Source organism: Ranitomeya variabilis, chromosome 4 (genome assembly GCF_051348905.1).
Source record: "Ranitomeya variabilis isolate aRanVar5 chromosome 4, aRanVar5.hap1, whole genome shotgun sequence".
Taxonomy (NCBI): Eukaryota; Metazoa; Chordata; class Amphibia; order Anura; family Dendrobatidae; genus Ranitomeya; species Ranitomeya variabilis.
Genome location: NC_135235.1, coordinates 76,716,736 through 76,860,914, shown reverse-complemented (window position 1 = coordinate 76,860,914; position 144,179 = coordinate 76,716,736). Strand labels below are relative to the sequence as shown.

Below are 144,179 nucleotides of genomic sequence, written 5' to 3'. Positions count from 1 at the left end.
AAAATGTTGCATGTTTGTGTTTACCTGGTGAAAGTTATCGTTCCTTGCCTCCAAGCGTAACATCACTCTCCCCTTGAGGAAAACAATGCCCCTGTGACAACCAGGACCCTGGGACGCCACAATATTGTTCAACAAATTTCATATTGCCTAAACCTGTTAATTGCCACAGGTGAGTTTGAACAAGCATCACAAGCTTGAAACAAAATTGTTTGCCTACAGTTTTGGAAAGGTACCAACAGTTTTGTCCAGCCCATTTTGGGGGGTTTGTTTAAAATTATGTCCAATTTGCCTTTTTTGGTAAAAAAAAAAGGGGGGAGGGGAGAAAGTGACATGCACACATGAATATATATAATATATTACATTTTATTGGCAAATAAGGAGGACATACATATAAAACCAAGTAAAATCATGCAAGGAGTCCCAGACCTAACACTCCATAGGATACAAAAAGACCTGGTCCCAACCAGTGGACCCCAGTCTGCGGAACCCTCTAAATGTGATTTCCAGGTCCTTTTGTCCGTCCTTATTCACACACTGAGGTCAACACTGACACAGGGTAAGGTTTTTAATATTAGGAAATGTGCTCCACAATTGTTAATGCCATCCAGTGCACATCTTGCCACATGTATGCAGTCCTTGACCAGCTGGTCGAGGGTGCATACTGCTGTGCGAGATGTGAGCACATTGTGCATTTGGAAACCCAGATACTGGATCTAAATGTGCAGCTGGCAACACTGAGATCCATAGACAATATGGAGAGGAGTCTTCTGCTCACAGAGCAGACGCTCAATGGGATAGATGAGGATGGGGATGGTAGGATGGAGCTGCAGGACAGTGTGGCAGTTAGCTGGGTGACAGATAGAAGGCGGGGTAGAGGGAAGAGTGCCAGGGAGGCTAGTCCTGATCTGGCACACCCCAATAAGTTTGCTAAGTTGGCAGATGAGGGGGGTGCCAGTACAGGGGTAGCACTGCTGCAGCCAGGCATGTCCTCTGAAAGCCGGAGGAGTGACTGCTCCAGTAAGGAGGGAAATAGGAGAGCAGGGCAGGCCAGACAGGTGCTGGTAGTGGGGGACTCAATTATTAGGGGAACAGATAGGGCAATCTGTCACAAAGACAGGGATCGTCGGACGGTGTGCTGCCTACCTGGCGCTCGAGTCTGACACATCGCTGATCGGGTGGACAGATTACTGGGAGGGGCTGGTGAGGACCCAGCGGTCATGGTGCACATTGGCACAAATGACAAAGTTAGAGGTAGGTGGAAGGTCCTTAAAGATGATTTCAGGGAATTAGGCTGCAAGCTGAAAGCAAGGACCTCCAACGTGGTATTTTCCGAAATACTGCCTGTACCACGTGCCACGCCAGAGAGGCAACGGGAGATTAGGGAGGTTAATAAGTGGCTCAAGAATTGGTGTAGGAAGGAGGGGTTTGGGTTCCTGCAGAACTGGGCCAACTTCTCAGTTGGCTACAGGCTCTACGCTAGGGACGGGCTGCACCTCAATGGGGAAGGGGCAGCTGTGCTGGAGGAGAAAATGGTTAGAAGGTTGGAGGAGTGTTTAAACTAGAGATTGGGGGGGAGGGTATTCATTTTATAGGAGGGGAAGATAGTGCAGATAGAGACCTGGGCACAAATAAGGAAGTTGGGGGTGGCGGTGGCATGGGGGGTGGGGTTAGAACAGTTAGTAATTTAAGAAAGAATAGAGGTACAGAGAGTAACATCACGTGCATGTATACTAATGCCAGAAGCCTCGCCAACAAAATGGATGAATTAGAACTAATGTTGTTGGAGCATAATTATGACATGGTGGGGATATCTGAGACGTGGCTGGATGAGAGCCATGACTGGGCTGTTAACTTGCAGGGCTATAGCCTGTTCAGAAATGACCGTACAGATAAGCGAGGGGGAGGGGTGTGTCTATATGTAAAATCTTCCTTAAAACCCATCCTGCGTGATAATATAGGTGAATTTAATGAAAATGTAGAGTCCCTGTGGGTGGAGATAAGGGGAGGGGGAAAAAATAAATTACTGATAGGGATTTGTTATAAATCTCCAAAAATAATGGAAGCAATGGAGAATATCCTCGTAAAGCAAATAGATGAAGCTGCGACTCAAGGAGAAGTCATTATTATGGGGGACTTCAACTACCCTGAAATAGATTGGGGAACAGAAACCTGCAGTTCCAGCAAAGGTAATCGGTTTTTGACAACTATGAGAGACAATTACCTTTCACAACTGGTTCAGGACCCAACAAGGAGGGGGGCACTGCTAGACCTAATATTAACCAACAGGCCAGACCGCATATCAAATATAAGGGTTGGGGGTCACTTGGGGAATAGTGATCACAAAATAATAAGTTTTCATGTAACCTTTAATAAGATGGGTAGTAGGGGGGTGACAAGGACACTAAATTTCAGGAGGGCAAATTTCCAACGGATGAGAGAGGATCTTGGTGCAATTAACTGGGACGATATCCTGAGACACAAAAATACACAAAGAAAATGGGAGACGTTTATTAGCATCCTGGATAGGACCTGTGCACAGTATATACCGTATGGGAATAAACATACTAGAAATAGGAGGAAACCAATATGGCTAAATAGAGCTGTAAGGGGCGCAATAAGGGACAAAAAGAAAGCATTTAGAGAATTAAAGGAAGTAGGTAGTGAGGAGGCATTAAATAAATACAGAAAATTAAATAAATTCTGTAAAAAGCAAATCAAGGCAGCAAAGATTGAGACAGAGAGACTCATTGCCAGAGAGAGTAAAAATAATCCCAAAATATTCTTTAACTATATAAATAGTAAGAAACTAAAAAATGACAGTGTTGGCCCCCTTAAAAATAGTCTGGGTGAAATGGTGGATGAGGATGAGGAAAAAGCCAATATGCTAAATGACTTTTTTTCATCAGTATTTACAAAAGAAAATCCCATGGCAGACAAAATGACTAGTGATAAAAATTCCCCATTAAATGTCACCTGCTTAACCCAGCAGGAAGTACAGCGGCGTCTAAAAATAACTAAAATTGACAAATCTCCGGGCCCGGATGGGATACACCCCCGAGTACTGCAGGAACTAAGTACAGTCATTGATAGACCATTATTTTTAATCTTTAAAGACTCCATAATAACAGGGTCTGTACCACAGGACTGGCGTATAGCAAATGTGGTGCCAATATTCAAAAAAGGGGCAAAAACTGAACTCGGTAATTATAGGCCAGTAAGCTTAACCTCTACTGTGGGTAAAATCCTGGAGGGCATTCTAAGGGATACTATACTGGAGTATCTGAAGAGGAATAACCTTATGACCCAGTATCAGCACGGGTTTACTAGGGACCATTCATGTCAGACTAATTTGATCAGCTTCTATGAAGAGGTAAGTTCCGGACTGGACCAAGGGAACCCAGTGGACGTAGTGTATATGGACTTTTCCAAAGCTTTTGATACGGTGCCACACAAAAGGTTGTTGCATAAAATGAGAGTAATGGGGATAGGGGAAAATATGTGTAAGTGGGTTGAGAGCTGGCTCAGGGATAGGAAACAAAGGGTGGTTATTAATGGAGCACACTCGGACTGGGTTGCGGTTAGCAGTGGGGTACCACAGGGGTCAGTATTGGGCCCTCTTCTTTTTAACATGTTTATTAATGACCTTGTAGGGGGCATTCAGAGTAGAATTTCAATATTTGCAGATGACACTAAACTCTGCAGGGTAATCAATACAGGGGAGGACAATTTTATATTACAGGATGATTTATGTAAACTAGAAGCTTGGGCTGATAAATGGCAAATGAGCTTTAATGGGGATAAATGTAAGGTCATGCACTTGGGTAGAAGTAATAAGATGTATAACTATGTGCTTAATTCTAAAATTCTGGGCAAAACCGTCAATGAAAAAGACCTGGGTATATGGGTGGATGACAAACTCATATTCAGTGGCCAGTGTCAGGCAGCTGCTACAAAGGCAAATAAAATAATGGGATGTATTAAAAGAGGCATAGATGCTCATGAGGAGAACATAATTTTACCTCTATACAAGTCACTAGTTCGACCACACTTAGAATACTGTGCACAGTTCTGGTCTCCGGTGTATAAGAAAGACATAGCTGAACTGGAGCGGGTGCAGAGAAGAGCGACCAAGGTTATTAGAGGACTGGGGGGTCTGCAATACCAAGATAGGTTATTACACTTGGGGCTATTTAGCTTGGAAAAACGAAGACTAAGGGGTGATCTTATTTTAATGTATAAATATATGAGGGGACAGTACAAAGACCTTTCTGATGATCTTTTTAATCATAGACCTGAGACAGGGACAAGGGGGCATCCTCTACGTCTGGAGGAAAGAAGGTTTAAGCATAATAACAGACGCGGATTCTTTACTGTAAGAGCAGTGAGACTATGGAACTCTCTGCCGTATGATGTTGTAATGAGTGATTCATTAATTAAATTTAAGAGGGGACTGGATGCCTTTCTGGATAAGTATAATGTTACAGGGTATATACACTAGATTCCTTGATAGGGCGTTGATCCAGGGAACTAGTCTGATTGCCGTATGTGGAGTCGGGAAGGAATTTTTTTCCCCATGGTGGAGTTACTCTTTGCCACATGGGTTTTTTTTGCCTTCCTCTGGATCAACATGTTAGGGCATGTTAGGTTAGGCTATGGGTTGAACTAGATGGACTTACAGTCTTCCTTCAACCTTAATAACTATATATGTAGAGTAGGACCGTCCCGATCAGAGTCACCTTGTTGCAGTGGGATGGCTTTGATGCTATTTTTAATCAAAAACAGTATTACTAAGATCTCTGTGTTATTTAAATGAACTTTTGCTTTTTACTTATTTAATTACAGAAGGGTTTTTGCTCATTTTGTTTCTTGTAGGTTTTGTCTGCTTTATGGCCAATGTGAACATGCGTTTATGTGCTGCATGTATACCAGCTGAAACCAAGCTCAATTTTTGTGTGTTTTCTCTACAACATGGGCCAGAACAAAGATCTTTATAAGGATGTCAGGGACAAGACCATAGACCTGCACAAAGCTGGAATGGGCTACAAAACCATAAGCATGACACTGGGTGAGAAGGAGACAACTGTTGGTACAATAGTAAGAAAATGGAGGAAATACAAAATGACTGTCAATCGACATCGATCTGGGGCACGATGCAAAATCTCACCTTGTGGGGTATCCTTGATCATGAGGAAGGTGAGAGATCAGCCTAAAACTACACGGGGAAACTCGTTAATGATCTCAAGGAAGCTGAGAACCACAGTCACCAAGAAAAAGATTGGTAACACATTAAAATCCTGCAGTGCCTGCAAGGTCCCCCTGCTCAAGAAGGCACATGTGCAGGCCCTTCTTAAGTTTGCCAATGAACACCTGGATTATTCTGTGAGTGATTTGGAGAAGGTACTGTGGTCAGATGAGACAAAAATTGAGGTCTTTGGCATTAACTCAACTCGCTGTATTTGGAGGACGAGAAATGCTGCATACGACCCAAAGAACACGGTCCCCACTGTCATGTATGGAGGTGGAAACATTATGTTTTGGGGGTGTTTCTCTGTTAATGGCACAGGAATACTTCACCGCATCAATGGGAGAATGGATGGAGCCATGTACCATAAAATCCTGAGTGACAATCTCCTTGCCTTCGCTAGGACATCCGGGTCTAGGATGGGTCTTCCAGCAAGACAATGACCCAAAACATACAGCCATGACAACAAAGGAGTGGCTCAAAAGAAGCACATTAAGGTCATGGAGTGGCCGAGCCAGTCTCCAGACCTTAATCCCATAGAAAACTTATGGAGGGAGTTGAAGTTCTGACTTGCCATGTGACAGCCTCAAAATCTTAGTGATTTAGAGATGATGTGCAAAGAGGAGTGGACCAAAATTCCTCCTGACATGTGCGCAAACCTCATTATCAACTACAAAAAACATCTGACTGCTGTGCTCGCCAACAAGGGTTTTGTCACCAAGTATTAAAGGGCCACTGTCACCCCCTCCAGCCGTTATAAACTAAAAGAGCCACCTTGTGCAGCAGTAATGCTGCAGTCTAACAAGGTGGCTCTTTTAGTTTTTGATTCATTTATTACCTCAATAAAGCGTTTTAAAAATTGGCCACACATACCAGATATTGTACCAGGAGGCGGTCCGAAGCGTCCTGTATGAATCCCCTAACTGCCGTCACTCTTCTCTTCAGGGCCGATGGTACCCGCCCCCTTCGCGTTGTTGCTTCTTAAATCCGGCGCCTGCGCTGTGCGTGCCTGCCTGGGGCCTGCGCAGTGTTCTTTGTCAGTCACATCTCAGATGCCGGGTGCCTGACTGCGCCTGTGAGGGCAGTGCGGCCGCCCTGTTACTGAATCCCCGCCCCGCACTGTTATTCATTATGCACAGTGCGGGGCTGGCATTCCTGGGCATGCGCACTGCGCTGTTCAGGCGCTCCCCCATCTCGGACGCTCTCCCATCTCTGACGCTCCCCCGCCTTCCCAGGAACCCCAGCCCCGCACTGTGCATAATGAATAACACAGTGCGGGGCGGGGATTCAGTAACAGGGCGCAGTCAGGCACCCGGCATCTGAGATGTGACTGACAAAGAACACTGCGCAGGCCCCAGGCAGGCACGCACAGCGCAGGCGCCGGATTTAAGAAGCAACAACGCGAAGGGGGCGGGTACCATCGGCCCTGAAGAGAAGAGTGACGGCAGTTGGGGGATTCATACAGGACGCTTCGGACCGCCTCCAGGTACAATATCTGGTATGTGTGGCCAATTTTTAAAACGCTTTATTGAGGTAATAAATGAATCAAAAACTAAAAGAGCCACCTTGTTAGAATGCAGCATTACTGCTGCACTAAGGTGGCTCTTTTAGTTTATAACGGCTGGAGGGGGTGACAGTGGCCCTTTAAGTCTTGTTTGCCAGATGGATCAGATACTTATTTCTCACTGCAAAATGCAAATAAATGTATACAATTTATACAATATGATTTCTTTATTTTATTTTTTATATTCTAAATCTCAATGTTAAAATTAACCTACCCTTAAAATTATAGACTGTTCATGTCTTTGTCAGTGGGCAAACTTACAAAATCAGCAAGGGATCAAATACTTAATTTCCCCCACTGTATGTTGAAACATGAAAAAATTCTGGTTGGTAATACAAACAAGCTCCAGTATCATCATCAACATGCTGTTGGAGCATGACAGAGAGCTCTTTTCCAACACCAAAGTAAATATTAAGTCTATGGAATCTAGATTACCTAAATTTGATGAGGTACAATTGGTACAACCATTTAAGGCCAAACTAAAGGAAACTCTTGATAAATATGAACAGGATATTATTTCTAGGAAAAGGGCTAAGTTCCAAAGGGATTAAAGGGACTTTGTCAACAAACAAATGTTTACTTGGAGGCATCATGGCAATCAACGGCAAGAGATGCATATGCGATCTGCACATACGGAGCCACAGGTCCATCCATAATCAGAGGATCAAGTATCCAGTGATTCTTTGTCCTTGGCTGAAAGCAAACTGGATGCAGGACCAGCCAAGGGCTCAATCGGCTGAGATGTATTCGTGAGGACGACCAGAAATAGGGGTCGCAAACCTCCTCACTATGTCCACTGTCATGATTCTCAATGGCGAGAGAACATAGCCCAGCATATATAAGAACTAGCTCTTGGAAGATGGAATCTAAACTGACCATGAACTAAACCTGCCGCACAATTAACAGTGGCCGGGTAGCGTGCCTACGTTTTATCCCTAGACGCCCAGCGCCAGCCGGAGGACTAACTAATCCTAGCAGAGGAAAATACAGTCCTGGCTCACCTCTAGAGAAATTTCCCCAAAAGGCAGACAGAGGCCCCCACATATATTGGCGGTGATTGTAGATGAAATGACAAACGTAGTATGAAAATAGTTTTAGCAAAATCGAGGTCCGCTTACTAGATAGCAGGAAGACAGAAAGGGCACTTTCATGGTCAGCTGAAAACCCTATCAAAACACCATCCAGAAATTACTTTAAGACTCTAGTATTAACTCATAACACCAGAGTGGCAATTTCAGATCACAAGAGCTTTCCAGACACAGTAACGAAACAGCAGCTGTGAACTGGAACAAAATGCAAAAACAAACAAGGACGAAAGTCCAACTTAGCTGGGAGTTGTCTAGTAGCAGGAACATGCAAAGAAAGGCTTCTGATTACATTGTTGACCGGCATGAAACTGACAGAGGAGCAAGGTTATATAGAGACTCCCACATCCTGATGGGAACAGGTGAACAGAGAGGATGATGCACACAAGTTCAATTCCACCAGTGGCCACCGGGGGAGCCCAGAATCCAATTTCACAACAGTACCCCCCCCCCCTCAAGGAGGGGGCACCGAACCCTCACCAGAACCACCAGGGCGATCAGGATGAGCCCTATGAAAGGCACGGACAAGATCGGAGGCATGAACATCAGAGGCAGTCACCCAAGAATTATCCTCCTGACCGTATCCCTTCCATTTGACCAGATACTGGAGTTTCCGTCTGGAAACACGGGAGTCTAAGATCTTTTCCACAACGTACTCCAACTCACCCTCAACCAACACCGGAGCAGGAGGCTCAACGGAAGGCACAACCGGTACCTCATACCTGCGCAATAATGACCGATGAAAAACATTATGAATAGAAAAAGATGCAGGGAGGTCCAAACGGAAGGACACAGGGTTAAGAATCTCCAATATCTTGTACGGGCCGATGAACCGAGGCTTAAACTTAGGAGAAGAAACCCTCATAGGGACAAAACGAGAAGACAACCACACCAAGTCCCCAACACAAAGCCGAGGACCAACACGACGACGGCGGTTGGCAAAAAGCTGAGTCTTCTCCTGGGACAACTTCAAATTGTCCACTACCTGCCCCCAAATCTGATGCAACCTCTCCACCACAGCATCCACTCCAGGACAATCCGAAGATTCCACCTGACCGGAGGAAAATCGAGGATGAAACCCCGAATTACAGAAAAACGGGGACACCAAGGTGGCAGAGCTGGCCCGATTATTGAGGGCGAACTCCGCCAATGGCAAAAAGCAACCCAATCATCCTGATCCGCAGACACAAAACACCTCAAATATGTCTCCAAGGTCTGATTAGTCCGCTCGGTCTGGCCATTAGTCTGAGGATGGAAAGCAGACGAAAAAGACAAATCTATGCCCATCCTAGCACAGAATGCCCGCCAAAATCTAGACACGAATTGGGTCCCTCTGTCAGAAACGATATTCTCCGGAATACCATGCAAACGAACAACATTTTGAAAAAACAGAGGAACCAACTCGGAAGAAGAAGGCAACTTAGGCAAGGGAACCAAATGGACCATCTTAGAGAAACGGTCACACACCACCCAGATGACAGACATCTTCTGAGAAACAGGCAGATCCGAAATAAAATCCATCGAGATGTGCGTCCAAGGCCTCTTCGGAATAGGCAAGGGCAACAACAATCCACTAGCCCGAGAACAACAAGGCTTGGCCCGAGCACAAACGTCACAAGACTGCACAAAGCCTCGCACATCTCGTGACAGGGAAGGCCACCAGAAGGACCTTGCCACCAAATCCCTGGTACCAAAGATTCCAGGATGACCTGCCAACGCAGAAGAATGAACCTCAGAGATGACTCTACTGGTCCAATCATCAGGAACAAACAGTCTACCAGGTGGGCAACGATCCGGTCTATCCGCCTGAAACTCCTGCAAGGCCCGCCGCAGGTCTGGAGAAACGGCAGACAATATCACTCCATCCTTAAGGATACCTGTGGGCTCAGAATTACCAGGGGAGTCAGGCTCAAAACTCCTAGAAAGGGCATCCGCCTTAACATTCTTAGAACCCGGTAGGTATGACACCACAAAATTAAACCGAGAGAAAAACAACGACCAGCGCGCCTGTCTAGGATTCAGGCGCCTGGCAGACTCAAGGTAAATTAAATTTTTGTGGTCAGTCAATACCACCACCTGATGTCTGGCCCCCTCAAGCCAGTGACGCCACTCCTCAAAAGCCCACTTCATGGCCAAAAGCTCCCGATTCCCAATATCATAATTCCGCTCGGCGGGCGAAAATTTACGAGAAAAAAAAGCACAAGGTCTCATCACGGGGCAGTTGGAACTTCTCTGCGACAACAACGCCCCAGCTCCGATTTCAGAAGCGTCGACCTCAACCTGAAAAGGAAGAGCAACATCAGGCTGACGCAACACAGGGGCGGAAGAAAAGCGGCGCTTAAGCTCCCGAAAGGCCTCCACAGCATCAGGGGACCAATCAGCAACATCAGCACCCTTCTTAGTCAAATCACTCAATGGTTTAACAACATCAGAAAAACCAGCAATAAATCGACGATAAAAGTTAGCAAAGCCCAAAAATTTCTGAAGACTCTTAAGAGAAGAGGGTTGCGTCCAATCACAAATAGCCTGAACCTTGACAGGATCCATCTCGATGGAAGAGGGGGAAAAAATGTATCCCAAGAAGGAAATCTTTTGAACTCCAAAAACGCACTTAGAACCCTTCACACACAAGGAATTAGACCGCAAAACCTGAAAAACCCTCCTGACCTGCTGGACATGAGAGTCCCAGTCATCCAAAAAAAAAAAGAATATCATCCAGATACACAATCATAAATTTATCCAAATAATCGCAGAAAATGTCATGCATAAAGGACTGGAAGACTGAAGGGGCATTTGAAAGACCAAAAGGCATCACCAAATACTCAAAGTGGCCCTCGGGCGTATTAAATGCGGTTTTCCACTCATCCCCCTGCTTGATTCGCACCAAATTATACGCCCCACGGAGATCAATCTTAGAGAACCACTTGGCCCCCTTTATACGAGCAAACAAATCAGTCAGCAGTGGTAACGGATATTGATATTTAACCGTGATTTTATTCAAAAGCCGATAATCAATACACGGCCTCAAAGAGCCATCTTTCTTAGACACAAAGAAAAAACCGGCTCCTAAGGGAGATGACGAAGGACGAATATGTCCCTTTTCCAAGGACTCCTTTATATATTCTCGCATAGCAGCGTGTTCAGGCACAGACAGATTAAATAAACGACCCTTAGGGTATTTACTACCCGGGATCAAATCTATGGCACAATCGCACTCCCGGTGCGGAGGTAGTGAACCAAGCTTGGGTTCTTCAAAAACGTCACGATAGTCAGACAAGAATTCAGGAATCTCAGAGGGAATAGATGATGAAATGGAAACCAAAGGTACGTCCCCATGAGTCCCTTTACATCCCCAGCTTAACACAGACATAGCTTTCCAGTCGAGGACTGGGTTATGAGATTGCAGCCATGGCAATCCTAGCACCAAAACATCATGTAGATTATACAGCACCAGAAAGCGAATAATCTCCTGGTGATCCGGATTAATACGCATAGTTACTTGTGTCCAGTATTGTGGTTTATTACTAGCCAATGGGGTGGAGTCAATCCCCTTCAGAGGTATAGGAGCTTCCAAAGGCTCCAAATCATACCCACAGCGTTTGGCAAAGGACCAATCCATAAGACTCAAAGCGGCGCCAGAGTCGACATAGGCGTCCGCGGTAATAGATGATAAAGAACAAATCAGGGTCACAGATAGAATAAACTTAGACTGTAAAGTGCTAATTGAAACAGACTTGTCAAGCTTCTTAGTACGCTTAGAGCATGCTGATATAACATGAGTTGAATCACCACAATAGAAGCACAACCCATTTTTTCGTCTAAAATTCTGCCGCTCGCTTCTGGACAGAATTCTATCACATTGCATATTTTCTGGCGTCTTCTCAGTAGACACCGCCAAATGGTGCACAGGTTTGCGCTCCCGCAGACGCCTATCGATCTGAATAGCCATTGTCATGGACTCATTCAGACCCGCAGGCACAGGGAACCCCACCATAACATCCTTAATGGCATCAGAGAGACCTTCTCTGAAAATCGCCGCCAGGGCGCACTCATTCCACTGAGTAAGCACAGACCATTTACGGAATTTTTGGCAGTATATTTCAGCTTCATCTTGCCCCTGAGATAGGGACATCAAAGCTTTTTCCGCCTGAAGCTCTAAATGAGGTTCCTCATAAAGCAACCCCAAGGCCAGAAAAAACGCATCCACATTGAGCAACGCAGGATTCCCTGGTGTCAATGCAAAAGCCCAATCTTGAGGGTCGCCCCGGAGCAAGGAAATTACAATCCTGACCTGCTGTGCAGGATCTCCGGCAGAGCGAGACTTCAGGGACAAAAACAATTTGCAATTATTTTTAAAATTTTGAAAGCAAGATCTATTCCCTGAAAAAAATTCAGGCAAAGGAATTCTAGGTTCAGACATAGGTGCATGAACAACAAAATCTTGCAAATTTTGTACCTTCGTGGCGAGATTATTCAAACCTGTAGCTACACTCTGAAGATCCATTTCAAACAGGTGAACACAGAGCCATTCAAGGATTAGAAGGAGAGAACGAGAGGAAGGCTGCAGTATAGGCAGACTAGCAAGTGATTCAATTATGAGCACACTCAGAACTAGAGAAAAAAAAAAAAAAAATTTTCAGCAGACTTCTTTTTTCTCTCCTTTCTCAGCCAATAATTTAACCCTTTTTTTTTGGGCCGGTCAAACTGTCATGATTCTCAATGGCGAGAGAACATAGCCCAGCATATATAAGAACTAGCTCTTGGAAGATGGAATCTAAACTGACCATGAACTAAACCTGCCGCACAATTAACAGTGGCCGGGTAGCGTGCCTACGTTTTATCCCTAGACGCCCAGCGCCAGCCGGAGGACTAACTAATCCTAGCAGAGGAAAATACAGTCCTGGCTCACCTCTAGAGAAATTTCCCCAAAAGGCAGACAGAGGCCCCCACATATATTGGCGGTGATTTTAGATGAAATGACAAACGTAGTATGAAAATAGTTTTAGCAAAATCGAGGTCCGCTTACTAGATAGCAGGAAGACAGAAAGGGCACTTTCATGGTCAGCTGAAAACCCTATCAAAACACCATCCAGAAATTACTTTAAGACTCTAGTATTAACTCATAACACCAGAGTGGCAATTTCAGATCACAAGAGCTTTCCAGACACAGTAACGAAACAGCAGCTGTGAACTGGAACAAAATGCAAAAACAAACAAGGACGAAAGTCCAACTTAGCTGGGAGTTGTCTAGTAGCAGGAACATGCAAAGAAAGGCTTCTGATTACATTGTTGACCGGCATGAAACTGACAGAGGAGCAAGGTTATATAGAGACTCCCACATCCTGATGGGAACAGGTGAACAGAGAGGATGATGCACACAAGTTCAATTCCACCAGTGGCCACCGGGGGAGCCCAGAATCCAATTTCACAACAGTCCACCAGAAACCCTACCACAAGTGAACATGGAGCAGCTGCCCAAGTCATCTACTACGGACACACAGCTACCCTCCGACACAATGCATATTATTACTGTAGTTTGTCTGATCATCAATTGTCTGCATGTGAGGTCTCTACCAGAGGGATTGACTTTTTCCCCAGTACAACCTCTGGACAAATCCACATTAGTGAAGGACCTTTTCCTTTTTTGCAAGAAATTGGTCTTCCAAGTCCTATACAAAATACCAGACATGATCTAAACCTTGGACGAGGCGGACCGACAATTCTTCAGCGATTTGGTAGAGCTACTACAAGAGAGCAAGTCTGGTCCAGGTAGAAGACGATTCCTATACATGAACAATTTGCTAGCCTCTCCCCCTTGTCCCTTGTCCCAGCGATCAGGATATTTTTTGAATTGGTGAAACAGGATACATTCCAGTTACCATTACACTCAAACCATCATCGCAATTTGAGTTTTGCAGAACAACAAGCTGTTCAGAGCCTCAGGAATAATCATAGCTTCCTTATCTTTGGGGACATCCCATGTACCTAGAGGAGGCCCATAGACAGCTCGGTGACAATAGGTTTTATCAGACGCTTCCTTCAGACCTCATTTAGTTTTATTCCAGGAAACTCAATGGCCTTTTAAATCTACATTATGAGATAGCCAAGGAAAAGAGCTTTATATGGTTAGAAAATACGGTGATACCAGCTTTTTATATGCTAACCAAAGTACATAAAAACATCACCAAACCACCTGGCTGCCTTACTGTGTCTAGTATTGGCAGCTTGTGTGAGAAGGCTAGTAAATATGTGGATTATTTCTTACACCCATTGGTCATGAAGCTTCCTTCTTTCCTACAGGACACACATCACACTTCATCAGAACATGCTGTGAAATCATTCTACCAGCCCAGGCTCTATTAATGTGGAGGCCTTATATTCAAACATCAATCATACAGGTGGGATGAGAGCGGTTACCTTCTTCCTTGATCAGTAATCACGTTCCGATAGAATACATGATTCCTTTTTCATTGACCGCCTTGATTTAGTCTTGAGACTCAACTATTTTTTGTTTGATAAGGTCTGCAGATAGAATGACCTAGGTGTGGCTATGGGGGCCCGCTGCATGCCGACCTTTGCAAACTTATTCATGGGATGGTGGGTGTCAACGCTGGTCTACCCTTCACGTTGGTACAAGGACAAGGTTCGATACTGGCTTTGTTATAGTGACGATATATTCTTTGGCTTGGTACGCAACAAGAGTGTAACATGTTTTGGAATCTCTAAATCAAAATCCCTTAAACATATTTCTCACCTACTCTACAGGTCCTTCTCAAAAAATTAGCATATAGTGTTAAATTTCATTATTTACCATAATGTAATGATTACAATTAAACTTTCATATATTATAGATTCATTATCCACCAACTGAAATTTGTCAGGTCTTTTATTGTTTTAATACTGATGATTTTGGCCTACAACTCCTGATAACCCAAAAAACCTGTCTCAATAAATTAGCATATCAAGAAAAGGTTCTCTAAATGACCTATTACCCTAATCTTCTGAATCAACTAATTAACTCTAAACACATGCAAAAGATACCTGAGGCTTTTAAAAACTCCCTGCCTGGTTCATTACTCAAAACCCCCATCATGGGTAAGACTAGCGACCTGACAGATGTCAAGAAGGCCATCATTGACACCCTCAAGCAAGAGGGTAAGACCCAGAAAGAAATTTCTCAACAAATAGGCTGTTCCCAGAGTGCTGTATCAAGGCACCTCAATGGTAAGTCTGTTGGAAGGAAACAATGTGGCAGAAAACGCTGCACAACGAGAAGAGGTGACCGGACCCTGAGGAAGATTGTGGAGAAGGACCGATTCCAGACCTTGGGGAACCTGAGGAAGCAGTGGACGGAGTCTGGTGTGGAAAGGCGTGTGCAGGAAATGGGCTACAGGTGCCGCATTCCCCAGGTAAAGCCACTTTTGAACCATAAACAGCGGCAGAAGCGCCTGACCTGGGCTACAGAGAAGCAGCACTGGACTGTTGCTAAGTGGTCCCAAGTACTTTTTTCTGATAAAAGCAAACTTTGCATGTCATTCGGAAATCAAGGTGCCAGAGTCTGGAGGAAGACTGGGGAGAAGGAAATGCCAAAATGCCTGAAGTCCAGTGTCAAGTACCCACAGTCAGTGATGGTGTGGGGTGCCATGTCAGCTGCTGGTGTTGGTCCACTGTGTTTCATCAAGGGCAGGGTCAATGCAGCTAGCTATCAGGAGATTTTTGAGCACTTCATGCTTCCATCGGCTGAAATGCTTTATGGAGATGAAGATTTCATTTTTCAGCACGACCTGGCACCTGCTCACAGTGCCAAAACCACTGGTAAATGGTTTACTGACCATGGTATTACTGTGCTCAATTGGCCAGCCAACTCTCCTGACCTGAACCCCATAGAGAATCTGTGGGATATTGTGAAGAGAAAGTTGAGAGACGCCAGACCCAACACTCTGGATGAGCTTAAGGTCGCTATTGAAGCATCCTGGGCCTCCATAACATCTCAGCAGTGTCACAGGCTGATTGCCTCCATGCCACGCCGCATTGAAGCAGTTATTTCTGCCAAAGGATTCCCGACAAAGTATTGAGTGCATAACTGAACATTATTATTTGATGTTTTTTTTGTTTGTTATTAAAAAACACTTTTATTTGATTGGACGGGTGAAATATGCTAATTTATTGAGACAGGTTTTTTGGGTTATCAGGAGTTGTAGGCCAAAATCATCAGTATTAAAACAATAAAAGACCTGACAAATTTCAGTTGGTGGATAATGAATCTATAATATATGAAAGTTTAATTGTAATCATTACATTATGGTAAATAATGAAATTTAACACTATATGCTAATTTTTTGAGAAGGACCTGTATGTCTCCTGTCACAGCAATTTTTTTTTGGATGTGACTATCTCAGCACAGGATGGCCAGTTGATGACGAACCTTTACCGCAAATCCACTGAGACTAAAAGCCTCTTGGAGTTCCATAGTTTCCATTCGTTCCATACCAGGAAGGGAGTCCCTATAGGCCATTTTATTAGGACAAGAAGAAATTGTACACTAGACAAGGATTTTCGCTATCAGGCCTAGAACTTACCAACATGTTCAGAAGGAGAGGTTACCCTAAGAGACTCTTCTCCTTTGCCTTCCAACGAGTCAAAACACACACAGGACTCCCTGCATATTACCCATTCTAAACCACAGGACACCAAGTTGCGGTTTATCACTAATGACAATGCACAATGGACATACAGCTGGTGAGACAGGTCTTACAAAACCATTGGAAGATTATCACTACTGACCTCCAAACTACCATCATTGTGGGGAGAAACCATTGCTCACAGTGAGGAGGGCCCCTAATTTTAGGGACATTCTCATGATGAGCCAATATTTGATGCCCACGGTCAAATTGAATCGGGGAATGGTTTTGAGGGGCTCCTTGCCCTGCGCGGATTGCAATGTCTGCCAACACATGCATCCAATGAGTAATGGTTTTGTGATCCCTCAAACTTTTAACACATTTTTTCCCTATTTATAGGATACTTTATCTGGAGGGCCTATCCATCAGGATTATACAGTATCTGTGAGAAGAAAACGTCGTACACTGTGGATCAGGTCCCTTTTTAAAGAGATGCTGTCACTTACATCTGATTGTTCTACCTACCTCCTCTCTTCATAGTGGAAATCATAAAAGGCTACCTGTTGGACCAGATATGGGATTTTTGATATCACCAGGATGTGCCTTCTATTGGTGACTTTTTACACCTAATAAATTTGTTGCTTACTATCCTTGGTATATTGGTTCATTATTCTCTCTCTTTTCACAAGTCTCTATAAACTTTGCAGGAATTCCTGCATGTAAAGGTCCTGGAGTGGCCTAGCCAGTCTCCAGATCTCATCCCCATAGAAAACCTTTGGAGGGAGTTGAAAGTCCCTGCTGCCCAGCGACAGGCCCAAAACATCACTACTCTAGAGGAGATCTGCATGGAGGAATGGGCCAACATACCACCAACAGTGTGTGCCAACCTTGTGAAGACTTCCAGAAAACGTTTGACCTCTGTCATTGCCAACAAAGGATATATAACAAAATATTGAGATGAACTTTTGTTAATGACCAAATACTTATTTTCCACCATATTTTGCCAAAATCTTGCCAAATCAGACAAGGTGATTTTCCGGATTTGTTTTCTCATTTTGACTCTCATACTTGTGGTCTACCTATGATGTCAATTACAGGCCTCTCTCATATTTTTAAGTGGGAGAACGGAGAACTTGCACAATTGGTGGCTGACCAAATACTTTTTTTCCCCACTGTAACTGTCTCCTGAAAAGGAATACAGCACCTGAACCACAATTAGTGCATGAGTACAACTTCATTAGCACCATCATGTACATGAATACATATCCAGAACCATCAGTACAGGAATGCAACACCAGAACCACCAGCAATACAGGAATTCAGCACTAGAACCACCATCAGTACATAAGTACAGCAGCAGAATTACCATCAGTACATTAATCCATCACCAGAACCATTAATATTACATGAATACAGCACCGAAACACCATCAATATATGTAAATAGCACCAAGTTTAGTATATTGATCAATTGCAATGTTAGGTCACGACTCACAATATACATTGGAATCATGTGCTCCTACAATGCTTTTCTCATTTTTGGTACTCTTTGGGTCCTCACGTGTTATCCTAGCTTTCGGATCCTCTGTGAGTCCACATGCCCCATCACAGTTATCATATGTGTTGTAGAACCACTTAAAAACTGTTCGTGGCAGAACAATGGGTATCTGATACCAAATGGCAAAGTAAGTCACAGAAGCTGTACTCTGAATTACCACTACTTTATGATAACATAACAGTATAAATAATTTTTATTTATTTTATAATACTTCCTACTGGAATGGGTATATTTTCCTATTTTATATACATGTCACACTAGTAACTCCCCCTGTTATTTAAAATAAGCTCTGGAGGCCGATCCTCATTGAGATCTTTATCCAGCCAATAGATCTTATCAGCTAATTTACTCTGGAATATTGCAATCATATCGCAGATATCAAGGTATCATTTTATGAAACTTTCTATGGCTTACACAAGAAAGGCACAAGATAAGAATGATAAGAGGTGGAGAGGATTTATGGGAGCTCAGGAATTTGCAGCTCCCTCCTTGTCCATTATGTGTTTTTGATCGAAACATCCATTGTTCCCAAAAAAAATAATTTTTGGGTCCTGGGTCACTGAACTTGACCAGTGGCATTAATGTTCATGTTATGAGAATTGAGGCTGGAAAACAACTGTAAATATATAATGACATGTGTCTATAAAAGTAAATTTTTGGTTTAAATCCTAGAATTACCAATCTCTAATAGATTCTATTCCAGATAGGTAGATGACTTGTACTAACATAAAACACCTGCCTAGTGTGTTAGGTTTATCCCCAGAACATTCAGTAATAAGATGAATATTTATATTGTAGCTTTATTTTTACTTTTTTAGCCAGCGAGGTAATATAGCTGATGAGGATTGTTGACAAAGTAATTTTAAAATTCTCCACTAAGAAAGATATGGCAGGAAATCAATGATGAACGCCAAGAACAACCATTTAGAATAGAACATGCCAACAATAATGTACCCTGTGAATATCAAAGTTAGTTTGTTTATTATTACAGTTAAGTTTGGAGTTCATTTTTCTGTGATGTGATATTGGCTGCATAGATCTAACTGGATTTCTTTATAACTTAAGTAACCAGTTGGAATTTATTAGTGTATTGGGTAATCTATCATTCGGCAAATCGCTGTCATTCTCAGACCTCACTCACTATTTTATGGGGCCAAGAGAATGGGTAATTTTGTGAAAAACTTGTGTATACTGCATTACCTGTACAAATGCCTATACAGTCCTAAATTAACCCTTTATGGACAAATACCATTTTGGCCCTAAAGTGAATGTATTGTCAGTAACTTCCGAAATGTTTAAATTTTGTGTTTTTTGTGCTTTGTTTTTATTTTCCATGTCACTATGTACAGTACTATGTAAAAGTAGGAATGAGAAGTTGTGCAAGCCTACATCCACACAAGATCTGTGGTTAGTTCTCCAAGATGCTTTGGGCAATCTCCCTGTCGACTTCCTTAAAAAACTGTGTGCAAATGCACCTAAAACAGAAGAATTGATTCTTTGATGTTGTTTTAAAGGTAAAAGGCACTCACACAAAACAATTTGATTTAGATTTCTTTTATGTTTTTTTTTTTTCAATATTGAGCATTGTATTTAGGCTCTGTATATTGGAATTATTTTAGCACTGTATAGTGATGGTTTACTATGTATTTGTTGCGTGTGTTCGGTATTCTTATTGTGGGTTTAATATTTGTACTGTGTATTTGTGGGCTGTATTGTGTATTTGCTGTGTGTAATTGTTATGTTATTGCGTATTTGATGTCTGTATTATGTTTTTGTTTTCTGTATTGTGTATTTAATGCATGTATTGTGTATGTACACTACTGTTCAAAAGTTTAGGGTCACTTAGAATTTTCCTTATTTTTGAAAGAAAAGCCGTTTTTTTCCAATGAAGCTTACATTATATGATTCAGAAATACACTCTATACATTGTTAATGTGGTAAATGACTATTCTAGCTGCAAACGTCTGGTTTGTAATGCAATATCTTAATAGGTGTATAGAGGCCCATTTCCAACAACCATCACTCCAGTGTTCTTAGTGTACTTTGTGTTTGTTAACTGTGTAAGAAGACTAATGGATGGTTCGAATACCCTTGAAAACCCTTGTGCAAGTATGATAGCACAGCTGAAAACAGTTTGGCTGATTAGAGAACCTATAAACCTGACCTTCCTTTGAGCTAGTTGAGAATCTGAAGCATTACATTTGTTGGTTCCATTAAATTCTCAAAATGGCCTGAAAAAAGAACTTTATTGTGAAACTTGACAGTCTATTCTTGTTCTTAGAAATGAAGGCTATTCCATGGGATAAATTGCCAAGAAACTGAAGATTTCCTACAATGGTGTGTACTACTCCCTTCAGAGGAGAGCACAAACAGGCTCTAACCAGAGAAGAAAGAGAGGTGGGAGGCCCCGCTGCACAACTGAGCAACAAGACAAGTACATTAGAGTCTGTAGTTTGAGAAATCAACGCCTCACAGTTCCTCAACTGGCAGCTTCATTAAATAGTACACACAAAACACCAGTGTCAACGTCTACAGTGAAGAGGCGACTCCGGGATGCTGGCCTTCAGGGCAGAGTAGCAAAGAAAAAGCCATACCTGAGACTGGCTAATAAAAGGAAAAGATTAATATGGGCAAAAGAACACAGACATTGGACAGAGGAAGATTGGAAAAAAGTGTTATGGACAGACAAATCCAAGTTTGAGGTGTTTGGATCACACAGAAGAACATTTGTGAGACGCAGAACAACTGAAAAGATGCTGGAAGAGTGCCTGACGCCATCTGTCAAGCATGGTGGAGGTAATGTGATGGTGTGGGGTTGCTTTGGTGCTGGTAAAGTGGGAGATTTGTACAAGGTAAAAGACATTTTGAATAAGGAAGACTATTAGTGATGAGCAAGTATACTCGTTGCTCGGGTTTTTCCGAGCACGCTCAGGTGGTCTCCAAGAATTTATGACTGCTCGGAGATGAATGATTTACAGCTATTAGCCAGGCTGAGTACATGTGGGGGTTGCCTGGTTGCTAGGGAATCCCCACATGTAATCAAGCAAGCTAATAGCTGTAAATCATTCAGCTGCCGAGATGAAAACTAAATCTCCGAACACTAACAAATACTCGGGGGTCACCTGAGTGTGCTCAGGAAAACCCGAGCAATGAGTACACTCGCTCATCACTAAAGACTATCACTCCATTTTGCAACACCATGCCATACCCTGTGGACAGCGCTTGATTGGAGCCAATTTCATCCTACAACAGGACGATGACCAAATGCACACCGCCAAATTATGCAAGTACTATTTAGGGAAGAAGTAGGCAGCTGGTATTCTATCTGTAATAGAGTGACCAGCGCAGTCACCAGATCTCAACCCCATTGAGCTGTTGTGGGAGCAGCTTGACCGTATGGTATACAAAAAATGCCCATCAAGCCAAACCAACTTGTGGGAGAGGCTTCTAGAAGCATGGGGTGAAAGTTCTCCAGATTACCTCAGCAAATTAACTGCTAGAATGCCAAAGGTCTGCAATGCTGTAATTGCTGCAAAGGGAGCATTCTTTGACAAACTCATTTGATTAATAAAAGTATGAGTTTTCATGGAAAACACAAAATTGTCTGGGTGACCCTAAACTTTTGAACGGTAGTGTGTTTGTGTGGATCGGTGATGTTGAAAGCGATGCTGTCAGCAATGTATTTTGCCATCGGGGCAACCCAGGCGGAAAAGTTTCAACTGAGGTACCAATCTAAACATACTACCCAGAGACAGCGTTGGCAGCAGGACATTTTCATTCGAGCAGACAAAGATCTTTATTACCAAAAGTATATACAGAGACAGAATGTGTACATGTGAAAAGCAAGGCCAGGAAGGCATACCTAAAGATCATAGAGATACGATTAAAGTTGCAACCAACAGTAGGAATATTGAAAGATGCCAAAGATAACAAACTGAGCCAGAACAGATCAAGGAAAGACTACACGGAGGATCACTACAAGAACGACTAAATGATACCAAAAGAAACAGACATGATAGCGAACCAAACATCTTGAAAGATGAAGTCGTTGCTGCGATAAAACTTTTGTCAAAAAACAAAGCACCTGCATGTGACAATATGCCAAAAGAGCTAATAAAGTCTTCTGACGCAGCAGTTGATGTCATTACATACCTGTGACAACAGATCTGGACAACTCGCCCAAGCACTGGACAAGATCGGTGTTTATTCCTATTCTGAAGGTGGGAGATGCTACAGACTGTGGAACGATCGGACTATTGTACTCATACCTACTGAAGATCCTACAAAGACAGTTGAAGTCTTACTTTGACAAAGAGCTGCCAGAGGAACAAAGGCAGACTCAGAAAAGGCAGAGGAACAATAGATGTAATTGCTAACATTAGATGGATAATGGAAAAAAGCAAAGAATACAACAAGGAGATGTATTTTTGCTTAATTGACCACACCAAAGCCTTCGACTGTGGTGATCACCAGAAACTTTAGAATGCCATGAAGGATATGGGTGTGAGGAAACCATTTGATCAGCCTCACTAGGAACCTTTACATTGATCAAGTAGCAATAGTCCGAATGGAACATGGTGACACAAGATGGTTTAAAGTGGAGTGAGGCGTCAAACAAGGATGCATCTTGTCACTATATCTCTTCAATTTATATGCAGAAGCTAGTTTTAGGAATGCTGCACTTGCCAAAAAGAACAAGGAATCAAAATTGCTGTACAAATCACAAACAATCTTAAATATGCAGATGATACACCATTGAGAGTAACAAGTGTAGATGGAATGAAGGACTTATTACGGCTTGTCAAGACAGAAAGCTTGAGCATGGGACTCCTACTCAATACAAAGAAGACAAAGGGTATGAACGGGACACATTTGAGATGGATGTCAACGAACTGGAAATTGTTAAGGACTTCAACCTACTGGGATCAATGATCACTCAAGATACAGCGACAACACTGGCAGTCAATAGGAGAATAGCTATGGGCAAATCAACAATGAACTCACAGGATAAGCTCTTCAAATCAAGGAACATTTCACTGGCGATGAAGACACCGGTCGTACATAGTCTGGTGCTGGAGAAGGAGGTTATCAATACCATGGATGGCAAGAAGAACAAACCAATTTTGGAACAAATCAAGGCAGACATTGCACTCAAAGCAAAGATCACCAGGCTACAACTTGCCTACTTTTAACCCATAATTATAAAGAAAGCAACCACTGGAGAAGGACAAGGTAGGAAGAATAGAAGGAACAAGGCAAAGAGGAAGACCACCAACCTGATGGCTTGATACAATCAAGATAATGGTGGAGAAGACTCTGATGGACCTTTTTAGGTTTGCACAAGATCAATCTTACAGAGTGATCATCCATCAAGTCGTTATGGCTTGAAATCGAGATGCAGGCAGTTAAATAAGAAGTTTGTTTACTTTTCATTTTATTGCTAAAAATAAACTGTTAACACTGTGTGATGCAGTAACCCCTGTAACAGGTAGGGGGCGCTGCATGGTCTCCCCAGCAGTGGCCATGAGAGTGCATGGCAGTTGCGTGCATGGCTGTGGTCATAAGACAAAGTCCGGCATTGTGATGAATGGCCGATATGTGTGTCGCAGAGGAGGAGCCTGAAGCGATATGGTGTTCTGGGACCTGTAGTCCTACAGTTATAGTATTTGGCATATTTATAATGGGAGGCTAGGCAGGGCTAGTTATGTGAGATGGGTGGGACAAGCTAGTCACAAACACCCACACTCCCACCCGGGGGAGTGGTTAAAAGGGATATAATGTGACCAGGGTGTGGGTCACAGGGGTCCTGTGTAGTCTGAGTGTGCAGACCTGTATAGTACAGGTGCAAGGTCCTGAGTGATACCTCGGTGTTGGGTGTGCTAAACCCTGAAGAGCACGTGGTGGGACTATGCTACTGGTGGCCTGGGTATTGGATAGTCCTGAATAGTACCCGGACTGGCCACCTGTGTGATCCTGTGTAACCTGGGTGTTGGGAGGTCCTGGGAGTAGGACCGGATCCCTGAACAGCATGAGGTGAGGACCGGGATCTACAGAGCCAGTGACAGCTACTGTGTGGGGAAGCTACAGTCCTCCGGTGGGTCTGGACTGACTAAGATATGCCGCCCAGGCAAGTTGGTGATCCCCGTGAGGCAGCTTACCCGGAAGAGACGACTGACAAGGAGTCAGCAGGTGGAGCAGGAGCTCCCGTAAGGTACCTCCATAAACTGTTGGTGCTTATTGTATCATGAACTGTGTGGTAACCCACGACAACTGGTCAGTGAGGACCAGCGTGTTTAGATACCACAGACTAAGGATCTGAAACTTGATGTGATGTCCTGGTTCAGTGTGTAAATGGACTGTTCATTATATGGTTTACGAGGCTTAATAAACCGTATGGACTGCTTTGTTTGAAAAAACCCGTGCCCGTGTGCTTGAATCCCGTGCCAAGCGAGTGTCCCCCAATACACTCAGTAAGCGCAATCTTACAACTGTTAAATGTTAAAGCATTCTTACTTTGCAGCACTTTTCACACCTGCCTAATACTTTTGCACAGTGCTGTATATTTTAAAATAATCCTGACATCTTGCAGTTTTTACTCTGGCCACTGAGCATCACACTGAGGCTGAAACTTCCTGTTCTGTATTAATTATGTTTTAGTAGTCATCTCATTGTTATCACACACAGGTTTACCATAACTAACACCTACAGTATGTATAGATAAAACAGCATCACACCTCCTACACTTTTCACATAATGACATCTGGGCAGATCACAAAGTATGCCCACAACACTCTCCCAGAAAATTGTCATCTCCAGACTACAGGTTTCTGGCAGTAATTAATAACAGTGAATGTATTAAAGTATAAATTATGTTACAGAATTTAACTCATTCATCCCAAGCCCGTTTTCACCTTCCTTACCAGGCCAAATCTTACAATTCTGACCAGTGTCACTTTATGTGGTAACTCTGGAATTCTTCAACGGATCCCAGTGATTGAGACATTTTTTTCACGACACATTGTGCTTCATGACATTGGTAAATTTAAGGAGATATTTTTGTGCATATTTGTAAAAAAAATATCGGAATATTGGCAACAATTTAGAAAATTTAGCAATTTTCAAACTTTTAATTTCTATGTCCTTAAACCAGACAGTTATATCACACAGAATAGTTAATAAACAACATTTAGCACATGTCTACTTTACATTATTTGTTAAACTTTTTTTTGTTAGGAAGTTAGAAAAGTTAAAACAGTTTATCAGCAATTTCTCATTTTTCCAGCAAAATTTGCAAAACCAGTTTTTGTATTGACCATATCATATTTGAAGTGACACCTTTTTAAAACCTGCACCCCTCAAAGTGCTCCTCAAATCCATTTTCAAGAAGTGTAACTAACCTTTGAGGTGCTTCACAGGAAATAAAGCAATGTTGAAGGAAAAAAGTTGATTTAGCCCCAAATTTTGCATTTTCACAAGGGAAAGTGGACCATGCAAATTGTTGCGCAATTTCGCCTAAGTACATTGATACCCCATATATGGTGGAAAACTATTGTTTGGGCATATGGCAGGGCTCAGAAGGGAAGGAGCTCCATTTGACTTTTGGAGCGCAATATTGCCTGTAATAGATAGTGGACTCCACGTCGCATTTGCAGAGCCTCTAATGTGCCTAAACAGTGGAAAACCCCCACAAGTGAACCCATTTTGGAAACTACACTCCTCAGGGAACTTATCTAGATGTGTGGAGAGCACTTTGAACTCACAGGTGCTTCACAGAATTTTCTAACGTTGAGCTGTCAAAATGAAAAAAATACTTTTCACGCAATAGTATTTGTTTTGCCCCCAATTTTTCATTTTCACAAGGGTAACAGGAAACAATGGACCATCTAATATGTTTTGCAATTTCTCCTGAGTACGACGATACCCCATATTTGGTGGAAAACTACTGTTTTGACACATGGCAGGGCTCGGAATGGAAGGAGCACCAACTGAATTCTGGAGCTCAATTTTGGTTGGAATAGATTGCGAATGCCATGTCACATTTGAAGAACCGCTGAAATGCTAAAACAGCAGAAACCCCAACAAGTGACTCAATTTTGAAAACTACACCTCTTGATGAATTCATCTTGGGGTGTAGTGAGCATTTTTAACCTTCAGGCAGCTCACGGAACATACCATTCGGCCGAGTAACTGGAAAATTACAATTTTTTCCACTAAAATGTTGCTTTGGCCCCAAGTTTTTAAATTTTCAAAAGGGATAATAGGAGAAATTACATAACAAAATGTACTATTTATTTTCTAGTGAGTACCTATATGAGGTCAAAAACTACTTTTGAGGCACAGTGCAAAGCTAAGAAGGGAAGAAGCACATATTGGAGTTCAGATTTTGCTGGAATGGTTTGTCACACGGGTAGAGCCCCCGAGGTGCCAGAGCAGCGGAAGTCATTGGGGAGCCCACATTATGTGTGTATATATATTTATTTTACAGGTGTGTGTACCGTACACTCACTGTGGGTTCCCCACTAACTGGCCTAAGCAGCCACAGCCTCTTCTACCACTTGTCAGCCAACTGCGTAATTGTCTTGATGTTGGGGGCAGTGAAGTTGCGTTCCCTTGATATACTGGTGACAATGGTGGGATCTACGTGACCTCTCCGGAGTCATCTGTGACAAAATGGTAACCGTGGTGGGATCTGCATGACCCCCCGGATGTTACCCTTGACACTACTCTTATAGAAGACATAGATTAATAAAATAAGCAGGTAGAGATGAGGACCATATGACATGTAGCACTTCAGAAAGACAGTTTTCAGAATACTGGACATCACTCACACCAGAGAGATTAGCTTACAGAGGCATGGCGGCTATAGACAATACAATAGTAACAGGCAGGTGACTGATCATAATGCTGTTATATGATATAAACACATCGTAAAACCATTTAACGCAGAATGCTCTAATAGGATATTTGAAAATTGGTTTTCTAAAGCAGGCAGACAATCTCTTTAGGCTCAATCTCAACAATTGTCATAAGAGTGCACAAATAAATAGAAACAGATTACTGAAGCTCGACATATGCTATGTGAATAAAATACTGTAACAATGCAATATATTCAAACTAAAAGCCATAATCAACTCCAAAAATTATTCAAAAGACGTAAATAAAAAAATGTGATTGTTACGAGATATTTTCAAAGCATGATGTTGAACCATCAAGAATGTCTTTCCACAGCTCTGACAGCTTGAAGTATACGTTTAACTGCAGTTTGCTGGAGGATACAGATGTTATTAATGATACAAAACACATCTTTGTAGCCAGGCTTGGCAGCGATGCGCTGTGATGATGTAGCCCATTTGTAACCTTAGATGGTTTTCTTTGGGAAGTGAACAATGTAGAAGCGCCATATTCTTACAATTAGACAGAAATAACTTGTTTAAATGCACACTTTACACTGTATGCTGGTAATTAGAGGACACCGACATAAGTATGCCTCAATTTAATGGATGTATCTACAAGAGTAATTGCAGATACAGAAAAGAAATCTTTAATCTCGATATTTAACAGCTGCTTTTAAACAATGTAATAATAAAAAGATCGAGAAGCTGATTTATCATCAGTTCAAATTTTACAGAGCGGGGATGAGTGTTACAAGTAAAAGACAGAGGCTTTTGTGTTTCTTCAGAAATAAAATGTATGCATTCTGGTGAAATTAGAACACAGAAACAAAAGACCAATGACAGGAACTATAGAACGAGAACTATAAGCCAAAGTGAAGGCTGCGACATTGTGATCTGGTTATCAAACCTATATGAGGAATATCCTAAATATTACACTACTGCCAAGAGAAAACGGATTTTAGCCAAATTAATCAACACCAGATAAGATCTGAATTGATCGCAATAGCCTTTACATAGATGAAATAAAGGACGGACACGATTTTGTCCTTCTTACATCATCCTATAAACCAGATAACTAGTGATGAGCGAGTGTACTTGTTGCTTGGGTGATCTGCGAGTATTTATGACTGCTCAGAGATTTAGCTTTCATCGCGGCAGCTGAATGATTTGCCCTACTGTTGTTTGAGTAGCGTTATGCCCACAGTAAAAGGAGAGCGGGTGTTCAGGGGGGATGATCCCTGGTCCATGCAGTTTCGCCTAGCGGACTAGCACCTGCTGACCCCCCGTATCTCCACAGCATTTTATGCATCTTTTTTATTACACATTTTTTCATGTTTTTCAGGGTGCAAACAGGCTCCTTAGTGTTATCTGTGGGAATTGGTGTGTCTGTCCTTGCTGGGTGCACTTACATAGTATTGGCCAGCCTGCCGCATCTAATAGTATGGGAGGGACCATACGTAGTGTGCAACAAACACGGAGCTGTACACGCATCTGTGTGACTGGCGCTCTATACAAGCCTGATCTGTGTGCATTTATTATATTAGGCATCCACCCCCTCCATGAATGCTAGGTGTGAGAGTGGTTGCTTCATCAGTATATTGCACCTCTGCTGCCCCTGCCTTTATCCTGGGGGTCTGCTGCATCCTGTAGTGCACAAGTATTGTGTCCTGGTGTTGGAAATATGGCTTTTTTTTCTGTGATTTTCTTGAATTTGATATCCTTTTTTGGGGAGTTCCGTCTGCTGGATCTTAGGCGGTCTTAGTTCAACATGCTATGCAGCCAGAAAGCTGAAATTGTCCTGGAACTGGGCTCAGCTACTAGTTCCAGTTAAGGGGGACAATCACATAAAAAAATATATATTTAAAATGTTGAAATGCTGTTCCGAAGCTGTTTTGTGAACTTATAGAGGAAGGCACAATGTGTGAAATAAATGAAAAAATAAAATAAAAAAATCAGAAAGGAAATAAAAATAAAAGCAAGTGCCAATACAAATGGTTGCTACTCGCCCTGCCCCTAAATATAAAAACATAAACATTCGTCTGATATATAAAAGTTGTTATGGGAAGAGGAACACTTAAAATAACATTTTTGTGGTAATAAAATAAATAAATAATAATTTAGTATTTTTGGAATAATCCTACAAATAAACTCCCCTACAAATAGAAAAAAAAAATCCACCCACAGAGCATTCCCATTTTGGTCACATTTTCTTTCTAGTTCCACTACTCAGATTAACAATCCAATTGAGAGATGAACCAAATTCTCCTACATTGTATGAATACAACAGGAGCGTGTTTCGTATCTGCGTGTGTGGCATTCATAAACCCAGTTCATTACCAGATGTTTGTGAAGGGAAAGTACTTCCCACAGAGGCCGTAAAAACCTTTCAAACCTTGCAGTTTATACTAGTCACTAAATATTTTGGCAAAATAAGGCATCATGCATTCAAAAAGCATCTGGTAACAAAGCCTCGCAAAAACATGGATTCATTACACTGTTAATCTGGTCTCCGGAATGGTTTGCCATTTTAATATTTACGGCTATGACTGCTGCAAAGATTTAATGAAAGACATTAGCAAAATAAAACATCGATAGACAATAAGATTCTGCACACTCCCAACTGCTCATCATTACAGACATAATACTGCAGCTCTACAATTCTTCTCTATTACAAATTATGGGTTGTGTGCATTCCATTGATTGAATTTCATCTGGTGTCACTTCCTTATAAAGACATAGTGACCTTTTTTTGTATATTTAATTAGTATATTTAGAAACTAGAAAATGAAAGACCCCCCACGCATAAGACTAACATATGCCAAACCCGCCGACAGTCTTATGTGTATATAAGCTGATAAAGGATCTAGCACAAGGGATTTTCAATGTCTGATCTTTTTATTCTCCAGGAGAAAAGCCGCTGTCTGAGGGGTCTGACAACTTCTCTCTCTTAGATCCCACAGGAGCAATTTTCCAAGTGTACCAGTGTGTGGGAGACTCTGGAGAGATAGCTGTTGACCAATTGATTCATCGACCGACATTATCTATTGCATATGATGGTTTTAATATTGGGCCCACCAAAGTAGGGTTAAACTAATACTTCCTGGATTTTAGAGAAGCACATATATTACTTGCTTGTAATGTGTTTTTATGGAACCCATGACAGCACCAACAAGAGAGTGGATCCACCCTTCAAGGACAAGAAACCTTCAAGATAAAATGGGTGTTGCCTCTCTATCCGCATCAGTAGGTTTACAGAGCACGAGAGGACCTCCAGGATTAGGAATATATAAAGATGAACATTATATATATATATATATATATATATATATATATATATATATATATATATATATATATATATATATATATAGTGGGGCAAAAAAGTATTTAGTCAGTCAGCAATAGTGCAAGTTCCACCACTTAAAATGATGAGAGGCGTCTGTAATTTACATCATAGGTAGACCTCAACTATGGGAGACAAACTGAGAAAAAAAAATCCAGAAAATCACATTGTCTGTTTTTTTTATCATTTTAGTTGCATATTATGGTGGAAAATAAGTATTTGGTCAGAAACAAAATTTCATCTCAATACTTTGTAATACATCCTTTGTTGGCAATGACAGAGGTCAAACGTTTTCTGTAAGTCTTCACAAGGTTGCCACCCACTGTTGTTGGTATGTTGGCCCATTCCTCCATGCAGATCTCCTCTAGAGCAGTGATGTTTTTGGCTTTTCGCTTGGCAACACGGACTTTCAACTCCCTACAAAGGTTTTCTATAGGGTTGAGATCTGGAGACTGGCTAGGCCACTCCTGGACCTTGAAATGCTTCTTACGAAGCCACTCCTTCGTTGCCCTGGCGGTGTGCTTTGGATCATTGTCATGTTGAAAGAGCCAGCCACGTTTCATCTTCAATGCCCTTGCTGATGGAAGGAGGTTTGCACTCAAAATCTCAGGATACATGGCCCCATTCATTCTTTCATGTACCCGGATCAGTCGTCCTGGCCCCTTTAGAGAGAAACAGCCCCAAAGCATGATGTTTCCACCACCATGCTTTACAGTAGGTATGGTGTTTGATGGATGCAACTCAGTATTCTTTTTCCTCCAAACACGACAAGTTGTGTTTCTACCAAACAGTTCCAGTTTGGTTTCATCAGACCATAGGACATTCTCCCAAAACTCCTCTGGATCATCCAAATGCTCTCTAGCAAACTTCAGACGGGCCCGGACATGTACTGGCTTAAGCAGTGGGACACGTCTGGCACTGCAGGATCTGAGTCCATGGTGGCGTAGTGTGTTACTTATGGTAGGCCTTGTTACATTGGTCCCAGCTCTCTGCAGTTCATTCACTAGGTCCCCCCGCGTGGTTCTGGGATTTTTGCTCACCGTTCTTGTGATCATTCTGACCCCACGGGGTGGGATTTTGCGTGGAGCCCCAGATCGAGGGAGATTATCAGTGGTCTTGAAGGTCTTCCATTTTCTAATTATTGCTCCCACTGTTGATTTCTTCACTCCAAGCTGGTTGGCTATTGCAGATTCAGTCTTCCCAGCCTGGTGCAGGGCTACAATTTTGTTTCTGGTGTCCTTTGACAGCTCTTTGGTCTTCACCATAGTGGAGTTTGGAGTCAGACTGTTTGAGGGTGTGCACAGGTGTCTTTTTATACTGATAACAAGTTTAAACAGGTGCCATTACTACAGGTAATGAGTGGAGGAAAGAGGAGACTCTTAAAGAAGAAGTTACAGGTCTGTGAGAGCCAGAAATCTTGATTGTTTGTTTCTGACCAAATACTTATTTTCCACCATAATATGCAAATAAAATGATTAAAAAAAACAGACAATGTGATTTTCTGGATTTTTTTGTCTCAGTTTGTCTCTCATAGTTGAGGTCTACCTATGATGTAAATTACAGACGCCTCTCATCTTTTTAAGTGGTGGAACTTGCACTATTGCTGACTGACTAAATACTTTTTTGCCCCACTATGTATGTATGTATGTATATATATATATATATATATATATATATATATATATATATATATATATATATATATATATATATATTTTTTTTTTTAAACTTTCACCACAAGTGAATAACCTAAACCACACCAAAATAAGGTGATCAACTCAGTAAAGGAAAGGAATATAAGGGTACTGTCATGAGTTCCAAAAAAACACATTACCGGTAAGTAATATATGTTTTTTTCTGTCACCCATGACAGCTCCAACGAGAAAAATTACAGAGAACCAGTGAAACCTAGGGTGGGTCCACAGCCTGAAGAACCCTTCTTCCAAACTTGAGGTCAGAGGAGGCAGATAGATCTAGTCTGTAGTGCTTATAAAAAGTAGAAGACCAAGATACAGCCTTTTCAGCCCAGTATGTTGCCATCGCTCTCGTAGAGTGGGCTTTTAGATTTTTTTGCACCGCTCTACCAGCCTCTGTGTAGGCCATCTTGATGGCCTCTCTTGTCCACCTCGATAAGGTACTTTTTGAAGCCTTTGACCCCTTTCTGGCCCCCTGGAATCAGATTAATAGAGCCTTTTCCTTCCTCCATGAGTCTGTAGCTGCTAATACTGAAGAATGGATCTCCTAACATTTAAGGTATGGATTTTTAGGGTCAGGACAGAAAGACGGTAATGTTATGTGGTAGATCGACTCACTCGACTGCACATAGAGGTAAACACGGGTACACTGCAGCTTTAAGAACTTCCTTTGGTTTATTGTAGGCTGCATAAACCAAAGGTGTGGTAAAGAAAATACAGCCCTCTGGGCAAAACAGGAAAACAAAAAAAAGTGACAGAACAAGCAGTCCTTCTGCTCACAGCTGGCAGAACACACACTGTTCAGCTTCACAAGTCCATGCAACACTTTCTTGGACTGCTCCTTCTCCAGGTGCACACACTGAACACAAAGCTTTTTCCTTCAGCCATTTAAGCCCAACCTTGTGACTGATCATATGACATCACCAAGGTCCTGTTAGCACACAGTGAAGGCTCTGTAGGAAGAGATATGGGAGACACTCCCACCTGCTCTATGAATTTTCCCCTAAAAACTAGCACATAACATATGTTAACTTAACCCTCCCAACACTTACTGTGCTGGAGGAAATAACACTCTGGATTTTACATCACTAACGCCATTAGTCATAGTTAAACATATCTCGCCACTATTACAATACCAGTGACTATCACAGTTATTACTTGAGAGTTATGAAACTTTGATTCTACCTTAGGTATAAAGGCCGGGTCAGTTTTCAAGTTTACTCTATCCTCCAAACCTAGGGTGAAGAAAGGATCTACAAACAGAGCCTGTAAGTTGCTCAACCTACTGGCTGAAGTTAAAGCTACCAGCAGTATGGTTTTTAGACTGATTAATTTTATAGATCCCAATGTTAGAGGCTCAAAGGGGGGGACCAGTCAAGGCATGTAACACTAAATTTAAGTCCCAAGGAGGGATTCCAGTCACTGGGACAGGTGTAGCTCTAGAGCAAGCTTTTATGAACCTAGTCACGCACTTGTTTCGTGCAAAGTTGTAATTGTACAGTGCTCTTAAGGCCGACACTTGAATCTTTAGGGTACTGACTGAAAGCCCCCTTTCTATTCCCTTCAGGAACTCTAGGATCGCTTTGAGAGATACCCTTCCCCCTAAAGTAAACCCTGTGGATAAGAACTTCCTCCAGGTTCTACCATATATTTTCGTGGTAATTGGTTTCCTACTACCCAGTAGGGTGGAAACCAGATTTGAAGTGAACCCCCTACTTTCTAGTAGTGACATATCAAGTTCCAGGCTGTTAAATGCAACACCCTCACTTGAGGATGGTACATAGGTTCCTGAGATAGAGGGTCTGGGATTTCTGTAAGAATTCACGGCTCTGTGATGGACATTTTCTTGAGCCATCAGGGTCTTTAAGTGAGTGCCACCTTGATGGATTATGTATGCATCCGTGACCTGTTGTTGGAGAGTATTCTCACGTGGAGGCCCCACAGGAATGGTATAAATCCCTTTAGCACCTTTTCTATTGCCAAAAGTGCCCACATATTTATTTGAGGAACCCTTCCTTTCTTCCACGGACCAATTTCCCTGAACTAAATGGTCATCCAGATGGGCTTCCCACCCCCTGGGACTGGCATCTGTGGTGGCTACCCTGGTGATGTTGAGAACCCAAGGCAAACCTTCCCGGACTGAGTCCAACCCAACCACCATTAAATAGAGTGTATCACCTGTTGAAAAAGTGTCAGATAGTCTTACAGGGATATTTAGAAGGCTATCTCGTTTTCTAAAATGTTGTACTGTAATTCCCTTGTGTGATTCTTGGCCAACTTCACTGCTGGGATACAGGAGGTGAGAGCTTATCAGGGACATCGCTCTCCTGAGGGTCATTACAGGTTTTTGCATTGCCATAGATATCAGACTGAATTATCTTTTCTTGTTTTGATCTGGTAGGCAACATTCCTGATGGTCGGAATCTACTAGGGGCCCTAAAAAGATTTATGCCCTCGTGGGTCCAATTTGATTTGTCTAGGTTCAAAAACCACCCTAATCCTCTTAAGGCATTGCATATTTCCCCCACTTGATTCTGACAATGATCGTATGAATTTCCTACTATGAGGAAATCGTCTAAATAGGGGACAATCCATCTGATTTATTTATTTTTTTTAAGAGGTGGGCCGTAACCTCTGATATTAACTTTGTGAACACCGGAGATGCCACTGCTAGGCCAAAGGGTAGGGTATTGTACTGAAAATGTCTCGTGAACCAATGTATTGTCACTGCCACTGAGAAATTTCTGGAAATCTGCATGTATTGGCACGTGGTAATATGCTTTCCTTAGATCGAGTACGGCCATATAACATCCAGGGAAGAATAGCTTTACTGCAGATTATTTTTCGACTCCATCTTGAATGTGGGAATTATTATTGATTATCCCCCTGTAGCAGTCGCCTGGCTTTTAATTTTTTTTAATCAGAAACAGGGGTTAATAAAAAAGCTTTCCCCATCTGTTCTAGAGGAACTTCTAGCAAGGTGTTCTTCCTTAACAGATTGAAAACTTCTGTCTCTAACGTCAGTTGTTTTGGCGGAGATGCTTGTGGGGCAGTTATCACAAATCTCTCTGGTGGATGTGTCAAACTCAAGCCTGAGCCCTGATCTTATTATGCTAAGGACCTAGACACTGGAGGAAATTTTTTTTCCCCAGGCTGGAAGGAAGAGAGACCCCCTCACCTGGGGAATAAAGTCTTTTGGGGGTCTTCTGCTCTCCTGGGAGGGACCACCAAACAGAAAGCCTTTAGTTCTTTTGGATCAGTCATCTCACCTTTCCTGCTCTCTGAATGCCCTTTTTCAGAAAAATTTCTTCCTCCGAAAGGACTGCTTGAAGGATGAAAAGGGAGGTTTTGCAAACCCCTTCTTATCTCCCATCTTCTCAAGAATGTCATCCGGGGCTGTGCTGAATATTTTCCTTTGCACGGTAGAGAGCACAATTTTGCCATTGCCTGTATGTCCCCCAGCCAGCATTTTAACCAGATGGCTCTGCGACCTGAGTTGGACAATGTCGCTGGCTGCCAATCTGGTGGAGTCTGCCTAGGAATCTGACAAGGCGGCCGCCGTTCCCTTCATCACTGGGAGTGTTGCTGCTATAGCTGATTTTAATGCCCCCGCTTACGATTCCCATGTACCCTTAAGGAAAATATCAATCTTCCTATCTAAGGGATCCTTTAACAGTCTTGTATCTTCAAGGGGAAGAGAGGATTTTCTTGAGGTTTTGGAAATTCAAATTAAATGTGGCTGCCTTGTTCCAGGATGTTGTTGCTTCCTCTTCAAAGGAATACTTTCTCTTAAAAGGCAGAGGGAAGGCCCTTTCCCTCTGGTTTTCTCCATTTCTTTTTGATGAGGTCCTGTATTCTCATTAATGGGGAAGGTCTGACGCTTTTTCTGATCTAGAGTTCCCAACATTGTCTTGCACAGATTTCTTGTTTTGTTTTTTTAATAGACAAACCCCATTGTGGCCCTTACTGCCTTCACTAGGTTGTCTTCTTCCTCTAGCGGGACCCCCACCCCCCCAATCACTTTTTGACAAGGAGGAATCTGAAAAGAGTCCTGCAGGACCCCTTTGTCCGATTCCGCTGGAGTTCTGTACCTGTTTTAATGAGGCCCTTACTGCCTTCACTAGGTTGTCTTCTTCCTCTAGCATAACCCCCCCACTTTCTGACAAGGAGGAATCTGAAAGAGTCCTGCAGGACCCCTTTGTCGATTCCATTGGAGTTCTGTACCCATTTTAATGAGGGATCTTAACTAGAAGAGAAAATTGGGGATGCCTCCAAAATGGTCTCCTTTATGCAAGCCTGACAATTTCTTAGGCCATGTCCTAATCCAGGCTAACCCCTGGCCATGTAGCGGACAGGCTCTATGATTAAACTTTGTAGAGCATTTTCTAGGGATTTATTAGCAAAAGTTACCAACTTTGATTTTTTTTATTTCTTAAAGGACTCCTTGTCAAGTAGATGAGGAAGTAGTGTAGATACAGAGACCCACGTTCACTCACGTTTAATCAAGATCTAATTTTTTTACTCCCAAGTAGTGATGAGCGAATGTTTCCGGATAACGTCTTATCCGAGCATTCTCGGGTGTTATCCGAGCATCTGGGCGTGCACGTATATTATGTTCGAGACCCTGCTGCTGCATGATATGCGTCTGTTAGACAGCCTAAACACGTGAGGAGATTGCCTATTTGTTATACCAATTGAGTACACCTTGTCACGATGGGACAAAAACAGTGTTTACCAAGTACCCTATGTTAAATATTTAATGCACTTGGTTTTTCACTTATTTATTTTCAGTAGGGTATATGCATATATTGTCTTTTCTTTGGTTTTGTTTGTTTCCATGGCCAGTGTGAACATGCTTTTACATCATGCAAGTTTTCGAGTCATACTCCGGCTAAGCTTTGTTTTTTCAGTGTGAGACATATAGATCAGGAGAATAGACTGTCCTTCATTACATGTCTCACACTGGTAACCCCACCTTTTATTTACAACAAGCTCTGGAGGTAGATTCTCAGGGAAATTTTTGTCCAGCCCATAGATTTTAACAGCACTTTACAGATTCCCTTTACATCACAAGACTATTCTTTGTAAGGATTTTCTAAATACTCCCCGTATAGGCCTTAAATACAACCCCCCACCCACAGATTGCAAAAGCTTCACTGTAATAATAAAGGTAATATTTTGAAGAGGCAAATAAAACTCATAAAAACAACCAAAGAAATAAATGTAGAGTTTTTATGACAACTTTTTTTCAACACAACAAAAAAAACCCACTACACTTTAGTCAGTCCACATTCTTTGTGCTTCCACCTTGATATTTTCTGTTCAATATCAAATATTGCTCCAGTTCTAAGGATCAGCAGTTTTCACACTGTAGGAATGGACATGGATCGCTTTATCAGGTTTATGACAATCAATTGATTAACTTTACATTCTGTGGCATAAAATTCCATTTTTTTCCCCCACAAAAAAATCCATATACATAGTACTCTATAACAATGTAAATATACAAAAATCTACAACGGACATGAAAATTACACAAATTATAGGCTTATATCATAGTCTAAAAAAAAATCAGTTTCAGGAAATGTTCTCGCTGTAAGACTGATATGTGCTAAAATTCTTCACTAGAGCGTAATCTATACTTTCCCAACATTATTTCCATGACTTATGTGATAAATAACATGTAATTTACAAATTAAATTTTATCTAAACTTTTGTTCTCCTGTGCGTTCGGACAATCTGGAATGGCACCACACTCCAGCATTCTGGGCAATACCATGCCAGGAGAGTATTGTGCACAGCACTGCGCCTTGCCAGATGGGGAGATCACATGGGAAAACAAAGTGAAGACACTTTAAATCATTTAACTGTAAATCCCCCAAAATACACAATTTTTACATTGACTATTGGAATATGCATAATACAGGTCAACATTTTCCATTTTCTGAACCAACAATCTTCTGTTAAACAATCACCTTCCCATCGCCGTAATACACATTTTAGATTTTTATTGTCCAATACATTTGGTAAAATTAGCCACACACCTTTGACGAAAACCAGGAGATCTTTAAAGGAAAGATATTTTAAGGAACGCTAGCTCGTGGACAAAAGAGGTTTCATCTCACTATTGAGCAAAAATGTTAAATACGGATGATTTGTATCCAAATTATGCCAATCGCACATTGCTAAAATTCCATCTGGCGAACAATCATTTAAATTAAAATTGTATATATGTTTTAACAACTTTAAAAAAGAAACGGTCAACCAAGAAAAAACAAACAAAAAAAACAAACTATTTACCTACATCCATAATTTCAAACTGCTGGTAAAACCATTTGAAACATTGTTAGTCAGTCTACTCGGACATACGGCTGGCTGCAGGGAGAAAATTAAGTTATATTCTCCCTGCAGCCGCTCCCTTGTCATTAGCATAGTGAACAAGCAGCGCTGACTACACAGAGACTGCTGTAATCGCTCCCGCTGTACCTACATTTTTAGCTCACTTCATAATGTGGAGAGCAGAGCATCCATTAAAGAGCGGAAGGGAGTGATTACAGCACTCACATTGTAATCAGCGCTGATGACCGTAAGGGAGCGGCTGCAGAGAGAAAACAACTTCATTTTCTCCCTGCAGCTGCACTTACAATTTGACTGCTCAACATGATTAAGAGTTTTACCTGCAGATTAGTACTATGGATGAAGGTGAAGGGGTTTTTTTTGCCCTCGTGCGGCTGTGAAGTTGTATTGCCTCTTTAAACTGAAGGTTTCATCCATATTATTTTTAATATTTAAAACCAGTCTTTTTTCTATCTTGTGTTATTTGGGTTTACGTATTATTCACAATCCTCCTTGTGATAATAAGATGACTGCTCTAAAGTGATCTGCCCACAATAGGAAGTATCAGTCTAATATTAGAATTTTTGTCCAGTTTTATAAGTGCATGATTTCAGGATATTTTAAAATAAGAAAGGATATGAAAAATTAAAAAACATGAGTTTTACATTAAAACGATTTAAACATGAGACATTTTCTGATGTTACTTTCCAGATAAGGATAAGGAGATGACTTTGCTGCGGATTTATCAGATAGCTTTTCCAATACTGAAAGCCGAGATACAGCACGATACAAACATATAAGACGGTGCTTACAGCTCCTCTTCCCATCTTGTGTTTCTGGGGAGGGGCGATGCACTGTATTGGTCTATAGACACTTTACTGCTCATTTAGCCCATTAATTGAAGGTTTCATAATGCATAAATATGCATTCAAGAAAGAAAGGTTTACTTCCAACCTGGCAGCAGCCAGAAACCTTAAAAATAATCAGCTAAAACATAAAAATATAAAATAAAAATTCCCCAAGTTTTTATTCTACATACAGTGGCATATAAAAGTTTGGGCACCCCTGGTCTAAATTACACATATACACACACAGATATACACACACACTAAAGTTCGGGCACCCTTGGAGACGTGTGCTCAAGATAACTTAGACCAAGGGTTCAGACCTTGTTCACCATCAATGTTAGGAAAGGCCAGATGGTGCAAATTTCCCAGCTCTATAAGGATGTGTGCCCACGATCAGGAATAATAGCATTTTGGAAGCAGCGTACTGAGATCTCCTCTCCCGAGATCTTGGTGCCGAGATCTCCATCTGCGCATGCGCCGCCTCCGGCAGCCATTTTCCCGGAGTCCACCGCATAGTAAACCATGTAAGTGCGGGGGCTCTAGGCTTTCCCAAAATGTCGGCAGAGCCCCCGCACCACCGAACACTCCCTAATCCCAGCCTGCAGCAATGCTCCGCTCTTGCCTCCTCCAGCAGCGACCCTGGCACCCCGCTCCACCGCAGCCACCACTCCCAGGTAAGCAATAAGACGCACGGATTCTAAGAGGCACCACCATTTTAATAATAAATGTTTTTTTTCCTACTTTTCTCCTCAAAATTTGGGGTGTGTCTTATATTCCGCAAAATACGATAACTGTTTGCAATAACAGTCATTTTGACTGGGGGTGCGCAAACGTTTGCATGCCACTGTACATGTATGAATTGCAATCACATGTAATAAGCATTGCCTTTAGTGCTGTCCAGGTCAGGCCATCGGTTGTGTATTGAAACAGATGTGAGTGAATTTGTTTCATCTGCAACACCAGACACGGATAAACATGGTGCTTGTTCTGAGGGCAGATGTTTCTCTAATGCTTTTGCCAACCCATTGTCAAACATGTGGTCCCCAAAAATTAAATTATTGTTACAAAAAAAAAAAAAAAAAAAGAATTTTTTTATATAGTTTTCAAGACAATAAAGACTTTTAAGTCCTGCATTTTTTCAAGTGACATTCGAGAACGGGAAAGTACACAAATTAAATAAACTCATACCATTGGGTGACCCCCCTAAAAAAAATATATATATATTGCGAAGGGAGGTAATTAAAAGTGAGCACATTTTGTTACATTTTTTTTCCATAAATTAATAAGCTTTAAAATAAGAAACTGTATAATATAGCTTATGTAAATCTGTTTCTTTCTCTTCTTGGACTGATCATTTTGCTCTCGAAATTCTCAACTCAGATGTAGAATCTGTCTTCCGTGTATATACGTTTTCCCTTTACTGACAGATGACAGTTGGTGCTTATAGAATTCTATGGAGAACTGTAACGGTTTAAGAACTCGCAGCGGAATGTCCGCAGCAGCCTCTAGAATCTCGTCATAGAATTTTTTATGCAACAACTGTCATCTCCAATGTCAGTTATGGGAAAAGTGATTACAGAAGGATTTTACAGCTTTTATCCACAACTTCGGAATGAATGATCAGTCCAGGAGGAGAAAGAAGCAGATTGATTTCACTGATAAGATATATTACACGGTTGCTAATTTTCAGGTGTACTATTGATTTATGACATAAAAATTTAAATGACTGATTAAGCATTGCCAAGCTTAACCCCTTCCCGACATGTGACGGTATAGTACGTCACATGTCGGGACCCCCGCTTTGATGTGCGCTCCGGCGGTGAGCGCACATCAAAGTCGCGACATGTCAGCTGTTTTTTACAGCTGACATGTGCGCGCAATAGCGGCGGGTGAAATCGCGATCACCCGCCGCTATTAACTAGTTAAATGCCGCTGTCAAACGCAGACAGCGGCATTTAACTACCGCATCCGGCCGTGCGGCCGGATATGAGCGCATCGCCGACCCCTGTCACATGATCGGGGGTCGGCGATGCTCCTCCATTGTAACCATAGAGGTCCTTGAGACCTCTATGGTTACTGATTGCCGGTGGCTGTGAGCGCCCCCCTGTGGTCGGCGCTCACAGCACACCTGCATTTTAGCTACATAACAGCGATCTGATGATCGCTGTTATGTAGCAGAGCCGATCGGGCTGTGCCTGCTTCTAGCCTCCCATGGAGGCTATAGAAGCATGGCAAAAGTAAAAAAAAAAAGTTTTTAAAAATGTGAAAAAAATAAAAAAAACATAAAAGTTTAAATCACCCCCCTTTCGCCCCAATCAAAATAAATCAATAAAAAAAAAAACAAAACCACACATATTTGGTATCGCCGCGTTCAGAATCGCCCGATCTATCAATTAAAAAAAAGCATTAACCTGATCGCTAAATGGCGTAATGAGAAAAAAATTCGAAACGCCAGATTTACGTTTTTTTGGTCGCCACGACATTGCATTAAAATGCAATAACGGGCGATCAAAAGAACGTATCTACACCAAAATGCTATCATTAAAAACGCCAGCTCGGCACGCAAAAAATAAGCCCTCACCTGACCCCAGATCACGAAAAATGGAGACGCTACGAGTATCGGAAAATGGCGCAATTTTGTTTTGTTTTGTTTTTTGCAAAGTTTGGAATTTTTTTTCACCACTTAGGTGAAAAATAACCTAGTCATGTTAGGTGTCTATGAACTCGTAGTGACCTGGAGAATCATAATGGCAGGTCAGTTTTAGCATTTAGTGAACCTAGCAAAATAGGCAAGCAAAAAACAAGTGTGGGATTGCACTTTTTTTGCAATTTCACTGCACTTGGAATTTTTTTCCCGTTTTCTAGTACACGACATGCTAAAACCAATGATGTCGTTCAAAAGTACAACTCGTCCCGCAAAAAATAAGCCCTCACATGGCCAAATTGACGGAAAAATAAAAAAGTTATGGCTCTGGGAAGGAGGGGAGCGAAAAACGAAAACGGAAAAACGGAAAAAGCTCCGGGGGTGAAGGGGTTAAATGGAATCTGCCAGCAGGTTTTTGCTACCTAATCTGAGAGCAGCATAATATAGGAAAAGAGACCCTGATTCCAACGATGTATCACTTCGCTTACTGGATGCAGCAGTTATAACTCAGAGATTAGATTTAGAATGAAGAAGAACTCAGAAAGCTAACCCCGTCCACACCAGGGGCAGTGGGTGTGGTCAGACCATATGATAATCTCCTGGTGATAAAACCTTCATTGTATAGGAACAGCAGCACATAGCCTAATAAAGGGAAAAATCCATGAAATGTGTCACAGCTGCTACACTGCGCTGTTTTCAGGTTACATAGCAAAAAGCTGCTGACAGATTCCCTTTATCAAACATATTGTGAGAAGTCAGTTTTTTTTTCATTTAAAATCCAAAAATGTTAAAAACATAAATAGAAAATAACTATTAAAAATCAGTATGTTGTTTACATAGCAAGCACAGCCTCATTATATAACTTGCACTCAGTAATTTTCTATTATTGCCTTAAATTTAATGATTCGGAATTGTAATAGGCCCGCTTATTTTGACTAATCAAAGCAAAATCTCGGCTCAGGACAGTAACTAGGAAAGAAAGGAATAAATATGTACAATTCAACCTAAACTGACATTTTACTTGTGTCCTGTGTGTAATTATGAAGCAGAACAGTCTGCGAGACAGAGGATAATGATATAAAAAAAAAAGGAAAACTTTCTTTGAAGATTAAGAGCCTGGTTTTCTTTCAGGGTATTCGAAAAATTCTTCTATATAATCTGAGCACATAACAAATAACACGAGGATAGGATTGTGATTAAAATACTAAGCCAATTAGGCCGTGCAACAAATTGCTCAGAGGGAGAAAAAAAAACATATTTTCAACAAGTTTTTCAGAGCAAAATTACAGTTAATTTGTCTGATTTACTTCTAGCTTCTAATGCACATACAGAGAATGAACTCATTCTTGTGACTGTAGCCACGACTTAGGGACCAGTCTATCTTTTAAGGACTTCTGTCTCGGAGCAGGAACTGGTTTTGATGGAAGATCCTCGGCCTCCCTCTCGATCGGGTCATTGCCCTCAGAGGACATGGGCTTTCTCGGAGGGACAATCGGCCTCTGGAACTGTTGCATGATAGAAGACAATTTAGCATCAAGAGACTTGCGAGAAAAGCTTGACCGTGGCCAGATATTCTCCTTTTCTGTAGGGTCTAGGACTTTATGATCTGCGCCATAGGGAGTTTTGTTGGGAGGTGGAGGAGGAGCTCTTCTTTTCTTCCCTTTGCCGTCTAGAAGGATTGATTCGGTACTTTTTGACGTTGGAGAAAGGGCGTTCTTTTCAACATGGAGTTGATGATTTCCATCAAATAAGGCAGACCATGGAGGCAGAACAGATTCTTCCTGACCTATGAGAAACTGCCCGTCTGTTTCTTCGATTTTCCTGTGCAGAATATCTGTTAAACCTTCAAACTTCACGGGAGAACCAATGCCTAAAAAATTGTAAATAAAATGAGGAACGGAAAAATGAAGAATAAGATGACATTAACTAAAAGTATTGGTAAATCCAAGGCTGCCTATTTTAATATAATTTTTGTTTTTATTTTTGTTTAACTTACATAAATTTTAATCATTTATACCTCTAAATTGTAATTATACTACTTTCTAGTAACTTTTCAGCATAAGCTGTCCCGTGTGCGTACAGGAGGAATAACAGTATTTCTGGCCATTATATGATTTACTCTCTGCGGGTTCTAGCTTGCAATTTACAATGGACTCTGAGCCGGTGGGAGGAGACTAGATATTATGAGGTTTCCTATACACATCACAACACTGAGGGATGTATTCCTGCTTTCCATTCCCTAGTTAGCACACAGAAAGAAACAGCATCAGCATGAAGGAAATTATATAATACTGAGCGGTATTGATGTGAATCCAGCTCTGTGGTGAAGTGAAAGACTTGCTAGAAAGCTCAGAAAGAACTGCGCCTATCTCAGCTTGTTTTCTCAATCTGCTCATCACTCCTCCTTATCCTTCATTGAGATGGTTCTTCCAGAGAGCATAAGTTCAGTAGACACAGTAAGGGCAGAAGTGGCTCCCAAGTGGAGAAAGAACCAGAATTCTTTAATAAGATATACTAGTTGGCCCGTGAAAAAATTTTAGCACATTGGTTGATGGGGGCACAGGCAATTTCAGGAAAATCAAGCTGGAAAAATGTGAATGTATTTAATGAGATGATGATCACAGAGAGGTATTTATATATGTAGATTGGTAATACAATAAATTGGTTTGATAAATAGAGGCTAAAAAAATGTCTTGAGGTTGTGGTGCCACCTGCAGGTTATTGTTTTTTCTGCAGGTTTCTGAAAATGAATGTTAAACTGTATTTATTGATCAAATCATGAATGAGTGGTTTGTTTGTGTCTTTTCTTTGTGAAGGGGGCAAGTTTACCTTTCAAATGGTGTATTATTTGTGTGTGGGGGAAAGTAATCACTGAAAAAGCAGTGTATGTTTACAAATGTGTTTGCATATGTGACTCACCTGCAGTGAAGTGTGCAATCCTCCAATGTGTCTGAAATCGGCTGGGCAAGGAGTTCGGCAAGCTGGAAAGCCCCCAAGGCAAATGTTAGGATTTGTTTGTGATGTCTGTAAGCAGCTTTGTGGTAGTGTGGTGCCACCTGCAGGTCATTTTTCCTTACTGCAGGTTTATGAAAATCAATGTTTAACCCCTTTCTGACCTCGGACGGGATAGTACGTCCGGGGTCAGATCCCCTGCTTTGATGTGGGCTCCGGCGGTGAGCCCGCATCAAAGCAGCGATATGTCAGCTGTTTTGAACAGCTGACATGTGCGCGCAATAGTGGCGAGTGGAATCGCGATCCACCCGCCGCTATTAACTAGTTAAATGCCACTGTCAAACGCTGACAGCGGCGTTTAACTAGCACTTCCGGCCGCGCGGCCGGAAATGCACTCATCGACGACCCCCGTCACCTGAGCGGGGGTCAGCGATGCGTCGGCATAGTAACCAGAGGTCTCCTTGAGACCTCTATGGTTACTGATCCCGGCTTGCTGTGAGCGCCACCCTGTGGTCGGCGTTCATAGCAAGCCTGTAATTAAGCTACATAGGAGCGATCTGATGATCGCTGCTATGTAGCAGAGCCGATCAGGCTATGCCAGCTTCTAGCCTCCCATGGAGGCTATTGAAGCATGGCAAAAGTTAAAAAAAAAAAAAAAGTTTAAAAAAATATGAAATAAATAAAAAAAATATAAAAAGTTTAAATCACCCCCCTTTCAAAATAAAACAATAAAAATAAAATAAAATATACAGATATTTGGTATCGCCGTGTTCAGAATCACCCGATCTATCAATAAAAAAAATAAATTAACCTGATTGCTAAACGGCGTAGCGAGAAAATAATTAGAAATGCCAAAATTAAGTTTTTATGGTCGCCGTGACACTGCATTAAAATGCAATAACGGGCGATCAAAAGAACGTATCTGCACCAAAATGGTATCACTGAAAACGTCAGCTTGGTGAGCAAAAAATAAGCCCTCCCCCGATCCCAGATCATGAAAAATGGAGACACTACGGGTATTGGAAAACGGCGCAATTTTTTATTTTTTTTTAGCAAAGTTTGGAATTTTTTTTCACCACTTAGATAAAAAATAACCTAGACATGTTAGGTGTCTATGAACTCCTGATGACCTGGAGAATCATAATGGCAGGTCAGTTTTAGCATTTAGTGAACCTAGCAAAAAAGCTAAACAAAAAACACGCATGGGATTGCACTTTTTTTTGCAATTTCACCGCACTTGGAATTTTTTTCCCATTTTCTAGTACATGACATGATAAAACCAATGATGTCGTTCAAAAGTACAACTTGTCCCGCAAAAAATAAGCCCTCACACGGCCTTATTGACAGAAAAGTAAAAAAAGTTATGGCTCTGGGAAGGAGGGGAGCGAAAAACGAACATGGAAAAACGGAAAATCCCAAGGTCATGAAGGTATAAACTGTATTTTGTGATCACGTCGTGGATGTGTGGTTTGTTTGGCTATATTCTTGCTGCAGGGGGCAGGTTTACCTTTCAAATGGTGTATCATTTGTGTGTGTGTGGGTGCAGTATTAACGGAGATACAAAGAAATCACCGAAAAAGTGTGTTTAGAAATATAAGGATTACAAAATTTCTGATATATATATTCTTATAAAAGGATGTGGAAAGTTCAAGTTCACTTTCAAGTTTTCAAGTGATTAGCTAATAAAAGTGTTTACAAAGTTTTCCAGTTCTTAATATAAAGTATGAACCGTAGGGGGTTTGACCTCTGTCAATTAGCAGAAGATGGTTATCCACACACTGCGACATACACGATGCATGCTATTACTGCGGTGCCAGACAAATTGCTCACGTGTAAAATCGCCGTGCACAGGTAACAAGGGTCTGAGGACTGGTGGGTTCCCAGGAGATAATCTTCACTCTTAAAATGATGAACTATGGCAAGGATAGAGGTTGTTAAGGGTGTTTTCTGGTCACACCATATGGATGACCTCTACATAGGATACTACATAAACAGAAGATCGGTGGGGGTCCAACACCTCGCACCCCCATAGATCATCTGCTGCTTGAATGTGAGCTGTGCAGTACCCTGCAGTGGCCACAACACACACTGTGTGGAGCTGCACATACAAAATACTGAAAAATAAAATGGTAGTTCTGAAACCTGTGCCTATTAGGCTACTTTCACACTAGTCCGTCGGTACAGGCCGTCGCAAACCGTCGGCCCGACGTACAGTGTGTTAATTTATCACAACGTGGGCAGAGGAGGCAGTCTTATGATGCTCCCGCTGCCCCATTGTAAGGTCCGGGGAGGAGGGGGCGGAGTTTCGGCAGCGCATGCGCGGTCGGAAATGGCGGACACGACGCACAGAAAAACGTTACGTGTAACTTTTTTTTGTGCCGATGGTCCACCAAAACATGACACAACTGTTGCACGACAGTTGCGACGTGTGGCACTCCGTCGCAATGTGTCGCTAATGCAAGTCTATGGAGAAAAAACACATCCTGCAGGCAACTTTGCAGGATGCGTTTTTTCTACATAACGACGCATTGCGACGTGCGTCGAACGACGCTAGTGTGAAAGTAGCCTAACTTCCATTGTGTACATGGCCTGTTACCCAGTGAAAAGATCGGAAACTCGGCTATCCTCAGAGTAAATTGTGGCTGCACCAGTCTCCAACTGAGCTCATCTTTTGGACAAAGATTATACTTTGAGACTACGCCATAGTTTGATCTGTAGCCTTATTATTGCAGAGTAACTATAATCCTTGTTTGCAGGGATGCAAAAGCGCTAATTTTTTTGGGGGGTAAATACCTCAACCCCTCCTCCCACATACAGTACATAACAGGTAAAATTCTGATATATTTATGATTGGTAATTTAACAAAAAAAAAAATTTAAAAAAAAAAAAATCCTTCGAAATTAAGTTTCGTAAATTGCACACATATATTATAAAATGAAAAAGTGTAAACAAAAAATCCAGCGCTGTGTTTTATTTTATTTTTAACTTTCCACATTAACAACTTCCACTTACTCATATCATGGTACACGGACGTCGCCTCTTTTGTTAGAAACAATGGTGGTTTCCGTGGTGACGTAATCTCTATTCTCATGAGTTCTTCTGCACAATGCTTCCACTGACCTGAGAGGGGCAGCAGAGAGCAATTTTCAGTTGCACATAAAATACATTCTTTCCTTTCTTATGGGTCGCATCTTAAACAGCTAGGCTATGTGCACACGCTGCGGACTGATCTGCGGATTTTTCCGCACTGATTTTGATAAATCCGCAGGGCAAAAACATAAATCATAATTAAAGCCAAGTCTAGTTGGGTCCTTCAGACGTACTTGCTCTAGATGTTACAAGCAGCAGACGCCGGAGCATTTGCGTCCACATCTCACCTTGTGCCTGGTCCTCCACCATACACTGCCCGGTAAGTCTCATCTCATCATCCCAGTGCAGATTACCAGACCCGAAGTGTTAAGTCATTACAGGATTGAGCATTAATGTTTGTTTGGTGAGTGATCCGATCTGTGAGCAGCTGTCACCGTATGTCAGGAACTTGTTGAACAGCTGTTCCAGACGGACTCGTACGGCGCCGTCAGCTGCTGATAACAGGGCAACAACTCGGCTCATTAACACCGCGCCATTATTTTCCTAACCCGAGCCATTGTTAAACTCCGCGGCTGGAACCCGGAGAATAAATCAATAGTTTTGTTTCTTTTATGTAACCGAGCCGTCTAGTTTTTTCTGTTTTACATTTGGATGGAGGGCTTGAGGAAAAATTCATAAAATGTTATTAAAAGGGTCCAATTAACCTTGGCTATAGCGGCACGGCTGGACGAGGACCCCTAGAACATCAATCCCCCTGCAATTCAGTGTATGGCTAATTATGATTATGTAGCGGCACAACGAACAGAATGCTAATCGCATGAGATCTCCGTGACCTTGGAGGCAATTTCTGTGCTGAATAAATTAAATATTTGCATCGACTCCTCTTATAATCAGTTTTGAAATCTAACAATCATCTGAGAGGCAAAAGGTTTTCGGAAGTTTCTGTCTTAAGGACAGCAATCAATAGGTAAGCAAATGACAAGCATGTTTTCTCTTACTATCACAGAATGGTGGCAGCCACAGGACAGGGTGAATAATATGATCTTGTGTTTGCAATAAACTGTCAATCTCTATATAGTGGTTCCCTAATACACAACTGTCATCCTAAAGTGCTCCTGCCCCTTCTAAGAGTAGAAAAGCATGTTCCTGCTGCTCACATCCCCACAAATTAAAACATTCGGTACATATGCCAGTTTAATATATTCAAAAACGGTCCATATTTTCATGATCTGTAACTTTTAAGCTGCTTTTTTGTAACACCCCAGGTAACCGGTTGTTACAGTGATGTTACCTTCCTTTCAGGGAGGGTGATATCATGCGTGGAGGCAAGGAGGATTCTCTTTACCAGGTAAGCAGACACATGTAACATTCTGAATCCAGGCCAGGAGGGGGAGCTCAGGACCCAGATTCAGGGGAGCTTCCCCAGCTTTAAGGATACTGGTCTGGAGGAGGAGTTAGTTAGTTGGTCCAGGGACACCAAGGACAGCAGTCAGAGAGACACTGAGACAGAAGGAAGTCTGAGGCGGAGAGCGGAGCCGTGCAGCCAGGATTGAGCTGCGGCTCCTGGGAAGGAAGATAACCTGAAGGGTTGTTGTATGCAATGGAGCATTGAGGACAGGAGCACAGGAGTGGCACAGGGCTCAGAGGGGAACTGTGACCGGGCACCCTCAGAGCCGAAGAGCAGAAACCGGGTACCGGGAGCCCGAGGCTTTTGTGGTACTCTAAGACACATAGCAGAACCAGAGGGCACTAAACTACACGTTAACTGCCCGCACCAAGCCTGAGCTACAGCAGTACTCTAAGAGCCCGGGTCGTGGTAGAGACCCTATAAAAAGGCTCAAACTGCCTACCGTGCAGGCAGCTGTTCCAGGACAGGAGAGAGAAGATACCTTGCCAGTAAGCTACAAGCAGCAGGGGCCTCACCATCTTAGCGCAAGTAGGAAAGGCTTACGGACCTCACCTGGGAGAGGGGTCACCTTTGCCTCCAAGTCGGCCGGACCACATCACCACCTGTGCCTGGTACCCTGGATTATGGACTTCTACCACCAGTAAACCAGGTAAAGACTTTACAACTTGTGTCCTCCACTTATTTGTCGGCATACACCATCCATGCACACACCTTGGGAGCCCTGGGGACCACGCTTCACCTGTGGGAAGCGTCACCATCTAGCCGCCATACCATCACCCCAATAGACTTTATTCACAATTCCCCTTAATGGACCTTTCCCCCTCTGATTGGACGCCCAGGGCCATGGACCGGGTCGCAGCCACCGTGACATCCCCTTTAACAGCGACCGGACCCCGTACAGAGTACCCCATAAGCCCAGGCGGGTGACACACTAGTCAGCAATCTGCCAGCACTATAGGTATTAGAACTTACCATAATGCAATACACTCATAACGCATTTTTCTTTTTTCACCATTTCATCCCACTTGGCATTTTTTTTCCCCTGCTTTACAGTACATTATATAGAAAAATGTATGGTGTCACTTAAAACTACAACTCATCCCACAAATAAAGAAAAATATAAAAGCCATTATATGGCTGCGCTGAGGAAAACACAAAAATTTCCCTGAACAAAGGGTAAAGAAAAAGAGAAAAGACGCTCCAAGTGTGTTACCCTCAATATAATACACAGTGAGCAAAGGATTGTCTATGCTCATCTGCCTGGGTTGTGTCCTGACATCTCCGTGTTTGTAAGAATGATAGGCCTGCGGCACTGAGCAGAGAAGGGGCCTGCAGCACTGAAAAGAAGCAGTGTGCTGTTGTAGTTTTAGCTGATAAGAATAGGTCATGCTATTCAGCTCTGTGACTATGGATGTACAGAGGGGCTGTAGGAAATTTTTTAAAAAAAGTTTAAGTTACGATAGGTTTTGAGGGCAACAGACTCCCTTTAGGGAAAATCTGTATTCTTCCAAGACAAAAAAAAAAAAAAAAGCCTTTTTAGATGAACGTGGCCAGTGTAATTTCTGGACTTGGTAAGAGTGATGACAGCATTGGATTTCAGTCTTTAATTAAATACAAAACGCACAACTCATCATAAAAGATTGTAAAATGATGCACAGGCACTTGATGGGAATTAATGAGTTAATTTTTTTTTTAAGGAGATGATTTTTGTTATATTTCTTACCTTTTGCAAAATTAATGCAGGAGGAAAATGTTATGGTTTTCTTTTTTTTTTTGTTGAAAAGACAAAAACACTGTAATTAAATATAAAAGAAAAACAGACAATATTTCATTGTCTGTTCCAGGAGAAAATGTTTAATTAGACGGATGCTTTAGGGAAATCGAATATGAATGTGGCTGGTGATAATTGCACTCGCAGGAGACATTGGAACAAGGGAGGAGGAAGAGGAGGAGGAGATGGAGAGGAGGATTAAAAAAGGGGATGTTATATGAAGGCTTTAAAATAAATGTCATGAGACTAAATCAAAAAAGAGCCCCAAATAGAGGTCCTGACAATATCCATACAATATATCTGCCATGATCAGTCACCTGGTATGTATGATGCAGGCTGTACTGCCCTCGTAGAGGATTGCACTGAGCGCACAGTCAACAGCTCAGCAACAATGTCCGCAGCAGTAAACGCTTGATTTCCCAATGAGATATCATTAACGAGTGTCTCTACTCTGTTATTCCTAGTGATGAGCAAACGTGCTGAGATAGGGTGTTATCTGAGCATGCTCAGGTGCTAACAGTGTAATCGGCGTGCTCGAATAATATGTTTGAGCCTTCCGCTGCTGCAGGTCTCGTGGCGGTTTGACGGCTGCAATACATGCAGGGACTGTCTAACAAACTGGTCATCCCCGCATGTGTAACAGAAGGACAACAACACAGATCAGATCTGAAAAAGAGGTGAAAGATTTTTTAAAATTATATTCAAATATAATATAATATATTAAAATATAATACGAGTAAAAATTGTACCTTTCTCTCTAAAAAAACAAACAAAAAAACACCGCCATCTGAAAAAAAATCCCTCAATGGAGAAAACAAAAATCGTTTGATTTTTTATTTTATACGGGCCCTCCCCTTTAAATATTAGTTGGGAAGACATAGTTGGACCCAAGAGACATTACATGAACGGAACACCAAAGGCATTCTGCAAATTCCACTACGACCCTTGTAGATGGCTCATATGAATAAATAGAAGGGTTTTAATAATGGCCTGCACTGAAAGACGTTCTTATTTCCCACTTTAGTAATGAGAACACAAATCGCTTCCTTCAGTAACCGAAGCCTGCGGGTCTGCTCCGCCGTGCACACTAGCACCGAGGCTTCCACTTCTACTTAGCAATTAAAAAATAATGTTTTTAGAGGAAAAAGTATTGAAAAAATGTAACAAAAATAAGGCAGAGTAGATTTATCCTACTGATATTAAAGTATGAATACTACAGGAAGCGCGGGCACAATGCCGACCATTCAGGCCTACAGAAAACCAATGTTTACGGAATGGCTTAAAAGGTAGACTGCAGTCTTCGCGCCAACAACCACCCAACTAAGCATGGCAAAATGCCTCTTTATATCCTACAAGATAAAAATATATATTTTACATGTAGCACACAGAAGAGCATACAGAGAGGACACCCATGAGGGGTCTAGGTCCTCCATGCTGATAAAGGAACGCTGGGATGTGTGGTTCAACGACGCGCTAACGTAAGGAGCCGCTACCCTATAGGCAGTGTACTTGATGCTGCAATGACTTTGCTGATAAAAATCTAAATATCATAGATTGACCTAAGTATTGGGAAAGCTCACACCGATGCACATCTGAGGAGCTGCTGCTACAAACCTTGCAAAGATCACCACAGCTTTCTTTTGTGCTGGATGAAAATATTTTTAAAAACTCCATTCTGGTAAAGTGCGTCTTAATGTTTACAGTGGGAGAGCGGGATCCCAGGGTCACTGCTGGCAGACGTAGAAGTGGGGCGATGCTGCACACCCCAGGGCTGGGAGGAAGGGGTGTTCAGAGGTGCGGTTGCTCTGTCGGCATTTTGTGAAAGTTCGGAGCTCCTGCACTTCCATGGTTTACATTGCTGCGGACTCCAGGAAAATGGCAGCCCCACAAGCACAGATTAAGATCTCAGCACGGGGATCTCGTCTCCTGAAATCTTGGTGCAGAGATCTCCATCTGAATATACGCCGTCGCCGGCGGCCATTTTCCCAGAGTCCACTGCAATGTAAACCATGGAAGTGTGGGGGCTCCGCTGACATTTTGTGAAAGCCTGAAGCCCCCACACCGTTGCACCTCCAAACACCCTCTTTTCCCAGCCTGAGGCCAGCAGCTTCGCCCCACTCCTGCCCCCAGTAAAGTATATTCGAATTATAAGACGGAGCCCCATTTTCCCCCCAAATCTGGCGGAAAAAAGTGCGTCTTATAATATGAAAAATACGGTATTTGATACTCTCTCAATTTTGCAAATTTTCCCACCTACAATGAATGGAGAGGTCTGTAATTTTTTATCATAGCTACACTTCAACTGTGAGAGACAGAATCTAAAAATAAAATCCAGAAAATCGCATTGTATGATTTTTACATAGTTAAATTGCATTTTATTGCATGAAATAAGTATTTGATCACCCACCAACCAGCAAGAATTGTGTCTCTCACAGACCAGTTAGTTTTTCTGTAAGAAGCCCTCCTACTCTGCACTCATTACCTGTATTAACTGTACCTGCTTGAACTCATTACCTGTATAAATGACACCTGTCCACACACGCTCAATCACACTCCAACCTCTCCACCATGGCCAAGACCAAAGAGCTGTTTAAGGACAGAAGGAACAAAATTGTAGACCTGCACAAGGCTGGGATGGGCTACAGAACAATGGGCAAGCGGATTGTTAAGAAGGCAACAACTGTTGGCACAATTATTAGAAAATGGAGGAAACACAAGATGACTGTATCTTCCTTGGTCTGGGGATCCATGCAAGCTCTCACCTTGTGGGGTCATGATGATTCTGAGAAAGGTCAGGAAGCGGCCCAGAACTACACAGGAGGACCTCGTCAATGTCCTGAAGATAGATGGGACCACCGTCTCAAACAGTAACACACCACACCGTCATGGATTAAAATCTTGCAGGGCACACAAGGTCCCCCTGCTCACGCAAGCGCACGTCCAGGCCCGAAACACACTGCTAGCATAACTAAGGATTGTCTTCATAAGATACATTTCACGGTCCTGGAGTGGCCTACCCAGTCTCCAGACCTGAACCCAATAGGAAATCTTTGGAGGGAGCGGAAACTCAATGTTGCCCAGTGACAGCTCCGAAACCTGAAAGATCTGGAGGAGACCTGTATGGAGGCAGTGTGTGGAAAAAAAACAAAAATACAAGAAAAAAAAAAACACCAAATCATCGAACGGCACATGTAGTTCTTTCCAGTCTAGAAGAAGAGAAGACTTGGCCGGTGAATGGCCAATATCCCACCATAATGGAGACCATGTACACCATATTCATGAGCGGCGGGATTAATCACAAGTAAGCCGCTACACTCTTAGTACTAAATACTAGTAGAGGTCTGCACTCACTGAGGTTGTAAAAATGCTGCCAGAAGGCTTCCATCCATTTCTGAAGTTCTTCTTTGCTGTCAGTAGAAAATATTTTTGTTACCGCTTCTCCGGACACCAAGTTGATGATAGTAAAACTGTTGGTTCTTTTCTTGGAATCTTTCTCCACAGCGCGGATTCTTGTTTCCTAAAAAGTGGGGGGAAAAAAACAAAAAATAAGCACATGTAACTATTGAATAAAAGCAAAAACAGTGTGGTGTACTTACTGCAGAACTTCTTACGCATATTTTACACAGAGGTTCCTTTTTCCAAAAAATAAGAGGACATGTCACCAGGATTTTTATTCCCCATTTTATTTCCATTTAGTGCTTCAGCAAGTCTGCTGGGCAGGAATGCTGCGACTACTACGGATAATGCTGCAAACACTACGGACAACGCAGCATTGATACATATTCATTTACATCGTATACGCTATTAGATTTTGCCACAGACGGACATCAAGTGCCAAAGATACCTCTGTTTAAAAAAAAAAACAAAAAAAAAAACATCTCGACTGTGTAATACAAAAAAAATATTAATAGTTTTGACTTTTCACTAGATCAGTCATTGGAAATCCACCTCCATTGATAATGAGGTGACTCTGCTAACTATCCTCAGACTGTACAGTTAAGCTGGAAAATTAGATGCACAAAGCAGGACAAAGAAGGAAAAGTTGAAAATTATCAGGTTTCTTTTTTTGCATATACAGAATGATAATAAACAACTTACAAATGATACTTCCCCCTTTAAACATTCTCCCATGGATGCAGTTTACCTTGTTAATAGGAATAGTCACGGTGGCTTCGATTTTAGCCTCTATTTCTTCGGGTGTATAGTAACAATGAAGGCTGCCGCCTTTCAGCACACAGTACATTCTGATCCAACTACGAATGCCACCAGCCGTCTCCTACATTCAAATACGAGAAGTATTAAAATTCTGTGTATCACTGCTCGTTTATGGAATATCACATATTAAATGACGGATTTGTCAGGTAATTGCAGAAATTAACTGATTAACTATAGTGAAATTGCCTGATTACTTAGTGGTCATAGGGGGACAGGAGGAGGGCTTATTTATGCTCAGACCACGTACAGTCAGTTATTCATTTAGGGTGGAAACACACACAACCTTAGGGCTCTTTCACACGTCCTGATATTTCCGGTGTCCATGTGTGTAACACTTGTGGTATATGGGTGGGAACCGTGTGCCACATCAGTATCACATGTACCGACGTCTGGGAAGCAGCGGTACAGTTAGCGCTGTTCCCAGGCGCCGGGTGCTGAAGACTGCTCTCATCATTCTCCCCTGCTCGCGCTGAGATCTGCGCTAGCAGAGGAGAATGTTGAGTTATATTCAACTGATAACAGCGTGAGCAAGCAGTGGCTGATAGGACTACTAGCGCCGTCAGTCTACACCTGCTGAAGCTAATAACAGTGAGAGCAGTCGGTGGCTGATGGGAGTATTCATCAGCAGCCACCTACGCTATAAATAAAATAAAAAATGATGCGAGGTTCCCCTGTCTTGATAACCAGCCAGGCAAAACTGACAGATGGGGGCTGCAACCCTCAGTTGTCGCTTTAGCAAGGCTAGTTATCAAAAGTAGAGGGATCCTCACAATACAACTATAGGATTAGTAATGGATAGGCATCTTCATCACTAACCCGTGGACTATACAATACAAAGGTGACACCAACCCCAGAGATATGAACACCACTTGCCACTGCCACATGGCAAGTGGGAAGAGCAAGGCTAAGAGCCAGAATTGGCACATCTAATAGATGTGTAGCTTTTCTGGACAGCTGTGGGCTGCTATTTTTAAGCTGGGTGAAGGGAAAATATCCATGGCCCCTTACCAGCCTGAGAATACCAGCCCCCAGCTGTCTGCTTAAGCAAGGCTGGTTGTCAAAAACTGGGGGATCCCACACCATTTTTTTTTAAATTATTTAAATAATTAAAAATATGGTGTGAGGACCCCTCTATTCTTAATTACCAGCCTTGCTGAAGCTGAGAGTTGCAGCAATCATCTGTTAGTTTTACCTGGCTGGTTATCAAAAATACAGGGGAGAAAGAAAGGAGTGCAACGAGAATTCAAGGCGAAGAGAGGGTTGCTCTACATGGGAGATATAAAGAAAAAAACTAAATCTAAAAATTAGAATTTCCACCCCCCCCCCCCCCCAAAAAAAAATAAAAATAAATAAATAAATAAAACAAAATGAGAAAGTCAAGTTTCCAGTCTCTTTTCTGCTTTAGGCTATAGACAATCAAAAATATAATACCTGCTGGTTAAGAAATCCAGTAATTACATCATCAGTCATACACGTGGGTTGTGCAACCAAATGGCAGCATAAATTACCATACAAGGGAAGCCAGAAAGAGGAATCCTCTGAAAGAGAAAATTAGGTCATAAGCCTTTGCCTAAAAACCTGACTAATTAAAGAAGCACTCTCAAAGATTTTATCCTCTTAATATATTGCAGTCATCATATTATGTAGCACTGTGTACTTACAATTGCTCATCCACCTTTCTACTCAGATAATTCATCTTTTCTTTGCTCTTCGTAGAAACAAGACATCTCTTGTCCCCACATAAATCATTCCCCTCTTCTATTCCTGACCCCACAGTGCCATAGAATATGATGACTGCAATATCTTAGAGGATAAAAAGTTTGATGGGAGGAGGAGGAAGAGGAGGAGTGCTCCTCTAAAGGGAACCTGTCACCCCCAAAATCGAAGGTGAGCTAAGCCCACTGGCATCAGGGGCTTATCTGTAGTAGTGGCATTAGGCGCTGGGCTAGGTGTGTTCAGACCTTGCACGCCTGCCCTGAAAGGCTAAGGCTAGTATGGAAACAGTACAAGCATTTCCCGAATATTACACGGTGCTCATTAGTAGGTGCGACGTCGTGAGTGCACTGCGCCATAATGAGGAGGTCGTATCCCGGGTTTTCTAATAAGGGGGCACCACGTCTAGGAAAAAAAAGGAGGCACATTCTAACGAAAGACGAGACCACTGCTAAGGACAGGCAACAAGCAGAAGAGACTTGTTTGGGCTAAAGAACACAAGGAATGGACATTAGACCAGTGGAAATCTGTGCTTCTGATCTGAAGGAGGCATCAAGATTAATACAAGAACACCATAGGGGTGATTTCTTACTGCCACATTTCGATACATTGAGAAGCTATTCTACACGAAGCAATTGGATCTAATCATTAATACACAAGTGAACACTTACCATGTGCTGTAATAGTGAGGGTATGAGTTCTGAAGCTATCCTCCACACTGTCCAGCATGAGTGTAATATGAGCCAGACGGTTGTATTTTGCTCCCCTAAAATATAGACCAAAACAGAAAAAAAAATATTATTTACAGCATATTAGTACATATCCCCCTAATGATTCAGCAGGACCGGATATCTGCACGGCATCTGGTCTACAAAAGCATGCACAACGAATTCTAGTGTACTTCTTTAAAAGGGAATCAGTCAGTAGGAATACTCCTAAGCTGTCTGTCTATATGGACATGCATATTATAGGAAGCTAAATAAAACAGGGATTTTTGTATACTCACCGTAATTCCTTTTCTCCGAGCCAATCATTGGGGGACAAAGAACCATGGGTGTTATGCTGCTGCCACTAGGAGGACACTAAGTAAACACAGAAAGAATAGCTCCTCCCCTGCAGTATACACCCTCCTTCTGGCTCCAAGTGAACCAGTTCGGTAAGAAAGCAGTAGGAGCTTAACATTTAACCAGGATGAACTATGTCAAAACCAAGCCAACACAGAAAACCAAAGCCGTTAGCCTAACAGGGTTTGTGCTGTGTCCCCCAATGATTGGCTCGGAGAAAAGGATTTTACGGTGAGTACACAAAAATCCCTGTTTCTCCTACGCCTCAATGGGGGACACAGGACCATGGGACGTCCTAAAGCAGTCCCTGGGTGGGGAACAATCAACTGTAATTGCTCCTTGTACCCACAGGTTACAGATGCAGCACAGCCGCCTGCAAAATTCATCTGCCGATGATCGCATCTGCCGAGGCCTGAGAATGAATATGGTAATGTTTTGTAAACGTATGCAGACTGGACCAGGTCGCAGCTCTGCAAACTTGTGCTGCCAAAGCTTGGTGCCGGATGGCCCAAGACGCACCCACTGACCGAGTGGAATGAGCCTTAATCCCTGCTGGGACAGAATGACCTCTGACTCGGTAGGACTCCCGAATAGCTGAACGAATCCATTTTGCTATTGTTGCCTTGGAAGCGGGAAACCCCTTCCTTGGCCCTTCCGGGAGCACAAACAGGGCGTCCGACCTGCGGAAGGACGCCGTCCGCAAGACGTATCTCTTGAGAGCTCTCACTAAATCCAGTGTGTGGAGGGCCTTCTCGATGCGATGTACTGGTGCCGGACAGAGACGGTAAGCCAATCTCCTAATTGAGATGAAAGGATGAGACGTCTTTTGGCAAAAAGGACGGGGATGTTCTCAAAACCACCTTATCTTGATGAAAATTCAGGAATGGAACTTGACAAGACAGAGCCGCCAGCTCCGAGACTCGTCTAATGGACGTGACCGCAACCAGGAAGGCAACCTTCCATGAAAGAAAAGACAGGGAAACATCCTGTGGAGGTTCAAAAGGAGCTTCTTGCAAGACTCCGAGGACCAGATTAAGGTCCCATGGTTCCAACGGCATCTTACAGGGCAGCACCCTATAGGAGACTCCCTGAATGAACGTCTTCACTTGTAACCTGTTGGCAATCCTGCGTTGGAACAGAACGGACAGGGCTGAAATCTGCCCCTTGAGAACTAAGGGCGAGACCTAAGTCCAAACCCATTTGTAAAAATTCGAGGATGGAAGGAATGGAAAATTCAAGAGGAGAACGTCCCCGGTCGTTGCACCAGGAAAAGAAGGTTTTCCAAGTGCGATGATAAATGCGCATAGACGTAGGCTTTCTAGCGCTGATCATGGTAGAGATGACTTCCGGAGAGAAACCTGCCTGGGTAAGAACCCAGGACTCAACGGCCATGCCATCAAACACAGGACCTCGGAGTTCTGGTGGTAAATGGGGCCCTGTGATAGCAGGTCTGCGCGATTCGGTAATCACCAGGGAACATCGACGACTAGTTGAATTAGTTCCGCGTGTCACGCCCGGCGTGGCCAATCTGGCGCAATCAGGATTACCGGTACTCCCTCCGCTCTGATCTTCTCAATGACTCTCGGCAGTAAGGGGAGCGGGGGAAATATGTACGGAAGCCGAAAATGAAGCCACGGGAGTACGAGTACATCTGCCCCGAATGCTGCTGGATCGTGGGACCGAGCTATGAAGTCAGGAACCTTGGAATTTAGCCGTGAGGCCATCAGATCCACATCCGGAGTTCCCCAACGACAGCAGATCTGGTGGAAGATCTCCGGATGGAGAGACCACTCCCCAGAGTCGAGGCCATGACGACTGAGGAAATCTGCCTCCCAATTGTCCACTCCCGGGATGTGAACCGCAGAAATCATTGAGCGGTTTTCCTCGGCCCAACGGAGATTGTAGCCTACCTCGTTCATGGCTGCCATGCTGCGGGTTCCCCCTTGTCGGTTGATGTATGCCACTGCAGTGGCATTGATGGACTGAATCCTGATGGGGCGACCCGCAAGGAAGGGATGGAATTGGAGAAGAGCTAACCTGATTGCCCTAATTTCCAAGATGTTGATCGGAAGGCGTGATTCCTGAAGTGACCAGCGGCCCTGAGCAGTGTGATGTAAGAACACCGCTCCCCAGCCTAGAAGACTGGCATCTGTTGTCACAACTAGCCAATGTACTGGAAGAGAAGACTTCCCTTGATTCAGGGAGGACTTTAATGTCCACCACCTGGGAGACTGTCTGACTCGGTGGGGAAGGAAGAACCGACGGTCGAGGGAGAACGTCCCAAACAGCCAGGATTGCATGCTGTAAGGGACGGAGGTGTAATTGGGCAAATTGAACCGCCTCCAAGGCTGCTACCATCCTGCCGAGGACTCTCATACTGAAGCGCAGAGAGTGAGTGCGAGGTTGAGAGAGCTTCTGAGCTTCCCGCTGTAAGGCTGAGATCTTTTCTGGGGGAAGAAGCACCAACCCCTGGGACGAGCCCAGTATCATTCCTAGAAAGGAAATTCACTGAGCCGGTACTGGGGAAGATTTTTTGAAGTCTATCTTCCAACCCAGGCGAGAAAGAGAATCTATTGTGATGTTCACAGCCTCCTTGCAGGCGCGGAAAGAGGGGCCATTGATGAATTTATCTTCTAGATACGGTAGCACCATCACATCACGGGTCTGAAAGATGGCCACGGCGGCCGCCATGACCTTGGTGAATACCCTGGGAGCGGTGGCGAGGCCGAAGAGCAAAGCAACGAATTGGAAGTGTTGTTCCTGAACTGCGAAGCGAAGGAATCTCTGGTGAGAAGGGAAAATTGGAATGTGGAGGTTCGCATCCTGGATGTCTATAGACGCCAGGAACTCGCCTTTTTTCCATGGAGGCAATGACAGAACGAAGCGATTCCATTCGGAACAGTCGTACCCTGACGAACTTGTTCAGCAGTTTTATGTCCAGTATGGGCCGTACTGTACCGTCCTTCTTTGGAACAATGAACCTGTTTGAATAAAAACCTTGAAACTTTTCGCTTTGAGGGACCGGGATAATAACCCCGTCTTCTTTTAGAGAGCTTATGGCCTGGAAGAACTCTGATGCCTTTGCCCTGGGAGGAGAAGACAGGAAAAAGCGATTTGGTGGAAGAGAGGAGAATTCTATCTTGTACCCGGAGGACATTAGGTCGCGGACCCATTCATCATGAACGACCGAGAGCCACGCATCGCTGTAGGAAAGCAGGCGGCCGCCTACTTTGAGTGTGTCCCCCGGATACCACAGGGAGTCATTGTGTGGGAGATCTGCCCGGTCTGGACCCCCTGGATCCTGACTTCCTAGGCCTGCCTCTCCATGAAGGGGAAGGTTTGTAAGATGTTTGGGGACCTCTATCCCTACGTTGTGTCCGGCCGGGTCCGGAAGATGTGGAAGTAGAGGACCAATTTGAGTTGGAACGAAAAAAATAGGGACAGAGCCTGCTGTTGCTGGTTCCGAAAGGATCTCTTGTGGGAGAAATTTACTCTTCCCTCCAGTGGCGTCGGAAATTAATTGATCGAGTTTTTCGCCAAAAATGCGACCGCTCTGATATGGTAAAAAAGTCAATTACTTTTTGGAAGCAGAAGCCACACGCCAGTCCCTGAGCCATAAGGACCTCCGAATGAAGATGACGTTTGCTGATGCTTGAGAAGCGCAGTCAACGACATCCAGAGATGCGGTCACTAGAAAATCCCCAGCTCTGGCTGAGTAGCAAGGTCTGCTACTTCGGGGGGAAGATTGGTATCCAGAACAGCTGAAGACAAGACCTCAGCCCAATGGGTCATAGCCTTAGGCTGGTTTCACACTTGCGTTTTTGTCTGCAGCGTTTTTTTGCACATGCGTTTGGTCGCGTTTTCAAACGCATGCGTTTTTTGTCTGCATGCGTTCATTTTCAAAAATGCTACCTGCAGTATTTTCTTGCGCTTTTTTTGCCGCGAAAAAACGCATGCGTTTTTTCGCGGCAAAAAAATGCATTGCTGTCTATGTAAACGCATGCGTTTTTAAGCACATGCGTTTGTTTGCGCTAAAAACGCATGCGTTTTTATAGAAAAAAAACAGAAAACACACTGAAAAGCCACCCACCACCATCAAGGTGATAAAGGGATCTAAACCCTAACCCTAACTCTACCCCTAACCGTTTAATGAACATTTTCTGACAGTCATATTGCCACGTATTTAAGTGCCACGTATCACGTATTTCAGTGCCACGTATGCCACGTGCCACGTATTTAAGTGCCACATATTTAAGTGCCACGTGCCACATATTAAAGTGCCACGTGCCACGTATTTAAGTGCCACGTGCCACGTATTTAAGTGCCACATGCCACGTATTTAATTGCCACGTGCCACGTATTTAAGTGCCACGTGGCACATATTTAAGTGCCACGTGGCACATATTTAAGTGCCACATGCCACGTATTTAAGTGCCACATGCCACGTATTTAAGTGCCACGTATTTAAGTGCCACATGCCACGTATTTAAGTGCCACGTATTTAAGTGCCACGTATTTAAGTACCACGTATTTCAGTTGCACGTATTTCAGTTGCACGTATTTCAGTCACGTTTAGGGTTAGGGTTAGGGTTTTCTTGTTTTTTCTTGTGTTTTTCTATAAAAACGCATGCGTCTAAAAAACGCATGCGTTTTACCGCGTTTACATGCGTTTTTCACACATGCGTTTTTTTTAAAAAACGCATGCAGATAAAAACGCAAGTGTGAAACCAGCCTTAGCCACCCACGTAGCGGCAAAAGATGGAAAGAGTGCAGCTGCTGAGGCTTCAAAAGCTGAACAAGCCATATTGTCGATCTGACGATCGGTGGGGTTTTTAATCGAGGCGCCCTCTGAAGAGGATAAAATAGATTTAGTAGCTAGGCGCGATACCGGAGGATCTACCGGAGGGGACTTTGACCAATCTTTTCTTAGATCAGGAGCAAAGGGATATTTTGACTCCATGGGCTTTTGCCCTGTGAAGCGTTTATCTGGACGGATCCTATGAGATTCAACGATTTCCTTAAATTCAGGATGATTGGCGAACACTGTGAGCTCGCTTGGTCCTCTTAAAGGACACAGCATGATCCGTTTTAGATAAAGGTTCCTCATCTAGCTTCAGGGCCTTGCTTACTGACTCAGAGTCGAGAGTCTCCTGATCGTGTTGAAATTCCTGATCTAGGGACGTGTCAGAATCGTCCTCTGAGCCAGGTTTTCTACTAGCCCCAAGGGAGGGGGAGCGAGAAAAAGAACTCTTGGAACCCGATTCCCGGTGATGGTCTGGGGACAAGGCATGAGTCCTTTTCCTGGAAGAGCGAGAGCTCCTTGGTAAGGTACGACCCCTAGTGTACAAGGGGTTCTGATCATTGCGTTGTCCGTAAGAGTGCCCTGGTTAGAGGAAGGGTCTCGGAACGAGTCTAATGCTTTGGCCAGGGATGCCATAGACCGGGTAAGGGAAGTAGCCCACTCAGGGGGACTAGGCTCACTGGGTTCGGTATCAGTAACAGGTGGTCCCTGAGCAGTCACCGGTTCACAAGCTGAGCATAACACAGTATTGTGACCCCGGGGTAGAGATACCTTACAAGATGTACAAGCAGCAAAAAACACAGTGGGTTTTCCCAAACTTTTTGTTAGGCTTTGATTGAGACATAGTGTAGCCTTGAAGAGAGCGCTTACTAGCAGGGGAAGGGTAAAGCTATGTTTCGGCAGCTTACCCAGGTCCTGTGTCTTGAGTCCCCGGGGGAGGTCCGCAATGTGTCCACCGAAATCACTAATCCCTGAAGCTGTGATTCAGAACGCTGGAGCAGCGCTTCAGCATCAGCCCTGTGGGTGTCCAAAGATGGCCGCCGAGATCAGGAAGAGAAGGCGCTTCTCACAGAACGAGAAGCGCCAGAGAGAGTGGGCGGAGCCAACGTTCCGGCCTGGACAAGAGAAAAGCCGGGGGCTAAATTTTAAAGTTTGCGGTTGCGGCCTGGCGCGCCGCGGCCGCTATTTTCGCCCCACGCACCCGGGCTTTAAGATATATGCGGAACTCCCTTATCCCAGGGACCAGGACCTCCCAGCGCCTCGGCCCCGCAGGTGTACTCACGGTAGATGCGGTGGGCCGGTGCTCAATCCACCGTCGCCTTAGTCAGGGAGGGGGTGAAGAGCTTCTGCCGCCTTCCATCATCCGCTATAACAGTGGTGATGCAGTGGGGGGCTGCACTGACGCCATAATCATGTCCGGCTATGCACCTGGCTCAAGGAGAGGTAGATGGAGGGCTACTCCATGTGGTTGCCTGCTATGGAGGGGGGAGATGGGAACGCGAAGGAACCTTTGCCCGTAAAGTGAGCTCAGGGCTGGCATCCAACGGTGCAGGAAAGGGTACGGGGAGGGACGCTCCGCGTTCTTGCCTGTTGATGGTTCAGGGGAGATCGGAACCTAGAAAGGATCCGTCACTCCCATTCGCTCCGTTAAGGGAAAAATAGAATAAAAATAAAAACGGTGGGGTCTGAAAGCAGACCCAAGTGCCTCCTACAGACACTAAGCAAGAACTGGTTCACTTGGAGCCAGCAGGAGGGTGTATACAGCAGGGGAGGAGCTATTCTTTCTGTATTACTTAGTGTCCTCCTAGTGGCAGCAGCATAACACCCATGGTCCTGTGTCCCCCAATGAGGTGTAGGAGAAATGATACTTTGGAATAAAACATTGGATCGCAGATGTCAGAGAAATCCATGTTTTTCTTAATATGTATATAAGCTGTTCAGATCTATGGGCAGGACATAGATCTCCCTGAGAATCTGCCTCCAAAAGATTATTTTTAAAGAAAAGTGAACATTAAAAACACGAGACATGTAGACCAGGAGAGCAGACTGTCAGTCAGTACATGTCTCACACTGGTAACTCCCCCAGTCATTTACAATAATCTCTGGAGGCAGAGTCTCATTGATATCAGTGTCCGGCCTAAGAGCTTTACAGCTCACTTACATATTAAGAAATTTACATTTTAGAAGCTTTACTGGCTATTTTTGAAAGTTTTCGATGTAAGCAAAGTGCAAGAGTAAGTTTTTATGCTTTATGGCAGCTGCAATGAACACAAGTAAAAAATGCACCAGAATAACGGTCTCCTAAATGAATGAATGAATGTTGTCCATCCACAGAGCAGAAAGATGCATACTGAGTCCTATCTGTGTATACAGTATTACTACCCGGCCTATCTGGGCCTCCTGCAGCATATTCCTCTCTAACATTACGGAGATGACACCGATGACTCTTTCCAAGTCTACACAGCAAAACTAAAAAACTGGAGGCAGAATGCATGAAATGTCAGTCCATTGTGTAGCTCTAGTACCTATTCTGAAAACTGCAATATTTCAGGAATTTTTATATGGCTCACGAAAAACCATACATTGATAATAAACATCTGATGTAAATAATTTTTAACTTTCCAATTAACCCCTTACTGACCTCGGACGGGATAGTACGTCCGAGGTCAGCTCCCCTGCTTTGATGCAGGGCTCCGGCGGTGAGCCCGCATCAAAGCCGGGACATGTCAGCTGTTTTGAACTGCTGACATGTGCCCGCAATAGCGACGGGTGAAATCGCGATTCACCCGCCGCTATTAACTAGTTAAATGCCGCTGTCAAACGCAGACAGCGGCATTTAACTACCGCATCCGGCCGGGCGGCCGGATATGAGCGCATCGCCGACCCCGTCACATGATCGGAGGTCGGCGATGCTTCTCCATTGTAACAATAGAGGTCCTTGAGACCTCTATGGTTACTGATCCCCGGCAGCTGTGAGCACCACCCTTTGGTCGGCGCTCACAGCACACCTGATTTTCTGCTACATAGCAGCGAACAGCAGATCGCTGCTATGTAGCAGAGGCGATCGTGCTGTGCCTGCTTCTAGCCTCCCATGGAGGCTATTGAAGCATGGAAAAAGTTAAAAAAAAAGTTTAAAAAAAAATGTGAAAAAAATAAAAAAATATAAAAGTTTAAATCACCCCCCTTTTGCCCCAATCAAAATAAATCAATAAAAAAAAATAAAATAAAACCTACACATATTTGGTATCGCCACGTTCAGAATCACCCGATCAATAAAAAAAAAAAAAGCATTAACCTGATCGCTAAACGGCGTAACGAGAAAAAAAAATCAAAACGCCAGAATTACGTTTTTTTGGTCGCCGCGACATTGCATTAAAATGCAATAACGGGCGATCAAAAGAACGTATCTGCACCGAATTGGAATCATTAAAAACGCCAGCTCGGCACGCAAAAAATAAGCCCTCAACCGACCCCAGATCATGAAAAATGGAGACGCTACGAGTATCGGAAAATGGCGCAATTTTTTTTTTTTTTTTTTTTTAGCAAAGTTTGTAATTTGTTTTTACCACTTAGGTAAAAAATAACCTAGTCATGTTAGGTGTCTATGAACTCATAGTGACCTGGAGAATCATAATGACAGCTCAGTTTTAGCATTTAGTGAACCTAGCAAAAAAGCCAAGCAAAAAACAAGTATGGGATTGCACTTTTTTTGCAATTTCACCGCACTTGGAATTTTTTTCCCGTTTTCTAGTACACGACATGGTAAAACCAATGATGTCATTCAAAAGTACAACTCGTCCCGCAAAAAATAAGCCCTCACATGGCTAAACTGACGGAAAAATAAAAAAGTTATGGCTCTGGGAAGGAGGGGAGTGAAAAACGAACACGGAAAAACGAAAAATCCCAAGGTCATGAAGGGGTTAAACATGGCCTCCACACGGATGCACAAAGTACATTAAAGGGAACTTATCAGAAAGTAACCTATTCTTTAAATCCGTTTTTTTTTGTCATATGTATTTTTAAAACATTTGTCAGGTTTTTTTTTTTAGATCACATATTCAAAAGCAGTAAACTTGGAATTTTCACACTGACCACTGGGATATTTTTTTTTTTAGACTCCCACTTCCTGACCTTTCAGGAAGAGTTTCTATCAGGATCCATATCATCAGAGGCAGGATTATGACATGTAACACATCTATACACAGCAGATAACACAGGTGATATCACAGCTGACTCTGCTCCTCCAACTTTCATAATGATCTTTGCACATACTCATTTGATGCTTTAACCCCTTCACCCCCGGAGCTTTTTCCATTTTTCCATTTTCGTTTTTCACTCCCCTCCTTCCCAGAGCCATAACTTTTTTATTTTTCCGTCAATATGGCCATGTGAGGGCTTATTTTTTGCGGGACGAGATGTACTTTTGAACGATACCATTGGTTTTACCATGCCATGTAACAGAAAACGGGAAAAAAATTCCAAGTGTGATGAAATTGCAAAAAAAGTGCAATCTCACACTTGTTTGGCTTTTTTGCTGGGTTCACCAAATGCTAAAACTAACCTGCCATTATGATTCTCCAGGTCATTACGAGTTCATAGACATTTAACATGTCTAGGTTATTTTTTATCTAAGTGGTGAAAAAAAATTCCAAAGTTTGCTGAAAAAAAAAAAAAAAAACGTGCGATTTTCCGATACCCGTAGAGTCTCCAATTTTCGTGATCTGGGGTTAGGTGATGGCTTATTTTTTGCGTGCCAAGCTGGCGTTTTTAATGATACCATTTTGCTATAGATACATTCTTTTGACCGTCCGTTATTGCATTTTAATGCAATGTCGCGGCGACAAAAAAACCCGTAATTTTGGCGTTTTTATTTTTTTCTCGCTACGCCATTTAGCGGTCAGGTTAATCCTGTTTTTATTGATAGATCGGGCGATTCTGAACGCGGCGATACCAAATATGTGTATGTTTGATTTTTTTTTGATTGTTTTATTTTGATTGGGGCGAAAGGGGGGCGATTTGAACTTTAAAAATATAAAAAAAAATAAAAAAATATATAAAACGTTTTTTAAAATTTTTTGGCATGCTTCAATAGCCTCCATAGGAGGCTAGAAGCATGCACAACTCGATCGCCTCTGCTACATAGAGGTGAAGCACAGATCACCTCTATATAGCAGAAATCCAGGTGTACTTTGAACACCGACCACAGGGTGGCCCTCAAAGCAATCGGCCATCAACAACCATAGAGGTCTCAAGGAGACCTCTGGTTGTTATGGCAATGCACAGATGACCCCCAATCATGTGACGGGGGTCAGGGGTGCGAGCACCTCCGGCCGCGCGGCCGGGAGCGCTAGATAAATGCCGCTGTCAGCGCTTGACGGCGGCATTTAACTAGTTAATGGGCGCGGGCAGATCGCGATTCTGCTCGCGCTCATTGCGCGCACATGTCAGCTGTACAAAACAGCTGACATGTCGCGGCTTTGGGGTGGGCTCACCGCCGGAGCCCACCTCAAAGCAGGGGATCTGCCAGCTGACGTACTATTCCATCAGCTGGCAGAAAGGGGTTAATAGAAAAGATAGGGCTATGTACATGTGTTGTTTCCTGAAACAGGACGTTAGAGTCTAAAAAAAAAAACCAGAGGATACTGTGAAAACAACAAGATTTCTATTATATTTAAATACAAATTTTGATATTTTAAATACATATAACAAAAAAAATGTAACTTAAACGATAGGTCCTTCTTAAAGAGAACCTGCCAGCTGGTTAAAAGTGGGAGTTTTCATGCCTAGATTCTAGATGAGCACTTATTTTTAGGAGCCCAGCTAGAGCCGCCTCATCAGGTCTACAGGATCTACACAATGATTTATCAGTTTGAATAGTGAAATGTGGTGATATAGAAACTTTAAATTGCAGAGATCACCCACAATAGATTAATTTTATCATCAGATTTTACAAAATGATAAACCGAGCCTGTAGTGGGTTGTAAGTTATATACTTTCTAGAATCAGTATATTTGATGTATACAGTTTCTGGAAGGAAAAGAAAGTACACTTGTCATTAGAAATGTCATTTTAGAAATGTAAAACATTCCCTCTGTCACAATAGATAAAAGTTACTGGAATTCACAGTTCCGCTTAGAGCAATTAAAACATCAATTAGAATTTTTTCCGCTTCTAAGGTTGCATGTATTGTTTTCAAGGAGAGAGCCACAAAGCCGCGGTGACCACATACAGTACATGTATATTAATAGCAATGAATGTTGAAAGCACAACTCACGGCATGTGAGGATTGGAGAACAAAAAAGCTTCTGGCTCAGATTCTTCCAGTTCTGAATTAAATTTCTTCCCTGCAGATTTCCCAATTGAGTTTCTGAGCTTCCGAGCGAGTTTCTTGGGAGTGTTTGCTATAGACGAGTCCTCCATGCTGCAGCTATATACTTCCAGCTTTAATTGAAAGTCTGGCCTTGCTTCAGTGCTGCAAAAGCAAGGAAACATCTGGCGTGCTGTAAATTAATAACTCGCAATAAAAAGACGTGTACTTTACATTAAAGCGTGAGAACGGAGGAGACCCATTGTGCGGGAAGACCAACATTAAGAAACAAAAAGGTGAGGTCATAAACAATAGGGGCAAAGACGACTAGAAATGGACAATTCACATTCACAGATCCAGCATGGTCTCAGACTTCCCATTTCATTCACCTAAATATTTTTTCTTTTGAACAACCAGATCTGTAGCCCTTTCATTCTCTGGATCAGAGATCAGTTCTATTTAGTTTCAAAACATTTATTAATCTACTTATTAAAAAAAAGTCTGAGCGACCAAAATATAAAATTAATTCAAATGGTAAATGCTGTGAAAAGAAAAAAAAAAATGAGAACACCAGAATTTTTGGATCATCGCACCTCTATTTAATAGTAATACCAATAAAAACACCAGACCACCACACAAAGACAAACCCTCTCAACTGCCCTACTGACAACAAAAAATTACCGTATATATTTATAGGTCTCAGAAATGGGCAACAAGAACTCTTTTTTTTTTTTTTTTTTAAACAAAGTTTTACATTTTTTTCAAGGAAAAAACAAAACCCCAAAACATTAACTTTGGAATTACCATATTTATACTGACTAGAAGAATCATGTTGCTAGGCCATTTTTACTGTTTTTAAATGCTGTAAGAAAAAAAAATTAAAAGTGGATTTTTTTTCTCCATCACCCATTCATTCCTCTTGGAAAAAAACATTGAAATCTTGCAATTTTTGAAACAGCCACCTGGGCTGTTGTAGACTGGCTTCAGGTCCTTAATGGAAATCCACATGTACATTACCAGCAAAGACAGACTGACTATCTTTTGTTCTGAAGCATCTAATGAGCGTGTGCAAAAGTCAATGTAAAGCTGTGACAATTATTGTAAATGGTAGATCCTGTGTACACAGGTGTTATCAGTCACTGTAATCCTGCCTCTGATGACAGCGAGACTTCTGAAAACTCATCTGGAAAGAACAGGAAGTACGAGACTAAAAAAGTACCAGTAAGTGTGCAAATTGCAAGATTTCGAATTTTAATACGGTTTGTGAGATCAAAGACAAAAACTTGTCAAACATTTATAAAATACACATTGTGAAAAAATGTGATTTAAATAAAAGCTAAACTAACTGATGTTACATTCTTTTTGTACGGACCTCACCTTGGCAGAGCAGCAGCTTCTCTTCTGCATAAGTTTTATAACTGCTGGCAATCATGCTGATTGACCATTGTCTCCCCGCTGTCTAACTGCAGGGAGCCGGCTGTCAATCAGCATGACGTCAGCAGTAACGCCCCGTCGACACAGCAATCCAGAAGAGCTGCTCTTGATGTTATATAGGGGGCAGCAAAGTCTGGTGACAGATTTGCTTTGGACATCAATTGTCTCTATATAGGAGTTGCCATTAGTAATATTGTATTATCATTTTTCATTGACTCAAGGACAGCCGTGATATGATATACGGTAATAAACTGCATTATATAAAAAATGTACATAAGCACATGTCAATTATGTTACTAAAGAAAACAGATATGTACTATACAATCATGTATGAGGAAATAAATTCTTCCATAAAGCACAATGTACATTTCTAGATACATTACACTTTGCAGGATAAATCAGTTATGGACTCTACAAATATAAGTAGAAAAGAGGCGAAGAAAGAAAATCTATGCGCTGCCTCCATGTTATAAAGCTCTGGGGTCCTCAACCTTGACATTATTCTGTATAAATATCAGAAAGACATTATAAGAAAAGAGTGAAATATCAATCACAACGTTTCCCAGGGATCCGCGCTCCTCATCTACCGAGCGCCATTACGGCTTTATGTACTGTCTATATGGCCTGGGCGCTTCATTGTACTGATGGTTTAATAATTCATACTTCTCTTAAAATCACTGGGAAATGAAAGGCAGCAATTCTCCATGAAGAAACCAAACACATCCCGTTATTGCCAAGCTTCAGTCTGATCGTCTCTTCCTTATTTCATCATATACACTGAGGTTACATTATAGAAAATGATATATATGTAGGAGACTCCATCTTTTTTATCCAATACGAAGGGAGCTAAGGATTGTGTATGTTCAAAAGGAACGGTTCATCAGAAACTGACCTACTGATTAAAAGGACCTGTCGCCAGATGACAAGTGGACAGGTTTTTTTTAGACAGTTTTTTGGCTATTTTATTCCCATTGTTCCCCTGATTATGCCTTTTTTTTCTTTAACTTGTCATACTGTTAGAGATATTTGGCTTTTATATATTTATATATATTTTAGCGATAAAAACGCTATAAAAACTCATTAAAAACGCATACATTATGCATCCTATCATTTAGAATGCATTCTGCATGTTTTGTGCACATGGTGCGTTTTTTTCCGTGAAAAAAACGCATCGCGGTAAAAAAAGCAGCATGTTCATTAATTTTGCGTTTTTTTCGCGTTTTTTCTGCTATTATGCATTGGGAAAAAAACGCAAAAAAAAAACGCAAAAAAAACCGCATAAAAAACGCGGAAAAAACGCATGCGGATTTCTGGCAGAAATGTCCGGTTTTTGTCAGGAAAATTTCTGCCAGAAAACCTGACGTGTGCACATAGCCTAATTTTGATGGTCTTTACAAAGGTGGCATGGCTTACAGGGTAATAAGACGTCCCCCGAGGATCCAGTGAGTCACACCCCTTAGGTAAAATAATACAAATTAGTATTAAATTAAAGGGCCCATATCTCTGGATCAATATGGTAGATTTAAAGGGGTTATCCAGAACTACAGATTTTTATTTATTTATTTTTTTAACTACGGGACTAACACAGGTAGTTGCTCAGCTGTTCTGTTGACACAGAGCAGCTGTCATGCCGGCAGGAGCCATCAGTGATCGTCCCGAGTCAGCGCCGGGTAGGACAGTAGATGGTTGCCTCTGTTAGCAACTACCTGCATGTTACATTTTAGGCCCAAAGTTTTAAAAAAAAAAAAAATTTAAAGGGCTTGTCCAGGACAAAAGTAACACAAAAATTGATATACCGTAAATAAGAGCAAAAACTGGGCACTTTTGACCTGGTGACAGGTCATCTTTAGATCATTTTTTTCCCATATCACAATCTATATTAAAAATTAAAAAATAGAAATCTTGAAATTTTCACACTGGTCACTGGGACTATTCTACACTTATACTCGCTGTCCATTCTGGAAATTTATATGTTCATTAGCTGCAATAGACAGATTTAGGCTTCATATTTTTTTTTGTAATAAAAAAACCATGTAATGAGCGTGTGCAAAGGTTATGGTAAAGGGAAGAGGAGCAGGGTCAGCTGTGACATAGCTTGTTGCGATAGATGGATCAAGTGATATCACTTGTGTATAGAGGTGTTACTGGTTGTGAAGATAATGAGCCTGCTGAAAATACTTCATGAAAGGACAGGAAGTTAAAGTCTAAAATAGCTCCAGCAGCCATTGTGAAAATTCTAAGTGCAAGAATTCTAATTTTCTATTAATACACATTATATGACAGAAAACATTGACAAAAATGCATAACAAAAAATAAAATTCATGTAAACAGAAATACCTGGTTTAAAAGTAGATCTTTTTCCTGATGACACATTACCTTTAGGGTATGTGTCCATGGTCAGGATGGCCGGTGGTATCGCCGCAGCGGCGAAGCCGCTCGGCGCTAAGCCCCGCCCCCTTTCTGGGACGCGAGGATGCCGGATGTGTACAGTACACATCCGGGATCATCGCACCCCTCGCCATAGGGCCCTGTGATATTACCTGCGGCGACGCAGCGTCGCCGCAGGTAGCACGGACATGCTGCGATCTGAAAAGACGCGCAGCATGTCCGGAGTCGCAGGGCCGCCGCGTGCGGGTTTCCACGCATAGTGGACACGGGATTTAAAAAAATCCCCTCCACTATGCTGGAACATCTGGACGCTGCGTGTTTGACGCTGCAGCGTCAATCACGCAGCGTTTACTTACCGTGGACACTCACCCTTAAGTTTAAACATGCCCAAACACTTTTACCCAAAAGATAAAATCGTAGTTTCATTGCACCAAAATCTGCATGCCATCCACTTAGCAGCAGTGAGTATTCCACCATTCTCCCATCCACTTCAATGTGACAGCCGCAGCACCCGACACAGCCGCAGCACCCGACACAGCCGCAGCACCCGACACAGCCGCAGCACCCGACACAGCCGCAGGTAAGTGGAAGGTGTGATGTTATACAGAGCAAAGTAAGCATTATCGGATATTGATTGCTTATTTTAAGGATAGGCCATCAATATTGTTATATGTAAACAGGTTTTATTTTTGTTTCAATCAACGTCCATGTGTTTTGGCAGCTACAACACATTATGTACAGCCATTTAATACAAATGTCATATGCTCACATAAATCAGATACTTACAATACAATAGTGTTTTCAAAGCAAATATCGGTTGTTGTTTTGTCCACGATAACCATATCTGTATCAAATATTTCATGGCCAAGTCTCAACATGCAGAATACTGCATAACGATCGGATTCTATAGGGGAAGCAAAGAAGGCAGTTTGTAGGTTATCAGTGCATCGCACAAGTAAACCGACGTGGGTCATCCCTCCGGCCCCTCATACACATGCACGCTTGCTTCAGCCGAGACTGCAGGTCTTCTGCAGATCCCACAAACTGTCCGATCCTCCTCTCCCCAACAGCATCCATCAGACAAGAATCAGGAGGGTCCCATACATATTAGATGGTCAGCTGGTCACACAAAGGACAGTTTTGGATGATTTTAAACAAATATGCGGAGGACGACAGCCTAAAAAAAAACCCAACAAAACAAAACAGTGTAATGGGAATTTGACACCTAAGATTACGTTATTCTCCTGCAGATATAGGATAAAACTGCAGGTTAATAGTGTTACAATACTACCTGGTCGCCTTACTTAAAATTTTGCTACCGGAAGAAAATGAACTTATTTCCTCCCAGGAGCCGCCGGCTTTCATTCAGCAGATACAGTCACTGCTCTTTTTATGTAAGCACTTAGCAGCACTTGGATTGACAGATCGTGGTGCAGAGCATCGATCCAGAGAGCATCCATCGGACAGTATACTGAGAGGTGACTGTAGTCACATCATACACGACCCTCTGAACTGACAGACGGCAGCTCCCAGGAGGAAATACGGTTTTTTTTTCTCCCCCGGTAGCCACGCTTTCAGTAAAGTGGCCAGACCGCTTTGTAACGCTGTTTACCAGCAGACTAAGCCCATATCTGCCAGGAAATAGCATTTTCCAAGGTGACAGATTCCCTTTAAAGAGAATCTGTCATCAGGATTTTATACCCCAGACTAATGCCATGTGTATAAGGGTTGTAATGCTAACTGAATCCTTATCTTTCTTGTAGAAATCTGTTTTGCGGTTTTAGAGAAATCCATAGTTGCAGCTGTAACGTTTCTCTGCCCGCTGCCAGCCTCTGACTGACCGGTCACTGAAAAAAATGAGTCACCTGTCAGAGAAAAGAGGCAGGCAGGGAAAATGGAGGGAGGCAGGAGAGCTGTAAGGGCAATGTCCGCCCACTGCACTTGCAACTCATTAGCATACAATTTCACCTATGGATTTCTCTAAAACAAAACAAAAATTCTACAAGAGAGGAAAGGAAATAATTTGGATTAAAGCCCCTTTACATAAACGCCATCAGTTTGGGGTGTACAATCCTGGTGACTGGTTACTGCACTCCTCCGCCTCCTTTCCATTTGTTACCCATGGGACTGCCAGAAATGGCAGAGGGCTTTTTGAGATATTCTCCCCTAGTAGCATCGGTTCGAGAGGAGAATCCTTCTATAATAGAGCATCTAAGCACCCTTAGTTCTATTATGAGATTAACAAAGAAAAATGTTATCTCTCCATATTAAAATTGGAGGAATAGCAAGGTACATGATCCCGTTTAAAGGGAACCTGTCAACATAAAAATACAGTCCTACCTGCAAGCACCATGTTATAGAGCGGGAGAAGCAGAGCAGATTGATATGTAATTGTATGAGAAAAGATTCAGTATAACTTGAGTTTTTATCATATAACTTTCTGCTCTTGCTGGGTTTTCAGTCCAGTAGGCGGTCCGATCAGTGACTGACAGCCATCTCTGTATAGACACTTATACAAAGAAGGCTGTCAGTCAGTCATAGCTCCGCCCACTGGACCGAAAATCCTAAAAATAGACGAATAAGTAATAAAAGCACAGGTTATAATTAATATTTTCGAACAAAATTATATATCAATCGGTTTAGCTCTCCCTGCGCTACAGCATGGTGCCTGCCGTTAGCACTGAATTTTTATGGAGACAAGATCCCTTTAAAACGGTGAGGGCCATGTAAAATTTGGCGGTCTGGAGCTGTAATATATAGGCAGCTTGTAAAAGTGGCGAGAAATAAATGGAGATCAGAAACGAATGAATAATGATAAAACAGTGACCTCAGAAAATGTTAATTTCTCTGGAGACTGCCAGACCCTCGTCCAATGTCTGATCGATAAGGACAGCTTTTATTTAATGGAGTAACTATATCGAGTGATGAGTTACAAAAGCATTCCTATCTGTTAATGGAAATATTTCTTGCCAGCATTAAGGGATTATGTCTGCTGGCAGTGTATAAAAGCCTATTACAAGCAAAAGCAGCTTATATTGCCATGAAAGGCTGTAAATTAAAAACTTGAAAATGAGGATAATAAATGTACAGGAGAGAAAAAAAAACAAGTTTATAGATAGATTTATGAAAATATATTTTGCATTTCTAAGCCAAATTAAAAATAATAAAACACGCAAATAGGTAAAAAACCTCCAATAATACAGATAAGTACAATAATGTGGACGGAGATAAAAACAGCTGTCCACGTACCTGCAGCAGAATGGTAATTTTACATTATCTTCCCGGCTCACTAGGGACACGACCAAACACAATAATGTTCCCTGCGGCCAACAATAATACAATCCTCGCCATTATTTTTCTATTTTAGATTGGTTACCCATGGCAACTTTTTTTTTTTTCTTCTTCTTTACACAACTTATAATATCCCTCATTTTGCATAATTTTGCAATACTACATTAGAGCTTAAAGGGAACCTGTCATGTCCTCAAATAATATTAACGTAAATAGCATTACAAGACAGACTGGCTGCCTACTGAATGCGTGGCCAGTGAGAGAAAATCAACTTCATTCATCTCAGGAGCTGCCGGCTTTCAGTCATAGAGGCCGGAGAGACTACAGTCATTGCTTAGTACACTGAGTGGCAGCGGTATTTACACCCTGGGACTTTGTCAGTTTGCTCTGCATAGATGCACTGCACAGCTGGCTGTCAGTGTCAGGGGGTGATTACTGCCGCCGCTCACAGTGCTGATCGATGACTGTAAAAGCTTTGTCACACCTCTATGACTGAAAGCCGGCGGCTCCTGGGAGGAATAATGTTAATTTCACCCCAGTAGCTGCATTTCCAGCACAGCAGCCAGGTAGCATTGTATCGCTACACACATGCAGATTAACTGTATAACTGGAGATTAACATTTCGGGGAACATGACAGGTTCCATTTAAAAGGAATCTGTCAACCACCACCCAACCCAAAAACGAGCTATAAAGTTATATAGATGACTTGGTCTCTATGGACACTTTTTTCCACACCTTACAGACACATAATAAAATCATCATCAACCGTGGGGATATGTCATGATCAGCATAACCTAAAACGAACCCCCCCCCTGGTATCACAAACACTGCACAGGCTCATGGACTTCATCACATAACATTATGGAGTGCAGATATCCCTCAGGTGGCGGCTGTGGGAAGCCAGCGAGATATCAGGTCTACCAGGTCTTTTATCTTCTGATACAGAGCTCTAAATATCCAGCAAACCTCTGTCTGCAATAAAAAATCTGCTCAGAAATTACATCAGAGAAGAATTATGACCTTTACTAAAAGGGGACCTGTCACTAGATTCATCCTGCCCAAACCACAGGCAGCATGAATCAGAGCCGGGCTGTGGGACAGCACCAGGTATGTTTTACTCTGAAATGCCATGGACTTTCAGAGGAAACAGTTTGAAGATCCATCCCCGGCCTATATGGACACATACACGTCCGATGCGGTCCCCGATTAGTTTCTCACTACACCAATGTCCAGGCGATTGTCAGGTCTGTCCATGGGAGAGACCTTTCAATTCCCTGGAGCAGGGTGGCTTAGTCAGGTCTCGTCATGGTGTTTCAGAGTAACACCCGGGCTCTAAATGATGCTGCCTGAATCTAGTGACAGGTTCCATTCATATATTAAAAAAAGGGATTCAGAGGTAGGCACGTTATTGTTAATGACACGGTTAAAAGGGGTGGTCAAGACTTCTAAATCCTGACAGCGTGCAAGGATTCTCCAGTACTGCCAATAGGAGCAGACCGTCACATGCCAACTAGAGGTCCTCATCCTCCACCGATAAGGGTACAATGAGCGAGGATGAGCACGTCTACTTGGAATGTTAAGTCTGGAAACCGAAAAACATGTGGTCACGTGACAACTCGCTCTCACCGGCAACAATGGATAACCCAAACGGTGTGAGGAGCTCAAGGTGTCAGGATTCATAAGTCTGCAGGGGAACTATGGACTTTCATCCCAATCCTGGACAGCATCTGGTCTCCTCTTTCTATACAGCGGTCATTGGGCTGTTTGCCCTTCAAGACATTTCAAAACAAGTGCCACTTGCACCTCCTCACAATTCACTTTTTCGTTCTCCCGCGATGTATAAAAATTCAGCGGCAAGCGATCCGATGTGGATTCTTGGACCAACCGTGGTGTCTGCTCTCAGCCTCAGAAGCCCTCACCTTTGCCTCTTGACGTGGCCATCACTGTTGAGCTGAAGCCCTGCAAAGGCAGTGGTGGAATGGTCTGTCTCATGCGCTGGGCTTTACTAAATATCAATAGCGGGAGACTAATTGATGCGGAGGATGAAGGGGACATCACTCATAACAAGAGACAAAGCAGTTAAATTCTGCAGCTGACACCAGAAGCGGAGCATGGTCCCGTCAGGCCCATCGGACCCCTCTTTGCCAATTTGCACAGGGCAAGGGAGAAGAAGTAAAAAGTGGATTTTTTTCAGGAACGCCGGGCTGTGGGGCCAAAATGAACACACACAATAAGGGTATGTGCACACGTAGATGGAATCTCTGCGGATTTTTCCACACCTGCTTTGAGAAATCCGCAGGTAAAAAGCACTGTTTTACCGCGGATTATATGCGGTTTTACACCTGCGGATTCCTATTATGGAGCAGGTATTTTCCGCAGCATGTGCACTGCGGATTTTGCTTTACATAGGTTTACATGGTACTGTAAACTGATGGAAAACAGGGTCAAATCCGCTGCAGATCCGCAACGTGTGCACATACCCTTATAGGCTGAACACCCCCGGTGATAGATTCCCTTTAAGGAAGTCCCTAATGGCAGCGGCACTACATGGACGACCTGTTTACTAGATGTGAACTGGGGTTTACTGGTAAGTGCAGAAATGGAGTTACTCAAATATCAGCCGGCTTTCATCAATACACTAAATATTCCAGGAGTAAATGTTAATTCTGCCAGTGGTTTTCCTCCCGCCGAATGAAGCCTTGCAGAAAGGTTTGACATTTGATACAGCACAAAAATATGCAGAAAAAAATGACTTGAGATTCTAAATAATTCTAGTTTTCCCATTTTAACAAAGAGAAGTTGAAATGCGTTTCCTGCATGTAAAGAAGCCGAAATGTTTTTCAAATAAAACTGTTCAGCCCAATGCACCGCGGCGCTGTCACCGCGCTCGTCTGTTCATTAATTATACATGCAAGAGTTGCTTTTATTTTCATGCAGTAGCCTTCATAGACCGGCTCAGTCTGCTGAAAATGCGCAGAATACAATAATAATTAGAATAAAATTAGAATTTTACAATATTTTAATTGCTAACGTGAAAGCGGAAAAAAAGCACGCTGAGCGTACGAAGCCCAATGCTGAGATATTACTGCAGTTAACAGGTCGCGCTTACAGAGATTTGCAGATTAAACAGTGACGAGAGCTCATTTACCGGAAGAACGTAATGTGACTGAGCAGACAGCATTAAAAGGGAACCGATCTGCGGACAGCATGGTACAGAGCAGGAGAAGCTGAACCGGATCATATATAGGTTTGTGGGAAAAGAATAAGTAGAATTTATCATTTATTGATTGAAATCCCTGCTCCTTCTGGGCTTAGCAGTCAAGTGGGTGGTCCTATCAGTGACTGACAGCCATCTCATAAGGAACAATCACTGATGGTACGGCCCACTTGACTGCCAAGGGCAGGATGAGCAGAGATTACGTTAGATACAAGCTATACATGTCAGTAGCTTCCAAACCCCAGCTTTCCCCAGCCTATTTGCTTTCTTACAAAGGCACTGATATCAGAACATTCCCATTTGGAGTACAGCTGATGGCAGCGACAGTCGGCTCCTGTCTCCTCCAAGGTTTTTTTTTTGCTTATTAGCACAATCTCCAGCAGCAGCTTAGAGACAATGGTGCGGAGTGGAAGTCATACATCACTGCAAAAGGAGGAGGGAGCAGCTGGGTCAGGAGTTGAAGAGGGGAATTATAAATGCAGGGACAACAGACTTTCTGTTTCTACATAGAGCAGAGAAAAAAGAAGAATTAAGTGGGTAGAAAGGAAAAATGAGCAACTGTAAGTGCACAGCGCTATATAATATGACAATTGCAGTATGTAAAGAGGATAAAACCTTTAATGGGAGGAGGAGTACTTCATTAAAGTATGTTCCTCTCTGAAACGCAGTTGCGATTTAGTGTCAAACATGCCCGAGATCATACAGCCAGCGCCTGTACATGCGGCCTATGGTTCGGGCAGCATGTATCAGCGGTCAGGCTCACTAAGTTAATTTGGGGCGAACAATGAAAACAAATAATAGTAGTTTCCCTTTAGGTTTTTCTACCCACTTTCTTTGCTGCCAAAATGTTCCGTGTCCTTCCACATCAGGGGGATCCGTATACCTGGATAAAGAAATAACAGTTAATCATTTGTGCGCTTTCCAACAATGACTCTGTAGGTGTCGTGTAAATGTTATAGTGGAACAATAACTTGGATATTCTTTAGGAGTCATTTTCCAATTTTTACCTAAAAAACGACATCCACTGATATTTTTATAAGCTACCCAGAGGAATTTTGTCACAATTTTCTAAAATTAGAGTAAAGCAAGGACTTAAAAAAAAAAAAAAACACAAATGCAGGCAGCAGAGATACAAGTGCTCAAATGCTGCGGCGAGGTTTCTCCCACCCGATTACCGTAACCAGTGCAGAATGAGAAAACATACTCAATTTAGAAGCCCATAAAGCAGCTTCTTTACCTGTTGACTGCAGGAAAGTAAATTACATCTGAGAGATTAAACCAGGATGGCAGCAGGGTCTTTGCTCAGCATTTAGCAGAAGGTGTGAACTCATTCCAAGCTTTTTTTTTTTTTGTTATGACCAGATAGACAGAGCTGCTTCTCCTATATCAGATAAATCACATGGGTGAAAACCTGCCCACTCGTATCCACTGATGGGAAGTTTGCTGGTAGAATTAGCAATGATCTATTTTGACGTCGTCAATGCGACAAGTGAAGTGTCATTTTTTACTATCTTTATTTTTTTTAATCATTCCATGTATAAATATCAGAGGATACATGAGGACATGCTGCTAACAAAGCGTGCAAGGCTGTGTTCACATGTTGTCTTTTTGCTGCCTTTTTTTCTTTTGCAGTTTTCATGTAAATTAATCACAGATTTTTACAGTACTGGCAAAAGTTATGATATTCCAGAAATCTCTTGCACACTTTTGTTTTTTTAAAGTCAGAAAAAAAAACAAAAAAAAAACATGCTGCAGTTTTCCCAATTCAAACTACAGCATGTCAATTCTTTCAGTGTTTTTGCACCATTTTTCACCCATAGAAAGCAATGAGAAAATGAAAGAGCCACATTGTGCAGCACTAATGCTGCATTCTCTGAAGGTGGCTCTTTTATTTGGGGTGTCCCTGTCAACGCTGAGCTATTCGGTTTTACAATTTGCCCCTCATACCTATAGTCTGTCCAGGGGGCTTGTCTTTTCCCCTCCGGACACACATACCTCCCAGCCATCCCTCAGCCCCTCCGTGCGCCGCCTCCTCTGCCTTCATTAACATCCCCGCTGCCTGCGCTGTAAGTTTTGCTTTTTCGGGCATGCTCAGTTTGCACTGCCCTTCGACTCCCATCACATAATAGGAACTTACAGTGCAGGCGCTGGGGACGTAAATGAAGGAAGTGGAGGCGGCGCCCGGCAATCAGAGGGAATGAGCGATGGCTGGGAGGCGTTTGTGTCCGGGGGGAAAAGACATGCCCCCCGGACAGACTACAGGTATGAGGGGCAAATTATAAAAACGAATATTTCAGCGTTGGTAGGGACCCCAAATAAAAGAGCCACCTTCAGAGAATGCAGCACTAGTGCTGCACAAGATGACTCTTTTAGTTAAAAACGCCAGGTTCCCTTTAATTAAATACAGTAGGCAAAACACAGAAGAAATCTGCAGCCAAAAAAAAAAACTGCAAAAACAGCGAAAGTGCCAAAAAAGCAACGTTTTTGCTTGCCAAGAGAACAGGTTTTGGCTGCTGAAAAAAAAAAAATACAATGTGTGAACACAGCCTATCCATCTCAGTTGGCGCTTAGCGGTTTGTACATAATCCAGCTATTCAATGCTTGACCCTTCGAAAAGGTACAGCTTATATGCCTGGAAGCAGAAATCTGTGTCATGGCTGTAGTACTTCATTTAATTGTGGCCCTCAAAAACAAAGGAACGGTTGTTTGTAACTGTATTCAGTACAGGTATATTAAAAAAAGAAAAAAAAAAGGGGCAATGTCGGTCCATCGTTCGAGCTAACTAAATGAAATACACTCTTAGGAAATGGTGGGGGGTGGGGGAGGCATACCTACCAGAGGAAGAACTACAGTGTGCCTAGAGCCTAATTGGGCCCAAAATGTTCTATGGGTCCTTATGGAAAGGCCAATACTATTTTGCTAAGTACTACTGAAGCCCCTGAGAGTTGGAGATTTGCATCGATCTTTACATGACACCATTGAAACCTGCATTAGATTAACGCCCAGTGTCTCTGAACAGATGGACTCTGCCTTTTTCAATAAAAATTGGTTGAATTCGTGAATTACTGAATTTAGCCATGTATTTTATTTTTCGGACTATAGGACGCACACCAGGTTTGGATCTTCCTATTATTGGCTAACAGGTTTCTTACTAATTAAAACTTACTTGCTGGTGTACAGAAGCGGAGGGTCAATAACATTAATTTTAATGCACAAGGGTAGGATACGGAGGTAATGGATCTATGTTTCATGTTTCACGGCAGCATATGTATTATACACATGTAACTTTACAACATTCATAGTATGCACAGACATATACATAGCACTGCTGCATGCACAGCACACACACACACACAGCTCTGCTACATGGCGTGCGCACACATAGCTCTCCTACAAACACACATCTCTGCTGCACACTATGTATACACCACATTTTGAAATTTCTTCCAGGCATGTGACTGCTCATATCTTGAAGGTTCCTTCATCTAGTCAGGACCTGCAGCTTCCTTCCATCTTTAGAGATAGACAGGTCCTGGTAGTTTCCTCTTCTGCCCAGCACCGATAATATAGATCAGAGTCGGAGCAGGGGAGGGAGAGCAGTTCTCTCGGTGAACAGGAAGGACACTGTGTCAAGGATTTCCTCGATCACAGTAAACCTTGTGGACGGTCAACTAGAACGTCATCACTGATGTCACATTTAGTGGCTACTCCATCATAGAGTTGTACTGAGTTTGTGTCAATCAGCTATTCCAAACATGGCCAGTTCACACCCCAAAACTTCTAATATGCACCGATCACTCATATGGGTCCTGAGCATGTGTAGTAGAAACCCGCTGTTAAGGCCATGTTCACACTATCAATAATTGTTCGGCATTTTACCTCAGTATTTGTAAGCCAAAACCAGGAGTGGAACAGAGGAAAAGTATAATAGAAACATATGCACCACGTCTGCATTTATCACCCACTCCTGGTTTTTAGCTTACAAATACTGAGGTAAAATACTGACCAAATACTGAACTGGGCCTAACATTAGTACCGTAATTGAGAATCCAGAGGATTAGAGCACAAATAAAGCAGAAAAACATGATCAAGGAAGCTGGGGTGGGGGGGCGTGGCTATGTAGTGAAGGAGAGAGGACGCATCGTGAGAGCTCCTAAATCCTCTTATCATCCTGCACTTAAGACCCCTAAACACAGCGATATATTTACCACTGCTGGGCCCCCCTGGTTCCGGGAGCCTCTTCTGGACCCCGTGGGGAAACCGCCCGCTATTTCCCTAACCAGAACATCCCTCACCAAAAAAATAGAGGATGTACATACTGAGGTGGGACGCCTCCGTCAGGATATGCAAGCTATGAAGGGACGCATTGCAGAGGTGGAGACGAGGGTATCCCGTGCAGAAGATACCATTACACCCATGGTGGCCAAGTTGAGAAAAGTAGCGGGCTCTATAAATGCCTGGAAACAAAAGGCAGACGACCTAGAGAATAGACTGCGCCGGAACAATATTCGAATTATTGGTCTACCAGAACATTCAGAGGGTCAACAACCTGAGGTTTTTTTGGAGGGGTGGCTCAAATCCTCTCTGGGAAACGAATTTTCTTCAACGTTTGCTGCGGAAAGAGCCCATCGAGTACCCACGAGGCCTTTTCCTCCCGGGGCCCCAGCTAGACCTTTTCTGGCACAGATCCTCAATTGCAAGGACAGAGATACTATTTTGCGACTGGCACGGCAAAAAAGCCCCATTAAATTTAATAATGCTGTAATTTCGATCTTTCCGGATTTTTCCATGGAACTTCAGAAGCAAAGAGCCAGATTTATGGAGATCAAGAAGCAACTCAGGGATAGAAACATTATTTACTCGATGATCTACCCGGCCCGACTCCGAGTTGTTCACAAAGGTTCTTCTGTGTTCTTCACGGATCCAGCTGAAGTGGCTGAATGGCTACGATCTCATGGGGTGTCTTGTGCAAAGGAATCCTAAATATACCTAATTCAGTAAAATTCTTTTGCTCTCTTAATACAGAGCTCTCTCTGGAGATGTCCAGATTACCAACAATACTGGACGCTGACTCCAGCGAGGGTATCCCCTTACTTCTTTGATAATGGGAGCACAGGACGTTGCTCCTATATTGTTTGATTCTTGTTCTACTTTTTCTTTCCTATCGGTTTTATCTGTTATTTAAGTAGAAACTGCCGCCGACAGCATTCTTATTCTCTGTGTGCTACCCTTAACCTTTGCCTGAGTGATAACGCATTTCATATTTGGATAAGTAGGCATGGGATCTGAAATAGTGTGTATGACGTGGAATGTACGAGGTATAAAATCTCCTCGAAAGAAAATTAAGGTCTTTTCGCAGATCACACGCCATCACCCCCATATAGTAGCCTTGATGGTGACACACCTGACCAGAGATACGGCCCGGTGTGTGCAGAAACCATGGGTACAATGGTATATCCACGCTTTCCATACTAGCTACTCGAGAGGAGTTTCGTTATTAATACACAGAGATGTTAGATGGGAAGCTAGAGAGGCCCGAAGGGATTCTGAAGGTCGGTTTGTTTTTGTGCATGCGCTAATTAATTCTAGTGAATACGTAATTCTATGAATCTACAACCCTCCCCCGGCTAATATATCAATCCTCCGGATGGCAATGAGCTTTGCTCTAAACTATACAGTTATCTGTATGGGGGACTTCAATTTGGTTATGGATAATAGCCTTGATAGAGATTGGATGATGGGCGATCTGGGGAGCTGCCCTCTTCAACACCGACCCAGTTGGCATCATTTATGGAGGGTAGTGGATGGTTGGATCTATGGCGGATGCGTCACCCAGGAGTGAAAGGATATACCTGCCACTCATCTACTAAACGGTCTTTATCCCGCATAGATTACATAATTAGTTCTAGCGGGTTGGCGACATGGGTGGATAGTGTGGAACACGGTAATAGGGGGATATCAGACCATAGCCCGATTATACTTAAACTTACATTTGGGCAACCGAGGAGCGGTGTGGTCTGGAAGCTGAATCCCTTTTGGCTGAAACTAATGGATCATAATGACAGAACAGAGGATCAGTTGAGATGTTTCATTTCATCTCACCCAGAGCCCCAGAATGTCAATTTATTCTGGGACACCCTCAAGGCATACTTGAGAGGATGTTTGTCTTCCACAATTTCATATATAAAAAGGGTGACCTCGAGAGAGGACGATGGGGTGGAACAGAGACTGGAAGATGCGGAAGCTGCGTATATATCTAGCCAAACTAATGGTAATAGGATTGAGTGGTTGACCTCACAGAGATTGTATACTCAACACATAAATACCAAGTCTAAGCGTAAGCTGTTTTTCACACGCCAGTCATATTTTGAGTTGGGAAATCAAACCAGTAAATTTCTAGCTTATCTGGTACGTCAGCATAATACATCTAATACAATATTTCAGATTCGCGCGCCAGATGACTTATTGATGTCCACGACAGAAGAAATACTTCAATGTTTTTATGATTACTACGAGTCGTTATATAACTCCAAAAGTGGTCTCGGCGTTGCGCAGTGTATGGATTATTTGTCAGATATCATATTTCCCACATTGAGTCCCACTAAGCGAGATTTTATGGATGCTAAGTTCACATTGGAGGAAGTAGAGTATGCAATAATGGACATGTCCTCTGGAAAAGCTCCTGGGCCAGATGGGTTTCCCGTTGAGTTATATAAGAGATATCGGGGTATACTGGCGCCGCTCCTATTGAAAGTATTCCAGGGTATATGGGAGGGAGGATGTATGCCCGAAACTTTCTATGAGGCAAATATTGTCATACTCAAAAAAGAGGGAAAGGACCCTCTGGAATGTGGCTCCTATCGACCCATATCATTGGTCAACGTAGATTATAAGATTTTCACTAAAATTCTAGCCATTAGACTGAATTCCATTATATTGGATCTTATTCACCCAGATCAAACTGGCTTTATGCCAGGTAAAAATACCTCTATTAACATCAGGCGAGTTCAATCAATAATTCAATATAGTTCTCTGGTGCCAGATAACAACTGGGCATTAGCATCCCTGGATGCGGCTAAGGCTTTCGATTCTCTGGAGTGGCCCTTTTTGTCAGCATGCTTACAGAGATATGGCTTTGGAGATAAGTTTCTGAGGTGGATCAATATATTATATATGAAACCTAAGGCGCGTATAATTATAAATAATTCTATCTCTAAGCCCCTCTTACTATTCAGGGGGACTAGTCAGGGGTGCCTCCTCTCGCCGGCTCTTTTTGCTCTTGCGATAAGAGGCATTGGCAATACGTATGAGATCCTCCCCTGATATCAAGGGCATAGATATAGCGGGTCAGGTGGACACCATCGGCTTATACGCCGACGATATGGTGATATTTATGGACAAGACAGGGGAAACACTACCACAAGTGATTGCCACTATAGATGTCTTTAGTAAATACTCCGGCTTGTATATAAATTGGGACAAATCTGCTCTATTGCCTCTCTCTTGTGCCCCAATGCCAGATCTTGAAACCCTATCCTTGTTACCTGTCGTATCCAATTTCAAATACTTGGGTATCTATATGTCCCAAAGCAGCAATTCTGATCTACAACTTAATGTCTATCCATTGTTAGAATTTGTCAAATTCAAATTTGCATCTTGGAGCAAGCTCCCGCTGTCTGTCGCAGGCCGTATTAATCTAATAAAAATTATTCTGCTCCCTAAACTTAGTTATCGCCTTCAGCATAGCGCAGTACCAGTACCTAAGTCCCTCTTTGCCAATTTAAACTCCCAAATCACTTCTTTTATATGGGGGAAATCTAGGCCCAAACTTAGACTGTCTGTTTTGCAGAGACCTAAACGGGGGGTGGAGCGGCGTTGCCGGATTTTTTTCTATATTACCTGGCCGGGCAGGCTAAAGCATTGGACACGTGGATGCCTGGTGGCTGTCTCCCCAACTCTGAACACCATCTGCTTCATTCTGCTCGAGTGGAGTGTCCATTGAGTTTTTTAGAATCAGAAAGAACTAACGCACCTCACTCACTGCCCATGCTTCGACTGGCACAATTGGTTTGGAGACAAATAAAAAAAGTTGTTGGATTTACGGATATTATAGCTGAAATGCCCCTATGGAAAAATAATTACTTTCTGGCGCTGCTAAATCACCCATCCACTGATTTTTGGGTGCTACATGGTGTTACCTCGGCAGGGGATTTATATGACATGGGGACCTTTGTGTCCTTTGAACAGTTGCAGACTAAGTATGATATTCCAAGATCCCAATTTTTTCGTTTCTTACAATTAAGGTCAGCTTTCCAGTCATTTATGAGGGGGGTGGATACAGGCCGTACAATTTCGTCTTTGCCTCTGATAGGTATATAAAGAAGAAATAAGGCCCTGGGGTCCGAGGATTCCTATATGCTATCAGTGGGGACTGGATCCGCTATTAGATTCATCAGGGGGAAATGGGAGAGACTCATCTCTGATGTACAGGAAGAAGAATGGGAGGAAATTTTAGAGTCCCCACTTGGGATATCCCCGTCAATTAATAACAGAATGACTCAATTATATATAATATACCAATCGTATTTGACTCCCACACGGCTTTTTAAGATGGGTCGACTCCACTCCTCGGAATGTCTGCGTTGCCATTCACCAGACGCAGATTTTATCCACATGATGTGGAATTGCCCTATTATCCTTCAATATTGGAAAGAGGTGACATCATTACTTTCGTCCATAGTAGTACCTCCTGTTCCTCTTGAGCCATTAATTTGTTTATTTGGGGTATGGGATGAAGAGACTTGGGGACATCATATTGGGATCTTTTTACGGGAATCACTTTTTATGGCAAGGAAGGTAATAGCAATGCGATGGATGGGGGGTACATGCCCCTCCCTGAGAGCCTGGGTTGAGTTGGTAAATTCGGTCATCCCATATGAACGCACGCTATATCAAAATAGAGGATGTCCAGGTAAATTTGAGAAAATTTGGAGTGGATGGAACTCCTCTCACCTTAGGGTACCGTCACACTGTGAAATTTCCATCGCTACGACGGTACGATTCGTGACGTTCTAGCGATATCGTTACGATATCGCAGTCTGACACGCAGCAGCGATCAGGGACCCTGCTGAGAATCGTACGTCGTAGCAGATCGTTTGGAACTTTCTTTCGTCGCTTGATCACCCGCTGACATCGCTGGATCGTTGTGTGTGACAGCGATCCAGCGATGTGTTCGCTTGTAACCAGGGTAAACATCGGGTAACTAAGCGCAGGGCCGCGCTTAGTAACCCGATGTTTACCCTGGTTACAAGCGTAAACGTAAAAAAAAACAAACAGTACATACTTACATTCCGGTGTCAGTCCTCCGGCGTCTCAGCTTCTCTGCACTGTGAGCGCCTGCCGGCCGGAAAGCGAGCACAGCGGTGACGTCACCGCTCTGCTTTCCGGCTATGGCGCTTACACAGTGGAGAGAAGCAGAACGCCGGGGACAGACACCGGAATGTGAGTATGTACTGTTTGTTTTTTTTACGTTAACGCTGGTAACTAGGGTAAACATCGGGTTACTAAGCGCGGCCCTGCGCTTAGTAACCCGATGTTTACCCTGGTTACCCGGGGACTTCGGCATCGCTCCAGCGCCGTGATTGCAAAGTGTGACCGCAGTCTACGACGCTGGAGCGATATTCATACGACGCTGCGACGTCACGAATCGTGCCGTCGCAGCGATGGAAATTTCACTGTGTGACGGTACCCTTACTTTATAAATTTAAATTCATAGTTAATTACTCTAAGGCAAGGTATCAAATTCCCATAGATGTTACGCAGAGATAGATGCGAGTTTATTATTAAGCGGCAGAAAGGTAGTTAATAAGATATAGTTGTAGTTCAAAAACTGTAAACTCTCATGACTCCATGTTTTGTTTGGTTCGAATGGAGTAAATGATATGCTAAGCACAGTTGTGCTACTCAGTTATGCATACAATGTACATGTTCCATATTGAATGTATTACTAATGAGCACAAATGTGTATGTTGTATACTCTTACTTTGTGGTTAATAAACAAATTTAAAAAAAGGAAGCTGGGGTTTTGTAGAGGAGTAATAATCAAGTGGAATTTTTTTTAGCATCAAAAACCCCTTTAAAAAAAAAAAGTCATTAAGTTCAAGAAACTGTTGTGCGTGTACAGTACACATGATGAAAAATGCCATTTCTGGCCATTATATGCTTGTAGCTGACATTTTCCACTTATTTCCTCTGCAGGCTCTCTCTCAACTTGACTCAGAGCTGGTGGAAGAGACTAGTTGCTACATTGTCTGCCATATACCGCACAGCGGAGGATTCCTGCACTTCAGTACTTTGAAAGGACACTAGGACAAGCAGCAGCACCGTGGAGGAGGTTACACAGCAGTACTAAGCTGTGCAGATGTGAATCAAGCTGTAAGGTGAAATAAGACTTGTTAGAAAGCTCAGCACCACCTCTCTTTGCCTCCCCTCTCCTCCTCAATCATCCTTTCTCCTGTCCTTTCCATAGAGTAGAATGGGATGTCTAACATGACAGCAGTCAGATGGAGTAGAGCTGATTTTTTCTGAGCTGGATGAGAAGTTTCAAGGGCAGGGAGGAGGAGAGGCTGATAAGCCATGAAGGAAACGGATTTATTTAATAAGATACATTACAATGTTTATTCTATTCACATGTGCCATTCGTTTACATCACTTTTAATTTCATTATTTTAATTTCACAAATTTAACTTCTTTTGCAAGTAGTCAGTGGTAAGGGAGAAAAAAAAAACCCTCAAAACTAAAAACAGGATTTTCCCGACTTTTTGGATTGCAAACACCCGATCCTTTTCATCCTTTTTCTCTCCTGCGACTGATACCTGCCTTCATACCTCCAATCCCTCGTGCGTGGGGCAGTTATCTTGATGGTTACAGCTAGTCGACGGCTGAACAAGCCATATGGGAACCTTAACCTGAAACGCGCTGGTTGCGCCATTCAGTGTAACATACAGATATGGTTTCCAGAACAAGTCCTAGTAAACATGCACAGAATCGCCTTGGTACTAATCTCATCAAGAAATAAAGTTCAGTCTCTACCTTTGTGCTAAGGATTAACTTCGGACTTGAGCAGCAGGACAGAGATAATAAGTACGTTGGATATAGATTAGCAACACATGGCAGAAACATGCAGAGATATTCACTCCGAGCGCCACAAATGCTGAAGAATGCATCACAATGTTCACAAGTAAATGCAAAACACACACCAAAGCTGAAAAACTCGTGAGACGCAAATTAAAATGAAGTTTTGTTTTTTTGGTTTGTTTTTTTTTATGAAATTAGCTACTGGAAGAGAGAATGAGCGTGCAGAAAATGAATACTCTTCATGCAAGGTCGACGTAAAAATAAAAAAGTTATGGCTCTTGGAAAAAGGGGTGGAAAAATCAAAGTTTAAAAAAAAATAAATAAATAAAAAAAAACCCACCTGATCGGGAATGGGTGTCAAAACACTGGTAGTGTAAACAGACATGTATGGGCAGATTTACATTGATGCATAAAATGAAACATATGTAAAAAATAAAATAAAAAAAGTATCTATACCTGCACCCAAGGGGTGGGTAAAAAATTCCCCATAATAACTGGTACCTTTTATAAAGAGTTTTCCAGGACAGGCCAAGCGCTCACTCAGTCCAGCATCTGATGATCTGCAAAAAAAAAATAAAAAATTATATTACATCTCATACCAGATTGTGATTGTAGATTTTTCTTAGATTCATACATTTGTGTAGATTATTAGGGGATGGCCGCAAGCAATAGACTGGAGATGTTCATTGACTTCTATGGAGAGTTTTCTAGTTACACTCTGATCTGTGCAGAGGTCATTGTGCAGGGAAGGGGAGGAGGTGAGCTGTGACCATCGACTAGAAATGATGTAATCCTGCATTACAGATGAGTCATCTCTGCAGAACAAGAAGTATCAGTCTATTGATAAAGGGGTCGGCCACTAGTAGGGCAACCCCTTCTCAATCTGAATGTTTACCAACGTGAAAAAAAAAAAAAAAAAACACAAACACCCATACTCACCTGTCATGCTATGCAAGCTGTACACTGACCACTTTACATTGGTCCCATGAAGAGATATAATAAAATATTTACAAAGATGTGAGGGTTGCACTCAATTTTGTGATACAATGCATGGACTATATTTTCATTCTTTATGAAGTGTGGTATTCCTTTTTTAGGGTATATACGGTAATTTAATTCTTTTTCCACACACTCTAAATTGATTTTTTTGTAAGCTGGAATTGCAAACTCGTGTAAAAATCAGGAGGTTCTAAAACATGATTTGTAGTTACACCAGATGTCCAGCAGATGGCACCAAAATCCCATGTAATGAGGTTACAAAACTAGTTTTTGTAAGAGAATAATAGTAGAGATGATCATAGTCAGAATGATAATAGTGATATTATTAATAAGGGGAGGTTCAGCCCAATCTGACATTATAAGCTAAGCAGACAGCCTTGGTTAGGATATAGCACCTAAAACAGTTAGTAATTAATCACTGCCTACATTGTGCAGAAAGGGAAGTTTAATCAAACATGCCAATAAGACTGCTTGCTGCACCTCCAGTGTAACCAAGAGGCTCAGTGTACTGCTCCAGCCCCTGGTTTTGCAAGTCCCCCCTCTTTCACATTGACAGAACTGACTGGCCTGAGCTTTCTCTCCAGACAGTCTTTGCTCTAGGTAAGCCAGCGCTGCAATCACCAGTGAGGGAGGCAGAATATGCGAAACCAGTGGGCAGAACAGTGCGCTGAGACTACCGGCTACACCATGGGTGCTTCCCGCAAGATTAGGCAGTTGTAAGAAGGTGGCATCCAGTGTCTTATCTGTGTGGTTTTGAATTTAGCAGATGCAATATACAAAGGAAACGTATGGCATAATTGTCATTTATGAAATCATTGCTGTCTTACAGACTAATAATCATGTCATATCACTTATGGCTGTGCTGGCAGTACTCTCTGCCATAAGCGTACCTTCTGCCGGAGTACCTAGCGCTACTGGCTTCCTGCGGGGAGTGAAGCTGTGCGGTGTACTCCTGGATCCGGGCACTGCAGGTCATCAGACTTTTCACTCCATTTAGTATTTGATCCTTCTGGGTGCTGACGGACAGCAGCTTGCGAACCCCCTCCTGCATACGGATTTCAAAGCCGAGCTTCTCCTGGATACAGCCATCCTAAGGGCAAAGCAAGGTTATAGAAAATTACAAAAATACAGAAAATTGTCACTGGTCGATATCACAAAGCCGTGTACTGGGCTCCGGTCCTGATGAGCTCTGCGGACAGGGCAGCTTTTTATCTTCTTTATTATAAACACAGAATTTTGGTGACCACCAACCCCACCTTGTCCCGACAAGCCACAGAGGGTCATTATTCCCTATGCAGAATACATCCTGGGACCGAGCTGTGTGTTGGTCAGGCTGAATGGGGTTCGTGTTTTTGGGTCCTGTCCGTCTTTGTCCTGGACTAGATCCTAATGAACAGAAAGCACTGACGTATCTGACCCCATTATCAGAAACCTTAAAACACTGGAGATGATAAAACAACAAGGGAATAAATGTGAGTAGTTTTTAAGGGTTTTTCCAGGTGATTAGATAGTAGTAAAAAAACAAATACGGAAAGTAGTCACCGTGTGTAAGTCCAGCGCCAGCTCTCCGCTGCTGCTCCAGTCTCTGTATTGTCACGAATACAGCATCACCACTGCAGCCAGTCACCGAGCTGAGACATCTACATCAGCAGAGCTCAGTGATTGGCTGCAGCAGTGATGTCATGAATACAGCATCACCACTGCAGCCAGTCACCGAGCTGAGACATCTACATCAGCAGAGCTCAGTGATTGGCTGCAGCAGTGATGTCATGAATACAGCATCACCACTGCAGCCAATCACCGAGCTGAGACATCTACATCAGCAGAGCTCAGTGATTGGCTGCAGCAGTGATGTCACGAATACAGCATCACCACTGCAGCCAATCACCGAGCTGAGACATCTACATCAGCAGAGCTCAGTGATTGGCTGCAGCAGTGATGCGTGTTGTTGTCGTGAGTTCACTGCTGCAGTCAGAAAGACTGGAGCAGTTGGTAGAGAACCAGTACTGGACCTGGGGTCTGTATTTTTGTTATTCCGCAGCACTTTACAGACATCACTGTCCCCATTGGGGCTCACAATCCGTATATATTTGGAGTGTGGGAGGAAACCCATGCAAACACGGGGAGGACATGCAAACTCCTTGCAGATGTTGTCCTTGGTGGGATTTCAACCCAGGACCCCAGCGCTGCAATGCTAACCACTGAGCCACCGTGCTGTATCTGTATTTTTACTACTATACAATCGTTTGTTCACTACTTTTCTAAAAAAAAAAAAATGGAAATCCCCTTAAAACACAGACGGGTTAACATTTTACACAGTCTTGGTTGCTGCTAAAGTACCTGGAAAAATATAGAAGAGGAATTTGGAAATTTCAAGAAAACTATATAGAGTGTACGAGAAAGTTCCATCTTCCACTTTAGATTGAAAAGCACGAAGTCCCCGGTACAAATCCACAGGGACGAAACATTGCTGTACGGCTCCTCTGCCCCCACTGCGAAACTGTAGTTGGAAAAATCCACAATGAACAGGACCTAAGCGGAAACTGCGTCAAGTAATGCGGATTCACTGACCATGTCCGAGGGTAAAACCTGCAGCATAAAAGGACACGAATCCCCATCACACCCACAACACCGCCACTAAAACTGCAGAGCCGACACCTGGAAGCTCCAGACGGAAAATCCATCGCACCTACGTCCCGGAGAGATCACGTTATAAAACTGCATCAAAGCGTTAAAAATAATAATAATAAACCAGAGGCAGCGGTGCCCGAAATCAGAGGCGGCGGAGCCCGAAATCAGAGGCGGCGGAGCCCGAAATCAGAGGCGGCGGAGCCCGAAATCAGAGGCGGCGGAGCCCGAAATCAGAGGCGGCGGAGCCCGAAATCAGAGGCGGCGGTGCCCGAAATCAGAGGCGGCGGAGCCCGAAATCAGAGGCGGCGGAGCCCGAAATCAGAGGCGGCGGAGCCCGAAATCAGAGGCGGCGGAGCCCGAAATCAGAGGCGGCGGAGCCCGAAATCAGAGGCGGCGGAGCCCGAAATCAGAGGCGGCGGAGCCCGAAATCAGAGGCGGCGGAGCCCGAAATCAGAGGCGGCGGTGCCCGAAATCAGAGGCGGCGGTGCCCGAAATCAGAGGCGGCGGAGCCCGAAATCAGAGGCGGCGGTGCCCGAGATCAGAGGCGGCGGAGCCCGAAATCAGAGGCGGCGGTGCCCGAAATCAGAGGCGGCGGTGCCCGAGATCAGAGGCGGCGGAGCCCGAAATCAGAGGCGGCGGAGCCCGAAATCAGAGGCGGCGGAGCCCGAAATCAGAGGCGGCGGAGCCCGAAATCAGAGGCGGCGGTGCCCGAAATCAGAGGCGGCGGAGCCCGAAATCAGAGGCGGCGGTGCCCGAGATCAGAGGCGGCGGAGCCCGAAATCAGAGGCGGCGGTGCCCGAAATCAGAGGCGGCGGAGCCCGAAATCAGAGGCGGCGGAGCCCGAAATCAGAGGCGGCGGAGCCCGAAATCAGAGGCGGCGGAGCCCGAAATCAGAGGCGGCGGAGCCCGAAATCAGAGGCGGCGGAGCCCGAAATCAGAGGCGGCGGAGCCCGAAATCAGAGGCGGCGGAGCCCGAAATCAGAGGCGGCGGAGCCCGAAATCAGAGGCGGCGGAGCCCGAAATCAGAGGCGGCGGTGCCCGAGATCAGAGGCGGCGGAGCCCGAGATCAGAGGCGGCGGTGCCCGAAATCAGAGGCGGCGGTGCCCGAGATCAGAGGCGGCGGAGCCCGAGATCAGAGGCGGCGGTGCCCGAAATCAGAGGCGGCGGAGCCCGAAATCAGAGGCGGCGGTGCCCGAAATCAGAGGCGGCGGTGCCCGAGATCAGAGGCAGCGGTGCCCGAGACCAGCAGAGATGGTCGAAACAAAGAGCCCAGTGCATCAGCTCCTTTGTAGCCGTAGTAACCCTTTCATGCCCGGTGGCGGCAGCAGCAGCAGCCCGCACAGGACACTCCCTGGCAGCCATAGATAACGCAGATTTGAATCACAGCTCACCTCCTGGGAGGGGAAGATGGCGCTCTCCCGGATCTTCTTGCGCTTGATCTCCATGCCCAGCGCCGAGCACTTGGACACGGTGGCCCGGGACCGATCTCCTCGGTGAAACATTTGAATTTGGCGCTACACTGCGCAGTCGCGCTGCAAGAATCAAAACGGGTGACGTCACTCCCCGATCGTTCTACCGCTGCCCCTGGATACAGCTGATCCCGGCAGGAGCCGCCTCCTATAGGCTGGCGCGTACCATTCTGACTACACTGGACAGTGTACACACGCGGATCAGCTCACCGCTCAGAGAGGACATTTACCGGACGCTTCTAGTATGGTAATGGGGTCCGGCCTGTAAGAGCAGATTATCGTGTAGCAGTTCATCGGAACTGGCTAGTGAGACACCCCTCTGTGTAGATGGTACAATCCTCTGAGATTGCTCCTGGAGCAGGTGTCTCCATTCAAATAAAGCGCAGCGTGCGTGGCGCCATCGCTATTAACCCTTTCCGGAATGGGCGATTTTTTAAAAAAAATTTTCTTTGGGTGGGATTTTATTATTCTTCCAAGAAGCATTTTTTATTTTATTTTACTTTTATTCTTTTTTTTTTTTTTTACAGAACCTAGTTTTGAACGGCTCCATTTATTTTAGCAAACGATGTATTAGAAAATGGTATAAAAATTACAAGTGGGTGGAATGGTAATTTTTTTTTTCTTCATATATTGTAAACCTGACCTGAACTGACGCTCCCTCCCGGTCAGTGGGATTATGGTGATACCAAAACTGAAATATTGTTTATTATGCTAATTTCGGCTATGTTCCCTCAGTGAGTTTATGGGGGGCTTCTGATGCGGCAGCTTTTCTGCAGCATTGTATTCAGCCCACTGGGTTACATGCGTTTTTATTTTTTGACCCTGCGCCTTTTGTCTCCTTTTGGTGTACTGTGTTTTAAATAAAGCTGTTTGTTTTTGACACTTCCTGGTATTTGGCTTTGACAATACTATATCTATACAGTCATGTGGGGATTATATGCATCTTTAATGCGTTTCCGCAGCGTTAGGCTATGTTCACACCTTGAGTTTTTTATGCGTTTTTTTTCCTAAGGCAAAACCTGCTCTCTTGGTAGTTAAAAAACTTGATTCATAAAAGCAGATTTTGCTTAGTTTCTGTGGGGTTTTTTTTGCTGTGTTTTTGTCAGGCAACATTTTGTCACTTGTTCATGCTCATAAAGTTTAGTACAAAAAAAATAATCTGATTCAACTTCATCAGGTTTTGGCACAAAAAATGCAGCACAACCCGATACCTGTGTTTTTTTCACCACCCGTTGCTTTCAATGGGTGAAAAACGCTGAAATAAGTGACTTTCTCCACTTTGCAAAACCTCAGGTTTTGCACAAAATCCTGAGGACAAAAAAAAACCAACCTACGTGCATGAGATTTCTGAAATATCAGATTTTGCTGGTACTGTAAAACACAACTGAAAATTTGCATAAAAACATTAAAAAAAAAATGCAACGTGTGAACATAGCCTAATACACCTGCGGATTTTCTGCATCTATTCCAATTCTGTTGGGAAAATCTAGCGTACCCGCAAGAGAAACTGACGTTGTGGATTTGAAACTCGCACCGCAGGTCAATTTACACTTTGAAAAATGAAAACACACAGTGGGCATGGGATTTCCACACAGTCTTCCTGTAAGAATAGCGGCCCCACATAGTCCTCCATACAGTATAACGGCACCACATAGTCCTCCATACAGTATAACGGCCCCACATAGTCCTCCATACAGTATAACGGCCCCACATAGTCCTCCATACAGTATAACGGCCACACATAGTCCTCCATACAGTATAACGGCCCCACATAGTCCTCCATACAGTATAACGGCACCACATAGTCCTCCATACAGTATAATGGCCCCACATAGTCCTCCATACAGTATAATGGCCCCACATAGTCCTCCATACAGTATAATGGCCCCACATAGTCCTCCATACAGTATAACGGCCCCACATAGTCCTCCATACAGTATAACGGCCCCACATAGTCCTCCATACAGTATAACGGCACCACATAGTCCTCCATACAGTATAACGGCCCCACATAGTCCTCCATACAGTATAATGGCCCCACATCGTCCTCCATACAGTATAATGGCCCCACATAGTCCTCCATACAGTATAATGGCCCCACATAGTACTCCATGCAGTATAATGGCCCCACATAGTCCTCCATACAGTATAACGGCCCCACATAGTCCTCCATACAGTATAACGGCATCATATCATCCTCCATACAGTATAACGGCCCCACATAGTCCTCCATACAGTATAACGGCACCACATAGTCCTCCATACAGTATAACGGCACCACATAGTCCTCCATACAGTATAACGGCACCACATAGTCCTCCATGCAGTATAATAATGGGTCCTGCGTAGCCTTCCATACAGTATAATAGCTCCACATAGTGCTCCATACAGTATATGAGGCCCCTTCTATCTGATGCCCCACTGCTCCGGTCTCGGCAGCGAGTGCTCTGAATCTCTGCACTGCTCGGCACAGAGGGTGTGCTGGATTGACGTCATTGTGCCCAACGTGCTGAGAAGTCAGATGCAGAGGGAGAATGATGGCGGCGGGAGCATAAGCTGATGGCTCCCTCTTTCATCGTTGTTTTCAACTGTATCGGCATGAAAGATGCCGATACAGTTGAAAGTGTAATGCCAGGCGGGCCAGAGTTTCACATGTGTATCTTAGAGGGATCACCCACTGAATCAGAAAAGCATTAGAACAAATGTCAGACTTCTATTTGTGCAAGAAACTGAACAAAGGTGTCACTTAGGGGACGTTCCCATGATCAGTGTTTGTTAAGGCTTTCAGCTGAATATCCGCATAAATCTCAGCTCAATTGCATTTTCATAGCCAGTTAAGGTAAAGCAGGCAGCTGTGGGCTGATATAAGCATGCTAGGAAGGTCCATGCTAGGTAGCCCGCGGCCACCCCAGAATTCATGCATCACATTAGATGTGACAATCCTGGCACTTTGCCCGTCTCTTCCGGATTTGACAAAAAACATATCTGTCATCAATCCCAGGGGTTAGTAATGGAGAGGTGTCAGACACACTTTCCCTCTTTCACCTATTTATTACAAAAAATTTTAACAGGCAGGTCCTCCAAAGTAATCCACGTTCCTCATTGTCTCTGGCGAATATGAATAGCAGTAAAGTGACCGTTGTTCACTGGCGCTGGGTAGTGGCTCAGTTTACTGTTATTAACATTCACCGGAGACATCGAGGAATGTGGATTACATCGAACCTGCGTGTCAACATTTTGAGTAATAAATTGTTGAACGTGGGCGTATGTAACGTTTTTCTGTCTTTTTATATCTTTCTGGGACTACTTTAGATTCGTTTGATTACTCCAGACCTGAATTTTTATTTTTTTGGGGGGAAATACATTGGTGAATGAGAGATAATGTGGGGGGAGTCTTTATTCAAGTAAAATATTTTTGTATGTGTGTGGGTTTTAATTTTTAAATACCAGTTTAGTAATGGGGGTGTCCGGTCTCTCCATTACTGGCCCCTGGGCTTTATGCCAGCTGATATCAACCCCCAAAAATATTACCCTGATTGTCACTGCACCAGTGCAGTCAGGAAGAGCCGGGCAAAGTGCCCGAATTGGCCCTTCTAATGTGATGCGCCAATTCTGGACTGGCTGCGGGCTAATATTTTTAGGCTGTGGGCCAAATAACCAGGGACCTTCCAAGCCTAATAATATCAGCCCGCATCTGTCTGCTTTACCGTAACTTATCAAAAATAGGCGGACCCCACGTCATTTTTTTATTTCTTAAAACCAGGCTAAAAACGCCTGCGTAAACGCACTTACAACGCGTGTTTTTTTTGTCTGCAGATTTACTGCATCTAATGCAAGTCTATGGGGAAATTCTGCACAGAAGACTGAACGTTCCCACAAGTGAAATTAACATGCTGCGTCTCGGAAATCCACACCACAGGTGATTTTACGCAGCATAAAAAAGAACCACAGTGGGCATGGGACCTCAATTAATTCCATCCACTGTACTTGTACTGTTCAACGCATTGTTTTGGAAATAACGAAAATACGCTGAGCCCAGAATGCTAATAATTTGGATCGTGGGCACGCAGGCTTACAGAGCACAAATTACTTGTATTGCAAGTAAATGTTCATCAAAAGCACTATGACATTTTTATTTTTGGTAGAATCAATAGCTATGGCACCTGTACAGATATTTTTTTTGTAAAAGCCCTATTCTGTCCCCTCCCCCACACCATGAGGCATGGGACAGAAATGAAAAGGTAAGCTGGACATAAAGAAAACAGGGATAACCAAAAACCTCTATCATACAAAAGCACTAACCAACAATAGGGAGGAGGTTACGGACAGGGAGGAATAAACTAAATGGGAAAAGGGAGCGGGATAAAAACACACCTATACAACAGCAAACTACAGAACACCACAACTCCAAACTTCAACTATTTAGCTTTAGCACCCAGCACAGGAAGATGACTCTCCAATAGCAACAAACTCCTATCCATCACAACGTCTCCTAAGGGCAAGGAAGCAACTTTCACCAGCAGGACAGAGAGGGTCTGGCCAGGTTTTATAGGAAGAGTTAATGACCAGATCAGAAGCAGTTGAAATGGAGCTGCTTGTTTCTGACCAGCATAGGAAGGGTTGTTGACCTCTTCAGCACTAAAGGAAACCAAATTCATTTAATGTGGGATCCAAATATAGAGAGGCTAAATGGAAGATCTGTGATTCATTATACGCAGTGATCTTCTACCCCCAGATCACCCAGGTTGGCGTGACACACACTCGACACAGGGTGCATCAGTGTCAGCGCGAATTTTCCATCGACATTGAAATGAAATGAAACACTATTTCAGAAGACCCAGGAGGACTCCACTGCTGACACACAGACTTAAAAAGCTAGACTTCAGGTTGCCAAAATGTACATGAATAAGCCAAAATCCTTCCAGGAAAGAATCTTGTGGGCAGATGAGTCTAAGATAGCGCTTTTTGGTAAAGCACATCATTCTACTGTTTACCAAATGCGAAATGAGGCCTAGAAAGAAAAGAACGAAGTACTTACAGTCAAATATGATGGAGTTTCAGAGATGTTTTGCAGGTGTTTTCCTACCTCCGGCACTGGGTGCCTTAACTGTGTGCAAGGCATCATGAAATATGAAAATTACCAAAGGATTTTGGGTCACAATGCAGTGCCCAGTGTCAGAAAGCTGGACTGGCATCCCAGGTCATGTGTCTTCCAGCAGGGCAATGACCTCAAACATACTTCAAGAAGCATCCAGATATGGATGGAAATAAAGTGCTGGAGAGTCCTGAAGTGGCCAGCAATGGGTCCGGATATAATTCCAATTGAATACCTGTGGAGAGATTTTAAAAATGCTGTTGGGAGAAGGCGCCTGCAAGTATGAGAGACCTGGAGCAGTCTGTAAAAGAAGAGTGGTCCAAAATTCCATTTGAGAGGTGTAAGAAGCTTATTGATCGTTATAGGAAGCGATTGGTTGCAGTTATTAATTCCAAAGGGTGTGCAACCAAATATTAAGTTGTGCGTGCTATATATGGCCCCCACATTAGGTTCCATGCTGAATAATGGCCCCCACATTAGCCTTCTTTATAATGGCCCCATGCATTAGCTTTTACACTGCATAATAGCCCCCACATTAGCTGTTATGAATCTGTCATTTGCTTTCAATTGCTATAATAAAGGAGAACAGAAATCCTAACAAAGATGTCTACTTACAATGATGCATTGTCAAAAACTTTGATCAGGTAAGAGAATTTTGCTGTCGATGTATCTACCCCTAATGTATAAGTATTAGCAGGTCTTTATGAGGGTTCAACCTCTGTAATAGAAATAAGATTTCCATTCACTTGTAGCAAAGAGAGTTTTAGATCATTGCTGAACTTTTCATTGTAAGTGATTAGACATTTACATAAATATGGAGATCCTTTTAATGGACAAAGGGCAGATGTCACCTTTTCTTATCCAGGGTGGTCCATGGACAAGTAGCCTGCTGAATTTCATGCACGAGCATGACTTTAGCCGTCCTGACCATTGGAGGCCTCGTTTTCTTCATGTTTGCATCAGAGCCGGTTTGACGCCATTTCAGAACCGAACAATAATGTTTATCTGGTGGTTTTGTTGTCTGTGAAGGCCTCTTGCATTTCATTGACAGCGAGCCAGGTGCTACGGCCTCCTTCAAAAGGTCGTGGTATTGGTGTTTGAGGAAGACCCTTTTTTCCGTGAGCCAGCCATGTACACCTTACTTTTTTTTTTCTCATGGAATAAATCTGCCTGTGAACAAAAAAATATCGCAGCATGCGCTACTTTCCTCCATGTGTTGCATGAAATTCGATCATTCAAGTCTACGGGTGCTCAGAATAGAAGGCATAATATAGAACCTAAAGTATTTAGAGCATTCATTTTTTTAAGGATACATTGCTATTCTTTAAGATAGAAAACTGTAAATGGTCTTGTAAATTTTTAATAACGTCTGTTGTAAAAATAAAACAAAAACGGATTGCATAAAAATGATATGAGAGAAAACAATGGTCCGAGTTTTTGGATTGAAATGCTTAAGATTTTTTATACACTGATGTGAACCCAGCCTCAGAATAAAAAGAGTTCTACAAATAATTTGAGGATAGGTCGACCTTCTGGCTGTTACAATCTACATTAGAATTTCAAACGCTTCTGGAGTGATCTTAGTAATGGTACTGTCAAAACTCAGCTGTCAGGTGATCTGGGACCAGGGGCTCCTTCCCTGTCCCTACCACTAGGGGGTGCCCTAGCTCGCCCTATTCCCTGTGATACTTCTGAAGGTGAAGATGCCGGGGCCGCCACCCTTGCCTTATCTCCTGAGTTAGCCCTTCGTCTGTTCTCTTCCCCCACACAGGGAAGAGGGGCGCTACTGTGCACTGCAGTACACCAACCTGACAAAAAAGGCTACACAAACAAAGGGGTAACTGAAAATACCAGGCGTACAAATCTTCACTCACATATAACAGAGGAATGCATCGGGGAGTGGAGGATGGGAAAAAAAACAAAGTAAGAATAGGGATAGGAATTACTGCACTTACAAACCAACAGTCATAGATAACTCCTCCAAAAGTCCTCATATGAACACCTCTCCTCCTAAGCCATGCAGCAAAAGCTAGCTCTGACATGGGTTTGAATCAGGACCTATATTATAAATGGGATGGGAGTGGCTAACAGTGCACAGCTGAGAGCTCAGAGTTTCCAACATGGCCGATTAACCAGTTCTGCCAAAAGAAATAAACACCATTAAAAAGGAGAAGTGCAGGAGTAGGAGCAATCAGACGCTGCGGTCTTCTGGCTGCTCTCTGTTGTGGTAACCCTGTAACAGGTACTCGGGGTATTCCATGATTTCCCTCCTCTCACAAATAATTGTATTTATCTCCTCCAACGTTATACTTTCTTCCTTCCCCTACTTCCTCTTTTCTTTTTATCTCTCCTCTCTTTCTTTTTTATATTGTGATTTCTTCTCTTTTCTTGTTTTCCAAGTTAATTCACTCCTTTACTTACATCCCTTGTAGTATTGTGTTGAAAACAATGTTTATCAGTCTGTAAACAATAAAGGTATCACTCTGAGAATACTTTTGTTATTTTTTTTTAGCCTAAAAGTATTTACATCGAATCTGTAAACAAGAAACAGTTGTATTTTCTTTTCCGTATACTTCATTCTGGTTTAATACGTCTGTCACCGTACTATATTTTTGTCACCGCATACAAGTGCTGACTTTATCCTGTTTCCTTTCCTTTTTTCATTTAATATTTTTTCTTGTTTCTTGTTAATCTTGTAAAAAAACATTTTCAATAAAGAAAGATCGACTATAGTAGAAACAGATAAAGCTTATTGGGCAAAGTCACAGCACAAATGCCATCAAATGGAAATCCGAATACGTCTGTGGCTGATAAATACCAGACTGTGGAATCGTCTCCGGAGCTGCATCCGGGGAACATCCTATCTGCTCCGTAATTTGCTGCATGAAGCTAAAATAACTTGTCAAGTGGTAAAATAAAAGCAGCAGAACATATCCCCTAAAGCTTTGTTACAAGGTGACATAATCTTCTATAAGGAGCCGGAGAATCGCCCAATCGGATAGAATTGCTCAGTGACCAATTAGGGCACGGCTTACATGGCAACTTTAGAAACTGACTAGTGTGATGCTGGATGCCCAGCATTCCTCCAGCTCTGCCATGTACCAGTGTCAGCCATGCTCTGACTTACGGCGCTGCTGAAAAAGAAGGTTTTTTTTTCCCCCTTACAGCATCAGCAACAAGTCAGGTAAGTGTGTGGCGCCCTGCTGTGATTATACATGCAGGCAGGGTAATGATGAGCCGCACCGTCCATTAACCCTTGCCTCTTTGCCAGCAATCCAGCACAGATGCACAATAACAGCTTGAATGAGGCTGCAGATGAATGAGGCTGAATTCACAGGATGTAGCAGAGGACTGCCATGACAGCTCTCCCAGCTGCACAACATTCTGCATTTATATGATTGTATGCGCCGGCATTCTGCACTTTATGTGATTATGGGGGTTAATCCACGGTGTGTGTCCAGCCTATGGTGAATGCATTATTTGCCGAGCATGTATCGCCTCCTGAGTTATGGTTACATGGTTACTAATCTCCCAAGTGGGAATGTTCTGCAATGTGTGTGCTTGTTTGTGAATTTCATATACCTGTTTATATCTGTGTGGAATATATTGGTTATTTGTTATGTCAGCACCATGACCCATAGTATACAGTTTGCAATGTGACGCTGGATTATTTAGGATCCTTGGTACATCTAATATTACAGTAACATCTCAGGCTAAGTACACACTATGTGCCCACTATCGCTCAGGAGGTACGCACAGGCAGGGGGATCAAATGCATCTGTCCTCCATAGGGGCCTATTGTAAAAAGAAAAAAACATATTCCACATGGCTACACTTTCTTATACTGTAAAACAAATTGTATTCAGATGCATACGTGCCAGACGGAGGCCGAAAGAGCACACTGCATGCTCCAACCATCTGATGAATGGGGGCATATAGGAACGTTACACTCTATGTCGGGAAAAGCTCCTGATGTATACCGTAGGCTTGAGACAATGTGTACCCAGCCTAAGATTAGATACTTCGAACATTATTTAAATGGGTTTATGATTTCATCCAGCGAACATTATACATACAAACTTCTATAACGGCGCTTTGTGTAATTATCAGGGCTGTGGAGTCAGTCTGCCATTTCCTCTCTCTCCAAACTCCATGTCGGAGGTCATAAATTGGCAAGAATTAGCAATGACATATTGAAGGTACAATTATAACACCACCGTACGAGTATCTTTTTTTTTTTTTATTAATACAAAGGGAATTAGATTGATAGAAAAAAAAATACAGTATATATACAGTATATTACTTACGGTACATTTCGTAACTCGTCTACATTTCTAAAAAAGCCACTATATATATATCCATTACTAATATTGATTTAGTAATTTAATTAAATTTAGACAAGTCAAGAAATGTTAGCAATATTCATGCAATTGTTATATATATATATATATATATATATATATATATATATATACATATATACACTCACCGGCCACTTTATTAGGTACACCATGCTAGTAACGGGTTGGACCCCCTTTTGCCTTCAGAACTGCCTCAATTCTTCGTGGCATAGATTCAACAAGGTGCTGGAAGCATTCCTCAGAGATTTTGGTCCATATTGACATGATGGCATCACACAGTTGCCGCAGATTTGTCGGCTGCACATCCCTGATGCGAATCTCCCGTTCCACCACATCCCAAAGATTTCATGTTGTTTACGCCAAATTCTGACCCTACAATCCGAATGTCCCAGCAGAAATCGAGACTCATCAGACCAAGCAACGTTTTTCCAATCTTCTACTGTCCAATTTCGATGAGCTTGTACAAATTGTAGCCTCAGTTTCCTGTTCTTAGCTGAAAGGAGTGGTACCCGGTGTGGTCTTCTGCTGCTGTAGCCCATCTGCCTCAAAGTTCGACGCACTGTGCGTTCAGAGATGCTCTTAGGCCTACCTTGGTTGTAACGGGTGGCGATTTGAGTCACTGTTGCCTTTCTATCAGCTCGAACCAGTCTGCCCATTCTCCTCTGACCTCTGGCATCAACAAGGCATTTCCGCCCACAGAACTGCCGCTCACTGGATTTTTTTTCTTTTTCGGACCATTCTCTGTAAACCCTAGAGATGGTTGTGCGTGAAAATCCCAGTAGATCAGCAGTTTCTGAAATACTCAGACCAGCCCTTCTGGCACCAACAACCATGCCACGTTCAAAGGCACTCAAATCACCTTTCTTCCCCATACTGATGCTCGGTTTGAACTGCAGGAGATTGTCTTGACCATGTCTACATGCCTAAATGCACTGAGTTGCCGCCATGTGATTGGCTGATTAGAAATTAAGTGTTAACAAGAAGTTGGACAGGTGTACCTAATAAAGTGGCCAGTGAGTGTGTATATATATATATATATATATATATATATATATATATATATATATATATATATATATATATATATATATATATATACGGTGTGTATATATACAGTATATATATATTTATTTTATTAAAGTTGGAGTCGTTACATTTTTACCGACTCCACCTAAGGCCTGTCCCACACGCCCAGATAATTCCGGTACCAGAAAAAATCGGTACCGGAGTTATCCGTGTCCGTGTGTCCGTGAGCTCACGTAGGCCATCCGTGTGGCACACGTGCGGCAGGCGTGTGCCACCTGGGTACCACACGGACCGTGCAGGAGAGACAGCGCTACAGTAAGCACTGTCCCCCCAGCATGGTGCTGAAGCCGCCATTCATCCGTTTTCTCCAGCGCTCGCTGGGGAGAAGGGATGAAAAATCTTTTTTTTTTTTTTTTATGTGTTTAAAATAAACTTTAGGGCATCCTCCCCCCTCCCACCCCCTGTTATTAAAATACTCACCCGGCTCCCTCGCAGTGTCCTGTCCTGGCCGCACCTTCTACTGTATGAGCGGTCACGTGGGGCCGACGATTACAGTTGTAGCGCCCCCACTTTCGCAGGGCCGAGGGGTACCCGGTACCAGGCCTGGGAGTCTCTGCTCTGGGGTTGTCACGGTGGCTAGGCCCGGTCCGTGACCCTGCTGAGGGGCGCACAGTAAATGATAGATGTGGATGGTGGTAGTGGTGCGGTGCAGTAAATAACGAGGACACCAGGTTGCAGTCTCTTTACCTCTTTACTGAAGATCTCTGGGTCATCAATCCGGAATACGGTTAACCAGGCTGCGCAAGTCCGGCCGGTCCAATGGCACCTCCAGAGTTCTCTTTGCAGGTGGAAATCTGTGCCTTCCTGCTAGCGCTATGTATTGTGGTCCTTCCCTGCTGTGCTTACGGAAAGTCCCCACAACTGTTGTGTCTGTTTCTTAAGTTCCCTCACAACTCGATTAGATGATGTTCTGCTAATCTTCCGCCCCTCCCTGATGTTACAGTTAGGACGGCACCCGTATGACGGGTAGGCTCGGAGCTCTTCCGGGACCCTAGAGTCGCCCCTCTCCACCAGTTGCCCCCTATGTCTTCTTAGGTGATTTAGGTGAGACAGCCCGCCTATGACTGACTGTCCTGCCTTTGGTTTGAAGTATTGCCTGAAGCTTTATATATAGAAATACTTCCTCGGCGTTCCGGCCGCTGGTTGTGCGCCTCAGTAGGATGTTGCCTCGGTCTTACAGCATGACTCCTACTGGGATTCTCCTTCTTGCTTTGATCTCGTTTCTCACTCAGCACAATCTATCTCGCTTCTAATCCTTCCTTGGGCACCGCCGCTATCCTGAGCAGGCACGGTCCCGTGACGCTCTCTCAAGTTGCCAGGCCTCTGTCAGGATCCCACCCCTGACAGGTCTGTCAGGATCCCACCCCTGACAGGGACCCTACCGAATCTTCCCCCACAACACCCTCTGCCACAAGGTGTTGCCTGGTTCCAACCCAGTCAGCTTTCTACCTAACTTCCTGCCTGACCCCCAGTTTTACCAGTATGTGAGGAGTGGCCTAGTGAATAGAACCCTTAGCTCCCCCTGGAGGCCCGGCTGTGAAATATATTGGTGTCTGTGATACCTGGTCAGATGAACTCCTTCAGTGCCATCAGACGTACCATAGCTCCCCTTAGTGGCGGAGCCACAGTACTGCAACGACCAGGACTCTGGGGCGCTGCACTCCCCCCCGGTTAAATCCAGTACTCCTGGACTGGGAAGAAAACAACAATACAGGTTAGCAAAAAGACATACAATTTTGAAAATGCAATAACAATAAGTAAGCTTGAACAGAGCTTCCCTTTATGGGAGGTGAGGACACTTGAACGTTACAAACATGGTTAAACATTATAAATTACAGGCTATAAACAACTCCTGTTACCCAACCGGGTATTCTACTCAGTGCAAACTTTTGAATAATAAGTTAACATTGTCTTTAAGGACGTACACTTCCTATCCACTAAAGAATTATTCTGAACATTATAATATTAATTAACTCTTTCTCTTTCATTCTCCTTCGTTAAATCTGCAGGACCGCCTGTCCTAACTGCTCCAGGCCTGCTGCCTCTCCTTTCTTTACAGGACCGCCCCTTTCAGCCCGGGCCTACTGCCTTTTCAACTACTATACACAGTATAGAACATAACATTTACTTTCAGTTTGAAATCACTGAGCCATCCCTACATGGCTCCTAAGAGGACTCACTGACTAACCCGTACGGGTTCACTTTCTGCCCTCATTTTTCTATCAACGTTATTAAACATTTCTTACAATCAACCAGTTAACTACATATAACTTTTACATATCAGCATTATCAGTACTTTCTTTCTGTCAAGACATTATTGCTATCTATCTGTCTTAAAGCAATATCATTCTTTAAGTGCAACAAGTGAACATCCCCTTTAAGAGAGGGCCAAGTCTTTATGAGGTAGCACATCTTCTCAAGCTACCAGTCCGTACTCAGCAAAGGCTCCGGTGCGGTATCTTCGCAAAGAGTCCTTCTTCAAGTAAAACCAGTAGGGAGCACCTTTAAGAAGGTGCAAACTATTTACAAGCAGTTTGTATCATGCACTGTTCATGATTGCGGCAGTTCTTGATAACAAAGAAGAAAATAGAAAATAACCAAAAAGCAGTAGGGATCCCGGGTCAACAAAGGGATCCCTTTAAGAGTTAACCCTAAACGGGTTTAGCGGCAAAGTCAAGAAACAAACAGTTTAAAGAACTATGTACATGTTCAGAATACTAAAACATTTATTTGAACCATTCAGGAGGCAGCACCGGCGGAGGCAACCCCTTTGGGTATTGCAAACCGCCCAGTACTGCATAAGAGGGTCTGTTATCCCAGCTGGGGGTCTGTGTACCCACAGTCTTCAGTTCTGGGGCAGTAGACATGCGGGTCACCCGAGGAGGCACCTGCGTGGCCCCGACAGCGGTGGAGGTTATAACGCGGCAAGTCGTAGCCTTCACGATCATGCCTGTTGGGGTGACCATGGTGGTCTCAGTGGTGTTCGTGGGCCGACCACAAGGGGGCACCTTGGCTACGGGAGAGATCTTCTCCGGCACCTTAGTCGAGGGTTCCACCAGCTTCTTCTTGTGGACATTTAAAGCGAACCATCCCTTCTCCCCAAAGTGCCGGGTGTAGGTAACTTCATCCCCGGGGTGGAGGTCCCGGTCTGGGTGACCCTCCCTCAAGTGAGACTCGACATCCCTCCGATTAACAAACACTTCCGCATACAGGCCCGGTTCTTTGATGAAGCCCCAACCTCCGCGGAGCCTGAAAGTGACGATGGTGCCCTGCCTGCGCGGGGCCTGGTGAGCGGTGGGGTCCTTGCGGGCCCGATCCTTGACTGCCAAATCTTTCTGGTGGTAGGTCTCTAGCCCGGCCTGGTATTCTTTCTGCTTCTCCTCCCATTGCTGCTCTAGCTGGACCTGGTATTCCTCCCAGCTTAGGGCCTGTACCATCTCTCCCTCCTGGGTCTTCACCCCGGGGAACCCCATAAGGTTAGATCCTGGGTTCACCCAGCGGCACACTGTGCGCTCTGCACGGACTTCACACAGCAGAGCAGTGGGTCGAAGCGGGGCCTTCAGGCGGTGTTCCATACCCGTGGGCTCCTCCCATGGCAACAGGCGCTGAAGTCTATGGGTCCCAGGGAGAGGGGGTGCCGCAACGGGGCCTACTAGCAAGCCCTCGGCCGGCGGGACAGGGTCGGCGGACTCACCAGCCGATGCAGGCTCTTCCTCCGCGGCGGGTTCCTCTGGCGGTGTCAGCGAGGACCTCCGCAGCAGCATAAGATCCGATGCTGGAAGACTGCTGTCCGGCGCCGCCTGGTGCGGAGCCTGGGCCTTCACATTCAGCTGAAGGAGCTGATCGAGCAAGCTCTCCATCTCGATCTGCAGGAGTTCGGTGCTGTCCACGAAGAACCGGCTGCTGCGCTCATCCGGGTAGTTGGGGGAGACTCCCGCTTCAACCCCACTTTCGGGTTCAGAGCTGCTGGCCATGGCGTCCCCCACGTGGGTCGCTTCCTGGTCTTTTTCCCGCTCTCTCCTTCGTGGGCGGTGTCGTTTCCTCGGTCTCCGCCCTCCATTGAGGATCAGGAGGCGGATCTCTGCTGCTGACGGACACGTCCTCACAGTGCAGAAATATTTAGATTGGGCGGCCATTGTCGTTCGCGCTCTCCAGCTTGTCCACGCCTACTCCACGCCCCTCTTCTTCTCCTGCGCTCTCCTCAGCGCTGTAATGGCGGTGGATTTTGGCGGCAAGTGGCACAGCACAGTCTTTGCAATAAAGCACAGTCCAAGCACAGTAAATCACAGTTCCAAGGCACACATGACCTGATTCTTCAGGCTTAAGTAGATCCTGTTCGTGACGCCAAGTTGTAGCGCCCCCACTTTCGCAGGGCCGAGGGGTACCCGGTACCAGGCCTGGGAGTCTCTGCTCTGGGGTTGTCACGGTGGCTAGGCCCGGTCCGTGACCCTGCTGAGGGGCGCACAGTAAATGATAGATGTGGATGGTGGTGGTGGTGCGGTGCAGTAAATAACGAGGACACCAGGTTGCAGTCTCTTTACCTCTTTACTGAAGATCTCTGGGTCCTCAATCCGGAATACGGTTAACCAGGCTGCGCAAGTCCGGCCGGTCCAATGGCACCTCCAGAGTTCTCTTTGCAGGTGGAAATCTGTGCCTTCCTGCTAGCGCTATGTATTGTGGTCCTTCCCTGCTGTGCTTACGGAAAGTCCCCACAACTGTTGTCTGTTTCTTAAGTTCCCTCACAACTCGATTAGATGATGTTCTGCTAATCTTCCGCCCCTCCCTGATGTTACGGTTAGGACGGCACCCGTATGACGGGTAGGCTCGGAGCTCTTCCGGGACCCTAGAGTCGCCCCTCTCCACCAGTTGCCCCCTATGTCTTCTTAGGTGATTTAGGTGAGACAGCCCGCCTATGACTGACTGTCCTGCCGTTGGTTTGAAGTATTGCCTGAAGCTTTATATATAGAAATACTTCCTCGGCGTTCCGGCCGCCGGTTGTGCGCCTCAGTAGGATGTTGCCTCGGTCTTACAGCACGACTCCTACTGGGATTCTCCTTCTTGCTTTGATCTCGTTTCTCACTCAGCACAATCTATCTCGCTTCTAATCCTTCCTTGGGCACCGCCGCTATCCTGAGCAGGCACGGTCCCGTGACGCTCTCTCAAGTTGCCAGGCCTCTGTCAGGATCCCACCCCTGACAGGTCTGTCAGGATCCCACCCCTGACAGGGACCCTACCGAATCTTCCCCCACAACACCCTCTGCCACAAGGTGTTGCCTGGTTCCAACCCAGTCAGCTTTCTACCTAACTTCCTGCCTGACCCCCAGTTTTACCAGTATGTGAGGAGTGGCCTAGTGAATAGAACCCTTAGCTCCCCCTGGAGGCCCGGCTGTGAAATATATTGGTGTCTGTGATACCTGGTCAGATGAACTCCTTCAGTGCCATCAGACGTACCATAGCTCCCCTTAGTGGCGGAGCCACAGTACTGCAACGACCAGGACTCTGGGGCGCTGCACAGTCATGAATATGCGGCTCCACCTCCCATAGGGGCGGAGCCGCATATTCATTTCTGTAATGGGCGGCCCCACGTGACCGCATACAGGAGAAGCTGCGGCCAGGACAGGACAACGAGGGAGGCAGGTGAGTATTTTAATAACAGCGGGCGGGCGCACAGGGGGTGGGAGGGGTGTGGGGACATGGATCTTTATGTTAAACACGAGAAACAAAACAAAAAAAGGATTATTCATATCTTCTCTACAGCAAACGCTGCTGCAGAGAAGATATGAATGGCGGCTTCAGCACCACGTGGGGGGGGACAGCGCTTACTGTAGCACTGTCTCCTGCACGGCACACGGACTGCACACGGACAATGTCCGTGTGCGGTACGTGTTTTACACGGACCCATTGACTTTAATGGGTCCGTGTAATACGTGCGCTCCCACGAACACTGACATGTCTCCGTGTTTGGCACACGGAGACACGGTCCGCAAAAAAATCAATGACATCTGCACAGATGCATTGATTTCAATGTGTCTACGTGTGTCAGTGGCTCCGGTACGTGAGGAAACTGTCACCTCACGTACCGGAATCACTGACGTGTGAAACCGGCCTTACTCTAACTCCGGCTTAACAACACCAACTTCAGTCTCCATAGTAATTCCTACTTATTTTTTTTTTTTTAAAAGATCTTTGTTTGCATTAAATAAAGGCCTTCATTATTTACTTGCAAAGCATAAAAAGTTTTGTAATCTTGTATTTTTTTTTAATCAAAGTGTTGTCGACTCTGAAAAAACAAAAAAAATCATCCTGCATAATTTAAAATAAAAATAAGAGGCAGAATTTTTAAACCTGTCTACATTTGGCTTACAAATGCTGAGGTAAATTCACCAGATACTCACCGTGTGCACATGGCCTGGCTTAGGCAGTAAAGACAGATTTTCTTTTAGATGGATTTGCTAACTGACGCCCTGTGACTGCTCTCCTAGAAAGTGCTGCTGGTATCTGTACCCTCCCTTCTGAAATTACAAACACGCAGAGCAAAATGTAGCTACTTGTATGAGTCTATAGGTAAATTTGGTGTATAAAAAGTGATCAATACAATACTCAGGGTTTAGGACATTAGTAGGTGATTACGCACCATAATAATCTAATATATAAAGCTGAATGTGTGTGTGTGTGTATGTATGTATGTATGTATGTATGTCCGGGATTGGCATCTGAACCGTAGCAGCTACAGCCACAAAATTTTGCACAGTCACACGTCTGGACCCCGAGAGCGTCATAGGCTATGTTGTGAGGTGAAATTTTAACCCCGCGCTTTCCAATTCACCAAACAATTTTGCCCCTATCTACATAATGGGGAAAAAGTGAAAGGAAAAGTGTTGGAGGCGTCGCAGCTACAGGCACAAAATTTTGCACAGTCACACGTCTGGACCCTGAGAGCGTCAAAGCTATATTGTGAGGTGAAATTTTAACCCCGCGCTTTCCAATTCACCAAACAATTTTGCCCCTATCTACATAATGGGGAAAAAATGAAAGGAAAAGTGTTGGAGGCAAATTAACAGCTGCCAGATGTGAACAAGGGGGACTTAAAGAATGACAGCGATGGCACCAAAGAGTATATACTGTACAGTTGCTAAGGTGGGGCCCCAACATGGGATAATCACACCACCACGGGGATATGAACACACACACAAAATGCGCCACACACTACCACGTGCTCGAACACATATACCACCCTCAGTGCACATTTCACCACACATACACCAACCTCGCCACATAAAAGTAGAAACACAAAAGTCGCCGCTCAAAACTCGCCACGCGCAAAACTCTCCACATGCAAAACTCGCCACACGTGCAAAACTCGCCACACGCAAAACTTGCACACGCAGAAAAATTGCCACACGCAGAAAAATTGCCACATGCACAAAAGTTGCAACACATGCAAAAGTTGCCTCACACAAAACTTGCACATACTCAAAAGGCACCACACATAAAACTCGCCACGCGCAAAACTCGCCATGCGCAAAACTTGCTGCACACAACTTGCTACACTAACCTGTCACATGCAACTCGACACACAAAAAGTTGCTACACGCATGTCGCCACACAAAACTCATCTCACAAAAGTCCCTACATGCATGTCGCCACACGCAACTCAACACACACAACTTGACACACGAAACTCGCCCTAAAACACACACAAGTCTGGTATCCTTCAAAAATAAAAATCTGATTAATAAGCAGACAAACTACAAGAGCAACAAATGTACCATATAGGAATCCGGCAGCTGTCAGTCACATGACCAGTCTATTATGTGTATGTGTGAGCTAATATATACTGCCAGGGGGTGGGCTTACTGTTGGCTGGGGATTTATCAGGCTGCCATTTTAGCTTACAAATACTGAGGTAAAAATACTGACCAAATAACGTGTGAACGAGGGCTAATACAGGAGGAGATGGCATACAGCTATATACTATATACAGGAGATGACACACAGGTATATACTATTTACAGGGGAGATGACACACAGGTATATACTATATACAGGAGGAGATGACACACAGATATATACTATATACAGGAGAGATGACACACAGGTATATACTATATAGAGGAGGAGATGACATACAGGTACATACTACATACAGGAGGAGATGACATACAGGTATATACTATATACAGGAGGAGATGACACACAGGTATATACTATATACAGGAGCAGATTACCTACAGGTATATAGTATATACAGGAGGAGATGACACAGGTATATGCTATGTATAGGAGGAGATGACATACAGGTATATACTATATACAGGAGATGACACACAGATATATACTATATATAGGTGAGATGACACACAGGTATATACTATATACAGGAGATTACATACAGGTATATCTAATATATAAAGCTGAATGTGTGTATGTATGTATGTGTGTATGTCCGGGATTGGCATCTGTACCGTCGCAGCTACAGCCACAAAATTTTGCACAGTCACACGTCTGGACCCCGAGAGCGTCATAGGCTATGTTGTGAGGTGAAATTTTAACCCCGCGCGTTCCAATTCACCAAACAATTTTGCTCCTATCTACATAATGGGGAAAAAGTGAAGGGAAAAGTGTTGGAGGAAAATTGACAGCTGCCAGATGTGAACAATGAGGACTTAAAGAATGAGAGCGATGGCGACAAAGAGTATATACCGTACAGTTGCTAAGGTGGGGCCCCGACATGGGATACTCACCACACACGGGGATATGAACACAAACACAAAATGCGCCACACACTACCACGTGCTTGAACACATATACCACCCTCAGCACACATTTCACCACACACACACACCAACCTCGCCACATAAAAGTCGAAACACAAAAGTCACCACTCAAAACTCGCTACATGCAAAACTCGCCATATGCAAAACTAGGCTCACGCAAAACTCGCCACACGTGCAAAACTCACCTCATGGAAAACTCACCTCATGCAAAACTTGCACACACAGAAAAATTGCCACATGTACAAAAGTTGCACCACATGCAAAAGTTGCCTCACACAAAACTTGCACATACTCAAAATGCACCACACATAAAACTCGCCACGCGCAAAACTCGCCATGCACAAATCTTGCTGCACACAACTTGCTACACTAACCTGTCACATGCAACTCAACACACAAAATGTTGCTACACGCATGTCGCCACACAAAACTCATCTCACAAAAGTCGCTACATGCATGTCGCCACACGCAACTCAACACACACAACTTGACACATAAAACTCGCCCTAAAACACACACAAGTCTGGTATTGTCCTTCAAAAATAAAAATCTGATTAATAAGCAAACTACAAGAGCAACAAATGTACCATATAGGAAATACGGCAGCTGTCAGTCACATGACCTGTCTATTATGTGTATGTGTGAGCTAATATATACTGCCAGGGGGGAGGGCTTCCTGTTGGCTGGGGATTTATCAGGCTGCCAATAGCAACCAATCACAGCTCAGCTTCTATTTTGCTACAGTTAATTAACCTGAGCTCTGATTGGTTAATATAGGCAACAAAGACATTCTCAGTATAACAAAGCTAATATATGTTGTGAAATGCTTCTATTTGCTTAGTTTTTGCCTTTTAATAATTACATTTCTATCTATTTGTTTTGTGGTTTTTGTGTGCAGAATAAATTTTTGTTAACACATTCTATTTTGCTAACAGCAGTCATTAACCCGGGCGAAGCCGGGTAGTACAGCTAGTAGCCATATAAAAAAGAGTTGTGGGAAAACCACAAATACTAGAAGATTATAATACAAAAACTTTATTGAAAATAATTACAAATGACATGAACAATCAGCCAGTGATTGGCATCAACAAACATGTGACTGCTGCAGCCAATCACTGCGCACGATTGTGTTGTTTTGGCTGCAGCATTTACATGCCTGTCTTGACCAGTAGAGGATGTACCGATACATTGGTCGGTGAGATCTTGGGCAGCACAATCGGGAGGTAACTATGAATTATTAGATTGTACGGCACATTACTGCTTAGTAATGAGTCTCAGTGTAGCTGCAATGTGCTATTTCCATCTTTATGAGATTTTTTTCCGCCCAATTTGTTTTCTTACTTAGGTTGTTTTCTCACAATAAGTATATGAGGTTTTGATGTTGCAGATCTTCTGCACCATTTTTGGACCTATTATGTAAATTAGGTGACTTACGTTTTTTCATTGTGTTTTTGAGAGCATCTATTTACATGCGTTTTTGACGCTGCTGTTTTTGTCTTTTTTTTTATATGTGATGTAATAAAGCTGTTCTGTTTTTGATACTTCCTGGTGTTTGGTTTTCACAAAACTTTATTGATACAGGCATGTGCGGATTTCATGTGCTCTTTGCATGTTTTCGCAGCAGAAGCGCACTATCAACGCATCTGCATTTTTTTACTTGCGGAATTTCAACATCTAATGGAATTCTATGGGGAAAACCTGCACATAAAACTCAGCATACCGGCAAGAGAAATTGACATGTTGCGGATTTGAAACGTACCGCAGGTCACTATACACTGTGAAAAAAAAACCCAGTGGGCATGACATTTCTATAAATTCAGACATGTATTTTTGGCTAAAAATCATTTTAGTAATTGAGTTTCATTAAAGGCTTTGCCCTGTTGCTTTCTATAGCCTCTGTGATGTAGTCCTGACAGCAAATAAAGTTATCTGAGAATCCGCCAGCGAGCTCATTCTGAAGAGTTTCTACTTATCTGTCTTTTCTGAGCTCTTCTCAGCTGATTTATGACCACATCAAAGTGAAATGTGCAGAGAAACAAAGAACCTGTAAAAGCCAAGCAGTGCAAAATGTTTAATGAAACTGAATTGCAAAAAGATTTTGAGCCCCAAATATTAATATATAAATTCAAAGAGTATCCATTATTTATTTTTTTATGTAATAAATCAATAATATGTATGAAAATAAGTAATAAATCTATATTATGAAGTTGCTTTTTTTCTCCTCCAGGATTGATTTTTTATTTTAATCTCAATTCAGGGGTAAAAAAAACTTAATTCAGAGAATTCAGATTTTTCTATTAATGATATAGGAGATAAGTTTTTTTTAAAAAAATTCTATGGAGGGGGGAGCTAGAGAAAGGCACAGACATTCTGCTGTAAGTTCTCCTGAAATGACAGTTACAGTTTTCCATAGAACTTTATGAGCACCAACTGCCATCTCCTGTCTTAGGCTGGTTTCATACTTGCGTTTTTGTGCGCTGCGTTTTAGCGCTAAAAAACGCATGCTTTTTTTCTATACTTAACATTAAAAATGCATGCGTTTTTTAGCATGCGTTTTGACGCGTTTTCGGCAACGCATGCGTTTTTTGACTCATGCGTTTAGTTGCAGAAATGCAACCTGTAGTAATTTCTAGCGGCGTTTTTTTGCCGCAAAAAAACGCATGCATTTATTAGCGGCAAAATTTTTTATTGCTGTCTATGTAAACGCATGCGTTTTTAAGCACATGCGTTTGCTTGCATTAAAAACGCATGCGTTTTTATATAAAAACACAAGAAAAAACAAGAAAACCCTAACCCTAAACACAAGAAAAAACAAGAAAACCCTAACCCTAACCCTAACCCTGACAAGCCACCCCCCACCATCAAGGTGATAAAGGGATCCAAACCATAACCCTACCCCTAACCCTGACAAGCCACCCCCCACCATCAAGGTGATAAAGGGATACAAACCCTAACCCTGACAAGCCACCCCCCACCATCAAGGTGATAAAGGGATCCAAACCCTAACCCTACCCCTATATGACAGTCAATACTCTACGAGTTTATATTTTCAGTACTCTATAGCAATACCGTATATCTTGGGGTGTCCACATTGAACAAAGCTTTTTATTAGAAGAATGTCCTGGTCACCAGGTCAACATAATAGCCAATTCCTATGGATCCCTAGGATCCCTAGGGTTAGGGGTAGGGTTAGGGTTAGGATCCCTTTATCACCTTCATGGTGGGGGGTGGCTTGTCAGGGTTAGGGGCAGGGTTAGGGTTAGGGTTTGGATGCCTTATTACCTTGATGGTGGGGGGTGGCTTGTCAGGGGTAGGGTTAGGGTTAGGGTTTGGATGCCTTTATCACCTTGATGGTGAAGGGTGGCTTGTCAGGGTTAGGGGTAGGGTTCGGGTTTGGATGCCTTTATCACCTTGATGGTGGGGGGTGGCTTGTCAGGGTTAGGGTTAGGGTTTGGATCCCTTTATCACCTTGATGGTGGGGGGTGGCTTGTCAAGGTTAGGGGTAGGGTTAGGGTTTGGATGCCTTTATCACCTTGATGGTGGGGCGTGGCGGGTTAGGGTTTAGATCCCTTTATCACCTTGATGGTGGGGGTTGGCTTGTCAGGGTTAGGGTTTGGATCCTTTTATCACCTTGATGGTGGGGGGTGGCTTATCAGTGACCTGGTGACCAGGACATTCTTCTAATAAAAAGCTACCCCTAACCCTAACCCTAGGGATCCTAACCCTATCCCTAACCCTAACCCTAGCTATTTCTATTTATAGTGGGTTTTCTAGTTGATTTTGATGATTGGCAGCTGTCACACACTTCTCAGCATGTGTTTCAAAAACGCAAACGCATGAAAAAACGCATGTAAACGCGTCAAAACGCCGCGGTTTTTTTTTTCAATGCAAAAACGCATGCGTTTAAAAAACGCAGCGTTTAAGCGCGTTTACATGCGTTTTTTCACCACCTGCGTTTTTTTTAAAAACGCTGCAGATCAAAACGCAAGTGTGAAACCAGCCTTAATAGTGGGAGAATCTGTATTGAAATCTGTGCACTGTTTGTATTGATGAAATATTTGTTTTATTTGCTGTAAATTTGCTAGTCTTTTCAGTGATGAACTTTGAATATCCCAACCCACCACCATTAATTAACAGCTTTTGCCTATCCTGTGCATACGCAAAAAGCTGCCAATAAATGGTAACAGGAGGGTATAGACACAGCTTATAAAAGTCAGAAACTACATATCAAGTACTTCACGGCTAGAGAATATTACTGAGAAGACTAGCAGAGATGCAGAAAATAAAAGGTGTGATTTTTTTTTTTTACTTAACATTACAGTAAGAATTGTAGGCACCAGGATGCTTAAGGGGGTTTCCTGGGCAAAATGAAAAGTTGTAAAAATTAAACTAATTAATGCTCATCAGCACCTACCCGTATGCAACACAGGCCGCTCCATGGTGTGTGCTTTTGCAGGAAGAGATGTCACTGTTCCATCAGCAGCAGGTCCATTGCGGCTGTAGCACTATGGTGCCTTGAGCAGCGTGACATTGGAATGATGTGCTGTTCAAGTAACCTGACCGCTGCAGTCAATCACAGGCTGCAGAAATCCTGCTGCTAGTGGAATGGTGATGTCTCTTCTTCCAATGTTAGGGAAAACTCTGGAGCGGCCTGCACTGGATCCAGTTGGGTGTTAATAGGTGAGTATCACTTAATTTATTATTTCTTTGCAACTCCAAACCACCGGTGAACTTTTTCATTTTGCCCAGACAACCTCTTTAATACCTATATCAAGACTTCCCTGCCACATGCAATTTCTAAAAGAATATATACTGTATGTCCACTGTGAGTCATTAAATTATTTTTATTGAACAAAGTATTAAAATATTTTTATATACACAAGTATTAAAAACAGGTAGCGGGCCACATAGTACATATTATAGCAGTATTAACAGACAAAGAGTAAACAACCCACTATAAAAGTGTGTCAGTAGATTATAATTATATGAATGTACATGGTGAAATTGTAGATATATATAAATGCTAAAGTTTAATCAAGGTGCTTATGGAAGTGTATATAAATACTACACAAATTGGGATACCCATGATTAACAGGAAAGGATATAAATCTAAACTAAAATACACCATCATAGTAAATTGTAATGAGAGCCTCCATTCTAACGTACGTTTTGCACAGAGCTTTTTCAAGAAGTAAAAAAGCTCTTGAAAAAGCTCTGTGCCACACGTACAGCAGAAAAGTTCTAACAAGCCTGTGTGGGTGCTTCCCAATTGGCAAAAAAGTCACTTTAGCTGCATGCTGCTCACACTACATTGACTTCTCGCTCAATGAGCCACCTAATTGGTGTTTTCATTATGGACCTTTAAGTACGGTATTAATTTTATTTGTAGTTCACCAGTTAAATATTTTGACATGTCTTATTTTATATGTTGCAGTTTGGCTGGTGTAATGCAACAGAAAACCTCTGAAGCCGGCAGGTCCCCGTGGCAGGACTCCGTTAGAAACGGTAACTTATATAAGCCTTTTCGCTGCCCACAATGTGGTGAAAATGCGCGTTTCAAAAGCCTATCCTCGCTGAGAGCGCATCTGGATTATATGCACACTTATGATGAAAGATATTTTTGGGGAAAATCAGGGGTATTTTGTTCACTGAAAGAGGCTGATCTGGAAAACTCAACAGAACCTCTCAATGAGAAGCATATGGAATCTATCGAGGATGCGCTCAATCAGAAAAGCTCATCATCAACTTACTGTGACTTGAAAAATGAGAACAAAAAGGCCAGCAGTCCCATACAGATCCTTTCGGACAAGCCTTTCCCTCTTATTAAAAGCTCCCTGCCAGACAATTCCACAAAAAATCACTATATCATTGGATATCCTATGTCAAGTACTAAGTTTCAGCTTGACCCACAAGAGAAGTCTGTGCTCAATCAACTTACGGAAAACGTTGATAAAAACATAGAAAAGAAAATTGATAATCTCAATAAGGAACTTTGCCAAAAAACCTCCGAGCTTCTGGAGGTCCGTGCGGCCTTTCTACAACTTTCCCAGAAGAAGCAGGAAGTGCAGCGCAGAGAGAGAGCGCTCAGCCGGCAAGTGGACGTGGCTGTGGAACTGATCGCAATTCTTCGTCAGCGGCTTACCGAGTCCGAGCAGGAGCTCCAACGGAAGGAGGAGTAAGTCATAATCTGCCCCCCAAAAAAAACAGTAATGCCACCATTATTTTCTTTCCATGAAGGTGTTTCTTTGTAGGATATGGAGATCTTTTGATTTCTTTTTATGTGGTATGTTCCTATCAATGGCAGGAGAGTCCACATTATTATTTTAACAAATATGGACGAAATTTTGTGGAATTATTAATATACAAGTATTACAGATTCTCCTCCTGTACTCGTTAGGGCTGCCTTCCTCAGCGACTGCACAGCTCTCCTGCTCTCAGAATGACTACTGATGGAGGATCATGTGACCAGACCTGTCCATCAGCCGCCTCCAATGGAAAAGCAGCTTTCCCATGTGAGGCGTTTTCTAATAGGAGGGGACTGATGGACTAGTCTGGTCACATGCTCCTCCATTAGTAGTCATTTAACAGCAAGAGGACCTTGCAGTTTGTTGGAAGGCGGCACTAATACTTTTATTTTAGTGCAATAAAATCATATCTGCAACACATTTGTTAAAATGAAGATCAAGTAGACAACCCCTTTTTAAAGGGTTTTTATCATCATCAGTCTTTAAGGAGCACAACTTTGCCTCTCTGCTTCCCAGGGAGCAGTGCATTCCTAATTGATTGGTTGGATACCTGGCCCGAATGGTGCGAACTCCCCCAATTCTGTAAGCATTCCCTCTGCTTCCTCAGAGGAGTGAAAGGGCACTGAAGCTGGCCAGCTCCTGTCACCCAGCCTGCTTCAAAGCAGCACTTACAAGCTCTACAGAAAATAGCTTGTAAGCACTGCACCACTGATACATTACAAACGTGGAGATTAACCCAACCAAACCCAGTAGAAAACAATAGGATTAAAAAAACCTTTTTGTTTTAGTAACAGTTGAAGGGTTGTCCAGGTTTGGTACGAAGGTCTGCAGTCACTCTACGTGACTGCAAACTCATGAATCCTCACAGTGTGCACACTGCGCATTATCAAGATTCACCGGGAGCAGTCGGTCATGTGTCCACAAGTATGCAATATGCATAGCCACATTCTGACTAGACATGCAAGGTCGCGCACGTCTAGTCGGAATGTGGATGGGAGAATGCATTGCACATACTTGAGGCCCCATTACCACCTGATTTTAGCAGCAATACTTTAGAATCCTGCTGTGCACATAGTGACTAAAGATTTTTTTCAAAAGACCGACAACCCATTAACAGTGTAAAGTTGCTTGTTTCTACATGCTCTTTGCAAACAGAAAACTGTTTTAAGACTATGTCCACATGTTGCGTTTTTGCTGCTTTAATTTAATATTTTTTGCATTTTTTTGTGATGCCAGTAATTTTTTTCTTCTTTTTTTGTGGAATCCAAAAGGAAAATGTATCAAAAACTAGACATTTCAGTTTGCTCCTTTTTTGGGGTCCTCAGGGGTAGGGCTAGTAACTGTGGTTTTTGGATAGTGAAGTCCTTTTTAGGAGGAAACATTCTGTATAAGCAATTACCTACCGTACATGTCAGTGAGGGCTAAATCCTGTCTCCTTTTTCACAAATACTAACACAAGACAAATCTGATGCAGTAGAAGACAATTATGTCCTATATTTACACTGCATGACACTTGAGACAGGTAGAAAAGGCATCAAATGTAGGTTTTCTCTCTGTGGTAATTTGATACACGTCAGTCCCTCTCCCGTCCTTACACCTTCTGGGTGGCATATTTTACTCCAATATTTTGGTTCCAAACAATGGCACATGTCATTTATATACGTAGCTGGCACCAGGGACAGACACACCATTGATGCAACCTGTGCAGCCGCACTGGGGCCCAAGAGGTAAGGGGTCAGTACCACTCCCAATGCAGCCAGCAGCTTCTGCCACAGTCACATTATTGGACTGCACAGGACCCGTATACTGTTGTTGCACAGCGGTCCTCTTCTGTCTGTGTCCGCTCATTTTATTACCTCACTTTTGTAGACTATATAAAGGCTTTACAATTGTAAAAACACATGATTTGCTCTTTAGCACAAATAGAACCAGACTGCTGTGATGCATTTTGCTTAGTAAATCTCCCCCAATTTTTCACAATTTTGTTTCTTTAATGAGATGTTTCCTTATTTTCTTTGCTGATTATTGTACCAGTGCCACGTTGTTATAGGGTTATTTCTATCTCGGCTTTTTATGGTTTATAACTGCATCCTGCAACCGTGAACTGAAGATGGGACTATAAAAACAGCCGAGTGTGTCTGTGCGGTCTCCGGACCCCCCGTAGAAATGAATAGGAATTACGTACACCACTTCGCACATCGGAGTACTCTGGCTCTGCCACTGCTCCATGTACAGGTTGTTTGAATGTTCGGAATTTAGACAGGATATCTAGGCTAATCTTGTAGCCCTTTATACATATCTTTTCTCCTTCTAAGTATTTAATCCCAGATTAACCAGTTCAAGACTGAGAGGTTTTTACCTCTTGAAGACAGACACATTTTCAATTTTCATTCTGCGTGTAGGTTTAAAAGATACAACACTTTTTTTCTTGTCTAGTTAATTAAATATTTTTTGCATTTCAGTTTGCTCCTTTTTTGGGGTCCTCAGGGGTAGGGCTAGTAACTGTGGTTTTTGGATAGTGAAATCCTTTTTAGTATATTCATTTGGGTTATAGGTGGGGCGGGGAAGGGGCATGTCATTGCAGTGCCCCAGGGTCCTGGTCGTCGCAGTGGTATTGCTTTCCTCTCGGGGAGAGTGATACTACATTTGGAGGCAAAGAAGGATAACTGCATCCAGGTATCACAAACATGCAACCCATTTCACACTCCAGGCCACCAGGGGGAGCTCCTGACCCTATTTATTAGGTCACTCCCCACATATATATATATATATAACTGGTAGTCTGTAGGGAAAGTTAGTCGGTTCCAGACAGTAGTCTGAGGTGGACAGAGGGTCCAAAGGAGCTGTGCATGCCCTCAGGGCTGCAGCTGTCAGAAAGAGACATTCAGAAGGCAGAATTGTATTACAGCGAGCGTGAAGGAAGTCGTAGCAAAGGAGAGGATACCAGAAGGGGACCAGCCCTGCTCAAGCTGTCTCCTTCTGAGGCGCAACATCCCGGTAGCCGGAACACTGAGGGAGTAAGGACCTCTATGCCTTATTTCAGAGACCGGCAGGACTGCTAATTGCAAGTTACTTGTCTGCACTTACACCCAGGAGGCACAGTGACTGTGACATCCCCCTGTGAACTGAAGGACCGGGTACTGAGTACCCCACGGCCCCATGGGGGTGCTCCATCTTCATTACATTTATATTTTTTTATGTCTAATTTCCAATGTAACGGTGGCTGACACACTAACTGGAGCATTACCATTTCCTGTGATACCCTGCAGAGCAGATCGGGGACCACTACTGCAGTTACTCTGGACCGAGCAATCATGTAGCCAGGAAGCTGCACTCCATACACAATGCTCTGGCTTCATTATGGGGAGTCGGGCTGTGTCTGACAGCAGTTCTTACACTTGCAGAGATCTCTGTGCCGGCGCTGCTGCAGACTCTGGAAAGTTTAGAAAACATGCTTGCAGAGTTCTGCAAGTAGTAGAAAGGAAAGAAGTTAAGCTCGACGGACAGCTTCTTCTTTATTCAGATAAAATTCATACAAATATCATCTGGTAAGATGATGGCGAGTGAATTGGCGCTAAGCGCTGCAGGTGTCGTAGCACCCTTACTCATGTTCATCATTACGGGTGCTACGACACCGAACATTTTTTTTTTAATTGAATTATTAAAGGGAACCTGTCACCCCCAAAATCGAAGATGAACTAAGCCCACTGGCATCAGGGGCTTATCTACAGCATTCTGTAATGCTGTAGATAAGCCCCGATGTATCCTGAAAGATGAGAAAAAGAGGTTAGATTATACTCACCCAGGGGTGGTCCCGCTGCGATGGGCGTCGCGGTCCGGTCCGGGGCCTCCCATCTTCTTACGATGACGTCCTCTTCTTGTCTTCATGCCGGAGCTCCGGTGCAGGCGTACTTTATCTGCCCTGTTGAGGGCAGAGCAAACTACTGCAGTGCGCAGGCGCCAGGCCTCTCTGACCTTTCCCAGCGCCTGCGCACTGCAGTACTTTGACCTCAACAGGGCAGACAAAGTACGCCTGCGCCGGAGCCGCAGCGTGAAGACAAGAAGAGGACGTCATCGTAAGAAGATGGGAGGCCCCGGACCGGACCGCGACGCCTACCCCAGCAGGACCACCCCTGGGTGAGTATAATCTAACCTCTTTTTCTTATCTTTCAGGATACATCGGGGGCTTATCTACAGCATTACAGAATGCTGTAGATAAGCCCCTGATACTGGTGGGCTTGGCTCATCGTCGATTTTGGAGGTGACAGGTTCCCTTTAAAAGTTATTTAAGGGTATGTGCACACGTTAGGATTTCTTGCAGAAATTTTCCTGACAAAATCCGGACATTTCTGCCAGAAATCCGCATGCGTTTTTTGTGGCGTTTTTTTACGCATTTTTTACGCGTTTTTTGTGCGGTTTTTTTTGCGGAATTTTTGCGTTTTTTTCCTGACACTCCAATTTCATGGGAAATACGCAAAAAATACGCAAAAATAATGAACATGTTGCTTCTTTTTCCAGAATGCGTTTTTTTTTTTCGGAAAAAAACGCAACATTTGCACCAAAAATGCGGAATGCATTCTAAATGATAGGATGCATAATGTATGCGTTTTTTATGCAGAATTATAGCGTTATCAGGGAAATCCGCAAAAAAAACGCAAAAATTCCTGAAGAAATCCTGACGTGTGCACATACCCTTAGAGTCAGTTTTTCTATGCTGTCTATATTATAATCCTGAAAATACAGGTCCTGCAAGAGAATGCAGGGACCACAGCTATCAGACCCTTCTAATTCCCAAATATTCCAGTGTAAGGCAATAACGGTATATGGAAAACTAGTTATGTTTTTATAATGCCTCCAAAAAGTCTACAAAATAAGAAAAATATAAAGAATGAAGAAAAATAAAGAGAAAACTATAAAGTGTGCTTTTAGGTATAAGAATCAAGAAATGGCTCCTGAAAGCTGAAAATCAGGGGATGAGGATAGTGACTTCTTCGGGGTCCTGTACTTTACACTTTGAAACGGAGCCTCCCTCTCCTGATGCCCAAAGGAGCAACTTGTCATATATGTAGACAGCCATGTAGCGCCAGATTGTACCGCAGAGAGGCGCTGCAACAAGTGTGACCTGCACACACAATGACCCTTCTAGATCTTGATATGATTTGCTGATTGTAAGTATTTCACCCCTGAAATACAGATTTTTATTTGTCCATTGTGAGAAAAGCACAATGCACAAATATGTTGTTGTGCAAAATAAGTTTCAAATTGCAATAACTACGGGTCTTTGGAAGCTGAAAACCTTGTTACCGGAGGCAATTGGGGGATGCTTTATTTGGAAACAGTGGTATGATGTACAAGCAAAAGTTCATTAAGTTGGCATCATTTAAAGTGTTAAAAATTAGTGAGCGATTCTAACATCAGGAATCTTAAAAATGTGTAATGTATTTAGTGTTAGGATTCTGCTGTTTCATTGTGTCAGCTGTCGTCACATCACTGCTCATATACAACATATATATATATATATGAAGAATTGGCTACAGGCAAAGTGAAATGGATCAGAGTCCTAAGGCCGAGTTCAGACAGCTGTATTTCACTGGTGGTATAGAGGCAACAATGCTCGGATTGATCGCAGATTTTCTGTCCTGAACTTACAGTCTCATATATGCCCAGGACATTGTACGTTTGGATCAGGAGCGTGCGGTGCATGTATTTCTATGTAGCTGAGTGCTCCGGTCCGAGTGCATGTGACAGTGCCGGGTATTGAGACGCAAGACTCGTGCGAGTTTCTCGCAAGTGTGACCCCGGCCTTAGTGTATATGTCACTAGCTGTTAGGGCGCATTCAGACGTCTGGACAAACTGGTCCAAGATGATGGACAGTGATGCACTGAACTCAGAACACTCCTTTGCAGCAGTGAAGCTGTTGGGGTTGTGTATAGTCATAAGCTGTAGGTTGGTTCCAGCGGCCATAGACAAAGTTGTGAGTGCAGCTCTGGTCTATAATACAGGCAGGATTACTACAAGATTGCTACAAAAGAGACACTAGAAGGAGTAATTACCAATAATGCAAATTTTATTAAATCTTAAATAGTACTGACATAGAATATAAATCATCTAAAGATAATCACAGAGAGTACAAAACAGGTGGTGCAACCACCTATGAACCGGTAACAGCAGAATGAGAAATGCAGCATAACGACAGGACCGAGAAAAGTCCAGATCACACCATGACATAGTAATGTACACAGGGTGCAATACCACAGTAGAGGGACCTGAATGAATCCCTAATATAGGGTAAATAATAGAAATATGAATAAACAATAGTAGTGAGCCCTATTAGGGTAAATCTACACTCATGTGCTGGAGCGGCTGAAAAAGTGCTGCCACAACCCTATTATTGCACATATCCCACTGGCCCAAATACTACCAAAAGTGGTCCCAAAGATATGGTAAACACATGATACCTGCGGTCATGGTGGCCTGGATATGGTCCCGTCGTAAGGAACACCTCGACGCGCGTTTCACCACAACGGTGGCTTCATCACCTCCTGATGAAGCCACCGTTGTGGTGAAACGCGCGTCGAGGTGTTCCTTACGACGGGACCATATCCAGGCCACCATGACCGCAGGTATCATGTGTTTACCATATCTTTGGGACCACTTTTGGTAGTATTTGGGCCAGTGGGATATGTGCAATAATAGGGTTGTGGCAGCACTTTTTCAGCCGCTCCAGCACATGAGTGTAGATTTACCCTAATAGGGCTCACTACTATTGTTTATTCATATTTCTATTATTTACCCTATATTAGGGATTCATTCAGGTCCCTCTACTGTGGTATTGCACCCTGTGTACATTACTATGTCATGGTGTGATCTGGACTTTTCTCGGTCCTGTCGTTATGCTGCATTTCTCATTCTGCTGTTACCGGTTCATAGGTGGTTGCACCACCTGTTTTGTACTCTCTGTGATTATCTTTAGATGATTTATATTCTATGTCAGTACTATTTAAGATTTAATAAAATTTGCATTATTGGTAATTACTCCTTCTAGTGTCTCTTTTGTAGCAATTATGTGTCAGTGAAGGTATTACCCTCTTAAGGTGTTTTTTCTTTATTTTCATATGAGGTGTTCTCTATCAGTATATAGGATTACTACAAGGTAAGGCGAAGTGCACAGGTCATTTTTACATTGCAGTGCAGTGTATCCAAAGAATTTTATTCACATGACACAAAAGCGTGTCCTTTTGGGATTTATTTAGGTGGTGTGCATATTAATTAATTATTTTCACGTACAGGGCTGTTTAATTGCTGTTTGGACTCTTAAACTGGCAATACGCATTAGATAAATTTTAGCCAAACTTACCAATAAAACTTGATCAGCTGCTGTCCTGACTTTCCCTCGGCAGCAGATGTAGAGCAATGATCAGGCTGTGGGATTTCAGCATGCCCGATCCTTTTGTTCTTAGACAAGTTACGTTGCAAATGGTTTACCCCTCTCTTTCTATCATGTATACTAGGCCAAGGTAAGCATATATGTGTATGGGTGGTGGGGAGGAGAATTTGGTGGGGAGATTACTGTTAAGCCGACAACTATCAAAAGTATATGACAGGCTTTGAAAATCCTGTGAGTCCTACTTCCCCCACTAACACAGAGTAATTGACCTTTTAATGATGAGCGTGCATGCTTAGATAAAGTGTTATCTGAGCATGCTCGAGTACTAATAGAGTATCTTTGACGTGCTCGATTCGTATGTTTGAGTCCCCATAGCTGCAGGTCTCGCTGCTGTTCGACAGCTGCAACACATGCAGGGATTACCTAACAATCAGGGAATCCCTGCATATGTTGCGGTTGTCTAACAGCCACGAGACCTGCAGCTGCGGGGACTCAAACACAGTATTCGAGCATGCTCATATAATACCTTATCCAAGCACGCTCGCTCATCACTACTTACTATGTCTTTCTATCTATGTGCAGTTGCAAGATAAGCCATAAATCTCCATCCATGAAGGGGTGTCCCAGTGAGCCACCTGAATAGACATGTTTTAGTTTATTTTTTTCTCTTACAGGGAAGTGGTTTCTATTAATCACTTTCTGGAAGCTGCTGCTGAAAAAGAGTTCCGAGGGAAAAGAAGACTTCAGCAATTTATCGAGAACCTTCTGCAGAGAGTGGAACTTGCAGAGAAACAATTGGAGTTTTATCAAAACCGCCAGATCAAAAACAGTCAGCCTGCTCCTGAGGATGCCATGGTAAGAGATAGTGATTATCAGTTCTCTGAGGTTGATATATTTATAAACCTGTAAATAACAGCGAACTGTTCTCCGATGTATTGTAACAACCGGGCTTAAGGAAAGAACGAGTTAGATAACGCATCGTACAGACTCCGACCCGCAGCTGCTACTGAAGTGTTTGGACGGACAAGGATTTCAGTGGGTTCCGGCTGCTCCTTTACAGCTCCTGGGACAATGATCAATTACAGATAAGATTCCCCCTATTACCAGTTTTTCCCAACAGTGGGATATCTCATACTATCCATGAAAAAAATTATTCCAACTACAAAAATTCTTAAAAAAATTAAAGATCATATGGCTGTAAAAACAAAATGGCAGAAATCAACATTTTAATCCCAATGATGGCCCGCTCGCTGCCCTTCAGCCAAATAACATAAAACACATCACAAACAATTTTGTTGGACGGAGGTCGGCCTCAGCTTATATTTAAAATGCAACCATTAAACCAGATAACGTGCCAGGTAAATTATAAATTATCACCATCATTGAAGGAATATTGTATCAGCTCAATTTCCTTTTTTTGTAATTTTTAAAATGAAAAAAATCACAACTTTTTTTTTTTGCCTAAAATACAAAGGAAATGTGTCATCTTTAACTTTAGCCTTTTAGAGATCATTTCCCGGCTCAGAAACCGACGAAGCCCCGCAGCGCACAGTGCATGCTCTGGGGGGATTCATAAGTCTACGGTCACTGAGTGACTGTAAACTTATCGATTTGGAGCTGACAACCTCTTTATTATGGAGAATGGAATTAGTTACTTGCTGGCCCTTCAAACCCTGGGTTATTTTTCGGGAAAACAAAAGACTGTTCATTGTGAATTACAACATGCCTGATCTGTCTTTGTATCCACAACTGCAGTGGTAAGAGATTCAGAAGCCATCATACTTATTTGTTAATTGTCCGATCCCACCAAAATTGATGGTTTTGGCTGATTTTTTTGTCTTAAATGAGTGTGCTCAGCTTTAGTGACCATGTTCTATCTGTGCTTCACAGATCAAACAATTTCCCATATATATCAATCATGTTCACTTTCAGTTTTTTTGCAGACCAACTATCTATGAATTTAAAAAAATTGGAGACATGATAGATTTTCATCCTAGTCATGGATCAAAATCCCACATTCAACTCTTTTGTCCATGAAAAGTCATACAGCACGCTGATGACATCATAAACTGATGAAATTCTGATCTTCAACACTGATGGAAACTGATCCATTTTTTTTAAATATGACAAAAGAAAAACAAATTATGATTAGAGATGGGCAGACACCTGGATGTTCAGGTTCGGCCGAATAGTTACAAACAGTTCGGGTTTGGCTACCAGAACAGTACCCGGACCAGAACCCGAACCCCATTCACTTGAATGGGGGGCCCAAACATCCATTGTTTGCCACGCTGTCATGTGCATGACAATGCGGCAAACACTGCCTCTGATCGGCGGTAAAATCATCACCGCTAGTCAGACAGCCGCGGTTCCCACGCTGTCAAAAGACAGCGTGAGCGCGCAGCTGCGATCGTAGGCATCAAGTTTACCTAAGTAAACCTGCTGCCACTGATAGCTGTGAGAGCAGGAGCAGCTGATGGGAGTATTCATCAGCTGGCTCCTGCGCTGTAAATAATTTTATATTTTTGATAACCAGCAAGGCAAAACTCACAGCTGGGGGCTGCAACCCTCTGCTGTCAACTTTAGCAAGACTGGTTATCAAGAATAGAGGGGTCCCTACGCTGATTGTTTAATTATTTAAATAAATAATTTAAAAAAACAGCAAAGGGTCCCCCCCCCCATTTTTGACAAGAAGCCAATCTAAAGCAGACAGCCGGGGGCTATTATTGTCAGGCTGGTAAGAATAGCAGCCCGTAGCCACCCAGAAAATGCGCATCTATTAGATGCGCCAATACTGGCTCTTTGCCCGGCTCTTCCCACTTGCCCTGTAGTGGTGGTAAGTGGGGGGTTCATATTTGTGGAGTTGATGTCACTTTTGTATTGTCAGGTGACATTAAGCCCATGGATTACTATTGGAGAGGCTATAAGACATGCTGAACATTAAACAGGTTTTGCTACACTTCAGTATTAAGGAGAACCTGTCACCAAGTTTTCCTCATATAAAGTATGGCCACCACCATTAGGGCCTTTTTTGCAAAATACTGGAATGCAGTAAAAAAAAATAATTCCCCAATCCAGTCTGCAGATCCCAAAGAAGACCTTTCATAATACTCAGAGGTGGCGCTGTCCGGTCCGATGATCTGGCGCCTACTCTCTTCTTGTGATGGCCGTTCTCCTTCCTGCTTCTTGTGGATGATGCCGAGGGCAATGCAAAGTACAATAGAGTGCTGGGAAAGGCCAAAGAACGCTGATGACCTGGAAGTAAAGCTGGTGCATACGCACTATAGTACTTTTCTCTGCCCAGGGCATTGCACAGAGAAGTGCACCGGTGCAGGAGCTCGATGGGTGACACTGTCTAGATGACATAGGACACATCATCCAAATGAATCAGCAAAGAAGGATGACAATTGTGAGAAGAGAGGAAGCGCCGGATCAAGACCATTGACGCCCATCAGACCCGACGGCCCCACTGGTGAGTAGAATAAAAGGTCTATTTTGGGAGCTGCATAGTGGATTAATAACGTTCCAGTATGCTGTAAAAAGATCCATAATGATGGCGGCCTTACTTTATAGGGTAAAAACCTGGCGGCAGGTTCCCTTTTAAGTCTCTTGGGTAGAACAGGCAAAATAAAGTAATTTTTCAATTGTAATCATTGAAAAATTAATTTTCTCAAATATTCTAGATTTTGCTCTCGTACACAGACAGTGGAGTGATTCCTGCTGATGGCACTGGGCTTATTAGGTGAACGGAGGGGGTGCAACATTTTGGGGGAGTCACAATGTTTTGTGTGATTTAACAAAAATGTATTATTTAATCATGGGACAGCGCCTTTACCCATATGCTTTTCCTGCATAATAAAGTCTTAGGAATATTGAGATTTTCTATTATATTATCATGTACATGTAACCTTTCTTTTCATCCATCAGGTTGTACATTTTCAAGCTAGCCGGAAAAGCAAGTGCCAGTATGTATACATTATTCTGTGTGTTTATCTGAAATCTCATTATCAGTTCTAACATAATGTAAATACCTGTCATTTTAAAGGGAACCTGTCACCCCCAAAATCGAAGGTGAGCTAAACCCACCGGCATCAGGGGCTTATCTACAGCATTCTGGAATGCGGTAGATAAGCCCCCGATGTATCCTGAAAGATGAGAAAAAGAGCTTAGATTATACTCATCCAGGGGTGGTCCCGGTCCGGTTCTGGTCCGATGGGCGTCGTGGTCCGGTCCGGGCCTCCCATCTTCTTACGATGACGTCCTCTTGTTGTCTTCACGCTGTGGCTCCGGCGCAGGCGTACCTTGTCCTGTTGAGGGCAGAGCAAAGTACTGCAGTGCGCAGGCGCCGGGAAAGTTCAGAGAGGTCGAGCGCCTGCGCACTGCAGTTTTGTGCTCTGCCCTCAAGAGGACAAAGTACCCCTGCGCCAGAGCCGCAGCGTGAAGACAAGAAGAGGACGTCATCTGATGAAGATAGGAAGCGCCGGACCGCGACGCCCATCGGACCCGGACCGCAGCGGGACCGCCCCTGGGGGAGTATAATCTAACCTCTTTTTCTCATCTTTCAGGATACATCGGGGGCTTATCTACAGTATTACAGAATGCTGTAGATAAGCCCCTGATGCCGGTGGGCATAGCTCACCTTCGATTTTGGGGGTGACAGGTTCCCTTTAAGGGATACCTACTAACTACCAGGCGGTGCCTTTGGCGTATGTAGCCTGAGTACCTAGATCTTGTACCCCCAAACCCACACTTTATGCCTAACAGTTTTGAACAAGAAGTGTTCGCTCTCCTAGGAGCTTGTAGAAATTACTTGTAGTTCCAATAAAATAACATCTCATCCTGGAATTGGATGAATAACCACACAGACTGATATTATAAGCGCCAATTGGGCACTTTAGCTAATTATTCCATTTATTCATACCCTTCATTAAAAAAAACCCCATGACATATGGGTATTTGCCAGTCATGTGAGCTTTAATTTAACCCTCTCCTCTTAATCCCCTCCTTTGTCTTACCTTATAAACTACAAAATAAACACACCACACTTAAATTGGGTTAACTGGCCACTGCAGCCTTTTATTAACATTTATTAACAAACAATGTAGACAATAACCTTCCAGAGGGGTGGGCCTCAAATCCCCAAAACTATAAACCGCAGGTTTAATAAGCCCACCTTGGCCCCAGGTCATGTCTTACCTCTAGCCGCTATGCACCAACTCAGAGGCAACTATTAACCAACCTGGCCAATGTCCATCACCGTTAACCACGGACCGTTTAATCCCTTCCCCGGGATTATTTAAAAACCCGTCCACTTAAATCCACCCAGGGGAAGTCCAGGACCTCTTGAGATCCCTCACACTGATCCACCGTTAACCAACTCCACTAACTTTGAGGACCTCCCCCTATGCCGTACTTCTACAATATAATTTAAATGATATTCCAAAATCAACCAACAAATATAAACTTACAATAACACCAAAAATGTTATCCATGACACATATTATATCAAAAGTGAGAGTGGGTGGGAGCTTTTCTCACTAGCTGATGGTCACCTAAAATGGTTGCCCCTAAGGAGATGGCTGACCCTTATATATCCCTCCCTCTCCCACCTCTGACCTCTCCTCTCTCTTGTTCAAACCTAAACTCCACCACTGACTTTTTTAACCCTAAGTTTCCCAATAAACTACCCAGCTCCCTTTATTCCCACTTTAACCCCGTCATGTCAGCATCCCTTTACGTCAAGAGGCCCAGTACAGTCTTTCTGGATCAGCACAATGCAGACTTATTAAAAAAAAACGCTGAACAGGACTATTTGTTTCATGGGACAGATCTAAAGGAGTGGTCCACTACTCAAACAACCCCTTCTCAATCCCTATGTTTACCCCCAGTAAAATAATAACACTTATACTCACCTCTGGTGCTGGCGGCATTCCAGCAGTGTTGGCATTAGCTCTCCTGGGGATCACATGACATTGTTATGTCATGCGATCACTGCGGCCAATCAGTGCTGTCATCACACTCCTCTCCTTTGGACAAATCAAGACATACGGAGAAAGTGAGAGAGAAGCCGCAGCTCTTACTCCAGATGTCAGTTATGTCTGTAGGAGGGGAGAGTGAATCTAGGGCTCATTGGCTGCAGTGATTGCGTGACACAATAATGGCAAGTGATTACTGGGAGAGCAGTGCCGACTCTGCAGGAGGGTTAAACAAGGGGATTCATAAGGGGTTGTCGAAGTAGTGCATAACCCCTTCAATATAAAAAAAATACAGTATATCCAATTCTGTCGTTACTGTACAGTTCTCCTTTAGATAGCTTCCTAACTCAATTGCTTGATTTGTAATCTAACATTTATGAAATCCATTGTACTTATAAACCCATTTACTGATTCTTTTTCTAGAATGACAACCACAGTTAGCGAGAAATATTGTGAGGTTGTAAAAGCTTCACATCCAATGCCTGCATCACTAAATAATAAAATTCAATTGTATAACAGAACAGCGCTTGGTATTGTATCTGTATTGCTAAGAAGGCATGAAAATCCATAAGGGTGTACTGTTTTGCTTATTATACTTAAGTGTTCAAGTTATAGGAATACCTTTGGTATTATCTGTTTTTTTCTTCAGAATTTATGGCCCATCCCATGGATAGACCATCACTTATAGATCAGTAGAGGTTGAACTATTGACAATATGTGAATAGCCAACAGCAGTCTGGCGAGTTCCTCAATGTTCTAATATTGATGACCTTTCCTAAGAACAGGCCTTCATTTTGTCATTACTTCTATAGGCTATTGGGCTTAGGATTGTCTTAAGGGAGCTGACCTGGATAATGATATTGATAATCTATCCTACGTAATGATGAACGCAAGTGCTCGTTACTCAGGTTTGACGATGGTGCACGGGTATGCACCAAGTATCGCGGGAGCGATTTGCGACAACTTTCTTAGGCGCATGTTGGGAAGGGATTAATGGCCACCATATCTCTGTGTGTAAATACAGTGATTACAGTGCAGACTCCAGAACAAATCACTGATACCTGAATGTGTTACAGCAGAACTTGTGCTGAGCTTCAATAGTCTTACAAATACTACAGTTCTACTATTCTGCAGAACTCACACGAAGAGGCGAGTCGCCCTGTCTGAAGCCAGGAAGTAAGGAAACTAAGGAGAACGCATTGCTTAGAGCTGCTCAAGACACAACTTAAGAATACCCCTTTAAGGCCAGTCTCACACGTCCAGATAATTCCGGTACCGGAAAAATCGGTACCCGAGTTATCCGTGTGTCCGTATGCTCACGTGGCACATCAGTGTGGCACACGTGCGGCAGCCGTGTGCCACCTGCGTGCCGACTGAGGACCACACGGACCGTGCAGGAGACAGCGCTAGAGTTAAGCGCTGTCCCCCCTGCGTGTGGTGCTGAAGCCGGCATTCATTCCTTCTCCCCAGCAGCATTCGCTGGAGGGAAGGAATGAAAAATCAAGGTTTTTTTATTATTTTTGTGTTTAAAATAAAGTTCCTGGTCACCTCCCGCCTCCCACCCCCTGTGCGCCCGCCCGCTTGCATTAAAATTGCATTAAAACTCACCCCTATAGGAGGTGGAGCCGCATATTCATCCCTGTAATGAGCGGCACCACGTGACCGCTCACACGGGACAAGCTGCCAGCGCTGAGAGGAAGCATCGCGGGAGCTGGGTGAGTATTTTAATGCAACGGGCGGGCGCACAGGGGGTGGGAGGCGGGAGGTGACCAGGAACTTTATTTTAAACACAAAAATAATTAAAAAAAACAAAACATTGATTTTTCATTCCTTCTCTCCAGCGAACGCTGCTGGGGAGAAGGAATGAATGCCGGGTTTGGCACCACACGCAGGGGGGACAGTGCTTAACTCTAGCACTGTCTCCTGCACGGTCCGTGTGGTCCTCAATCGGAACACGGGCAGCACACGGACAGCATCCGTGTGCGGTGCGTGTTTACACGGACCCATTGACTTTAATGGGTCCGTGTGATCCGTGCGCTCCCACGAACACTGACATGTCTCCCTGTTTTGCAAACGGACACACGGTCCACAAAAACATGCTGACATGTGCAGAGACACATTTATTTTAATGTGTCTACGTGAGTCAGTGTCTCCGGTACGTGAGGAAACTGTCACCACACGTACCGGAGCCACTGACGTGTGAAACAGGCCTTACATACAGTACAGTGTCCATGCTTCAATCTTTATGAAGCTGCAGCTTACTAGTTTACTCTGATAACACGATGTACTGAAATATCAACTAAATATTCTTTGTTTTGCAGGAGTCGAGGAAATTTCCACCTTGTCAATCACATCCATGATGTGAAGCCTCAGTCTGCACAGAAAAGCCGCTCTTACATTAATCGTGTAGGCATACAGCCAATGAAATTATTGCACGAGTCGGGTGACTCTCCGAGAGATATATGGAAGCCGCAGAAGAAAAGTGACCCGACCACATGTGGACGAAAAGTTCACAGCAAGCCTAAAATGGGGAAAAAGGCAGGCATGTGTAATAATGTATATAAACAATATTAAATCATGTTTACATTTTGTAAGAAAAAAAGAGAAATATTTTCTGTTTTCGAGGGAGCACTTTTGGCTCCGTATAACTGTAAATGAGGAAAGCTTTGCTCTTTGTTGCCAGTATCTGCTGAGACAGGTTATGAATATTGCTACTGTATGTTCACACCATATCATTCCTTCAGTTGACGATTTGCACATGAACACTTAACTGCTGGAGCGTTTATTTTTACATATTATTTTAGATATTGCTATTTATTGAAATGTATGTGGAGGTATGGATACAGCGATGGTAAAGGTTACGTTCATGGATAATTGAATCCTTTCCTACACTCGAATCATTTGTTATATGTATAGGACGACATTGGTTTTACAGTTCTGTCAATTCTAAGATGAAAAGTGACGGACATTGCATCCGCTGTGGAGACCTGTGTAAGGCTACAGTCCCACCATGAGTATTTGGTGAGTTCTTGATGTAGGAGATTTTCTACAGCGATTCGGTAACTATTAGCTAAACTAGACTTGTTTGTTTTTTTGTGTGTTTTTAGTGTGTTTTTTTACCGCTTTTTTTTTCTAATGATATTTTTATCTCCTTTTGGAATGTCATGTGTTAAATACAGCTGTTTTGGATACCTCCTTTTCCATAGCTTTGATAGAATCTTATTGATAGTTATGCCCAGGTTAAATGTGTTGTTAGTACATTTTTCCTGTGTAAGAGCACTAAAACCACATTATTTTTTACCTGTGGATTTTACTCATCTCATATAAGTCTATGCGGAAAATCCGTTTACTGCAAGAGGAATTGACATTGCGATTTTCAAAGACGCAACTTAAGTAAATTTCTGCTGCGTAAAAAAAAAAAAAACACTGGCTTTAGATTTCTATAAATCCCATTCACTTTGATGGAATTTTAATTTCATTTTTTTTCTGCACTGAAAATGCACAATATTGAAAATGCACCAAATACTCATCATTGGATCTTAGTCTAAAGCAGTTCTGTTACAAATGTGCAATAACTATAGTGGTAAACCAATCAATCGTAAATGGGTGTTCCAATGGATGATATTAAAGCAGTTCTATCACCAGATACAATCTGCATACTTTATTAAATAGATCTCTTTGACCTGAAGATGCTGGTGTACTTACGTTGAAAACCCTTATCAGAATAACTGTATAATCTTTTTTGAATGTTACATTCAGTCATACCCAATTAGCCTGATTTACATCTTCTTAAAGTCCTTCCTTGCTGCTACTGAATCTCCACCTACCTCGCCTGATTGACATTTCATCAGTGTCCCTCCTCCCTACAGAGATCTCACAGCTGTCAGTCAGGCTAGGAGTGCAGAGATGGACGCATGAGCTCTCTTTTTCTATGGCTGGATTCATAAAATGCTTATTTTAACCCATTCCCGAAATGTGACGTACATGCGATTGCGCATAGCCCAAGGTTTGCCATCGAAGCCAAGGCCTCCATCGCCGCCATCTTGGTACTCCTAATGGGAAGTCAGTAATCTTATTATATACTTCAGTCAGTATTGCAGTATATAGTACAAGTGATCAAAATTAATCAGTAGTTCAGTGTCCCTAGGGGGACTAAAAAATTATAATGAAATAAAAATTGGCTACAAAAATATTAAAACATTAATAATTATAGTAGTTTAAATCAGGTTCCTTGACCCAGTTAAAAAAAAAAAAAAAAAATTAAAAATAAACATTTGATATCTTGGTGTCTATAAAATTATTTCTCCTGTATTGTCAAAAGTGTAAAGCAAAAAAACCAATCAAAACGGTAGAATTTAAGTTTTTTTGGTGAAAAATGCAATGAAAAATGATGAAAATACATAAAAAAATGGGGTAAACATAATAAAAATGACAGCCCACCACACAAAAAAAAGCCATCGCAAAGGTCCATGAACAGAATAATGAGAAAGTTATACTCGGAAAATGGCAACACCAAGCAATTTTTTTTTTACAAAGTTGTGAATCCTTGTAACCACTAAAACATAAAAAAAAACCTTATCAGTGTGATATTGCCATAATTGTACTGACCTGAACAGTCAAGTTGCAAAGTACTTTTTTAAATACAATCAATTCCTTCCCATGACTTTTTCAGTACATTATATAATAAAATAAATGGTGTTGTTCAAAACTACAACTCGCCTCCTCAACAGAAAAATGAAAGTATTGAGGATTGGAAGAAAGAGAAGAATAAAGAAAATCACAAAAGACGGAAAATGGCTTTGGCAGAAAGAGCTTAATATCAGCTTTATATGACAAGTCTGACTATTTTCAAAGCAAATACACCAGTCCCAAAAGGTCAAAAAGAGCTATTAAATAATGTATACAGTTTGTATTGTAAAATCTTAGAAGATCTGCATTAATCACATATTTACTAGATTAATGATAAATGTTTCATTGGTAGGAATCCTTCTGCTGGGGCACCTACGGGTTGATAATGAAGAGCACTTTTAACATGTTCCCATTGTTGTATACTTTGAATAATGCACTTTACAAGAGATTCCTTAGGGATTTGGATGATGGAAGTGGCAAACAAGCTGAATTCAGTTGAAGATAATTTACCGTATATCAAAATCTAGTTGTGCGGACAGATATCTAGTAAATGTTAATGAGTCAGAGACCTAAAAAGGGCAAATCGTTGTGTTGCTGCATACATGTGCTATTTATGTTGCTCTAAGGGTACGTTCACACAGGACTTTTTTGCTGCTTTTTTTTGCTGCTTTTTTTTATGCTAATTTAGGTGCGTTTTTTTGGTGCGTTTTTGGTGCGTTTTTTGGGTATGTTCACACAGGACTTTTTTGCTGCAGATTTTTGCTGCTTTTTTTTATGCCAATTTTCAGCTGCTAGGACACCTCATAATGGCTCTTTACACCTTACTACCAGGAACTCCCTCACAATAGATCACAATCAGGACACCTCACAATGGCTCTTCACACCTCACAATGGCTCACAATGGCTCTTCACACCTCACTAACCACACCCCTAAGCTCTTGGCTGTGAGATCCCTTCCTGCTGGCCATGATTTTCTGCACAAAAAAAGCAGCAAATAATGCTACATGCGTTTTTTCAGCGTTTTTGCAGCGTTTTTTTCATCACCCATTCAAGTCAATGGGTGAAAAAACGCTGCAAAAACGCTGCAAAAACGCTGAAAGAAGTGACATGCCCTATGTCCAAAAAAAGCAGCAAAGCAGAAAAAACTGATCAAACAAAAAACCAACGTGTGTGCATGAGATTTCTGAAATCTCATAGGCTTTACTGGTACTGTAAAAAGCAGCTGAAAATTAGCATAAAAAAAAGCAGCAAAAAAAAGCAGCAAAAAAGTCCTGTGTGAACGTACCCTAAAAGGCAGTGTTTCCCAAACTCCAATCCTCATGGCCCCTAACACGTCATGTACTCAGGATTTTCTTAGTGTTGCACAGGTAATGGAATTATTATTAGAGGGAACCTGTCACCAGAAAAAAACACTATTAACCTGCAGGTGTGGGGCTAATCTGCAGGTTAATAGCGGTACTAACCTGCCCGGTGCCCACCCTTAGCCAAACACTGCAGGGAGAAAATGAACTTTATTCCCCCAGCGGTGTTGCGGTTTCAGTCATGGACGTGGCTCCTGTACAGGTTTAGTCACCGCTCTGATTGTAGAGAGCGGTGGCTGTAACTATGCCGCCAGCCCTGACTGACACTGGCTCAGCATTGGGGACGGTTGTTGGCCAGTTCCAGAGGCATGGTTACAGACGCCGCTCTGAGTGTAAAGTGGTGGCTATCACCGGGCCCCAGTCACTGAAGGGCGGACACTAGCTCAGCATTGGGGCCGGCTGCCGGCCAGTACCAGAGGCATGGTTACAGACGCCGCTCTGAGTGTAGAGAGTGGTGGCTGTCACCGGGCCCTCAGCACTGACTAAAAGCCAGTGTGATGCTGTAAGAATCAGGCTGCACTCAGATGTCATCCGAGTGCAGTCCCATTGGAGAGAGTGGATTCAAACAGGGACAACGGAGAGTGGACCCACTGGACCGTGACGACGAACCCCTCTCGGACGAGCTGACCAGGGGGACCGCCCCCTATACAGCGAGCGTTAGGGGCAGGCCCGTGAGGGACTATCGCCACGGAAGCTGGAGGGTCGACTGAGATAAGAAGGGTACACTGCAGGAACACAGGGACCGAAGGAAAACAGCGGAGGAAACAGAGGGAATGGCAAGGAACTACTGAGACGAGGGAGAAGATGGGAATACTACAGAGACACGGAGGCTGACGAGACAATATGGAGACACAGAGGCTGACGGGAGCAAGGAAATGGTAAAGGAGCCGGGCAGGTACCGCAGAGAAACAGGAACTGAAGGAACAAAGCAGGAACACAGGAAAATCAGGCTGGTACTGCAGAGGAAGGAGGAGTCCCAAGGTCAGAAAGCTAGGAATGCACAGAGACCACAGGTGACCAGAAGCACTTGTAAACACAAATGATCATCAGGCACAGAGGAGCAGCAGGAAGCAGCTTATATACCAGCGTGAGGGCTACTTCCGGGTTACAGTCCTCCAGGATGACGGAGAGGACAGGAAGGAGTGCCAACAGAGGAATCAGATGTGCGCACGCGCAGAGCTGAATGTGCCGCGCACGCGCACCCGGCGAGCTGCAGAAACCGGGGGCGAGCGCTGCATGACAGCCAGTTCCATTGGTGAGCCAGTGTCAGTCAGTGCTGAGAGCCCGGTTACAGCCGCCGGTCTGTACTCTCAGAGTGGTGACTGAAACCCGTACACTGCTGGGGGAATAAAGTTAATTTTGTCCGTGCGGCCACCCGGCAGATTAGTAACACTATTAACTTGCAGATTAACCCCATATCTGCAGGTTAGTAGCATTTTTTCTGGTGACAGGTTCCCTTTAAGACATCAGAAACTGCAACAGGTTCTCTTCCCCGTGCAACACTGAGGAAATCGTGAAAATATGATGTGCGGGGGCCGTGAGGACGGGGTTTGGGAAACATTGCTCTAGGCGATTAGGCTAACTATATACAGCTCTGGCTAAAATTAAGAGTCCACCACATCAAACCCCTGTCATGGGCAGCCCAATCTCCAGACCTGAACCCCATTGAAAACCTCTGGAATGTAATCAGGAGGATGATGGATAGTCACAAGCCATCAAACCAAGAAGAACTGCTTACATTTTTGCCCAAGGAGCAGTGTGAAAGACTGGTGAAAAGCATGCCAAGACGCATGAAAGCTGTGATTACAAATCATGGTTATTCCACAAAATATTGATTTCTGAACTCTTCCTGAGTTAAAACATTAGTATTGTTGTTTCTAAATGATTATGAACTTGTTTTCTTTGCATTATTTGAGGTCTGCAAGCACTGGTGTGTTTTTTTATTTTGACCATTTTTCTTTGTCAGAAAAAAATACAAAATTTATTTCTTGGAAATTCGGAGACATGTTGTCAGAAGTTTATAGAATAAAAGAACAATTTACATTTTACTCAAAAATATACCTATAAAGAGAAAAATCAGACAAACTGAACATTTTGTAGTTTTCTCTTAATTTTTGCCAGAGCTGTAGATTTAGATGAGAAAAGGATAAAACAATCCTTTAAATATCATTCCTCAAGTTTGGGATAAAATTATTATTATTTTTTTTTAGAAATCTCTATACAGATTAATCATAGAGACAGGTGCTGTCTCTCTACAGTAATGGTCTGATACCTAATGGGTGTATTCCTAGTAATGACTTTCAGACGGACAGTTGCAGCTTCTGAACACCTGATACATAGAGACAGAGTGCAGTAATCACTTACTGTATGTTGTATATGTTCCTTATATATATGCACATATTATTGTGTAAAGTCACCTTAAATGACCACTACATAGTATTAAAGGGAACCTCTCACCTCTTTTTACATATGGAAGTAGTGGTATGGCTGAATAAACACTTGTCCCTCAATAAAAATGATACTTAGAGATCCGATGCTCCGCTCAGAAGAAATCTAGTGTAGAAGTCACATGCGGATCAGTTTGGAAGTGCACTATGGGCGTGTCAGTGCACTTGAATTATTTCTAAGAGAGTGCATTGATACCCCCAGTGCACTTCCAGGCTGAATTGTTTGTTGCTTCTACACAATATTTCTCATGACTGGCACATTTGGTCTCTAGAGAAAAGGTATCATTTTTATTTGGAGAGGAGCACTTATACAGACTTACCACTATCAAATATAAAACCTTGCTGACAGGTTCCTTTTAAGCTTTTATTTTTTCCCCAAAAATTTCTGCAGTCATTTGTGTGCCATTTCTTTATAGGAAAATATACCGTACATAAAATAATATTTCCCAATAATCTCATAATTTTACACAACCTTGAATAAAACTAGGTGAGACAAATCACAGCTGTTCATGCTGGATGATGAATTTAGACTTTTTTTTATCTATCTTTACACCAGTTCTTGGTTGTCTCAGACCTATTTTTTTTGCACTAAACTTTGAGCGCATTCTGATGCCTGTCACACATTTCCTCTCTAAATCACACAAGTTTTCAATCAAGGCCCAAAACACTGGAAAAATGTCCTTAATGCTGTGTGTACTTGAATTCTGACAAGTTTGACATAGAATTATGGAGAATCTTGAATAATAAATGATCCCTTATGCTTAGATTTTATTTTATATTCCATTGACCAGTGTATTACTGACACGGTACTCTCTGGTTGTGATGTTTTTCAAACTATTTTAAAATGTAAAAATGGAAAACGCATTTACAAAATTTTATAATGCAATAAACCGGCATTAAAACCATATAAAATTTCTGGCCTATTTAAAAATCCTTTTGTGAACATTGCCTTTAGCAAAAAGGCCATGAAAACTACTCCAGAAACTGTAATACAGGTCACACAGGTACTATAAAAATATTTTAGAATGCCGTTTATTGTCCGTCAAAGCCCTATGTACTACAACAGTATTAAACTACACAGAATAACTACCACACTGCCT

General features: G+C 43.1%; 2 protein-coding genes across 2 annotated transcripts; one reads left to right on the top strand and one right to left on the bottom strand.

The window, feature by feature from the left end:
- Positions 1-42,089: 42,089 nt before the first annotated feature.
- Positions 42,090-96,091, bottom strand: RTKN2 (rhotekin 2). The gene is made up of 12 exons (XM_077258776.1): positions 95,638-96,091; positions 92,506-92,705; positions 91,118-91,176; positions 80,310-80,363; positions 73,758-73,875; positions 69,117-69,314; positions 57,649-57,743; positions 56,696-56,802; positions 55,194-55,325; positions 54,401-54,566; positions 47,793-47,900; positions 42,090-43,698 (listed from the first exon to the last, which is right to left on the bottom strand). Exons 1-12 carry the CDS (start codon positions 95,746-95,748, stop codon positions 43,169-43,171), a joined length of 1,878 nt encoding a protein of 625 aa, XP_077114891.1. The 5' UTR covers positions 95,749-96,091; the 3' UTR covers positions 42,090-43,168.
- A 7,787-nt stretch (positions 96,092-103,878) lies between these two features.
- ZNF365 (zinc finger protein 365) lies at positions 103,879-138,884 on the top strand. The gene is made up of 5 exons (XM_077258775.1): positions 103,879-103,994; positions 120,469-121,209; positions 129,342-129,522; positions 132,595-132,632; positions 136,964-138,884. The coding sequence occupies exons 2-5, from the start codon at positions 120,482-120,484 to the stop codon at positions 137,214-137,216; spliced, it is 1,200 nt and encodes a 399-aa protein (XP_077114890.1). The 5' UTR covers positions 103,879-103,994; positions 120,469-120,481; the 3' UTR covers positions 137,217-138,884.
- Positions 138,885-144,179: the final 5,295 nt, after the last annotated feature.

Excerpts from the sequence above, each read along its gene's own strand:
- RTKN2 (XM_077258776.1), bottom strand. The coding sequence starts at position 95,748 with ATGTTTCACCGAGGAGATCGGTCCCGGGCCACCGTGTCCAAGTGCTCG. Across the intron at positions 80,364-91,117 it reads TGGAAAACTCTTTATAAAAG|GTATACGGATCCCCCTGATG; the intron begins GTACCAGTTATT and ends TTCTTTATCCAG. Across the intron at positions 73,876-80,309 it reads ACATTTTGGCAGCAAAGAAA|AATCCGATCGTTATGCAGTA; the intron begins GTGGGTAGAAAA and ends CTTCCCCTATAG.
- ZNF365 (XM_077258775.1), top strand. The coding sequence starts at position 120,482 with ATGCAACAGAAAACCTCTGAAGCCGGCAGGTCCCCGTGGCAGGACTCC. Across the intron at positions 129,523-132,594 it reads CTGCTCCTGAGGATGCCATG|GTTGTACATTTTCAAGCTAG; the intron begins GTAAGAGATAGT and ends TTCATCCATCAG. Across the intron at positions 132,633-136,963 it reads AGCCGGAAAAGCAAGTGCCA|GAGTCGAGGAAATTTCCACC; the intron begins GTATGTATACAT and ends TTTGTTTTGCAG.